The following is a 144,179-nucleotide window of genomic DNA, read 5'->3' on the forward strand; positions in this document are numbered from 1 at the left end:
AATTTTGTATTTGTACTAAATACGGGCAGTCGTGTAGATCAAATATTCTTCTGATACGATATTTCGTTTCTATACCTTGTGTGGGACGATAATGAATCTGATAAACATTTTTTCAAGCCCATCATGGCAACAGCTCCAGGTATGGCCGCGTTCTTGTCTATTCGTTCGTTTGTACATCTGCTTTTATGACTGTCAGCAACCTAGATTCTTGCTAAAGTTCAAGCTTTTTATTTTAATCTTGTTAAAGTTCTAGCCAAGTAAAACGCAAGATGAAGAAAAGATTAAGATTTCTGAAGATTTAATCGTCATCGTTTTATGATCGTCAAATGCGTTGAATTAAATGTAAAAAGTAATTTACGATAGCAATTGCCATATCCTTGCATTATTACTGATAATGTTATAGTAAAGCGCAATAATGCGAGGGATCATCATATTCTGCTAAATGCTCAGGCAATGTTATAGGAAATATCAGTTATATTCTTCTCATTCGTGTGAGGGATAATTGTATTATTCTATTTCGTGGGAGAGATAATTGTATCGTTCCATTTCGTGTGAGGGATAATTGTAGTGTTCTATTTCGTGTGAGGGACTAATGTTTTGTTCTATATTGTGTGAGGGACATATGTAATGTTTTGTTTTGTGTGAGGGACAATTGTGCTGTTCTATTTCGTGTGAGGGACAATTGTATTGTTCTGTTTTCCAATACTTTCAGACCAATTATGGGAACCTCGACATCGCAAGTCTGACTGACAAAAAGTGTGTAAGATTAAATAGCTGGACTTAAAAGATGTGATACATTACAGGCGTGTTAGTTACGATAAAAGCAAGAGACAAGTCGAAATTAATTTATTACCTTGCTAAACTGCTCTGAATCTGGAATGATGGGAATATCCGTTGAGAGGAAATTCAAATGAGGAAAGAAGGAAAACACGTAGTCTGTTGTGGCCCCGATTGTTCTATAATGAAGAATGTTTTTGAAATCGTTCGTAAAAATGGGTTCTCACGCATATTTTGGTTCAATGATATTATTAGTAGTCCTGTGTTTTCGGAAAAGTTTGCAGATGCAAAGGAAAGAAAAACTGGAAGAAATAAAGAAATTATGTCACAAAGTTAAAGGATACTGTTGATAAATATTTATGTCTTTGGACGTTTTGCAGACGGAACTAAATCAACAGAGTTCTTGTTTACTGGCCATTGTTGTTATTATAAATAAAGGAAATACTACTACTACTACTACTACTACTACTAATAATAATAATAACCTTTCTAAAGAATTAAATCTTATCATGAAGAATTATTTAAACTTATTAATGATTTTCTGGTTAATCTTCTTGCGGGTATTGGCCCTCATCTACAATGCAGCCATTTACACAATCAAGAATGAGAATTATACTATCATAGAAGAAATATTAATTTTAAAAACATATCCATGGAAATGCTCGCATCGTATCAAAAAGACAATTTGTGTTGAAAATATATCACCTAAACCACTTCATGTGTCTAAATCAGTGTTGATACGGCTCGTTAGCAATCTTGTTACATAAAAGTATTGACCAAATTTCGATTTCAATAGAACTGAAACTAGTAAGATTAATCAAAAAATACTTCATCAACATGTTTATCCCATGTATGTAGGCAATTACGACTGCAATTTTCTGTTGATTCAGTTCACTAAAGCGTGGCTGCTGGCACTGGGCAATGGTCATTATGTAGATGAAAATTTGATTGATCTGCCCAACGCTTTTACTGACTCATTCGTCAACTTATTAAAACCAAACTGATAACCTATGGTTAGATAACGGAGAAGTGGATTAAAGTACAAGACATCCGAGTAAAAAAGAAGAATTTGTCCAATCGGGTAGTTGTTTCTTAGTTAAATATTACTAAGGGCATATCACTCTGGCTTGCATGACAATCTTGGATCAAACCATGGACGTGAGGCTAATACGAACAATTCCATGGCTTAGTATTAGAACAGAAAACATTTAATCAAAAACCGAAGTTCACTTTTGCTATTGGAAGTACAATACTTGCATGCGAAAGTTCTGCAAAAGTGATACGATTATTGATTAAATACGTGCTGCATTGTGACAGACATTTTTTAAATTTTTGCAAAAAAAGCTTAAAAAAATGTAACTATGCTGTAACGTGTAACAGGATTGTAAATTTGATTAACCAAGCCTGCTTACATGACCTTGTAATAATGAAGGACTTTACGTTTTTACATGACCTTGTAATAATGAAGGACTTTACGTTTTTACATGACCTTGTAATAATGAAGGACTTTACGTTTTTACATGACCTTGTAATAATGAAGGACTTTACGTTTTTACATGACCTTGTAATAATGAAGGACTTTACGTTTCTATCAGGTAAATATGATCGAGATACTAAGACGAAATAATTATATCAACAGCTGGATGTTATGAGATTCGCTCCTAAATAATACAAAAATTGATTTTTTAAAAATCACATTAAATGCTAAAAAAAATGCTCAATGTGCAAATATTTCTTCTCCTAATTATGCTTGACAAGATTTCATATATGCTGTTACTTATTAATGCTGCAAATGCTCCTCTTCTGAATTTTTGCTTGTTTGTCGTAATTATGTTTCGTTCCATTGAACTATTCAGGGTGTCCATTTCCCTACACTTACACCTGATGTTTAGACTGTGATATACAGGTCTGAAATATAGTGCTGTTGAATGGTTCATATCAATTTTGTGTGTCTCTCACAATTCACAATATACAAAAGTGGCATATAGTGTTATCTATGTTAATCTATAACATTTGATGATGTTCTATCCCTCTGACAAAGAAATCTAATTTCTGCTCGGTAATCCTTGTATATTGAAGTTGACGCGACCAAATAGCCTTAACTGGGCAACAGAGAAAGCAAACACCAACAAGTTGTTGGAAAATTCAACAAATAGTTTATTTTTTCCTGTAATAATTAGTGAAATTTTAAAACGAACTTACAATAGTGTGAATTAAGTCCCAAAATGTCCAAACATATAGAGTATTCCAAATGAGTCTGAATGGCTTTCCGCATGAAGTCCAATCTTGAATGTACTGATGTGACAATAGCCTCGAATGTGATAATGTGTCAACAGCCCTGATGTATCTCAATGATGTAACCCGGAATGTCTTTAAATGAACTCACGGTAATCCCCAAATATTGATTTCCTAAAGCCAAGAAGCGCTTTGTAATTCCAATGAATCATTGAAATAAATAAATCTTCTAAAACAATAAATTGAACAAAGCTAAAAGACTGATTCAACTTAAGATGGTAAAGATAAGAATAATTAATTATGTTTATCAGTATCTTTATATATAAAAACCAAGATACTAACAGAACGAGGATAAGGGTCAAAAGTTCATTTCCAGAACATTCTAAATTGTAATCAAGGTCAAAAGGTCACGTAAACATGTTTACCCAAACTGTAGTGCAATTACTGATCATGGAGCTATGAGATACTGTTTGCAAAACGACCCGTACAATCTACAACCATGAACACAAAATTAAGTACACAACATACAATTACATAACAAAAAAATTATTTTAAATTAGGAAGATTTTGATTAGTTATATTTTAAGATTTTCTGACATAATTTGTTATAGATAGTTCTGACTCTTGAATAGGACCTTTCCAGTTTACCTGTGCTGCCTGTGCATATATCTAGTTGACGATAAAAGTTTTCTATAACTTAAAGTAAATTAGTCTGAAGAGAAGATTGATTTATTCTGTATTTGGGTTATTATATGATTGTATTTCCATTCTGTTTCTCTAACATATGTTGAATTCGATAAATTATGCTATTTGCACCCATGTATGTCTTGCACCCAAATGGTAACACCATATACACAACTTTTTCTAGCAGATTAGGGTCTACTCTTTTCGCCCTACGTAAAATTCCTAGTATAAATTAGTTTGATCAACTAATAAATATGGTATAATTCAAACTGAACTAATAAAAAATATGCCTGCATAAAACATTTCATTACAGGAGTGAGCAAACATGGTACTAGCAACCTGGAGGCCCAAGTTAGGGATGCATGCATATTTGTGAGTCATTATCTGGATACAGTGACTGCACCCTATGAGGAGGAACATTACCATATTTACAGGGAGAGACCCATCTTCACTTTGTGGAGCAATTCAACTATTCCATGGCTTTCTTCGATGGAGATGAAGACACGGTAAGAATAAGAATATGTCAATCGTGTAATAACATTGCTTTTCATGTTTATTTCAATGGGCTTTTTACATCGGTGGCAAAGCTGGATGAAAATAAAGTTGGTATCCGGCTTGGCTTATTTGGTGTTTTGGAACAGGAGCACTCGCATAAATAGAATCAGATGGTGTTATGTATATTCAATTTATTTTGTGTGTTCGACTTTATTCATGATCAAGCATAGAGTTATGGTGCAAACCTCCTTGTCTGTTTTTCTTTTAAGTTATAAATTGCTCACTGACATTTTGGACTGAATTATTATTTTGAGATTACTGTGAATTCATTTAATGACATTCTGTACTTTGGATTGTTGGCACTTCATCCCATTCAAGACTATTGGTATATCAACACATTTTATAATGCAATCCATTTCCATGCTTCGCATACTTCTGCGACTAAATTTATGTTGTTGTTGTTATAGGGTTTAAAGCCATTTTCAGCACAAGATAGGCTATACATGGCGGCCAGTATTAATGGTAGAGGAAGAACCCGGGAAAACCCCCGGAAAGAACCACCGACCCACGAGAAGCTACCGGCAGGCTTTCTCACATATCCACATTGGGAGAGGCCGAGACTCGAACCCACGCAGACAGTGGTGAGATGGCAGTGATCCGCGTCTTTAACTTCTAGAGATTATCTTTGACATTACGCAATGTTTTTCTTCTGATAAATAAAATATTATATAATTAATAATTTTCTAACTTTGTATGTCAAGTTGTTCATTAATTCTAAGAGGTAGTTGTCATATATCTTTGAAATCGTACAGTATCATATTTTGAAATTACTATTAGTAATATATATATATATATATATATATATATATATATATATATATATATATATATATATATATATACATTCTTTTTGATCAAAATAGTTTTATGTCACAATGCTGATATGTCTCTAAGCAAACCATATAGGTTCATTATTCAATGAATCGAATAGGGGCAAATTAGTCGAATCAATAGAATTTGACCCTCTCTTTATTGTACTCACATCTCATATACTGATCATAATGACCAAAGTTATATTTACAATACTGTTTATGAAATGTACATACAAACTACAAAACCAGTTAGTACAGCATTAATCACAAACATTGCGTCAAAATGGACTTCAGATTAGAAATCTTAATTTGATAGTCTATACAACTTTCCTGCTCAAAAGAATTGCAGTTAGAAATATGGTTCATACTAAATTTTACAAACTATTAACATTTTATATTATCTTCAAGTTTTATTGGAAAGCTCAAAATAATACCGATGTAAGCGTGACTTATTAAAGTCAATATGCTAGGTATTACATATGATCATTTAAAGCGTCACTTATTAAACCGCTCCGGTGGCCTAGTGGTTAGAGCATCCGCCTCGGATGCGAGAGGTCGTGGGTTTGATCCCCGGCCGAGTCATACCAAATACTTATAAAAATTGTACTAACAGCTGCCTCGCCTGGCGCTGAGCATTAAGAGGTTATTGTTAGGAATGGTCGGCCCGGTGTCAGGATAATGTGACTGGGTGGGACATCATGCCACATATCTGCGGCATGATGCCCCAGTGCTAGACATCACTATAAACTGCCACACTGCAGACATCGTAGCGATATAACTGAACAATTGTTAAAGCTACAATTAAAACTCCGAATCACACACACACACACACATTAAAGCCAATATACTAGGTATGATTATTTAAAGCAGTTTTACAAGTTGTTTTTTTTCTTCTAAATAAAACGCCAAGGTTCATTGCCTCATACATATCTGAAAAAGGCACCTTAAAACATATGCAACATACTGTTTGTTATTAACTTGATTGTAATATTTATGTTCATCCATCTATTGATAATGTTATTGTTGCTAGCCAGATGCCCTTTGTCTTCAATGGCAACGTCATTATGCAGTAAATCTATTCTTTCATACATTAGCAGCAATATTATTTGTTTTGTTTACTCTTAGTAATTAGTATTTGATCAGTTCCACCCAATCAGGCTGAAATGATGTACACTGCAGTGCAGTATAGTCCAAGGGTCTTCCAACTATGTATGTCCTATTTCCTAGTACTTCTTATGGTGCTCATGGAAAAGTATGCGTAAAACTGAATACATAATAGATCTGTGGTTCTATTACTAATTTCAAATGAATTGTGATATGCCCGATATGCAAAAGATTCTTATCCATTATAGATGAAGATCTAAGCTTTTTCACTTGGGCGCAAGGTATATGCTATATCCGATATTAAGCCCATGCCCGATGATAAGCCATTTCTTGATGATTGCACATGAGTGATGATAAACCCATGCATTATATTAAGGCTGATGAAAGAATTATACTTGATGATTAGCCCATGCTTGGTGTTAAGCCCATTCTTGATGATTAGCCAATCAGTGATGATAAGCCCATGCTTTATAATAAGCCTGATGCTAAGACTATACTTGGTGTTAAGCCCATGTTTGAAAATAAGCCTGGTGATAAAACTATACTTGATTATAAGCTCATGCTTTATAACTGGTGTATGATTGACGATAAGGCAATAGTTAATGGTATGTACATGCTTGATGCCAAGTCAATGTTTGATAGCAAGCCTTTTTTTAATGATAAGCCCATGATCGAAGGAAAGTCCATGCTTGATGATGCGCCCATGCTTGATGATAAGGCCATTCTTGGTGATTATCCCATTAGTGATGATAATCCCATGCTTTATAATAAACCTGATCATAAGAGTATACTTGATGTTAAGCCCATGATTTATAAAGGTCACCCAAAGGAAACATGCTGTTGCTCATTTCACATGGTGCTATCAATGTGCTGTCTTATGTGTTGTGTATATTTAATTTGTATTGTTTATTGTTTCTTTAATGATTATATCTTATGTACGTTGTACCTGCTCTTGCCCAAGATCAAGCTAATGGTGTACTTAACAAGTCACATTTAATTTGTAAACAGCACAGTACATATTTATCTGTCATTACAGATTAGATATTCAGATCATTATAAATGGAGGCAAACATTTCTTTTTAAATATCTGAGCTTAAGACATCAGTTTGCCACTTGGAAATTACTAAACTTGTTCACAAGTTTCAATGTTTAATAAAGGATACTGATCTACGTCAAGACTCTAATGATGTGTCTTATCATTTTATATAAAGTTGTTTGCTTAATAATTACTTACTCTTACCCTAACATATGAAGCAGAATCAACCTTATTGATGTGTTCATTTTCTCAATATGGATGGATTGATTTATTCAAATCATTATTCGCTGGATATACAAAGTGCTCAATAATATTCTTGATTGAAACTTTAATTTGGAATTATAGTGAATTTAGGCAGGAATATTGCGGGTTATATAAATGAGATGCACATCATCACACTCCTGGCACATTAACATGTTCGAGACTACAGGTTCATCAACACATACAGTACGGGAATTTATTCGGAATACCAAAAGAATTCAATAAACTACATGCATACATACATACATACATACATACATACATGTACTGAAACGAGGTATGTATCATCTACATATCTAAACAGAACGTCTTTGATTTATTGTGCCTCATGTCAATGTATTATCACATTTATATATCGAGATAAACCACTGAGACATATTTTCTTCTAAATAATAAATGAATCTGAGTGTGAGTGTTCTCTCTCTGTCTCTCTCTCTCTGTTTGGTGTGCGTATGCAGTTCCAGCGTTGAATGAAATGTTATCTCAGATGCTTGATAACAAATCTATCTAGTGTCTATTTGGGATTAATGGGATACATTAAAGTTTCATCCATGTAGTATCTCTGTGAGAGACAGAGACAGACAGACCAACAGAGACATACATAAAGGATGGAACGATGGGGCGTAGACAAGCTTAATACGACTTACCAAGGTATCAATTAACATAAATGCTAAGTTTGGTGAAATATTTATACTTTATATCATACTTGAATACGCCTGTCACACTCTATCATAAAAGCAAAGTTAGATTGTCCATTTTACAAAGGCAGAACCAAAAACTCAAGTGCATTTAAGAGATACTCTGCTGGAACTTGACATGGGTAAGAGATTAAACCCGGTCACAACTTTTGGAACTTCTTTTATATGTGTCAAAGGATTTTAGAAGGAAAAAAAAAAACTATTTTCTAGATTTATATGAAGATAATCTCACATATCTCCAAGAGACATGACTTTATTCAAACGTGGCAAAACTATAACAGTGAACCAAACCACATCCAGTTTTGTTTTTGTTTTTTCTTAATACAATGGTTGCACACATAAATGTCCGCATCGTGGTCTTGGGCAAGTTGTGACATTATTATGCCTTGAGGTTATTGCCCCTCTGTAACGGCCTTGACCCCGAGAGCATCAATATAAACACCAAACGGAAGTTGTCGAGCGTAATTTGCGTTTCGCTCCTCTCAAAATGTGTGACATTAAAGAAGGTTTACTCTCCTCTGCTGGAATTCCAGGTAAGTGAGTCTTTGGGTAAATATCCCATAAATATGAGCCTAGGTCTGATAGTCTATAAATAACACATGGCATAGATAAGAACAGAACCGAATATATTTTTTTTATAATTTGACGTATGCAAAAGTGCACATATTCACTGTAATAAATGGTTAATATCCAATACACTGTTGCCTAAATGAATGAATATATTGATACATAGTTTTTGGAGAGGGAGAGAGAGAGAGAGAGAAAAAAAGTACTAACCAGCGAGAGAAGATAATCTAAGATGGAATGCATTATGCATATATTTACTTCTGTATTTTACAGTCGTCATTTTGAGTAATTGATGCATGGTTTCTACCAATAATAGGGACCAATGTCTGATTTTGTAAATGAGAGGTACAAAGGACAGATTCAGATAAAATGATATTATCTCGTTATTTACACATTTGATTTCACCCCGTTAATTTCCTACATTTCTACCAGTCTCAATATTTAATGAATGTGATAACACCCTTAATTTACTTAAATCCTTTGGTATTAGTGCATTTTCTAAGATAAGAAGAGGTTTTGAACATATATTTGATATCTTTATACATGCATGAAGTTTTCGAAGCAACTGCTGAACTCCAATTAGAATGAAATATGCCATTAAGTTTTTTGATCAAGCAACGATCTAAAAGGAAGGTATCTGAACTGAACTAGGGTAGTACTAGACCGCGCCAAAAAAGAAATGTAAGAGACAAACCGGAGTGAGCTAAATGTACTCAGGGGATCGGTTGTTTTCTTTTGTTTTGTGACTTTTTGGGTCTTTTTGTCTGTAACATCAAATAAATTCTGGCGCAAAGAGCTGTCCCTACAAAGTCATGGATTAGAAACAATGCGTCTGAAAGTTAGCAGATATACAGCTGTAAATTTTTTTTTTTTAAACTTAGCATCGGAACGGTATATTCTAAATAGGTGACTAGGTGTAAAGTTCAAGATACCGCAGAGTTGTTTCCTGTAGAAAAGTGTTATTTACAAGTGCAGCATTATTAGCCTTGGTTTTTAATACGTAATATGAAGGAACCGTTATTGTCTTTTAACTTTTGCTTCCCTTTTGTCCTTACACGAATATGTGTTTCAGCATATAAGGATTCTTCCACTGAACATTAATCTCGCCCATTTGTATATCGTCAGCAGCAGTATAGTAGTATGGCCGGGGATTATGTTTGCAGTATCGAAAAAGAATGGTACCATGACGATGCTAAGCACTGGCATAATTGTTATTGTTATATTGTTGCTTTGGGTTTAACGCTGTTATTCAGCGCATGATAGGCTATACGTGGCGGCCAGTACAACTGGTGTAGGAGGAATCCGGGAAATCCCCTGCAAGAACCATGGACGCACGGGAAACTACTGGCAAGGTTTCTCACATAAACACATTGGCCAAGCCCGAGACTGAAATACACTCGGAAAGAGGTGTCATGCCGTTTATGGGTAATGGCGAGTGCTTTCAAGTTTAAACCACTCCGCCACCTGGGGCCTAAAACACTGGTGTCTCGTGTAGAAATATACATTATAACTTCTGTCCTGAAGTTACATGAAGTTAATGTATCTGTTTGTACAAGTATCCAGTATTTGTTATGAGAGATACTGTAAAAGCACATTGACCAGAGGTGAAGAGCTGGGCAGGTGCCCCCTCCAATTATGAGGTCAAAACAATGAGGTTCCTTTGAGCCCTCACACGAGTTTCCGTCACACGTTTACATCGCCTGCTTTACGTCCTGCTAACAAGCGATACTCTAAACGATATTTCTGGCCCAGTCTCTGTAACCAGAAACAGCTATCCCGAGAGCCTTGTGGTTTGATAATCCCGTACAAAGCAAAATCGACAACAAGAAAACAATAGGTCATACCGGTTGGAACAGACGAACAAGTTAGATATTAAATATGTCACACACTACTTAAAACTCAAACCGTCATGCGCTTGCCATATTTATGTATTTCTTTTCGTACTCAAGATATTTCTTTAGGTATTCCAAACTGTGAGTTGTTACCGGTGTATACAAAGCTGGTTATTACATGTGTATAACACTCTTTATTACAGGTGTCGCGGAATTGTGGATGCCTAATATTTCTGTATTGTCTGATTTAATGTGCTCTGATTTTGTTTTCGCGTACAGCGTTACCTGAGAGTGGTTTATTTGTCTTCATTATTTCCAAAAACTGAGTTCTATTCGTCCCGTGCTGCACGAGCAAGGTGCTTGCCACGAGTAATGTCACTGTTCATGGACTGCACCGTAGTCAGTTTACTTATTGACCTTATTCACGCATCACCCGCAAAACTTTCAAACTATGTTTAAGAACGCATGCATCGGTTGCACTGTTAAGTTATTTTTCAATCTAGATTTCGTCGAACAAAGGGGCGTGGTCATGGTATGTACATGATGATCGGATCTGTTACTTAGTCGTCGTAGTAAAAAAATATGGAAATGTTTTGGGGAAAGAAAGGATACGTTTATTTTTTAGAGACGGTCAGAACAATTAAAACTGATTCTTGCCAAGCGAAAGTTTTTACATCATTGAAACAGTAATTAGGATAACCAAATTTGGCACCAGTTGATGTAAAATGTGTTCAAATATAAAAGCAAAAAATAAGTGTAACACAATTAAAATAAAAAGTACAATGTGATTTAGAAATAAGAACTGTTCAAGTGTGAAGCCTTAACCACAGGTCGTTTGAAAGGACAAATAAGAATTGATAGTACATCGACATCAGAAAAGAACACGAAATCTAAAATTATGCAAAGGTAATAAACAATTGCATACCCATTCATGAGGATGCATACAAGTTTTTATATACTGATAATTAAGACAAGGAAACATTTATTTTTTCTTCATTTGCTTGCTACTGTAAGACTTTAATAGTTATCAAATAATCTCGGGGAGTTAACCAGCATAATTCTATTTTATAGTTTCTATTAATATATGTGTATTTCCTGTTTCCTGCCGACTAACTAGATTTCTTGGCGGGGAGGAGGGGAAAGAGACTCGAAAATCGCTTTTTGAGGTTCCGCGCTGGTGGGTCGTGGCTAATGAGCTTGACCGAAAAAGTGATGTAACATTGAGAAAAAGTTATCTACTTGTAAGAGACTGTAAAAATGACTGAATTCACATTTGAGTAAAACGAAAATGTTTTCATTGAAACATCTAATAACTTTAAAATATAAAATAATTTGTAGACATGGCATTGGCACACGTCATCACAACACGCATGTATGCATAAATAAATAATACCACATGCAGACTGAAGGACTCCACGGTATTAATTCAGTTCCCATGGTAAATCTATGCAAGCACCGTGATATTAAAAATTCATTAACTCAAAACTTTTTGAGCGCTCATGATCAAATCTATATTTATTGGTATAGATGAAACCTGTATGTCAGCTTCTGTGTTGAAAAAAGGATACGAGCCGAGGCATAGTCTTGACCTGCACATGTTGAAACATGTGCTTTCAATTCCGCACCAAAAGAGTCGGGAGCTAATTTTAGTAATGAGTGTTCCAAACTTAAGACTGTTAAAGGACTGAAATTCGATCAGTAAAATGTCTATTTTTTTCTTCTCACTTACAGCTTAGATAAGCCTTCAAAAATTACATTATTAACCAATCCTGGTCAGCCAAACCCATATATACTCTATTTTATGTTCATCCATTTCCAGGCTGGTTCCCATTATTCCATACCATTAGTACCGTGTGTCCTTAAGCACCCTTGATTTTCTTGACAGCCATAGGAATAGTAGTTCAGTACATAAGTAAGCAATTTGCATAGCTCTGCTTGTCAAAGATTACACTGGTGGATTTCAGGCAACATTTAAATATTTAAGTTTTATTTAAGAAAATCAGAAAAATGTTATAATAAAGCTGTGTAATACGAATCATATTTATTAATATCACCATTTATCGCTCTTCAATTTAATACTGAAATATATTACCAGCCTTGTCATATTATGTAATTAATGAGTAAAAGGCCAAGGTGACCATCTATATGTACATGTATTATTACAGAAAAAGAGTTAAATGACACAATTTAACTAAAATCCACCCCACCCCCCAGAAGACGCAATTTAACTATTGTAAGGTAGTGATAAGTCCATTAAAATGCAAAATATGAACTTTCAAAACATTCGTTGAAAGAAATTTGTGGGATGAAAAGTCATGAGGTCGTCACCATTAATCATGGTGTAAGAGACCTAAGTGATCATATACTGTATGAAGCATTGTTTTTCAAAACACAACTAGCAAATATATTGCTTACTGTAATTACTCTATAAATGGTAAATTCTATACATTTTATATACGTATTGCTTATAAACCAAACTGCAAAACACTCCACCTAACATAGTCAAATCTACACAGTTCCCCTCCCCCATCCTTCTCGGCAACAGTTGATATATCTGAATATGTATTTAATATCCAACTGAAAGTCACGCTGTGGTTTACAAAAGGTGTTAATAATGCTTGTTATCCACAAAAAGAGCCATATGTTTGCATTTATACTAAAGTAAACTGCACTTGCATATGTGGTGCCACTGTATTACTGTCTGTGTCTATACGACTCACGGTACTAATTCAGTCCCCATTTTAAACCTATACAAACACCGTGATATTAAAAATTAAATAACTTAAAACTTTTGATTGCTCATGTTCAAGCCTATATTTATCAGTATAGATGAAACCTGGATGTCAGCTTCTGTGCTGAGGACAGGATATGAGCCGGGGCATTTTGTGGACCTGGATGTGTTTGAAACCTGTGCTTTCAATTCCGCACGAAAGAGTCGGGTGCTAATTTAAGTAACGAGTGTTCCTAACCCAGGACTATTAAATGACTGAACTTCCATCAATGAAATAATGTCTTCATTTTTGTCACTTACAGCTGGGATAAGCTCTCAAAAGATTCATGTTACTAAAACATAACTTACTTTATTAACCAATCCTGGTCGACCGCTCCAGTGGCCTAGTGGTTAGAGCATCCGCCTCTGGTGCGGTAGGTCGTGGGTTCGACCCTTGGCCGAGTCATACCAAAGACTTACACAAATGGTACTAACAGATCCCTCGTTTGGCGCTCAGCATTAAGAGGTTAGTGTTAGGACTGGTCGACCTGGTGTCAGGATGATGTGACTGGGTGGAACATCATGCTACATGTCTGCGGCATGATGCCCCAGTGCTAGACATCAATATAGTCACACGGAAGACATCGTAGCGATATGAATGACAAATTGTTAAGATACCTTAAAAATACAGATCACACACACACACACACACACACACACCAATCCTGGTCATCCAAGCCAATATATACTCTATTTTATGTTCACTCATTTCAGGCTGGTTCACATTTTTCCATATCATTAGTACCATGTGTCCTTGATTTTAGTGACAGTCCTAAGAATAGTAGTTCATTACATAAGAAATGTGCATAGTTCTGCTTGTCAAAGATCACATTAGTGAATTATACATTATATTGTAAATGCATCTTCATCTAAAGACCAATGGTGCATTTCAGTCAACATTTAAATATTTGAGCTTTAAGAAATTCATCACCATTAAGCATGGGAGAAGAGACCTAAGTGATCATATCTGTAAGATTTTTTCAAAACACAACTAGGAAATATATTGCTTACTCTAATTACTCTATAAAGGGTACATGGTATAAATTGTATATATGTATTGTTTATATATAAACCAAACTGCAAAACACTCCACCAAATCTACACACTGTTCCCCCTCCCCTTCTTAGCAACAGTTGATATATCTGAATTTGTTTAATATCCCACTGACAGTTACTCTGTGGTTTACAGAAGATGTTAAGTTTGCTCGTTATGCAGAAATATCACCATATGATTGACTTTGTAGTAATGTTAACTGTATTTGCATATGTGGATTATTACTGTGGCAGTCTATAGGACTCACGGTACTAATTCAGTTCCGATAGTAAACCTATGCAAACACCATGATATTAAAAATTGAATAACTTAAACTTTTTGAGTGCTCATGATCAAACCATTATTTATCAGTATAGACTAAACCTGGATATCATACCAAAGACTTGTGAAAATGGTACTAGCAGCTGCCTCACTAGGTGCTCAACATTAAGAGGTTAGTGTTAGGACTGGCTGACTTGGTGTCAGAATAATGACTGGGCGGGGCATGATGCTACATTTGTGGCATGATACGCCAGTGCTAGACCACTAAAAAAAGCCACAGTGCAGACATCTTAGCGATATGACTGAAAAATTGTTAAAGCTACATTAAAAATTCAAATCACACACACACACACACAAACACCAGGCTGATCCTTGAAATTAAATATTTTCAGTAAGGGATTTGACGAGAGCGTAGCTGTGAATATTAAGCCTCGTTTCCCCTTTATTTCCTCATGCTCAAATATGTTGTTCACATGTTACCAAAATTACTTTTTCCTGCTATTAATTTACATTTTTCAAACCCACCGTGTTTTTGTTTTATTACTAAGTAATGAAATGCTTGGCGTGAAGTTTTGCGAGGTAGTAATATTTCTCCTGGGGTATTATGATTTGAGTAAGTATTCTCAAAGAAACATATCTCACTTATAAAAATTGATTCTTCCTTTTCCAGTCCCACTGAAAGAAATTGACGTGTCTGTGACAATTAATGGTTTTGTGGCAGATGTTCAGTCTACATCGTTGTATATTAATGCAGAAGACTCTCCAATAGAGGCCATTTTTACGTTTCCTTTGGACGACCAGAGTGCTGTGTACAAGTTTGAGGCTGACGTTGATGGTAGACATCTAATTGCTGAGTGCCATGATAAAGAAAAGGTAACCAAAAGAATTTAGTGTAAAAGGTATTCTAAGACCAATCTATCTTCTTTTCTTTGCTTTTATAAAATGTTAGGTTGTTTTATTCCTTTGTTTCTTATTTTATTTTTTATAAATTAATCATTTGGGATAACTACCGTTTCGATGTAAACTTTGACAATTAACAAATTTAATCTCTGATGTAATAAAAATCATATATTTTGTTTGGGAATTTTAAATTTATTTTATGGTTGAGTATTTTATTTTGCAGTTTCATTAATACACATTGTTGCTGTTGTTATTATTTATTATCTGTTGTACAATATTTGTAGGCTAAAGAAATTTATGATGACGCCGTGGCTTCTGGGCATACAGCCATGCTTCTTCAGGAGGATGAGAGTGCTGGAGATATTTTCAGATGTAAACTTGGAAATTTGCCTTCAAAGGCCGAGGCAAAGATTTGCACTGGTTTTGCAACAGAATTAGATCTGGAAGCCGATGGGAAAGTAAATTTCACTCTTCCAACAATTCTAAATCCACGCTACTCGCCAGGTAATGATAACAATATTCCGAACAAAAGGACATAATTGCTGGCATTGCATCTAGATCGAAATTTCTTATAAGTCTTAATAGATTGAAAGTTGCTAGAAATCAATAGACCTTTGGATTAATGCACTAAAGGCATTACATTTATAAGCGTTGCGACTAGATTTGCAAAGACAATGAGATAAAATCGACCAAATGCCATTATATTAATAATCGTTGTGACTGTAACTATGTTAGGAATATAAATAATTTACAAACTGTCATTAGATTTATATACGTTTTGACTCTAGATTTGCTGGGAGGATGAGAAAACAAATGTGTCAACTGCATTCAATTATAACCGTTTTGGCTCGAGATTTGCCTGGAGGCTGAGACAAAATGTAGAAACTGCCATTACACTTATGACCTTTCCGACTAGAATTTCGAGTAAGATAAGTCAAAATGTTAAAACTGCGACTACATTTACAAGTGCTGTGATTTTAAACTCGCTGAGAGCATAACGTTTTTAAACTTCCATTACATTTATAGCTTTGTAACTAAAATAAAATTGGAAGGAAGATCAGACACCAGACCTAATTCAGTGCGTAACCGACATGTAGAATTAAGTACGTCATTAATCTCTTCTTAGGAAGGTTTTCCCTGGAGAATGTCATTACTCTGTTCGTATGGGGAGGAGGTCTTAGAGCCAGATTTTTCATCCCGATTTTTCTCTGGAGGTTTTCCATGTATAATTAACTATGACACTAATACTTTTCTTGCTGCGAATTGTTTCGTGTAGAATTAGCTATGACACTACCCCTTTACTTGGAGGTTTTTCATGTAGAATTATCTATGACACTACTCCTTTACTTGGAGGTTTTTTCGTGTAGAATTATCTATGACACTACTCCTTTACTTGGAGGTTTTTCGTGTAGAATTGTCTATGACACTACTCCTTTACTTGGAGGTTTTTCGTGTAGAATTAGCTATGACACTACTCCTTTACTTGGAGGGTTTCGTGTAGAATTATCTATGACACTACTCCTTTACTTGGGAAGTATTTCGTGTAGAATTAACTATGACACTATTCTTTTGCTTGGGAGGTAACTCGTATAGATTTAAGTATGTCATTACTCTTTTCATATGGGGGATTCGTGTAGATTTAAGTTTTTCATGCCTATTTTCCTCGGGTTGATTTTTATGTAGAATTCGGGTGTTACTGCTTCTTTGCAAGGGATGATTTTCGTGTAGATTTAAGTAGTCATTACCATTTATGTAGGGAGGTCTAACAGTACATGTTCAAGTATCTACACCACCGTTAATAAATCAGAATAAGGAAAAGAATATTAACAACGATTATGCTTCTAAAGTCTTGTACAAAGTGTCGGTTAACTTTACGTGTTTCTTTACTCGTTTTCGCAGACAGTGTAAATGCATTGTACACAGTGTAAAGATTGTGTGTGTGTTTGTGTAAATTTGCGTCTCTTTACTATTTTTCACAAACCGAGTAAATGTATTGCACACTGTGTAAAGTGTGCGTGTGTGTAAATATACGTGTCTCTTGACTCTTCTCATACGAGGTGTCAAATCTTGTACAGTGTTAAGCGTGTACAAGTTTACACGTCTCTTTACTCTTTTCATAAAAGCAGTCAATGTTTTGTTCGATAAGAAAACTAAGACACGATTATATAGACACTTTACATGAGTACCTATGTAAACTTTTTTTTAAATTCGTTTTTCATGCAATAGCCCAATGTCTTTTACAAAGTATAAAGTGCTTACTGTGTAACTTGGTCTCATTCCTCATTTTCATAAAATGGGTCAATGGTTTGTATCAAGTTTATAGTATTTGTGTAACTTTACGTGTCTCTTTAATCTTTTTCATAACATAATTCATTTACGAACTGCACAGCATCTGTTATTATTGAAATATCTTCAATTTTAGATATAGGCTGCTTAACACTAGCAGAAAAAGCTAGATGTGCCACGGCTGATGCTATGCCTTACAAGCTAATCTTCCAGCTGACAGTAAGGGGTCCACAAAAGATCAAATGCATCTTGGGACCTAATGACAAACTAAACGTGGAATATTCAGAAGATCAAAGAGTTGCAAAGGTAAATGCTATCATACACGATTTGCGAGTAAAGGGAGAGAAACGTAACTACATGTCCGATGATTTATCATAAGTAATTACTTATATTTAAACCACGAAATAAATCGATTGATTAATTCTTGTGTTCAGATATTGGAATATGGTAGGATATAGCTTTATTTATGTCCTATTTGTTAATGTATTTTTACATATTGTCTGTAGTTCACCTCTAAAAAGCATATGTAATCAATAATACTACCCATTGTGTCGGCGTCGCTGTCTTCACACATCATGGCACATGTATTTCCTCAGTGGGTGTCAGACAATCTTTTTTCCTAGGTCCCAGGCAAACGTTGGAGAGATCGTCCACATCGGATGTGGAAGGTCGTGGATTCGAACTGAAACATTATTTCTACTTTAAGCATCCAAATCACACGTAACCAACACACCACAGGAGTGGCTACGTACAGGCGAGGTTTTTCTGCTAACACATTTAATGTCCTAAAGCCACATATTTCATTGCATTTACCCGTACAGGTCGTCCTTGAACCTCTCACAAATGCTATGGGGAATTAAATTCGTCTATTATGTTCCAGGTAACGCGGTAAAGTATAGCTCTTCAGTCTTTGTGATCAATAACAAGACACGGGAACAGAGTTAGAATATTGTTATACGTTTTGCTCTCCATTGCTGTCCAAGAGTTAAACATTCACCAAATTCTCATCGAATCCATTCAAAGCCACTGCATTGCAACAAGAAATAGACAATCTTCTTCGGTAAAGGTCTGTAGAACTTGTTCGAAACACTCTCTTGGGTTCTAATAAAGACTCTTCCCGATTCCAAAGGCAAGGACACTCTGCGCCCCGTCATCGGCCTCCGCGCCCACAATCGCTCCATTCATGCTCCTTGGTTCTCAATGGAAACACAACGGCGCATTCTAAGTACCATCGATGAGGGAAACTTTACGTAGACTTAAAAGAAGCTTACCTCCATGTCCCTATTCATTAGGCTTCCAGCAGTTCGCATACAATGACTAATTCAGGCTCTACCATTTTGTCTCAATATCAGCCCCTGGGTCGTTACCAGTCTCATGAATCAAGTCATGTCGTATGTCCGGATAATTTCTACGGCGGAAACGTCACGTTACCTGCAAGACGTGCAACAAAAACATCGGTGTGTTATATTTTACAACACAGCATGATAACCCTTGCGTTGCATCACTTACCAATCCCCAATGGACGACTTTTATACATCAATCTTTGGAAATGGTGGCGGTTGTAAAATTATTTCACTGGTGGCAGGAATGCCTCACTGGCAAGGGAGTCATGATTCTGTCGGACAACTCAACAGTAGTGACCAATATCAAAGTACTGGGAGAAACCAGGTCTCCAGACCTTTACGTCATGGTTTGGGACTTTTTAAACTCGTGTTATCAAAAACAAATCTACATGTTCGCCATATACCGGGACGCCTCACAGATCTAGCCTACTCGTTGTCAAGAAACAATCAACCGATTCATACGGAATGGTATCTTCATCCCTTGGTTTTCACCCAGGTCTGTAACTGATGGGACCGACCTTTGATGAACCTATTTGCGACAAGGTGTAATACCAAATTCCCAACTGTTGTCTCTCCCGTCCCGCATCCAGAATCTTGGGCAGTTGACGCCCCATCTTGGATTGGAACAACCTGAACACATACGCCTACTCTCTAACACTTGTTTCCGAGAGTGATACAGAAAACAAAGGAATAAGCCTATCGCCTCGTCCTCATCGCACCACTCCGATGCTAGAAGTCGTAGATCAACGACCTCATCATTCTTGCATCAGAAAATTTGCGGAATGTTCAGGTCTTCCACTCAAACAACCACGGCTGCAGTTGTTTCATCCCTGCCCGGTGCTCCTGAACCTGCACATCTGGATCATATAAAACAGTCCCTCAGACTTGTATAATTTTCGTAAGCAGTCTTGGAGAGAATCACTCAGGCGCGACAGCCCTCCACTCTAAATGTGTATGAAGGCAAATGGCACATTTTAGCCCAGTGCTGAGCAGCCGAACATAGTTTACCTCTCCAGGAGTCGATACCTGAAATAGCTATTTTCTTTCTCTGGCTTTAAGAATAAAGAAAATTAGCTCGAGTACGTTGAAAGGCTGCCACTCCACGATAGTTGACAACGTTCGTCATCATGGGCGCGAAGATATCGGACTAAACAAGGGTCTATCAAATCTACTCACAAACTTTGAGCATATACGGTCTGAAACGTTAACGCTCTTCCATTATTGGAACTTATCTTGGGTCCTAAGCTGGCTAAACAAGACCCCTTTTGAACCAATTGCACGGGCATCTCTGGTGTACCTTACCTACAAGACCGTTTCCTCATTGTCTTGTCGACGGCAGACAGACTTAATGAAATACGTGCCCTGTCCGCATACATCAATTTTCTGCAGTTTCGAAACGATTGGCCAGCCTGGCTCATGACGGCTTCCTCGTTCATCACCAAGAACCGTCTCCCTTCCACGGGTAACCAGACTTTTGTCCTGAAACCTCTGTCTGACCTGGACAAAACAATTGAAGGCCACTTTCAAGACCCAGTCAGATCTTTGAAGTGTACCTTAATCGTACAGAGCCGGTGTGTCAAGGGATATAGCGTCTATTTCTACCTCTCAAGTCAAGCCAATATGATATATCAGCTATGCTATCTCATCCTGGATCAAATGGGTTATTCGCTCAGCTTACAGGGAAATAACATCGGCTCAAATAAACTTATTACGCATCTCGGCTCGTGACGTTAGGGCCGTTGCCACGAGCCTAACATTCGAACGAAACTCTTTTCTAACAGACATCATTCTGGCTGTGGGATGGAGATTGGAGACCACATTATCTAGCTTATATCTCCCAGATCTCAAATTCCAAAGAGCTCAATTCGATCTGGTAGGACATATCTCCGCAGGTCAACATGTCACACTTCCGGATTGATCGACAGCTTCTTGAAATCACTGTTTCATGACTTCTGCTGAATTTGGGGAAGGGGAAATGTTTTTCCCTTTTGAAGCTGCGCCTCCATTGATGGAGTGCCATCCAGTCGGGTTACATAGAAGCTGCCTCTCTTACCTTAGGGGACCGGATGTTATTTCCGGGGTAAGGGGATGTACCTCCCTCCACCTCTTACCTATTTTCCTAAGGTACTATGATTGGGTAATATGTTCGAAGATGAAACTAATTTCTCTTAGTATAATATGTTTCTTGGAAAATACTTATCCATAATACACACACCCATCCAGGCTCCCCGCAGCTACATCCATAGGGAGATTGCCTAACGCTCCAGTAATAACTGAAATACCCTTACCCATTGCCTCTAAGCCTTATAGATAAGAGGGTATCACTCTGCTCGGCCTCACTTAGGTCGGTACAAACCTTTTGCTCCTATTTGCAAAACATCGTGTCTTGGAGATCTGGACTTGCGAGGTAGTGGTAGTTATTCTAAGATATTATAGTTGGGTAAGTATTTTCGAAAAAAAAAATGTTTTATTAGGAAAAATTGGTATCCTCTAGATGAAGGCCATTTTAGAAGCCATTCGATTGTGGCAGGTACATTATAACTGGAAAGGTAATTGTTCTCCTATCCGACAATTGTACGGTGGTGACACAATTCAAACAGCAAGGTCAAACCCAAGTATCCTGTCTTTTGCACACTGGTGTGGGACTTTCTAAAGTGTTGTCGTTAACCACAAACTCACATCCTAGCGCGTCATATTCCTGGAAGTCTAATGTAATAGCAAATTTTTTGCCCCGGGACAATCAGCTTATGCAGACGAAATGAATCATCCATCCCTCTGTTTTCACTCGGATATGCACCCAGTGGGACGGACCACTGTTGGACGTGTTTTCGACAAAGTGGACTACCATGCTCCTAACCTTCCTTGTACCAATCCCAAGTTCCAAAGCCTCGAGGGACACTGCTATCCGTAGATTGGAACGGTCTGGACGCGTACGCATAACCTCCAACACCTCTTATACCAAAGGCGATACAAAAGGAAGATAACCGGTGTTTCTCATCAATGCACAGTTCGATCGGAAGAAGTAGATCAACGACTTCATCAATCTTCCAACAGAAATTTCACAGAAAGAAAAGAATTTACCTCGTCTACTAAAACCAATATACGACGACCATTTTAACACCCAATCCAGATCTGCTGAACTGGCACGTTCTGGATCATATCAAACAGGCCCTCAGAAGTAAGTAATTCTCTCAACCAGTTGTCGAGGGAATCGCTGATTCAAGATGCCATCCACATGAAAGCGTACAAAGGCAAATTGAAAATGTTTACACAGTGGTGTACACAAGAATATATTATACCATTACATGCATCTATACCGCAACAGCTAACTTCATCTCTTGGTAGAGAGAAAGTTCATCATGAAAGAGAAGATATTGGACAAAACAAAGACTTGTCCGACCTCCTTTCCAAGGGTGACCATACAAGTCCAAAAATGATGCATCTGTTCCCAGAATGGAATCTGTCATGGGTACTTACATGGTTGAACAAAACAACCATTTGAACTGCGTTCAAGGGTTTGTTTAATTAACCTTTCTAACAAGATCTGCTTCATTATAAAATTAGCGACGCCAGGTGAAATCATCTAAATGCATGCCCTATAAGGTGACCCGAATTACATGCAGTTTCATTGCGACTGGTCAGGCGGCCTAGTGGTTCGAGTGTTCAGCTTGGATATGGGAGGTTTTTGGTTCAAATCTCGGCCGAGTCACAACAAAGAATTCCAAAAATGGTACAAACAGCTGCCTCGGTAGGCGCTCCGCATTAATATGTTAGCATTAGGACTGGTCGGCCTGGTGTCAGGATAATTTGACTGGGTGGGTCATGATGATATCTCTGGCATGATGCCCCAGTGCACCATTTTATTGTTTCTATGCCCTGTCACAGTGGATAGACTGATGGGTCGGTCGGTAGGTGATGACAGTTTGTCAGCATGATACATGATATATAATCCAGATACACGGTTCATAATTTAAATCTTAAACTGATCGAAATTTTAGCTGTAAGGGTACATGATTGTCAAAGTAATATTTTCCTAGAATAGGGCCAGGATAGCTTTAGTCTGAATTGATTTTCTGCATAATATTTGCTTTTGGCACTGCATAATGAATTGCTTTTACGAAAGCTTTAATGTTCTGCTTATCATGTCATGTGTCATTTCTTCCCTACAAGTTTATTCAGCTACAGATTTCTCTACAAAAAAGGAAATATCAATATTGTGAATAGTATTAGCATTACGTCTTTTTACCACCACCATTTGCAAAATGTGTTTCTCTGAGTGAATATTCTGTCCCGGATGTAATGATTAGATTATTATAGTGAACATTTTGTCCCGGATGTAAAGAAAGAACCGAATAGAAGGCATCATTGTAAACTGTCTTGAATAAACCGAACCCTTCGCAATCTTGTATATAACTAGGTCACCGTACAGTGCTGAAAACCTTATAGCTTGGACCTGAGCAGTATTACATTGTAAACGAGCCAAATTTGCAAGGAGAATCAATCACTATCTCAAGATGATCATTCCAATATTCTGTATTAAATTGCAAAAAGGGTTAAATGGGTGAGATTCAAGATCAAATCAATATTGTTGCAGAGAATCACCAGTGTCCAATTTATTTTATTTTAACATTAATAGCCTGTATACTTAATTACAAAATTACAGATTTTACATATTTTCGAATCCTGAGTTGCGTCCTGTTAGTTGAGTGCTTCAAACAAAACATTTTCCTACATTTTTCAAAACGAGTGACTCTTATAATATTACGCGGTTCAAGGTACAACTGATGCAAATGTTTGACTTTTCCTAGTCACTGCATGTTTTGTTGTTTCTATTTTAAGGTTACCCTGGTTGAGGAGTTTAAGTTTGACCATGACCTCAGTGTACTGGTTGAATATATAGATTGCAACGTACCACAGATTGTGTTGGAAAAAGGGGACCCACATTCAGGTACTAACGTTAAGAAAAGGGACATATTATTTATATCATCAAACCTAGTAGACGTAAATCAGGCATGGTAAGATGTATGATAATGACAAAGCAATTGTAGCCACGTATATCAGAAAACTATAATAATGCAACACATGTACGTATAGTACCTTACGACCATCAATATGTATGGTGATATAGAGAAGCCACTTTATAATAGGATACATTATTTAGGAAAATACAACCCAACCAATATTTAAAAAAACCATGATTATGTCCGTGGTTTAACTGGGCCTAGTTAAACTGAAGCGCAATGTAGTGAGAGTGGGAGAGCACTGTTGATAGGACCGCTCCGGTGGCCTAGTGGTTAGAGCGTCCGCCTTGGATGCGGGAGGTCGCGGGTTAGTACCCCGGTCGAGTCATTCAAAAGGGATATAAAAATGGTACGAACAGCTGTCTCGCTAGGCGCTCAGCATTAAGAGGTTACTGTTAGGGACTGAGTGGCCTGGTGCAGGATAATGCGACTGGGTGGAACATGATGCTACATGTCTGCGGCATGATCCCCCAGTGCTAGACATCACCATAAATTGTCACACTGCATACATCATAGCAATATGACTCACAAATTGTTAAAGCTACGTTAAAACACACACACACACACACACAGCGTTTTCGGATAGCAATTTTGCTTTGTGTCTAGCATTTAGAAAATTATATATTGTTTATATATTTCTTGACAAAGTAAATATTAAGTTTTCTATTGGAAAATGACTAAATGGGTTGTGATAAATGCACAGAATTCTTGGAAAGCTATACTTTTTAGCAGAGTGTCTATCCAGAAAAAATGGTATTACATTTACGAGACTTTTGCATCTTTGTTTCCCTTTACAGCATGTCGACAGTGTTCATAATTTGTAAGGTTGATTTGAAAATAGTGCACTCTATTTACGTACGAAGAACTACACAACTTATAAAATACATAATATTTAATATATTGAAATAAAATTCGTTTTGGTTAAGACCTATTTGTTTAAAACAAGCCATTTTTAAAACAAATCACTACCGACAAAAATATTTTCTTTCTGTAAATTGCTAAAACACATCAAACATTAGTCACCATCTTGGCAAGCACACTTTAACCAGTTTTAAATCACAGAGTTCCTGCAATTTGTTTTACCGAAGATTGCGTGCCAAATATTAATAGAGGTTTTACAGATAGGTTTTATTTTTTCCACAGGTATACTATATTTTATTTATCCGAATTAAATGACTCGTCTAAAATAAATCATCTCGTCATTATGAAACAAAATATCTTAAGATGCAAAACATAATTATTCATTGAGTCTCTTGGAGCAAATATAAAATATGGTCGAATGCATATAATGTTGTAGATGAACTTGCTTGTTTTAGGAGGTCTGTTGAAGGAAGATGTTTTGATGGTGAACCTCTTCCTGGAGCCACCAGCCCAGATTCCAAGAACAAATCCAGGCGAATTCATTTTCGTGATTGACAGATCAGGTTAGATAAAAATGGGCAAATCAATCTCATAAGTGGCATAGTCCACCATAGATTTTATATTTGTACATATATGCCTTACTCCTTCTGTGACTGTCATATGCCTTACTCTTTCTGTGGCTGTCATATGCCTTACTACTTCTGCGGCTGTCATATGCCTTACTCCTTCTGTGGCTGTCATATGCCTTACTCCTTCTGTGGCTGTCATATGCTTTACTCCTTCTGTGGCTGTCATATGCCTTACTCCTTCTGTGGCTGTTATATGCCTTACTCAGTATGTGGCTGTCATATGCCTTACTCAGTATGTGGCTGTCATATGCCTTACTCAGTATGTGTCTGTCATATGCCTTACTCTTTCTGTGGCTGTCTATTCTCCAGCGATTCCAATCACCTATCCTTTCATGAAACATACCTATATCCTTGAAAGAATATCAGGCTCTTAAATTCAAAAGCACGAGATCCTGGAATTAAGGCCTGTAAACTCTTCTTCTTAAAATCCATTGTTCAAGATGAGCAAAGAAAGAAACATTCATATTTACAACCATATGTAAATAAAAAACGTAATTATTGTACCTAGTTTAAGACCGAGACACTCGTTGCCGGTTGTATCTTAACAATCTGATTTGTTTACATTTATTTTGCTCTCGTGAAGTCGCTTTTAAAATTGTAGCATCATAGTTATGATCTCGTTGACAAAGCAGCATATTCAGCTAGGGCGTTCAAAACCATTGTTTAAAAGAAAATACACGATGATATCGAAATTTTACTTGATTCTTGTTGACAATATATGTCCGGTCGAACAAATGAAGCCTTTTGTTTTCAGATATATATATAATTTATTTCAATTCGTTACATTGCATAGAATATGTAATTACATGTAATAATTTTATAATTTAAATACGTCTCCTCGATTGATTCCATGTCTGATAGATGTAATTATTTTAAAACGGATAATTTGTTTTATGTAAATATTTGTATCTTATGTTTTGCACCTTTCTCAATGCTAAACATGCTAGTGAGAGAAAAAAAATGGTTGAAACATTTTATCATGTAAAAATATATATACCAATAACAGAAGGCGTTCAAGGTGCGTGCATTGACATAACTTTGTGATGAATGTGGAAATCATTTTCAAGGACTTGTTCAAGTCAAAACTGTTGAATGTAAATTTTAATAAATTTTCTTAAATGTTCCTCGTATTCATAGATAATTATTTGAACAAGTCTTCTGATGCAGCAAATATGTATATAAGTATGCTTCTGTCCACTGGGAGATTGTAATACATTTTACGAAATTATCACGTTTATTTTATTTAGCACAAACTGTACAGATAAATTTTTCTTTGTAGAAAATGAATATAAAGAAAATCTTAAAGGTTGTTAAAAGGAAACCTTTGCGACAGGTGTTCTTTGAACCTCCACATAGAATGATAAGCATGCAAGAAAATAGATTCATTTGCTTTACCGGAACAGGAAGGAAAATGTCACCTAAATTTGCCCCATGACATGTATTATATCATGAGAAATGCATTTTCTAATTTAGGAAGTATGCAGGGAGAAAAGATACAGAGTGCCAAGGAGACGCTTCTTTTGTTCCTAAAGAGTCTTCCCGTGAATTGTTATTTCAACGTAATAGGATTCGGATCTCACTTTGAAAGCCTGTTCCAGGAGTAAGTAAATGCCCGTATATATATATATATATATATATATATATATATATATATATATATATATATATATATATATATATATATCAACACTTGAAATACTACGATAATCTTTTATCAGATTCATCAATACTGTGCTTTTATTAAAGTGTGTCAAGTTGTATACATTTATTCCAAGATAAGAGAAGCTAGCTTATCGCTTTAATTAAACTATAATAGGTTTCATCTGATTAAAAATGTTCTTTCCGGACGACTTCGATATAAGGAGCATTTTTGTATATTATACGCAAAAGCATGTTGCATTCTTTCAAGTTTAACATATGTGCTTAAGAACCCAGAGTTAACAGAAATTATCAAAAGCTATATTTCATGCAATTTCCATTTGTATTTTAATGCCTAGTATATAGTTCAGAAATAATATTTTATTCACTTGACTTTTGTGTTGCACCATGAAAGAAAGGAAAGTAACTATTGTAGTCATCATTTGGATTTTTTCTTAACTGATACCTCCACTGATCTTTAAATATTACCTTTATTATTATGCAACTTTCCTTCTAATTTGTATTCTGATTACGTATAAATTATGGATCATTTTATTTCTCTACAACTGCATAAAGCAGAAATGGGATGGTTTTGTGCATGAAAAATAAAGTACGTTTGCTTTTCTATTTATTTCGGATAGAATTTTAAATCTAAATTAAACACCCGTATTTAGGTAGCCTATTTTGTTACGGTGCTTTCCGTTTATGTGGCCATTACAGTTAGTTTCCATGTCTAATAAATGTCACATACCGTTATCAGGTGTTATAATCTTGGCAGCTATGGCGACAGGGGTTGGCTTCTCTAGTTAACATTTCAACGGTTTTTGTTTTCGTCGTGAATTTTAACTTGACACATACCAAGACTTGACAGTGTGTAGCATATCATGTCGCATTTTTCATGGTCAGGTCAAGGTTACCGCAAGTAAAAATATAACTTGACCAACCGTCCCATATACTTCTAAAGGGAGCTAAAGGTTGTGTGCCGACTTGTTAGGCGGTCGGGCAGAGTGATCGCCCCTTACACATAAAATTTAGTTATTACTTACGCTTGTGCCATGAAGCACGCTCTCGTCACGAGAGACCTCGCAAAAGCGAGAAGCGAGAAGCTACTTGGAAGATATGACTACGAGTTTTTCTCTTCTAAGAAAGTAATACTGCATCTATATTTCCAACTTTTTCTTTTCTTATCATGACAAAATGTTGCCTTTACAAGCTGCTAGCACTTTGTCATCGTCACACATTAAGGTACTTGAACGTGGAGCCAAGCGACCTCACATTCAGTTTGAGCTATAATTATTTTCTACATGCAAGTTTCCAATGCTTATATAACTCCATTACATGTTTAATTCCATTAGGAACGGGTACATGTCGGTGATTTTTTTAATCCAAGGCATTCGTACTACCGTGGCGCCAAATTAATTTGTACGGACGCTCGCTGGACCTTTTACCTACAGGTTTTGCCTTAAAATATGTATATATTGTCCCAGCTACTGTTTACGTCTATATAACTGTGCATCGGTTTCCTTTAATGTGAAGATTTTTTGGTGTGTGTAATATAGACACACGTGTAAGTTTCCGTATTTCTTCCGGTTTGGTCAGACAAGTACAGGCCAGCGCTCTATGCACGTTTTATTGTCACATCCTGCTCATGCATATTTCTACTGGCGACATTTGAGTCACGTTTATCTGCATACAGTTTCTAAAATGTTTAACGAGCACTTAGTTGTTCGCACCTTTAATATGTGACTTCACAAGTTAGGTTCGGATTACATTATATGATTGCATGTCTTTAAGAAACTCTTTATATGTATAATTCCGTCTTTTCTGATACATACAGGTGAGTTTCTTTTACCATGGCACCCTTAGCCTTGGAACGACATGCATCAATGATTCTAACTGTACAGGCCATCCTTGACCTTCCCTACGGACACTATTGTATTTAGATATTCTGCTATCACTTCTTTCCAGGTTACCTTCATTTGCTATAGCTCTGCGCCCACGCTGTATTCGAACATCATGTAGAAGCCCACAAGGTTATGCCTTCTCCCCACTTCAGCAAGCAGTGTCATTGTATTTGACATGTATGCTTCACTGCTTTAGTAGACTGTTATCACTTCCTGGGTTAAACATTCCATGCTTTAGTTCTGCACGGACATTGTGTTCTAAAGACAAGTGCAGGGCTACAGTTTTATACGTTTTGCTCTATTTTGTCTTAAGATTAGAATTACGAGCTAAGCGCAAATAACAGCTCAGAACGAAGACTACGCCAGTCTGCATGCTGTTTGTTTCCTCAGCTTGAATCTTCATGGGAACAAGGAAGATAATTCAGCTTACTTTAGTCACGAAGCGCCGGACATTGACACGCTCGGAAACCGCTCCGGCCCCCAAGTCACCATCACAGGACTCTGTGTATTTAGTACTCCCTGTACCTTGCCGTTTTGGGGTCCGACTCGATTCCTCTTCCGGAACAGCGAGAGAGAGAGAGGGAGAGAGAGGGAGAGAACCAACACAACGCCAAGTTCCTCTCATTCAACAGACATACAGACAGGTTACATGGATCAAATATACCATAGCCTCTCCCGTCTCGGACGCAACAGCTTTGGTAGTCGATGCCCTATCGTTGGATTGGACCAACCTGAAGGATACACCTACCCTCCAACACCTATTATTAAATAATGCTAAAGAAAACAAAGCAAGCAGCCTCTTGTTTCGTCCTCATTACACCCCTCCGATGGGGTGAGTTATGGATCAAAGACCTCATCAACAATGCATCGTAAAACCCCTGGAAAATTGGGTTTTCCTTCATCTTCTCAAACAACCACGACGGCAATCGTTTCTTCCTGATCGGGAACTCCGGAACCTGCACGTCTGGGTTATGTCAAGCAGGCTCTCACACTTAACCAAATTTCGCAACCAGTCTTGGAGAAACTCGCTCAGGCGCTCCACTCTGAAAACATGGTCAAGTGCCACATTTTCACCCAGTTGTGCGCAAACGAGCGTAACTTGCCTCTGCAGGCATCGATACCACAGAAAGCTAATTTCCTCCTGTGACTCTTCGAAGAGAGCAGGTTAGCACGGAGTACGATCAAATGTTAACGCTTCCCAATTGCCAGACCTTTTGTCATCATGGGAGGAAGGATATTGGAAAAACCCAGGATTTATCCGCTTCTTGCCAATTGTTTGTAAAATTTCCAACCCTATTCGCAAAGCGGAACCTATCTTGGTTCTTAACCTGGCTTGAAAAGATGCCCTTCGAACCAATTTCAAGGGCAATTCTGGCGATTCTTTTCCTACAAGACCTGCTTCTTCATGGCGACGGCATGCAGCATTCGTGAAATACATTCCTTATCAGCAGACCCGAAGTACATGGCAATTCCGACAAGTCGAGTCAGTCTTACTCAGGATAGCATCCTCTTTCATTTCCAAGAATCTCCTCACTTCCATGGGGTACTAAACTCATCTGGACACTTCAACTGAAGGCAACCTACAATACACAGTCCGGATTTTCAAGTGGTACTTTAATACGAACATAGCCGTTGTGTCGATGGAGATCACGCCTCTTTCTACCTCTCATAAAAGGACAGGAGGTTCTGTCAAGACAAACACGTCTTGGAGTAAGGGGATTATTCATTCGGCATATAGAGAAATAACCCCTTCTGAGTGAACTAATGACGCACTGTGGCTCACGAGGTTTGAGCAGTTGTAATTCGATTTGGTAAGACCTATATACTCAGCTCAAAAGGTAACTATTCCAGATCGAACGGCAGCTACTTCATACGCAGCTTCACGGCATCCGGAGGATTTACGGGGTGAGGAAGGCATTTTTCCCTTTTGAAGCCTAGGTCCGACAGATGGAGTCCCCTCCATTCGAGTTACCTAGAAAATGCCTCAATACCTTAGGGGACTGGAGATGACATATCGGGCGTAAAGGGATGTACCTTCATCAGCCTTTTACCTATTCTCCTAACATATTATGATTGGACAACATATTTGAAGAATTAACAAATTTTTCCTAGTAAAATTTGTTTCTTCCTGTATACTTACCAATCATAATACACATACACATTCCCAGCCTCTCCTCAGTTACTTCGATAGAGAGCGTACCTTCCACTCCACTAGTAACTGAGAGATTCAAGGCTTTGCTGCCAATTCAAAAAACCTAAGAGGAGATCACTCTGTCTGACTTTCACGTAGGCCAACAGAGAAATTTTTATATCTCTTGCTGGATTTATCAACCTGAATTTGTGATGTAGTAGTAGTTCTCCTAAGATATGATTGAGTAGCTATTCTAGAAGAAGCATATTTTATTTGGAAAAAGTTCTTTCCCTGTCCAAGCCTTTTAACATTTTATAAAGCTCCAGAGGAGAAAAAGTTGTAACTTTTTCGATTATCCTGCAAAAAGTGTTGCTGCGCTAGATATGAATATCACAAATTCGATCCTAATAAAATCTATTTTACAGTTTTGACCGGGACAAGACAATTCCAGTAAGAGGGTTATATTATTTAAATAAGACTCGTTGGGAGACAAATAATGTAACCCTTAGCTGGGATTTCCTTGTCTTGTGAAACGCAAATATAGATTATTTTTCTCACCCAAATATTTCTCTATTTAATTAAAATAACCCTCCACGTTTGCGACCGCTCCGGTGGGCTGTTCGTTAGAGCGTCCGGGTCGGGTGCGGGAGGTCGTGGGTTCAACCCTTGTCCGAGTCATACCAAAGACTTACAAAAATGGTACTAACAGATGCCTCGTTTGGCGCTCAGCATTAAGAGGTTAGTGTTAGGACTGGTCGGCCTGGTGTCAGGATAATGTGACTGGGTGGGACATACGCTACATGTCTGCGGCATGATGCCCCAGTGCTAGACATCACTATAAACTGCCAAACTGCAGACATCGTAGCGATATGACTGAAATTTATTAAAGCTACGTTATAAACCCAAATCACAGACACGCACCTCCACATTTGCAATAGGGTTATCATGTTCAACATATCTAGCATTACTGAGCTACTATTATTGTATCTTACTTTATGTAAAGGTCATCAGATCTGATAATCTTTTATCAAAATATGAATGATGTTCTAAGTAGAATCTAGCTATATATGCCGCTCTTGGAAAGAAATCAAAATCCAGAAACTTGATAAGTATGTGCTTGAAATATTGCAGATCGATCAACTTGGAGCAACGTGCTATTGTTTACACCAATACCGCCCATTAATACGAATATGTTCTTAAAGGCATTGGGCTGATACGGATGAGAAAAAAGAAACCTAAACAACGTTTGATATTATAACTGTACTATTACATTGAATCGATTTATTTCACATGAAATTAACAATAAGTAATTAATATTTGACGCAGATAAATTTTAACTTTTCATCAGTTTTAATTTATGAAACGTTCTAGGGCAGGCTACGGTACCATACTGTGCAGTACAATAGGCCTATTGTGTGCATATCTCAAGAATTATGCAGTGACTGATTCTTGGAAATTTCTATTTTTTGTCTGGAAATATGAAGAAATATGTCAAGTGATGCTATCACTAGTGCAATGATATGCGACATGTAAATCTTCTTTTTGAATTGTATGTAGACTGATGAATGAACCACTCAGGTTGGTCAGTGTAGGAGTTTCCTTTGCAATTGCATTATGTTTGACTCAAATGGAGCGTATTGTGGGTGTTTGACATTACAAAGTTATAGAAGCCAGTTTAAGATAACACATTTGGTTTTTGCCGGCTTTGCACTATATATATATATATATATATATATATATATATATATATATATATATATATATATATATATGTGTGTGTGTGTGTGTGTGTCTATATATATATATATATATATATATATATATATATATATATGACAAGGGTTTATTCCTTTTAAAAGTAGTTTCCACCGTGTGGACACCATAACGGAGACGACAGGACTGAAATAAGCAGACTGAGATAGGAAAAGTTAGCAAAACAACTAAATTTCTCTGTCGTTAAATGATTTATGTAGCGTCAACAATAAGTAGTCACTGGCAATCTCTTTTATTCCGTGTACCATGTCAATATACTTAATACCACTCTTATTTAACACTGATACATTGCATTAATCACATTCAAATGTCCATAGGGACCTATCCGGTGGCCTAGTGGAGAGCACGTCGGCCTCGCCTGCAAAAGGTCGCGGGTTTGAACCTCGTCCGAGTCATACCAAAGACTTATAAAAATGGTATTAACAGGTGCTTTGCTAGGCGCTCAGCTTTAAGAGGTTAGTGTTAGAACTGGTCGGCCTGGTGTCAGGATAATGTGACTAGGTGGAACATCATAATGTATGTCTGCGGCATGATGCCCCTCAGCTAGACATCAATATAAATTGCCACGTTGCTGAAATCGTAGCGATATAGCTGAAAAGTAGTTAAAGCTACATAACAATCCAAATCACACACAACACATACAGAGAGAGAGAGAGTCAAATAGCCATCAAATTTAACTCCAACGTGTCAGTGTCATTGACTGATGTTTGCACGGTCTTGTTGACAATGGTGTGCTGGCATTTTTTTTAAATACCGGGCAAATGTTGATTTCCAATGTATTGTGTTGTTTTAAAACATATGGGTTATTGCTATATCATCGTCTGTCTCGACAGCTGTGATGTCTCTAAGATATCGAGAAAGGTGATATTACTGGTATTGGAAGATCTCAGAAAGGATCCAAGGTAAAATGTACAAAACGTTAAATTACAATATCACTTTTAAATGAGTTCTGACCATATTATACGGCCACAGAAGGAAGAGGTATCAGATGGATTTTGCATTTAGACACCACGTCCACTGTGTGATGCCGATGAATATAGAAGGGAAAATGAGGTGGAATATGCATTGAAAAAGGATAGGTATTTTAGACGATGTGGAAATGTATCTCGTCAGAAATGTATCTCGTCTTGTTAACTAGTTTGGGACAACACGATTTTGTAATGAATGCAAATTAATTGTCTTTTGTCGCTTGATGTATGCATGTAATAAATCTTCCTTCTACCCAACAACAGAGGAAGTCAGAAATACAATGAGGAGAACCTAAAGAAAGCAGAAGAGCTCCAGAGACAAATGGATGCTGACATGGGAGGCACAGAAATACTCCAACCATTAGAACATGTTTTCAAACAGAAACTTATAGACAATTACCCACGACAGGTCAGAATTATTTTGGCAATAATATATATGTTTTGATTGTTTACAATGTTATCTTTTATGCCAAGTGTTATGGATAATGTGAATTGTAACTTTTCATTTCGTACTTAAAACAGAACCAGCATACATCAAAATAATTGATACATGCTGTATTTTTTTGACTTTATGCACAAAGATGAAAATACCTGTAATAGAAGACCCTTTTGGTCATTTACCTAGCACTGTGTCTTGATAGACAAGCGTAGTGATGAAGATATGGATATTATGTTGGACTTTCACATCATGTACTCTCAGATGTGTAAGCCATACTAAATAAAATGACAGGATACAGAATCACTAATTACAGACTTATGCTATACTTTGTAGGTATAATGGTCGACCATAGTAGCTACAAACTTCTTACGTTTGGTAATATTTCAGCAGTTCAAGTTTTGGGTTAAACTTGTGGCGGCATCTTAGTTTGCGTTATGCTTGTGACGGTATCTTTAGTATAGTTTAACAAAAATAACAATAGCAACAGCAGGAATAGTTCAGTGAAAGTAGGAAGAAGAAAAGGAACAAGAATGGTACAAATACGCTTTACTACGTTGAAATTATTTACGTCAAAGACTTGCATTGAGCAGCAAGGTTCAATAAAATTTGCAATATGAATAATTACAATCAATTACCCGATAGAAGAACAGTCAGAGACATGGGTAATAAAATATGCAAACTTGAAACTTATAGCTGCATAACAAGAATCTCAGAAGAAATGAAGAATGGTACAATACTTATTTTCGATAGTATAATCAAAGACTTTTCTTGCTTAGTAAAATGTGTACAGGTCTAGCCAAATGTTTGGAATACACGTACTGTTACCTTATGTGGATTTAAAGTACTCGTACAAACAGCTGTTGATATAGTTCATATAAGTTAGGGTTTCACGTCACGTTCACTCAGATGTAAAAACGTTTACGAGAGCATGAATCGCCGATGATAGAAATTTTTAATGCATATCGTATTAGTGTCAAATCTGTATATGTATAGCAAGGTAGATACAAAACGCTCACTTAAGTTAGACATAGTTAGCTAAGCTAGATATATTTCGTCTAAGTTAGTGTCATATTCATGTTCTCTTGGAGGTAAAATCGATACAAAACAGGTGCACAAGATTACACAAATAACCCCTACAAACTTAGATGGTAAATAATAATGTCATACATGTACATTTCTAACATTCTGGTTACAAAAGTTTGGAGATTATTTCATTATTACGTTAAATGATTTGATTGACATCAGTGACGATAACTCTAGTTCATTTTAACTACAGTAACATCAACAGCACAAACAATACGGTAATAGTAAAAAGAAGACGAAACAAGCAATACTAATTATAGGATAAACCTAACCACGTTTAAGTATAAACAATTATTGACACTAAGCAATACAATAGACTAAGTGCAATTAAACTTTAAAACATTTGATTATAAATACTGTTCACACCCATACAGGTTTTACGAAAGGTTTTGAATAGTTATCCAATTGTCTTGGGTGGAAATCAATAATACTATATATATATCGGCCCCTTAGTGCAACAAGGTGCTATCTGCTGTTTTTAGATTTGTGAAAAAAGCTGTTTAAATATGCGCACTCTTTATGTTAATGCTATCAGCATTATTTATACATGTTTAATAGATGACAGTAGTTTTATAAAATTTGTGCAATGCTTAGATTGAGACACTAATATATATATATATATATATATATATATATATATATATATATATATATATATATATATATATATATATATAAATTTCCCACCTTTTTGTAAATCAACACAATCGATACATACACAGAACATTTGAACCCTTTTGAGCTTCAAACTGCTGTTTGGCATATGGCACCTTGATGCTTACAGACAACGTGGTATACAAAATTGTTATTGTCCAATAGATCATTTTGCAATAAAATAAATTATCGACTGTGAACATTGGATGTACAACATTTCTTTAAACTGCTGTTTGTTTTATAAATGAAAACTATAATGAAATGAAAATAATCAAAATATCATGACGCTGCATATTTTACAATACTTACCATGCAATTATCGAACAGTTATTTACTAGTATTTTTATTACTTCATTTGAAAGCTACTGAAGTTCTTCCATCAGTTTCTTATTCACCTTCTGATACGTCTTGGTAGTGGGAGGTAATTTTGTTATGCTTTGCTGGTATTCCTTCGCAATACGGATACAAGTCATCGGGAACGAAACCATTGTGACAAAGAGATAGTAGATCTGTTTTCTTACTGTACGATATTAGTATTTTCTCGGTGTAACTTGCTTCCAATTCACTTGGTGCATGTAAGCTTAGCAGTTGATTCCTTGGCATTGTACTTGACGAAACTGTATTTTCCGTGAAGGCATTTTCATCTCATTTTTCTACCTATATCCAGACAATTTTCAATCATTTCGGGTATTTCTGGTGCTGACTTTGGTGCATGGACAAAATGTTTTTGGAAACCTTACGTGGCTGTGACAATGATGTATGCATAGTTCTTGAACCTGAAGTCATTGTCGGCTTGTTTTCAGAATATTTTCCACAGCTCTAGTGTTACTTTTCAATTTCGACAATATTGGTTTAGACTAACAGATGTGTGGCGTTGCATCATATTTCCCACTACCCGGCTTTGCTTTAGGTGGTGTTTGCAAAAGTGTTTCTAGCATTTCGTATCACAGCATTTTTTCTCTTTCTGCACTGCTGTCCCCTCCGTCTTAATGCTCTCCACCTTAGCGTTAACTTTAGATACGCTATTTACATGTTTTGGTCAAAGTATATCAGGTCTGTATTTATGTTATACAGAGGATTCGAAATCTCACTTGAGAATATCTTCATTTTCAGTATATTTCCTGCAGGTAATACTACAGTTAGCAAATGATCCTGTTATATTGTCCCTTTCCCTTGACGAATTCAACTCGGTGAGAAACTGCACTCTTCTGCCCTCTGAAGATCAATTACACTGCAGACAATTGATATAATTTTGTTTTCTGACATGCGCTCAGCATCATGTCAAAAGGTTTCAAGAGATAAATCGTGCTGCATTTGAAACTTAATCGCTTCAAAGAAGCAATATCGATCAGCGGTAGCAGCAACACGTTATATCCAGTGCATACAAGCAGGTTTTCGAGTAACTTAATATGGAGGTTCTAAACACTTGTGACACTATGTTTGATTTTTGCGGTCCTCAGTTTAACGATGTTCGTAAGACTAGTTGGTCTTTTGCTCATTTCATGTTTGTATTGCCTTTATTGATAAGCCTTTTTAATTGTATATTTTTGGTCACGTGAAGTTAAATGTGCTTGGATTTGAAAAAATGTCTCTTAATTTGCTTTCTTGTCTTTTTCTTCCTTCCTTGCTTTTGTTCAGTCTTTATTTCAACGTATAAGAACCATGATATCTTTGAATGAGATGAATCAATATCATCTTTTGAAGGCTGGTAAACCTTGCCATTATTTGTATCATCCATATCTTCACACTGGCCTTTTTGAAGAATCCACCGCTCCGGTCGCCTAATGATTAGAACATCCGCCTCGGATGCGGGAGGTCGTGGGTTCGATTCCCGACCGAGTCAATACCAAAGACTTACAAAAATGGTACTAACAGCTGCCTCGCTTGGCATTAAGAGTTTAGTGTTAGGGCTGGTCGGCCTGTTTTCAGGATACTGTGACAGGGTAGGACATCATGATACATGTCTGTGTCATGATGCCCCAGTGACAGACATCACTATAAACTTCCACACTGCAGACATCGTAGTGATATGACTGAAAACTTGTTAAAGTTACGTTAAAAATCCAAGTCACACACATACAAGAATCCTTGTCTGAAACCAGACCAAGGGTTTTTCCTTGCTATCTCGCTCATCGATGTTATTCTTAGAGAGTCACTTTTAGGATGTTCTGTTTCATAGTATTTCCAACTCGAGTGTCATTTGTTATACTGTTTGACCAGTATGACCAGTCAGAAAACTATAGCTGCATTTAACGTAAAGTATTGTAACATTGCAAATAATATTTTGGGCACTACATTGTAAATACAAGTAGTTCACTAACGGTATCAGTAATGCGTTAGTCTCATAATTTACTATACTTTAATTTAATTTTTTTTTTGAAGAAGTCGGCTGAACACAATATAGGTAAAACTAACTGCATCATATTTGTACTGATATAATAAAAATGAGTTACAACTTTTTTAAAATGCAAATGAATAGTACGTTTTCTTACTTGCTTGAAGACTGCTACAATATACGAGCTACTATATTCTTTGAAATACAAATGAATATATTTCTTTAATACCTACTTTTAAAATACTAATATTATACAAGTCAAACCACTGTAAAATAGCAAACGTAGTTTATAACGACTTTGCTGACGAAGCAAAAGAAGTGTACAACCGGTTAGTGCACTGCAGATAAGCAGGGTAGCTCATCTCGCTATTGGTTTCTAGACTTTTTCCTCGGTTTAAAGATTTTGGTTCTTTTCCTGACATGACGAAATAATGGCGGCAGATATAGAGGTAAGAGCAACGAAACTTGTAACAGTTTAATAGGTAGTTAATTGCATTGCAAATGTAAAGGTTTGGTTTATCACTCACCTTTTCCTACCAGGCCGAAAAGAGGCTTTAAAACCTTGTGATATGATTTCGCGTGGTCTGTAGGTCTTCTTAGCTTTTTTAGAAGTTTAATTTCCGATGAGCAAGCTGATATGCTTAAGTGTAAACACATCTGCATCCAAGAAATTCCATACAAAAGTTGTAGTAATTTAAAAGTGATTATTTGTTTTGCAAACCTTTCTGGACATTGCATGATACAAAAATGAAACTCGTGAATGATTTTTGGGATGGTACATAGATGTGCCAAATTCCAGACTTCAGGATTAGTTTGTATGCATGGGTTTACACAAGTACATTTCTTGATAGTCTAGCTTTATTCATATGATAATCGGTGTATTCAGTCTTTTACCATCCATACTGGATGACGCTTTAGACGATACGGAAGAACATATAACTATAAAACGGTGAGATTCGTACCCTATATATAGACGGTTATTTGCCATGAAAAGACGAATTTAAAAGTTCAAGTGAAATTGGTCCGTAGTCTGTACACTAACGAATTAGGTTTAGGGACGTGACTTCCATTAATGACATCCGCATACTGTACACTTGTATTCACTGTCTAAACGATTTAAATATGTTTTATATGTAGATAACATCAGATGCTGAGATAGCATGGTTTCAAGAGCTTACTAAAGAAACTTAAATAGAAGGGGGCGGGGGGGGGGGGGTTACGACAAGTAAGCAGCGAGATTCTGTATATTGCTAGAACAGCTTTCCCGTACATTAATAGCAAAACTACAAATCAATGACACCATTCATCCTATCAGAGTTAATAATTGAAATCCAACATCTTTGTAAAAGTATTTACTAATTCCCATGATGCATTAGTGAAACTTATGATGGAGAGTTTGGCTGCAAATGTTGCATGAAACTTTAAACGAGGACACATATAGCCTGTATGTTACAATAACTGTATTGTATATACTAATAGTGTATCAAATATGTATCTCATTCATTGTTCGCTGTTTTATCATTCATTCTCTCGTTTGCTGTTTTTTAAAATGCACAGGCTTGTGTAATGTTTCCCGCAAGTTGTATTATATTGCAGCTGTTTGTACTAACGGATGGTGAGGTACAGAACACGAGAGACGTGGTAAAGCTCGCTGAAAGCCATTCCCAGTACACCAGGTATTTCATGTCTGTGAAAGTACAAGAAATTCTTGCTCCATTTTCGAATTAACACCATAAATGGAGAATGATTCACACAAATACAGATTGATCAACTAAACGAAAGAAAATTATTTTGTACATATGAATAGATGGCAAGCAGACATAAATGCATACATACATGCATGCATGCATGCATACATACATACATACATACATACATACCTACATACATACATATACATTCATACATACATACATACTAAATTATCATGAAATTTGTTGAGTCATTCTTTGAGATTTATTTTAAATTTACACTTCTCGAGTTTCTGAATATAACGACAATAGCTACATTATCTGTGCGAAGATCTTATGGGTCGCTATGAAAACCTTGGACACTGGCTATAGGTACGTTACATTCTGCGTGACCTGATAATAATATTCATAATATTTTGTAACATACAACAAACAAGTTCTCACCGATGTATATATCTAATCGCAACTTGAACATATGCCATTTAATGCATTAAAAGGCACATAGGAGTACTTATATTATATGTATATATATGTATTTGTGTTTATATATGTATGTATATATGTATATGTATATATGTGTATATGTATATATATGTGTAGCTTTGTATGTATGTAGCTGTATGTATGTGTATGTATGCATGTGTGTATGTATGTGTGTGTGTGCGTGTGTAGTTGTATGTGCGTGTGTAGTTGTATGTGTGTGTAGTTGTATGTGTGTGTAGTTGTATGTGTGTATTTGTGTGTAGTTGTATGTGTATATGTGTGTAGTTGCATGTGTGCATATGTGTGCATATGCGTGTAGTTGTATGTGTGTAGTTGTGTGTGTATATGTGTAGTTGTGTGTGTATATGTGTGTAGTTGTATGTGTGTGTATGTAGTTGCATGTGTATGTATATGTATGTATATGTAGTTGTATGTATGGGAGTGTATGTGTGTATGTATATGTATATGTTTATATGTATATATGATTATATGTATGTGCATATGTGTGTATGTATGTGTGTGTATGTATGCATGTTTGTGTATGTATGTATAGATAGATGATACATATGTAGATAGATAGATAGATATGTAGATAGATATGTATGTGTGTGTATGTGCGCGCGTGTGTGTGAATATAGTTATAATTGTGATAAAAAACAACACAAACGCCGAAAATTCTGTGCAACTAGATAATTTGTATCCTAATGGACTTAATGCCAATGCACTCTATACAATTGTATAATTTAAATTGATATATTGTATATCCATCATAACAATATAATTATATGTATGACTGTTTGTCTCTATTTCATTTTATTCTGTTTTATTTTATTTGTTATATATATATATATATATATATATATATATATATATATATATATATATATATATATATATATATATATATATATATATATATATATATATATATATATATATATATATATATATATATATATATATATATATATATATCTGTGTGTATGTGTTTGTACGAGATAGTGTGAGAAGGACAGAGGTTGTGAAGTGTCAAGTATCATTCAATACCTTTTCATTTGTACCGCAGTATCTGATAGATAATTCATGCTGATTTATTGTAGAGTATTCACGGTTGGTATTGGAGAAGGTGTCTCTACGGCGCTGGTTAGAGGCCTCGCTAAAGCTGGTAAAGGAAAGGAAGTCTTTGTTAAAGATTCAGAACGTCTCCAGTCCAAGGTAAATCAGTTGTTGCTTGCATTATGTTATGTCTACATTAATTGCACCATCTACTTGATTCCTTTTATGAATTCTTATTCTTCAGTGATATTTTATCTCCTTATTATCTTTCCATTTTTATGTCTCTTTCAACTGCACAGTGTCAGAAAGATTGAAATTTTTAAGTTTTGTAATTATGCACCTGAAATAAACATTTTATTAAGTGGCATGCACATTCTGCAGTATTAATTATTATCTTAGGACGGAACGTATATAGTATAATTCGCCTGTGGTACAGGTTATAATTAAATCATGGATCTTAGTACCCAGTTGGAGATATTTGTTTAACCCATCTATAATGTTAAAGTGCAGAGACCATATTCGTAAAGTTCATACCTTATAAATTGTGATAGAAAATTCAGGATTGTCGGTCCTGTCTATTGACTTCTAGTGAAAGGCGTATGATTTTTGTACTAAAATACTGACTTGCGTATTTTAGGTGCTGAAAAATCTTTATTGTAATGGTTTTTTGTTTGACTTCGTTTTGTTTCATAACTTGAACTGGAATGGGGGAAATATACTGCATGCATATTATGAAAACAAGATGTTTCACGAAAGGAAATTGTGTATGTATACACTATTAGACAATTCGCGTAAATATCAAAGAAGCACAAATTGTGTTTTATTCCATAATAGTCCATTCTTGATAAAGCCTTTACATACGTGTATGCATTCACAACAGGTATTGAAAGAGTTTCAGCAATTCACATGTTTACAAATGTCAAGTTCTTTCTTTCTTTAAGAGTGGACGGGTCCTATATTCCCATTATACCTAAGGTGATCAAGTAGTCCGAATAGTATATACTTTCTTTTGAATAGGAAAGTTATGGTACAACAAATATTGACTAGTGCATCCTAAGGCTTTGGATAAATGTAACTAGTAGAATTTATAACGATTCAATAATTATATAATACATTAACATTCTGCGATATTAGCTTATTGTATTGCTTCAGTTTTTTTCTTCTGATTTACAATGGCCTCGTATGTATTATTGATGATATATGCAAATGGATCAATTTATGCGCACTAAATTGTGAATGGCAAATATCGACAATTTTCATTTTTTAAGATTAAACAGAAATTATTTAATAAACTTGTAAATCTTGGCCTATACAGGTAATATCGCTCCTACAATGCGCCATGCAGCCTGTTGCAACCGACGTAGAACTCATTTGGGACTTATCCGCCTCTGTCACAGCGATCATGATGCCAGCTAAAATTCCTTATTTCTTCCTTGGAACGCGCCAGATTTTATACGTTATGCTTTCTGGAACAGATGGTGTAGTAAGTATACACAAAGAAAATTAGGGAGCTTATTTTTATTTAATCACATCTGATTGATTGTATTAAAATGTGAAAAGCAGGGGATTGTATTAAAACGTGAAAAGCAGGGGAATAAAACTTGAATTTCAGGTCAAACCCTCGTCTTCTGATGTTTTTGTGCATCCTTTTCAATAGATTTCAATGAGTGAGACAAAAACTAAGCTTGGAAAGGCTGCATAACTAAATGTCATTGAGTCAAACTTAGATTTCTTTTCATGGCACACACACACACACGCACACACACGCACACACACACACATATATATATATATATATATATATATATATATATATATATATATATATATACATATATCTGGGAGGAGTAGATAAAAACAAAAATTCGGACTGTTTGATGTTCTACTCTAGTGGTTGGAGCCTGATTCATTTATCTTTTCCAGTTCTCATGTTTACTGATATACTTTTTGAAATTGCATTTTATCACCGAAGTTGCATCCTCATACAGGGGAATCTGGTTCCATTACGAAATTCATCAGACAACATGGCTTTCCTCAGACACAGAACAGTGTAAACCTTTTAGAAAGCTCCTGTATAAACCGTCTTTTTAAGTTCATTTTATTTGTCAGCCAAAAGATATCTTTAACTCTTCAGAGATTCGCCCTTTTCACGTTAAAATTTCTAAAACAGTTCATCATCGGAGATATATAATTGCTTTACCACAATGATTATCTCAAAGGCATGTTCTGAAATTGGTCACTTTATGTACGAACTGAATGCATGTTTATGAAAGAATGTTTACTTTGTCTGTCAAAAATGCATGATTTTAATATAGTCGTTGTCTTCAAAGTTCCTTATGTTGATTTGGAACGAGAAGGTTAAATCGACAACCCCAGTCTTCCGGATAATTTATTGATACTGTAGAAAATATCTTTATTTCTCGTAAATCTCTTAGATGAATATAAGCTCTGGTAACGTGGTTTATATTGCATATGTGACTGGAAACTGTCCAATAAATTTCGAAACGTTCCTTTACTCTCGTTATATTATTTTTGTTAATTGGTTTTTGCTCAGAAGTAAATTTCCCATCAGTTGAATGCCCTTCACATTTTTTCGTTTGTTTCTGTTTTTGTTTTGCGTCATTTTATTTTTACGCTGCATGCCATGCATTATAGTTGTTCATACAGGTTCTGGCTTTGCCAGTTTTTGTATATTTTTTTACTTCGTTTTGCACAAAAGTGAATATTCTGGAGAATTTCACAAACATATCTAACATAACAAACATGCAATATTCTCATTTTGACCCAGTTGGTTACAGGCCTGCATATTAGATTATTTAATTACATTAATAACTATTACCTATAATTTGCTAGATAACAACTAGCAGATACCTCTGTAAGCGCTCACCTTTAAGAGGTTAGTGTTAGTACTGGTTGGCCTGAAGTCAAGATAATGTCACTGGGATGGACATCATGGTATGTCTGAAGCATGATGCCCCAATGCTAGACATCACTGTAAACCGTCACACTGCAGACATCGTAGCGATGTGACTGAAAAGTTGTTAACGCTACGTTAAAAATCCAGATCACACGCAGAGAGAAATGAAACATAGATGTGTACTATATATAATTTCTATCTCACAGGATCCATCCTATGTGTGCAGCATGACACTAAAGGGGAAATTAGTCTCCAAGCCATTTGAGTACAAAGAAACTTTCACTTTCCATGGTAGCACGGAAACCGGGACCTCTGCTCCCATTCATCGCCTAGTAGCCAAGGCCCAGGTGAAAGAGTTGCAATTAAATGAAGGTACGAAACGTTTAGAAAAATTGCCATGGTATTTAAGTCCAGATTATTGATGCATGTGTTTGCAATGTATGTCGTTGGCAACGGAGTGTAAAACGAGTATGTGCACTTGATGGCGTTATCTAAACTATACTTTATTTTACTGCCAGAAACATTTAAATGCTTAATTTAATATTGTACATAATATATAGTCAGTATCATAACGTGATTAACATCACAAAGAGAATTTTTACGTGATTTGTCTATATACGTCAAAATCTGAAAATATTAATTGCGTAACCGATAGTAAATAGTAGGATATCGAAATCGTTCTGCATATATTGTCATATTTTAAAACAGTTTTAAATAAGCTGTTATTTCATCAGACTTTACTGGTTCTGATACGTTTTTCAGCTTGTACATCTTGTCCATTGAAAAAGGAAAGTGGTCGATTTATTTCTGTCAAGACAAATATTATGAAAGCTAGAAACATATGAAATACGGAAGTATGTATTTAACAAGTAGGTTTGAGCATGCGCATGCTATGCTATCGGTCATCTGAATTATATGCGACCTTAATTGACCTATATTGACTAATAATTATATTGAAATGACATTCAGTGTTCCGCTGATGATTCCATCGGACTTAATATCTTGGGTAAGGAGTTATGGCCACTGAATGGACAGCGTACTGGACTCGGAATCAATGCTTTGTGGTTTCTAACCTATCCCATACTAGCATGCCATGGTGAATCTCAACCATAACAAAACTGTACTCCCAATGATTTATCTCTGTATAACCTTTATCTGCTATTGCACTCTAAACCATAATATAAGTCTAGAGTAGAGTACAGGGTTGATGTTTTGTGAGTGGGACACCGGTTACATTCCGACCTTTGCAACAGAAGACGAAGTAGTTGTATATTTCAAAGGATTAAGTACATGCATGCTGTGCTGTTGTTTTCATTCATTCGGCACATCTGTTTTAAATTAAACTTTATATTTGTAATTCATTTCCAAAGGCAATGAATTAACATAGCATTTTGCTTCGCCCTTACAAATATCAAAACTTAATTAAGGATTTTAGTTTCTTTTCCCAGAAAAATCTTTTCTCTCTGATTCATATCCAATATATTATATTTTCGGTTTGTATAATTATTTTGATTAAAATGCATAATGTGTGATCAGTCAACAGAAAGTGCATCCTGAGATTACTTCATATATCTAAAGATTCATCATCTGACTTGGAACAAGTGATATTCATTAAAACATTCTCCACGGGTAAAGAAATGAAAATTGTTATTGTTAATTGTGTTAACTAAAATAGTAAGTAACAAGATTTTATCCGAAGTAAAGCTTAGTATCTTTTGACAGAATTTACTTTTGAAAGTCTTCACATTTCCTTTCGATAATAGAATGTTTTATAATTTGTTTTTAAGATTTGTGAAAATGATTACCACTATAGAGGCAGAACTCCCATCGAAAAAGATGCAGTACTCCTATACTACTAAAAGACGGAATATTTGTATCTTTATATATCTGAAGATAGGTTACAAAGTTAACAGTCAGCTCATTAACCCAGCTTTATTGTTTTTATTGCAAGTAACTAGAAGTCGTCATTGCGAAAAGAATATACAGAAATTATATATCGTCTTATGGGCTTGTTTTCATTTCCTGATTGTACTTGTTGTTGTTGGGATTAATTAGAAAACCACTGTTGTTTAATGAACTGAGCAAAATACTATAAAATCCTTACTTAAATTGTGTTGAAGAAGGTGTTAGTTTAATCTTGAAGAAAGAGGGAGTTTTACTAAAATACCTGAAGCTAGATCAATCATGTATGCTATTCTGAATTTGCGTTCGTCATTTTTGATTACATCATTGATATTGTATTATTGCGTTTTATATTTCTATGATAATTTGTTTTTTGCGCTTGTCTAATTATCTTAAGTATTTCAGCACCGAAGGAGCTAATAGTAACTATTAGCAAGTCAGCGAACGTTATTTCCAAGCATACAGCTTTTGTTATGATGGATACTGAAGGAAAAGTTGTCGAAGGGATGTCAGTGGAACGAGTGGTGCCAGCACCTTCAATGGTCCCTACGCTGGGGATGTTTTGCTCATTAGTACTGTATTCGAGCCATTTTATATTTACTGTAACTTCCTCAATAGGTTCTATTATTTTAAGTATTCTCATTGTTATTAAACATCGTGATAATTGTAATATAGATAACATATCAAGTTATTTTAATGTTGATTTTTTTTTGTTTCCAAGACGAACTTAGTTTTATGCTCCTTAAATTTAGTTGACCATCTTTATGACGTCATCTTATAAGTTAAATAGTACTTGGTTTTCAATAATATGCAGAACAATTTATAATAATAATAATAATAATAATAATGTGGCCTAATTACACTGCATAATCGTTTGGGTTGTAAGTGCTTTACAATATTAGATAGCACATATAAAAACAATAAACACCATGAAATTACAAAAGAAAAACATTAATGCAATATTTAAGGAAGTAAACTTAAGGCCTTTATGTCTGGCAGTGGAAATAGAGAGTCTTAAGAGCACTCCTGAATGCAATTACAGTTCTTGTGTCTAAAATCTATGGACATTTAGCTGGACCGTTGTTGGCAAACTTTGTCCGTATGACTTCATTTTAATAGTGGGTAAAAGGCGAAGGCGAGTGTGGAGAAACGTGCGTAAATTTCTAGATGGGATTTACACTTAGGTGAGGTCAGCTAGGTATTTTGGACTGGACCTATCAACGCATTTATTATAATGAACATATTCTGCATTCGATTCTGACTCGAATGTGTAGCCGGTGAAGGCTACAAAGCAAGAGATGCGTGTCTATGCAGTACACCGTACTCTACGGATGGTCTCTATGGATGGTCCGAGCACTTTATATTGTTTCTGTTGTAGACATTGAGATGAACCAGATAAGTGAATTACTTTAGTCCAGTCTTAAAAGTAATAAGGAACACACAAGTGTTGTTGTGCCACTATTGCCACGTGGTTTTGTGTGTCCTCTTGCCAAAAGCAACTATATGGCTCGAATCTATTTCCTCCTTACTTTTAGAATATCCCATCTGGTGCTTTTATTTTGAAACATTGCAAATATTGCATTAATTAAAAGAATTGAAGGGATCTCTAGTGGCCAAATGGTCTTAAAGCGCTCATCGTTACGCAGACATGCCAACTCTTACGATTTAGCCGTACGTCTTACAACAATTACCCTTAAAATACGAACTTACGGCATAAAACCAAAAACTCCGGAAAATGTGTTCATCCGTGTTTGATTTTGATCCGGGTTTCATATTATAAATAGTGATATTCGTCAGGGAACCAGACTAACTTTACAACAGCACATCAGACGCTTTAAATTGCACACATTTGTTCATCCGAAGTGACTGCATAATCAAACTGTTGATCATAATTTTTTTTTTTTAAATGGCATCCAGCAAGCGATCCATGCATAATACGAATGGGAAAATACCCCTCTTGAAGTGTGTTAATAATCAACACAGGCAAAATAAAAAGGAATATTCAGATTCTTGTGAATAAAAGCTGGAAGGGAAACAGTCAGATGTATTGGACATCACGTGTCAATTTAACTACTCATAGCGGGAAATATGATTGCCGTCGTCATGTGAAGTGGCGAATTTTTTTCAGGAATTACGTCAAGTTGAGAGATAGCAACATGCTATTGAGCTGCATATGGTTTGGAACTAAAAATGTTTGCTCTGTACTAGTGGTACATAAGGTCTGCGCGTACTTTACAATCTTTTCAGTTGAACATAATGTTTATCGTTGCTGCACGTTCCAAATACCGAATTTTTAATTACGTTTTCCAGCATTATAATAGCAGTTTATGATATGTTATTACACCTTGCTGAAAACTGGTCAAGCTTACATAAAACAAATCAACTGCCTTACTGAGACATACTCGTCAGGGTTGGCTGGTCTGCGTTACGGAGCATTGCCGTCTCACCTCTGTCTGAGTGGGTTCCAGTCTCAGGCTCGGCCAAAGTGGGTATGTGAGAAAGCTTGCCAGTAGCTTCCTGTGGGTCGGTGGTTCTTTCCGGGGTTTTCAAGGGTTCTTCCTCCGCCATTTATATTGGCCGCCATGCATAGTTTATTTTGTGCTGAAAAACAACAACAACATAACTGAAAGATACAAAAACTTGCATAGAGACCCGATTTTTCATGGACATGTTCTTGACAGGAAACAATCAATTTCTGCAAGAACTGGAATATATACGCTGAAAGATTTGAAATATTGAGCATAATTTCATGTGGGTTCGCACATTAGTTATGTTTATTTGCTTTTATGCTTTCTCGAAGAGTTTAATTACCTCCATTAGTTCAAGTATTTCATGAGTATTGCATTTCCTGTACATCATGAATGGTACTGTTTTCTCGACATCATGAATGGTGACATGTGGCATTGTCTATACATCTTTATTGGTAGAGTTTTCTCTACATCATGAATGGTGACATGTGGCATTTTCTATACATCTTCAACGGTAGCGTTTTCTCGACATCATGAATAGTGGCATTCTCTCTACATCGCAAATGATAGCTCGTTCTCAACATTATAAATGGTGGCATTTTCTCTACATAAGAGATGGCATTTCCCAACATGAATTTTCTCTACATCATGAATGGTGGCATTTCTTCAGCATCATAAATGGTTGCGTTTTCTCGACATCATGAATGGTAGTGTTTTTATCTTTGATGGTGGCTTTTTCTCTACATCATGAAAAGTAGCAATTCTGTGAAATACTATATTAAATCAAACATTTAAATGCTCTCAAAACGTTATGTGCCTAACATGTTTGGATTCTTCATATATTTTGACGCATCTAATAAAATATCCATTTATACACAATAATATGCAAGTGAGGACACCTCGCAGCTTTCTATCGGGACCTATTTGAGAATCGACAACATATATATCATGCTACACATCACATACCGTATTAAGTGCAGCACCGAGACGTTGCAGATGTATTGAGCGTCTTATTCTGCATCATATTTGACTTGCTATCCTGCTCCTGAAGAATGCCTGCCTGTTTTAACAAAGTTACCACTTCCAATACTTGGAACAAATACTGCCTTATCATTGCGTCATTGCGACTCCTGGTAGCTTAAGTGGTTCGAGCGGCTGCCTCGGATATGGGAGGTCGCGGGTTTAAACTCCGGCTACCAAAGGCTTATACAAGTTTACTAGCAGATGCCTCACTTGGCGGATAGCATTAGCAGGTTAAGACACATGTTTTCTATAGCAACTTATTTATGTGCAGACAAGTATTTCCATCTAATCTTCTAGTACGGTAATAACATTTGTTTATAGTGAAGTCAAGTACTAGTGCACCATACTGCAGACATATACCACCATGTTCCATCCCGTATCATTATCCTGAAACCAGGCCGACCAATCGAAACATTCCCTTGTTTTCTTACATGTAATGCATACGTGAATTGTAGATTAATTCTGAACAGTGATAGTCAATTAGTAGAAACACAATCATCGTGTGGAGGTAATACAATTTTAAATGAACTGTTTCACAAAATAGATGATATAGTTTGCTTCAATAATGTTAACAAAGAAAATAAAACATCTGAGTCAAGCGCGACTTGACAATATGGCATACCTTATATATGTTACTTTTTAAAACTTAACTCGCAAGTCGCAAATCATTACAAGTAATGAAATTTGTATTTATAGCCTGGCCCACGAACATTACCAGCAGTTGCATTCTGCGCAAAAGCCTCGTCGCCTCCTTCAAAAGCAATGTGTAAGTTATATTTCATGTAAATGTTAGTGTAGATTGTCGTCAATGATATTACGTTCCTGATTATATATTTTACAATGAATATGCTGAGACCTATGATGTTTACAATAACAATAATGACGTTGACAACGATAGTTTATAATATCAACTAATGATGACAATCTCAATGACAGCAACGATGTTATGGAATTTTGATCCCACATGTACATTCACTTATATGTTCCTTCTGCTATATAGGTTATAATTAATCGTTCTCTACGCACATCTGTCAGGTCTTCAGTATTAGTGGTGAGTAATTTCAAGTAAAATTTAAGAACAAAACTACTTGACATCCTCAAAATTTCTACCAGATAAAAACGGAGTTTAGCCCCAAAGCCGCTGTTACGTGGAAAAAGTTGTAAATGCCAAATTATCTGAATGATTGTGATTTTGAAACGTACTGGTCCTAAACATTGCTGGTTTCCATTAAAACCAAATAATACCGATGTTTCATCACATTATGAGCCATGTAATTTTTCCCTCGAGCTTAGAAACGAGACCCATGTTTTACATGTGTACAAAATAATCAATGTGGATTGGTGTCATCCATGGGTCAACCGATTTCAGGCAAAAGCTGGACCACAAAATTTGATAACGTGACCGTTGTAAAATATAAGAAGCCAACATCACGCTATGTCGGATATGGTAGGCGATCCTTATGTGATACACTATTCTCATTCTGCGTTTGATACATTGCAGTACTAGGCACATCATTTACAAGTATTTTGTCTTTATAGGCATCAATGACGTACATGAATTGTTACATGTCCGTGTTTCATCCTTACCAATTAATATAGAAATCCGTAAAAGCTGGTTTTGTCTTGAGCAAGTTTGTCCTTCAAAGTATTCGAGCACCTCAGCTGATGACCCACATTCATCCGAGCCTTCTGTTTATCTAATGTAGGCTTTATTAACTCAGATCCGCTTAAAAACTAAGGCCTATCTCTTCTCATTTCCTCTCGAATCAATGGTTCCGCCAGGTGTGAATGGTGTTATTAGATTAACCCCTTAGGGAATTTGTCAAATATATAACGTAACTACTTTTAGAGCACTCCCGAATACGAACAGAGATACATGCGACTTCGGTGACTGAATTAAGGGTGGCACATCTTGATTCTAAACTTAAAATGTTTATTTTCGTTTCTACCTAGCACCTTATTGCAAAGAACTGTTTTTGTCCGAAACGTTTTTAACAATTTACCTTCCTTCCAAACTTAAGTCGAATTGGAAGAATGGTGAAATCTATATAAAAAAGGCAGCATTGGGGCTTAAATAAGAGAATATATGCTTTCATGCATGCATGCATGCATTCATACGTACATACACGTGTATAGTATCAACTATAGAACTAAAACGAAACATTATATTCGTGCTTTCTTCGACCATATATGGAGCATAATCACAATGCAAATACTTTCCTAAATTTTCAGCAAGAGGTGCATCATGTAGCTTAAATTTAACCAGAAGCGTGGAATCTTTGGAATCGGATGCGAGGAGGGATTTTGAAGTATCAGAAGAAAAGTCTGCTTCTCAAAGAATGATGGAGGTTATTCGGTTACAAACGTTCCAGGGATCATGGCGTCTTGACAGCGAACTTTTAAACCTGCTTGGCACTGATGCAGTTAATTTAAAACTGGTCATTCCCTTACAGGTAACACTCCAACATCAGTGAAAAAAATGTCAACCTTTGGTTTCATATGGCAGTGTTAACTGTCAAATGGAGATGGATGAAAGTTTTGATTACTCTAGCCCATATTGAGAGAGGTTTTGTCTTTCATCATTTTATGTCTTGACAATCGAAGCTACCCCAAACACAGAACGGAAGGTTATTAAATGCTTTTCAATTAGGAAACGGTACTAGTTTGAAATATATTGTAATGCCAGTGTTTTTACTCCTTCACATAATTGTTTCTGTTTGTGTGTCTCTCATTTTCCTTAAATGGATTCTTTTGCATTGAAGCATGCTATATGGATGTATCGTGCACAAATGCATGTTTTCGAAGGCAAAATTGGCTCCGGAACGCTTTTCACGTGACCAATAGCTATGGTAAGATAAAGTTGCTGTTTAATGTTTTAGTGATTTCAGATCCAAAAATGTATGCTCTGTTTCTCCTTATGAAAATTGTTATACTTCAGATGAGCTGTACGTCATTCAGATGCATAGATTCCATCAATACATTAAGACATCGGTTTTAATATTACTGTGAATTATGTCATGAATGTATTCGTATGGCTATTTGTCCATTGTTTACAGATTTTATTTTCCCACAATTATTTTAGTTGTCCATCCACAGATATCTGAGAATGACTTACACGAAGGGAAAGGTTAAAAATAAACTATCAATTTTCGACTCAAATGTCATGGTAAATATAACCTAAAGAAAGGAAATTAATTCTGTACATCGTCGACCACCTACAATTGCAGAGCAGTGTGGACTGTTGAATCGATGACAATGAAAATGCCTATCAATTATGGGGTCCAACACCCAGATCACTCTGACACGATAACTTCAGTTTTACGTCCTGTACAGTTACGAAACTCTGTAAATGGATTGCATTTAGTGTGAGGCACAATTATTGAACTTAACACATAAGGAAAACTGTGAAAGAATAAAATCGATTTCTGCACCACAACATTGGTTCTACGGGATGTATCTTAACAGAACTTTGGGCAAAGCTTGAGCTTGTTGAATGGAAACAAACATGACCAAATAGTCATACGTTAAAAGCTCCCTGACTGAAAGACGAAAAATGTTTTCTTCATTATACCATTAGTTAATGCAAAACAAGCCAGGTCCAAACTTTCTGGATGGTTTGTGGTACGGTAGACTTCTAATTCAGGAGCAGGTCACATGTCAAGGTCACTGAAATCGAAAGGAGAAAAATGGGTTCTGATCAATAATTTCAGTTGTTTACATAGACCAATTAACAGTCTGAGGGAATATAATGTTAGGGTTACTATTGTTAAATATTAACAATGCTTTGTTGTAAATGTTCTTGATAGTTAGAAAAAGACTTTGCTTTATATAGATAAAACACGCCTAAATTTCATCTTAGTGTCCTTTATTGGCCTTAAAAAAGACATAATACATACCTGGCATGACTTTTAGCTGCTTGAATGTCACGATATTATATTTGATTAACTAAGATGATTCCACATTTGCAGGAAAGCTTTAATTTTCTGTAGAATCAATACGTATTAGAGTTCAAAGACGTTATGAAAAATTGTATAAAGTGTTTAAATTACCCCGTTGTCCTTAGTAATAAATATAGTTCTGTCAAAATTCGCTTTACAGTGTATGATTTGTTCTTGTATGGATAAATTTCTTTATACTACCACAGCAATTTCATTGGACATTTTTAATAAAAGGACTTGAATATCTCCTAGTTGGAAATGTACATTGCTTTAATTGCATCAAAACGTCCATACACAGCTTACATTTTCATCCTGACTGGTGGGGTCCTGAGTGGCCGAGTGCCCTAAAGCGCTCCCCGGTCCGGATCACTGCCATAACACCTGTCTGCGTGGGTTTGAGTCTCAGATTCGGCTAACGTGGGTACGTGAGAAAGCTTAGCCAGTAGCTTCTCGTTGGTGGGTGGTTCTTCTCGGGTTCGTCTTCCACCATTTATACTGACCGCCGTGTATAGCCTATCTTGTGCTGACAAAGGTAGTTAAACCCCACTACAACAACAACATCCTGACTGTTTTCATACAAAGTTCGTATGTACATCCAAGTTTCCGAAATCATACACAATTACAGTTAGTATTGGTCTTACTCAGTGGTCATGAAAACAAGTTTTGGCTTACATTATATTCTAAACACGTACCATATTCATGAGCTTCTTTTAATTTTCCATCGATTCCTTGATGTTTTAAGGTTAGGATATAATTTATAAATAATTCGATTGTGACACTGGAACATGTACATTCGACTCGAGTGGACGAGTTGTGTGAAGTTGCATTTTCCATCCTGAACTTTGCACCAATTCTTTAGACGGTCATGACGGAAAACGTAATAAAAATCGTTCTAGCTCTTTTTTATGTAGCATCTTGACGAATATATTGAATCAACTGATTCAAACTTGTAACTTAACACGGATATATATATATATATATATATATATATATATATACCAAATGTTTGGTTTTGTTTAGTTTGTATTTGGAGGTACAGTCATGTTATGCTTTGCCACAAATTCTGTTTTGGGGAGGGAATGGAGCTTTGAAATATTTAATCGTAGGTTCAAGATACTACTAAGCTTTTGGCATAAATTAAGCGTGTTTAAAAAAAATCATATTAAACTTGGCACTTTTATACATATTTAGAAATATTCTCTCACATATCTGCAGCTATTTACAATATTCTTAGGAATTTTTAATTTCTCATAGAGGCATTTATTTTTTCAGAATAAGATTGAGTTTAGCCACATTCAATTTGTATAATGTGTTAAATTGTTTTTAAAAATTATTTCGCTAAAATAGTTTGCTAAATTCTTATATTCCTTTCTCTCTGCCGACTATAGAATGACGATGTAGTTGCAACAGTGGCTGTCATTGCCTGGCTGAGGAAGCATCACTCAGAAAGACGGGATGAATGGCAGATGCTGGAAACAAAGGCTTTAGACTGGTTAGAGGGACAGAACCTACATGGACAATCTGTGGAGGATCTAATTTCTAAACTTAACATCTGAACAAGTCTATGATAGAACCAGCAATAAAATATATTTTCTGCGAGTACGACCAGTAGATAATAAAATATGTTCACTTTCAGGGAAAATACTGGAGAAATTGTATCCCTGTTCAGGTTTTTCATATAATAAACGATAAAAGTTGTATGGTTGATTCCCAGAGTTAAGAATACATTAGTTTGTAACTTGGCTTTTCATTGGTTTATAGCTTGACACATTCTCGATGTATAATGCTGTAATAAATCCAATGTTTATCATCCAATTGTTTTCTTCATAATGGTGGTGAATTGTAGCCTGTATACAAGTAAATTCACAATTGTTATATGCTGTTGGATTCTGAATTAAGCATAAACATTTATCAATTTCGCACCTCAGCTAGACTGGTTTTGTGATTTCCCTTATTGTGAAATTTTGGCACATTTCTGAAACGTTCTTTCAAAAATTAGCAGGTCCAAACTTCTCGTTTATTTTTCTTGTATTTGTAGCTCCGAGATAAGTGGCTGCAATGTTTTCTTTCTGATCACTGGATTAATGGGTCATTTTAGGCAGTTCTTTAGAACATTTAGTAAATTTGACAATCCAACACTCTTGATATCTAGTTGTATGCGACTAATATCTCTGAAACTACATCTTAGGATTTCTACTTTTTGGCTGAATCTTCCATAATCTTTAATTAAAGATAAAGTCCTTGTACAGTTATAATTCTTCATCATTTCTATTTAATCTGCTGACAGAATTGTCTGGAATAATACCGATGATCAGATTTATTGTACGTGCTTATACAAAAGCAAGAGCAAACTAACACTTAAAAGTGTTTAAAATACCAGTGCTGTTCCTATGTGAGCATGCACGCTGTTTTTAAATACATTTAAACAGATATTGATCGTTGTATTTCAGGTTAGTGAAACCGGGAGGTAAACAAAATTTATAGAATTGAAGCATTTACTCGGTAAATGTCTTATTCCACGTGTTTATATTTTAATTCTAACTGTTGCATTTTATCATAAAAAAGCTAGTACACAAGCTGTATAATTCCAGCCCTTTGCACATTTCCCGAAATATTAATCCAGCAATTAGGTTAAAGCAGCATTTTTTTGCGGTCCCTAAACAAACACTTTGTTTCTGATTTTTCATCAGGTTTGATGAATGGAGTGAATGCCAGATCCATTAAATGGAGAGCAGTACAATATAAATAGAAAGTAAATTTTCTCCAAATTTAGCCTTTCGGCAATCGCAAAGTGTTATAATGCAAATAGCGATGATTCAGCTGAGGCTAGAAAGATCGCTTACACTAAACGTTTACGCCAATTTATTCAAAAGCAATTCTTTTCAGCATCAGCATCTTAAACTATGTTGATTAGTTTGTGTTACGCTCAGGGAAGTGTCTAGCATACGATGGTCTTGATGCATATGAACCTCTAACTAATCCACCTAATATCGTCATAAATATCGAATGAATGAAATATAAAAAGAATCTGGTGTAGTAACGTTCAGAAAATTGAAAGCTAGAAGACCCATCACGAATCTATATAAAGAACATGGTTTTCTAAGGCGTTTATGATAATGTTGAGAACTTTAATACGGACCATTAAAACCTGCTATATTTTAGTTTAGTTGTACACGAGTTGTACACTGCACATGTATTTATGGAGAGATGTGCCTTTTCTAAAATATTGTTTTGAGGCATCTTATTTCCAAACAGCTTTAGATGTATGTGCCATTTTCATACCAAAAAAAAAAGAAACGTTATACCTGCTAAAGTTGTCGATCCCTACCTACAGTGATAGATAATGAAGTGTCCCTTGATAGGTATGTGTGTGTATATAATTGTGCCCTCGGCTGAACGTTTTAGAATTGTACAGAAGCTTAGACCAAGGACTTGAGATATATCGTTCAAGACCAACTAAAGAGATCAAGCATACTAATATCACGTGAAATGAAATCAAATATAATAGCGAAATAAAAAAAATGCAAGTATTTGTGTTTCAGATAGATGTATAAATGAAAAGAACTGGAAAACTCGAATAAAATATAGTGCGCATAATAGACGGACATAAATGGCCCTTACTATATTTGGTTATTATATTTGGTCTTTTCCAGCGAATAATATGAGCTAATCTGAGCAACAAACACGGTCTACATGAATATTATCTGTTTACGAAGCAACAACATTAAATGTTAGACGTAGCTTGTAAATTGCCTTAAAATGTTATTTTAATTGGTTTTATGTTCATCATTTAAACTATTACAATTTGGATGCATGTTAGATCCAGTAGGCAAGAACATTTAACAAGACCAGCTAATTTCGAATACCAATATGCGTTCGACTAAGGATACAATGTGCTAGGTAAATGTCATTCCAATTCTAATTATATACACAGGAAATATAGTTTGCTAACAAATACAGATACAAATGATATATTTATTTTTATGAGGTTGTAATTTATTTGTAGGTAATTGTTACTGAAAACGTGACTTCATTGGTCACTCTTGAACATTCTGAAGCATAGTGGGATAAGTGCTTTTGAATAGTCAGTTGCCAATAGTATGGAAGTAGGGAATGTCTGTTCTCGCATGTATTGTGCAATTTTAAGGAATATGATATTCACTGCCATTAGTCGCAAACAATTTTGTATGTTTAGCCTTCGATGTAAATATAATAACACAATATATACGTTCTTCCGAAATTCCCTAGTATGACCAGTATGATGGTATAAGTTGATTTCTAGAACATTCTGATTTTTCAACGTAAAGTTTAGTAAAGACCGTGGCAAGACCAGGTATTTCCAAGGGAAACCAATATGTTAAACTCCATTACACATGTTCACCTACAAGTAATAATCTTAAAATAGAGCCCATTTATAGACCAAATTAACGATGTAATCCATTGTCAAACAATAATGACGCTTACAATGTATGCTCGTTAACAGAAATCAAAACACAATACAAATATAATATACAGTATACCTCCCCTAATAAAGATGAAAGATTAATACAAGATAACCTTATGTTACATATATCTCACAAATATATGTGCTATAATAATTTCATATATATCAAATTGGTTATGAAGATGTTTGTCGAATGCACAAAACATAAGCAAAATCAAAACTGTTGTACTTCTATAAACGTGAAAGTGAATTTGTGATCAGATTACCTTTTCCCTTGATGTTCATAATATAAATATTGTATTCTTGCAACATCAAACTCTTCTTTAAAGATCTGTTATTTTACAATTTGTTGAAGAAAGCAACGGGATTGTGATCACTGAATACAATAACCTGACTAAAGATCGACTAATTACTCTTCAAAAGTATTGCAAAGCCAGTAAAAATACTAAACATTCATTCGCAACATTGTCGTCGTCTTTAATCAATATATCACCAGGCTTACATCACCTGCATCAACCTATTTGACATGACATGACATGACCTGGAGCTGAAAGAACTTGTGCACTCTTAAGTATCGCTCTAAATTTATGAAATCCCTTCTGACATTGTGGATTCCTGTCTATTCCTGACATCTGATCTGTGAATTTCTGTCTATTCCTGACATTTGATATGTGGATTCCTGTATATTCCTGACATTTGATATGTGGATTCCTGTCTGTTTCAATCAGACATAACGTGTCCTTTTTTCTTACAATAGGTACATTTAGAGACAAGGATCTTGAATCGGGCTTATAAGAACCTTGATTTTCAGACGTTGTGCCAGTTTGTTGTAGAAGGACTAGTATTAGGCTGAAATACTTTTTCTGCCAGAAGACTGTTGAGTAGATGACTTACTTGATGAGCTAAAGTATAATTGTCAGCAGCACGAGCAGCATTTTCCAAGGTTTCAATCTTATGCTTGTCAATATAAACCCTAATGTCACTATGGACACAGTTCTTAACCTCTTAACCAATATGAGTGGTCAGAGTCTTTCGTAATCTTCATTAACCTTTCTAAAAGAGCACCACCTATCAAATTGTCATGCTTTTTCCCATGCAAATTCGACATGGGTCTGGTCAGCTTTTTAGTCTCTGAATTGTTGCTGGTAAGCATCGGGGACAAATTCCTAACCAAAAAGATAGTCCTTTACATCATAGCCATACTGTTCCGGTGATCTAGTGGTTAGAGCGTCCGTCTTGGACGTGGGAGGTTGTGGGTTCGATCCCCGGCCGCCGGTCGAGTCATACCAAACACTTACAAAAATGGTACTAACAGTTGCCTCGCTTGGTGCTCAGCTTTAAGAGGTTAGTGTTACGACTGGTAGGCCTGGTGTCAGGATAATGTGACTGGGTGGAATATCATGCTATATGTCTGCGGCATGATGCCTTAGCGCTGGACATCCCTATAAACTGCCACGCTGCAGACATCGTAACAATATGACTGACAAATTGTTAAAGCTACGTTAAAATTACTAATCGCACACATACACATCAAAGTAAGTGTTCTGCTCTAGTGACAGTGAAATGTTGTTGTTGTTGTAGGGTTTAACGCCATTTTTCAGCGCATGATAGGCTATACATGGCGGCCAGTATTAATGGAGGAAGAACCAGGGAAACCCCGTTAAGAACCACCGACCCACGAGAAGCTACAGAGAGCGCTTTAGACCACTTGGCCACTCGGGGCCCCGACAGTGAAATGTAAATATCAAGAGCTCTACAGTGAGTTTACACTGCAATAACAAGAGTCCATTACTCTCTTGGCCAATTCATTCTCAACAATTTTGTCAAACCAAGAAAAGTATGTCCACTTCTTCTTCCGGAAAAGGCGGCACTAGCCTAATGTATTTTGTAAGATCTGAACTTAAATTTGTATTTGAAGTATGATATTTCCTCTCTTACAGCTGTTTCTCCAACTATAAATGCTTTTTCTCTTTCTGTAACTGTATCTCTTCTTTTTCTAACTGCATTTGTATTTCTTTCTCTCTTCTGTCTAACTGCATTTGCATCTGTTTTTCTTCCTCTCGTTCCTGTCTCTCGCTCCTCATTCTCAGACTTTGACTATTTGATCTTTTTTGTAATAACATGTTCTTTTTCTGTCTCCAATTTCGTTTGTTCTTTCTCTTTCTCCTATTGCAACTGCAACTGCATTTGTTTTTCTTTATCTTTCTGACGTTCCAGCTTTCTCAACTCCAATTCCATCTTTTATTTTAATTCTAATTCCTTTACTTTTGTGTCAGTCTGATACAGACTTACTGATCGAAACCAAAGCACTTGTATTATCCCAAACATTCTTTTCTAGCAAATACTGAACCAAAATATTTCTTCTTGTTTCGTTAAAGAAGCCTTTACCTCAGAAAGATTGTATTTTCTGGCAAGGTGAATCAATTCGTTTTTGTTTTTTTTGTGTGTGTGTGAAAAGATTAAATTGTTCCTGGGTAGGATTTGAAAGAAATATTTCCACTTTTGATAACATTTTAGAAAAAACTTGCAGATTTCACTAAAGATTTCGAAAACTAGGAGAATTCAAATTTCAAAAAACAAAGTTTAATTGAAAATTTTATCCAAATTTTAATATCCGGGACGAGCAAATCGATTCTTATGTAAGGTGTTTAAGCTCAAATAAGCAGTAACACAAGACAGAGTGAAAGCAACAAGCTCTGAAAAATGTAACATAATTTATTTCCCTGGAAAAATACTGTAAAAATGAAACAAATAAGAAATTAAGGTTTTAAGAATCAAATCCACGAATTAAATTTTGGAAGTCCTAATAATGAAATGTTTTAATGAATTCAAGTTCGAGTACCGAAGAAGAATCCAAGAAGAAGGGGATGACGTATGTTGTATCAGGTACAGTGCTGTCGTCTACAGTTCCTTGTAAAACACAAGTAACACTCTGGTGCTATCAATCCGAATACAATTTTTAAGAAATATCTTTGTTAAGAATTCTGTACGAGCACACAAATATTTCCAGAAAAAAAAAGAATTAATCTGTTTGAATCCAAATATTTCGATTAAACATTAAAATAACTCTAAAATGACGCAAAAAAGACGACATTGACATAAAGCATTTGAAACCCAAACTGAAATTATTTCACATAACAAAAGAATCTGATGAAATTATTTGATAATCCGAAAAGAATATAGGCAATATATCAGTCAAAACTGTGAAGTTAACCATTTACCTGAAATACTATTAATAACTATAAAATCATTCTAAAACCTGAAATATAAAATCGTTAGTAAATTTGATCAATGATCTGATTTAATTTGGGTAACATACCCATCAATTAGATGAAATTGTTTGACAATCTGAAAAATTATGTATACTATATACATAAATCAGAAAAAATAAGCCTTTGTTTTTTATTTGTATTCTCAATTAGATTATAATATCTATTTTTATCCTGATAATATTTGTTCAGAATCAGATTATAATATTATTTTAAGTTTTTCACATTTAAGTCAAGAATGAACATAAATCAGAATCTGAGCTCTATCGTACACATTCGTAATACTTTTCTCGTTGCAGCTTATTTAACTCTTCCTAGGTTAAAAACATTCATCTTCGCCGTATATATCAATAATTGACACTAAATTTTTCTGCCTTTACTTTCTCAAAGAAGGACAGTGTCGATAATGTTCTGACGGCACTTTCAAGTATTGCATTGCTGTATATCAAAACTGTCACGTGTTGATACGTATATAATACCGCATAAACAATTACTGGACAGAGTTTGGTTCCACAAAATGCTGATCTCGGTGTTTCTGACGTTCTGCAAATGCAAATACGGATTTATATTTAAAATCAAGCATGTATCCAAGTTGGTCAGTAAACTTGAAATGTATTCGTGATAATAACGGATTATGACATCGCAGATAAGCTGGGTTAACGGGTTCTAATGCAATCAAAAATCCAGGGGGTGCTTGAGTCGTAAATATGCTGGGCCTGACTGGATTTTTCAAGATCTACTTGATAGATGCCATCAATTGCATCACATACAAGATTGATTTCAATTGTTGATAATATATTAACAACACTTGGTGATATATGACGACCTCCGCCGTATGGATCGTTGTTGTATTTGAGAGTAAACGTATGAGGGTTAATTTTTTCCACGATTCAAGTATTTTCGGGAAAATATTAATCGATAATATCATTGAATGATTCAGTGTTAAATCCCTACAAGTTTTGGTAATTGTTCTCCTGTTATTTTATAATGTCTTGTAAATACCTGTTTAGTCACGACGAAAAATTCGACATTACAACTTCACAACGACGTAATAAATTACTATTTCGACAATAATTTTATTGACAAATTAGAGATCTGATGCAACCTGGTTTAGATGTATTGTTTCAATGATCTGCTGTTTTATATCATTTTTGTAATGCTTTAATTGAGAATAAAGCAGATTTCGTAGATAACTGAGTATGCGAATGTGTTCAGAATTAACTAGGTCGGATGATGATTTTCTGATTTAACTTTGTTTCGTTCGTATATTTGTTTCTGTAACTTTGTAGCATCAGACGCAGTAAAATAATTTACCTCACCACGTGATATCCGTGTATAATCTTTTCCGTATGCTGAAAGTTTCAGAAATATTATCTTGTCCGTGGCAAAGTCAACTCGTTTTGGTTCTGGTGGTCCTTGATAAACAGGAGGCATTTCTAGCCATCATAAGACACTTCGGTACGACGACTGATATTTATCGACGGCAGAATCTAACGAGTTTATTTCTATCGCGGCTGATAATGTTACTTGGTGAACAGTGATAGAGATTTTGGATTATTTTCTTGTACTAAATTTGGTTCGGCGCTTGAATTCGTCTCTGATTTGTTAGATCTGATCACCGCCTGCCTGTATACTCACAAAATTCCAATCGGGAGTTCCATAGGGTTTATATTTGTACGCAAATACCAGTGAATTATTTGCTTGCAACACACCGAATGATATTGATCTAATATTTGGCTAACTATGATATGCTCTTAATTGTGCGTATGCTATTTCTTTTGCTGGAATCGCAGAGGGAAAGCTAACGCTGAACTCGGGATTGGTTGTGCCTGCTGATAACATCGTGGGTTTGACGGAGTTGTATTTGCGACGATCTGTTGCAGTAATTGTTGTGATAACATCATTATTGTTATTTGTTAAACCCTGATTCTAAATTAAGATCGTTTTTCATAGATTCTGACACAGTCATTGCCTCATGATAAGTCTTAATTATTTCTGTGAACTCTTGATATTTTTCAGCTGGGTATGCCACAAGCACACTTGCTTGTATCGGAAAGCTTGAACGTCGAATGGGGTTACCGGCGCTTGGTTCATTATGTAATTTACTAGTCATTTAAGTAGGAGGTAGTTATAGCGATTAATGCAAGTAACCAATAGTACAACAAACCTAAGTCTTTTTCTTCGGGTTCCACCACAAAGGTTTCCTCGTCGTTTTGCTCCACCATCACTAACATACATCCGGAGGATCCAATTAGTGGATAACACCGTGCAATTGTGGTTGATATCGTAAATGTTGTAAAGCCGAGTACTGAGAACCTGTATAAACCGGTAACCTCAGCTTGATGTTTGATGGATTTATTGAGTGGTGTCCATAAAGTTGATCCAAACGCTGCTGCAATTACTACACCATTAGTAATGTTTTTGATTTCGCACAGTTTAATGCAGATAACCGTTAGCTTTCCAAAGAAATCATCAACGATTCCGTTTATTTATTTTTTGGCGAAAGTTTTAAATATTCAGATCTAAATGTGGCCATTCCATCATTGATTGTCATTATCAATGTCATCATCGGGATGTTGCTCTTGTCGACTTATTTCTTCGTTGCATAGTCATCGTTTGATTCTGCTTCTCTAAGACCAGTAATTGTATTATTAGCCATATTGAGAGAGTTAGTCATTGTATCACACGCGGTTAGTAAACGATCATTGATCTCAGTTCTGATCGTGTTGTTGTTACTGTCGACGTATCGTTTTGTTGCCATATCATCGTCTGAGTCTGGATCTCTCAAAATAATGATTTTATTTTTACTCGTGTTGAGATCGCCATACATAATATCTCCAATTCTTCTAATACGTCAGACATCCTCACACGAATGTTACAATTGATTCCTCAGATATATTACCATTTTTAGTAAACACCCCTAAGTTATCTTCGGTCGCATCTGGAACTAGCATAATACTATCTGTTAAAGGGATATTGCTCATCTTTAATCGTCATTGCTGATCCTGATAAACTTCATTTTGGTCCACATTTGCAAGACTCAATAGATTAGCGAATTCATCCTTGACCTCGTCAAGGGTTGCCTAATTTGATAAGTCACCTTGGGGCTTGCCCTGAGTCTTATTCAGAGTAGATCTTCCATACATATATACCATTATATATTACACCAAGACATATTTAAACGTTGGACGAAGATGTATAATCGTAAAGAACTTTATGAGGTGGTGTCCGCGACCTTGACAAAGCGTCGAGTACAGCATTTACTTTACGGCCACATACTGGCGGATCAGTTATTGTCTGTATTGGTAATATTGAATACTAGACGGGAGTGTTTTGAAGTCCTCTGAAGCTTTTGATGTTTAATTTTTAGCAGCATCAAGTAAATCAAAATTGGACATAGGAAAAATCAACGAAGTGTCCTGGCAAGTCTTAGACCTCGGCCGTACCACGAATGGGGAGTTCCTGTCAGTCTTAGAACTTTCCTTTTTTGGAAGTCTTTTTTCCGTGACCTGTTGCTTTCTTTAATGCCATTCCAGCAGCAGTTCCAATAGCACCAAGTGGGACTGCAGCGGCTATTAATGCCGGTATAGCTGCAAGAAGTGGTAATATACCACCCGTCTTCGCTGCATCTTTAATAGCACTCGCTTAAATATTAAATCCAACGCTGGTCTTTGATCGTTTGGCTTCATTGAATTGTCTGGATTGACGTTCTGTCAATGACAGTTAATTTGGACCACCTGCGATCTGTTCTGATTTCCGTAATATTTTATTCCACAATTCCTTTTTGATACTGGTTGTAGATTGTTAAGCTGACCAGTAGTAAGACTGACACTAACACTATTGTATGACATTATAATTCCATGTTGAATGTTTTCCACTGGAGCATCAATGACTCTCATTCGTCCATAAACGCCTTCAGGCAACATTGTCTTGTCTGAGATTATAACAACGATTGCTCTGGAATTAGTTGTTGTTGTTGTTGTTGTAGGGTTTAACGCCATTTTTCAGCACACGATAGGCTATACATGGCGGCCAGTATTAATGTTGGAGGAAGAACCCGGGAAATGGAAAGAACCACCGACCCACGAGAAGCTACTGGCAAGCTTTCTCACATACCCACATTGGCCGAATCCTAGACTCGAACCCACGCAGACAGCGGTGAGATGGCAGTGATCAGTCACGGACAGCGCTTTAGACCACTCGGCCACTCGGGGCCCCCTGGAATTAGTAAAGCTCCTCTTGTTACACAACCTTGAAAATGTATATCAACGACTGATTGTCTGAACACATCCAAGTGTTCCAACCAAAGGTAATAAATCGGATACAGCGTTGTAAAATCTAGTTGTGATATTTGCAAACCAGAATCCACATTTTGATCACGTCCCACGAATGTTATCAAACAATGATATGTTCTCAAAATTCAAAAATAAACCTTCGGATGGTTCTTGATGTCCACTCATTCTCTGTGTAAAACCAGGTTTGTCAAATATGATTGTACTGTGTGTTTGTGAATTTAATCGAGCAGTATCTTGGAAAGCAACAAATATATATCACGAAGCAGAAACACCTTGCTGTGATGTTATCTGCCGTGTGATTAAACCATTAGTATTACTTTTAACACTACATGTGGTCATCGTCAGGCATGATAATGTTGATTTACCACAAAAGAGAGCAACGGTTGTTCTTCTGCGAGTGATGATATCACTGTTGGCATCCACAATGAAATTTTTGTTAGCATTACAATATCTGCATGACTAATAGGGCGTCAGGTTGTATAATCATCGGTAGCCTTCCTTAAAAGTACAACTGTGTGATTGGCTCCAAAAATAACCTTTCTGACATTTCTGCAAATTCCAAAGATATATGACAGTGGAATTGCACATGAAAATCTTCTACGATCATCTTTCAGCATTGATCGACGCGCTGACAATCCTAAGTTGAATTCTGGATTAACACCATGAACCAATGGCCACACATCAGCGTCAGCGTTGTCAGCATTGTTTCTTGGTCGTCTTATATTGTACTGTATGTTGTTAGGGTGGTCAGTAGTATCCTTAACAAACATCATTGATGGGCCAGCGGGTCTTAAATAATCATCTAAATATCTTGCTAGACTAAATATCGTCGTAGCAACGTCGGCATTTTCCAGGCATGATTTAATATGGGTTTTTTCCGTCGATACTATACGTGGTACTGTTGAACAACGTTGTGATACCATTATTAACAAAACCAACTCTAACATCAGCTACATATTTAGTATCATCTGGTTTTAGAATTTCACCTTATAGTTCAACAAATGCTTCAACGGGTCAAAAATATCTACTTGTATCCTAAACGTGCGGCTCATTTCTTCCACGTTGATTTGGCTCTCTTGCGTCGTAAGAATAATATTGATAATAGCGCACAGATTCATCTTTGAGGACTAGCGCATCCAAGTCAAATGCGGGGTCAGATACACATTTAAATATTATTTATATTCGTTATCGTCTAACACGAAAACCATTTCTTGCTATTAAACTTATAGTTAAATTTTTTCTTTTTCTGACAGAGGTACGCCAGCCAACTCTGATAGTTTTTTATTTGCAGTTTGATTTATTATAGAACTGAAATTTGCAGGCATAACTTCATTGCTGGGCAATTTTACTGGCTTCATTTCTAAGAATGCTTTACCGGCAACAGCACAAACAGCACCAATACCTTTATCACGAACAACGTCAATAACCTTCATTTCCAATTGCTTTGAAATCGGTATTGCTTTTGGGGCTATCCTTCTGAATAGAACCTGAACAACATCACTGAATATATCCCCGTAGATGGCTGAATATGTTGGTAATCGTGAATGTATCATTCTGACCATTACAGGTCCACGTTGCGAATTATATATGATCATCTTATATTATTGTCACTATCTAATTGCATACCCTGAATCAATGCGGTAAGCATCAACGATTTCGGAAATGAGTGACCGATAAACATTAATATCCATGATACCCACTGTAAATAATCGTTGACAAATATAAGTTGCTTCATTAATGATTTCTGGGGAATTATTACCGGCTCGTTTTCAGCCAGTCATTATTTCTAGTCTTTTAACATCGGCTATAGTTCTTTCTGCTATTTTCCCAGTTGCTGTATCCTCTGCAAATTCCACTCGAGCTTCATGGCGCTGTTGTAGTTGTTGTTTGACAGAATCACGGACGGGGAGATATTTCTTAATTTCCTCCAGTCGCTGTCAAGCTAGTTTAGCTGTGTGAGATTCCATTATTGATATAATGATGATTTAACTAAGCCACACACATAGCAGCAGGGACGGTGATTAAAATAAACTGAGTGGGCCGGTAGGAAAACAAACACTCATAAAAAAAGAAAACGAAAAGGTAAAAATTAAAGTACCGAAATGAGCTAACCCAATTAGAGAAGTCTCGGTCGGTTAGAAGCATCGGTCCGGGTTATTGACCTTATATTTTCATTTTCGTAGGAAGCTTTATTTTCGCAAATGGACCCTCCGAGAAAGTTGTAGGGTTCACAGTCCCTGCTCCTGCAGCAGGATCAAGACGAACGAGGCAACCGCCTAGGGCCCGGCGCTTTCAAGGGCACCGCGCTGCTGGCTATACATTTTTTACAGTGGTTATTTTCTTTTATGCTTTGGGTCCCGCTCATCGCTTGCTGCCTTGGAGGCCGCACATCCTAGTGCCAAGCTGAGATTTATGATTTCTTGAAGTTTTACTGGCTATTTTAAATATAAGCTATTTGGTATTGTTTGCCGTTTTCAATTAGAACACAAGCTAAGGCATGTTGACGATCATTGATTAGTAAATTGAAGCACATCACGAAAAAAGACATATGTATGTATGTATGTATGTATGTATGTATGTATGTATGTATGCATGCATGCATGCATGTATGCATGCATGCATGCATGCATGTATGTATGCATGCATGCATGTATGCATGGATGCATGTATGCATGCGTGTGTGTGTGTATGTATGCATGTATGTATGAAAAAGAAACAAGTTACAAAAATTATCAACACATTTGTTTCTTGACATGCATACATACATACATACATACATCCATAACATACATACATACATACATACACCAACGTACCAATTGTTTCCCGAAGGATTCAAATGCTTCAACTGTGGTGAAATAAATAGTATACTTTGGATCATATATCAGGATGCCTGTTAAGCTGACATAAAAGCAATGTTAATTTATCAGTTTAACAAGGACAAAACCAGTTAAGGGCAAACGGTACTAATTATACGAAAGAACTGTGAACCAGTCTAGACATGGGTGAACAAATAATAGATTATTTACAGGTTTGGTGGTCCTTAATTGGTTAATAATAAGAATTAAAATTTTAGTAAAAATATCTTTTGAGAGTTTATCCTATCTGTAATTTTAAAAGAATATAGACAAAATTGTATTGATGCAATTTTAGTATTTTTACAGGCTTGACTCGGGATTACTCAGTAATGAAAGTAGCACCTGATTCATTTCGTGCAGAATCAATAACATGTGTTTCATGCACATGTAGATAAACAAAATGCGCGGAGTTGAATTAGTACCGTTAGTCCATATGCAAGTCAATTTTAAAAGAGAGATAACTCTGTAGGAACTTGACATGGATAAGAGTTACCCAGCCACACCAAGTACAATTTCAATGATTTCAATGACACATTTGAAGAAGAAAAATATACAAAATATGATCTAGATTTAAATTAGCATAATCTTACAGGTTTCATACAGACTAAACATTTATAAATGTGACAAAAGCTATATATAACATGCATATAATGCACTAATCCACGGTCAGTTAAGTGTATTACTGAATACAATGTTTACACATTTAAGCTCCGCCCCAAGGTCTCGTACATCATTACACCGTGAAGATCCTGCCTTTTATCTAACGGCCTTGAACTCAAGGAATATCAACATAAACACCAAGCGGAAGTATACATTTTATCCTACGCATCACGCCACTAAATATTAAACCGATGTACAACAGGAGGGCTTATGTATGTGAGTTTAGTCCATACTACTGCCATTGATCTAGTGAAATTTGCGTTTCCTTTCTCTCAACATGTGTGACATAAAAGAAGGTTTACTCTCGTCTGCTGGGACTCCAGGTAAGTGTGGCTTTCAGTAAATATTTCAGAGAACCTAGTTCTGTCTGTCTGTCTGGGAGAGAGAGAGAGAGAGAGAGAATATCTACGTCGGAAGGCTGGATTAGTCACTGTAAAGAGAGTTATCACGAGATCCTTGTCCTATGCAGGGCCCGATTTAGACAAGGTGAAGCCCTAAATAACGAGAAGCTGTATCGGCCGTATTTGGTAAGTGTTAACAGTGAATAAGGCTTTGTAACAACTGAACTTGGCAATATTTTGCGAATTATTTCTATCTAAGTTATGTAATTTATATAAAATACATTTCTTATATAGTAATTGTGTACATATTATGCAAAATATAACGGGTAAATTATTACTTAAACATACATTATAATAAAACTGTATTTAATTTTTTTTAAGGTCTTAAAAGTTTTAGAGACCCTTTAAGACTTTGAGGCCCTAAGATGTAGCTTGTTTATCTTACGCCTAAATCCGGCTCGGTCATATGACCTTCTCTAGAAGCGTAAAATAATTCGAATACACAAGAATGTTGCATACCAGATGGGGCAGACAAACAAATTAGTCATTTAATATGTTACGCTCTATTTCAGAGCAAATTTATATGGCCTTGTCCTGTTTATTCATTTATATTTGTACTTGTATTTTGTTCAAGATATTTCTTTAGGAGCAGCAGAGGGGGCGAATCCCACAACTTTTAGAAGCCTCCAAACGCCGAAATAAGCCCTTTAAAAAAAACGCGTCGACGCTTTGTTGTAAGCGCAGTTGTCGCCGTTTTGTTGTCGTCGTCCTCCAGAGGGGCTGAATCCTACAACTTTTTAGAAGCCTCCAAACGCCGAAATAAAACCGCGTTGTCGCTTCATTGTAAACGCAATTGTCGCCGTTTTGTTGTCGTCAGCCCCCTCTGCTGCTCTCTATCCAAAAATCGTATCTAACCCGACTCGATACCGTGTTCGAGTATCATGTAAATTTATTGTTATAAATCCGTGCGGGGTTGATTGGGCACGACTAAATAAATTTTTAAACTTAATTATGTCCATATCACCGCTACACCAAGTCTGGTGTATATTTCGTAACGTGTGTGTATCAACTCCGTTAAACACAGCAAGAATATTGCAGTTATCCCTCATCACTTTAGGAATTTGAGTATATCGTTGGGTTACATAAATCACATCAGTGTTTTTGTGCCTACCTCTGGAAAATATCCTGGCAGGATTTGATTGTTTATCCAACATTACGTCATCGTACACAACTAAATTATTAATGAATCCATCAATATCATCTATGGATGGTGCTTCATTAATGTCAGTTATAAATTCAACAACATCATCACCGTTTTCATTTAACGATTTTGCACTTTCATTAAAATCTTTTAACACTTCGTAGCATCGCTGATCGTCCACAGATGGAGCTACCAAATACAACTTGTCCCACTTCATCCACTTCATTATTAAATTAAGTAACAACTGCGTCTTACCACTCCCAGATGGGCCAATTATAATCATACGAACAGAGTTTGGTAGCGCTGCGTGATGCTTAACTGGTTCTCGTTTCCTTGTAGCAGAAAAGTCAGTGATCTCCATTAGAATAATATAATATAAATATGGATTTATATTATGTGAAATGTAGAGCACGTACTCCAGTTGCAGACATAACAACCACTACAACAAAAAATAATCGACAAGCGCTTACAGGCAAGTGTGAACGATGTGGTACAAAGAAATTTAAATTTATTTCAAGTGGAGCGCCGGAAAAAAAAGCGAGGAGGTGATTTTGCAACCAAGTTAGGAAAATTACCAGGGGCTCCGTGGGCTAAATACCCAGAAGAAAAACATCTCCCAGGATATAATTATTGTGGTCCTGGAACCCGACTTGATATCAGGCTTGGTGCCTTAAATCAGCCCAATCCAGGTGAGTATCCGATAAATGCTATCGATAAAGCATGACATGTCCATGATGTAGCTTACTGAAGTAAGGATCTACAAGATAGGCATCTCGCGGATGTGAAATTAATTCACGCGTTAAATGCCATCACTGATAAATCTTTCAAAGAAAAGTTAGCTAACTGGTTAATAAAATCTGCAATGAAATCTAAGCTTGTATTAGGCGCTGGTAATTAATTATAATGGAGTCGATTTATTATTCCCCAAGAGGATACTGGAGAGGTAGCGCAGCAATTAGTAAACTTGCCTGTGCAGCAAAAGTCACACGTGATACTGCAGCAAATTGGTTATCCAAACAAACAATATGGCAAATTTACCAACCACCGCCTAAACAAATTCACTTTGCACATTTTAATGTTAGTGTGCCAAATGAAGTTCATCGGGCTGATATATTATTTCTGCCACATGATACCGTTCGTCGCAGCATGTACAAGTACGCGTTAACTGTAGTTGATGTTGCAAGTAGATATAAAGATGCGGAACCATTAGCGACTAAAACATCATCTGAGGTTGCTTCTGCGTTTGCACGAATTTATCAACGAGGACCTCTACGATGGCCACAGCTGCTACAAGTTGATCCTGGTAAAGAATTTCAGGGTGCAGTATCATCAACGATGAAGCAACAATACGTCACCATCAGGCGATTACATACTGAAATTCACCGTCATCAGGCAATTGTTGAGCGATTTAATCGAACACTTGCTGAGCGGTTATTTGGATATCAATACGCGAAGGAATTCATTCAGGACAAGAGATCGCGCGAATGGGTTGCAAGATTACCAAGCGTGATAGCTGCGTTAAATAACGAAATTACTCGAACAACCAACATGAAACCTGCCATCGCGGTCACTAAAAAACATACACCTGTACAACGACGTGGCTTTTTAGCACAACCAATACTGGGTAATGTCACTGTGAGATATTTATATGAACCGGGTGAACTTGAAGGTGGTAAAAAAAGAGCGACTGATCCCATCTGGAGCATCACTACACACACGATATCTAACATAACTAGATCTACTGGTAGACTAGCAATCTACAGGCTGGATTCGACTGCTTCTCAACGTGGATTCACACGTGAGCAATTACAAGTAATTCCCGAGGACACGCAATTACCGCCCAAATCACTTAACTAGCACCCCAACGTCGATTACACTCAAGACAGGTCAGCATCACATTATCGCGGGTATGACCGCGACTATTATCTTTTCTATCTATGGTAAATTGTCTTGAATTTTTATCCGAATACTGCCATAACATTATACAATTACAGCTCGCACAGTGATTATTCTGCTGTTGTTTCAACGCCATGATAAATTCAACATCAAGGTCGAAATCGCGATTATTTTTTTTGTCACTCTGTTTGTAACCGGCTAATTTTTTTCTTATTATATCATTGTTGTTTTCATTATTAATTTTATCAGCCATTGACTCTTCCAAGACAATTCTTCGCAGTTAAGATATTCTTCTAACTCTGGACACAGCCAAGTAAACCAAGTTTGACCACTCGATTCGATCATCAACGATCCAAACAGTTGTATCACTGATAGTTAGTCCTTGAGATGAATGTATCGTCATTGCGTATCCTAGCGTCCACGGGGATCTGTTCATTTTTAGTGCATCTTCAACAGCGTTGACATCAACTGTGACAATATCATTCAATACTAAATTCTGTTTCATTGACTGTCAAGTTCCCAGGAATATCAACATCTATATTCTGTAACCGCGTATCAGCTGGTCTATAACACAATGGCACTGGCAACATTGGAAACTTTTCTTGTTGTAATTGAAATAACTGCTGTTGAAGTGTGTCTCTGACTATCTTTCTACTTGCAACTATCAAATCGCTTGGTCTCCACGTTTTCCAAAAGTCGCTCATTGAAGTATCTGAAATTATTTTACGCATAATTTCACATTGAATTTTATTCGCTTGTAATCTGATTAATGTTTTAAATTCCTTCAACGTTGCATCAAGTGCTCTATGATCATCAGACACTTCTTCATAATAATCAACAAAATCTTTTAACCACAAATGCGGAGATGGACCAACAAAAGGTGGTGGCTGACCGTGATCGCCGCACATTATCACAGCTGTATTTTTTGTTATCATCCAATCCAGGAGCAATTTTAATATATCTAACAACACTGTGTCTATTTCGTCCCAGATTACTTTCTCAGGAATATATTTTATTCTCATTCGATCTGGAGTCCATACACCACCGCTGTATTTGAAAAAGCCGTGATAAGTACAAGAATTAACTCCTCGTTGTTTCATCTCCCTGGCAAGTCTGTGTGTAGATGTTAGCACAATCATATCTGAATTCCGAAATAACTCGATTGCTCGAGTTGTCTTACCAGACCCACCCGGTCCGTTCAAATAAACAGTTTTGTATCTGGTGATTGGATCATACACATATGGTGCAGAAGACATTTCTGATAATTCTGATTTGCAATAATCATCCTTAATTTCAACATCAGCTGATTCACAATATCCATGTAACGTTTCCTTTTTTATTCTCCACGAACTCCATGATTCATCGTTGCTTGTAAAACGAGCCAGTGATTCTGAATATCTTTTATTGATATAAAATGAATCCGTTGCAACTCTAACCGCAGTGTCGGGAAATCGATTTATCATCGATAGCAAATTTATAGAAACATAAGCCAGCATAGAAGATCTTAAATGTGTGTATTGAGGTGATTCTCCATTAATATAACTTACAATTGTGCCTAACTTTTTCCCGTCGGAGAAGAAAGCGTCCTCCCGATTACAAAATATATTTCTCGCAGCGGCATCAGCAATTATAAAATTTAATTCAGCTTCATCCATAATCAATCGCGAGTGATGTAGTTTATGATCATATGCATCACCTTGAGTAAATTTACCGATTATTCTTCTCCCGAGATCCTTTGCTGTTTTTTCACTATTGCTGAGTTAAATCTTAAGAACTTTAGAAGCCTCACCGACAATGACATCCATGGGAGTATTTGGACTCTCTCGTGCATTTTCGTCAATTACTTCATCGAGACTAATACGCTCCGGTGTTGGTAACCAAACCAAAGTCTGCGGTCGATATGATATAATTGCTGCACTGACCGTCAACGAAACCAGTATTCGACTGTCAAGCATATATCGCAAAAACACTATTGGTGCCCAACGCTTTTCGCTAAAGTGTCTGCCAAACCAAACATAACAGCAAGGATGAAGCTCTTTAGCAAATTCAAACGATGTCACACGAGTAAATCCTGTCAGGGAAAAATCGGGTAAAGGGCCGTTTATAGCAACTCGCGTCATCGAGTTCGTGGGATGTCCAAATCTTTTAAAGTATTCATTACACTCGCCCATCCCGAGAAAGATTCCCGGATAACACGCAATCATATCCACGGAAATCATCCCGCTGTGGTCATACCTAATATTCCACAAACCGCCGTGTCCATACTCGACACAACTCAATTGTATGTCTGCGAGAAACTCACTTCGTGTTGGTCTCCACGAATTTTTTTCTCTGGCGGCGTGAGCGGCAACACTCGGAACTGTAAAAAAATTAGTTAATAACTGCTCAGTGTTTTCTGAATATTTTTCTGCGAGTTTTTTCATTTGTTGTTGCAGAGATTCCGTCCGGTATAATTCACCGCTGGGTCTTACAAATTGATCATACTCGCCATCTTCGGAGCTTGTAAACAACCACATCGACACAGGGTCGTTTTTGCTTATTTGTTTAATAAAATCAAATATATTTCTCGAAGAATATTTCACAACACGATCCCGCGGAAATATCGTAACTGCGTTAGTCCAAGCATGAGCGTTATGATCAGTGATATTTATTGGAGCTCCGTATCGATTATATTTCGATTTGTATAATACTTCTTATGTTATCGTTGTTACGTTTATGGGAAATCTTAATGCTTTTTCTAACTCGGTAACATCGTTTATTGACGCTCCTGTATCCTTGACTTGCTCAGCCCACGCTGCTATCTTGGAACGTCTTAGATCAGTTAGACCGTTTCCGCGCATCGCATTTTTAAAATGTTCCTTTACTCGCTCGGCTACACAATTCAGCCTTGACTTTGTCAAGGATGACAATCTCATTGGGGTGAGTTTATTGATTTTTGTTTTTTTTATCGGATAGATTCCGTAAATGACTGTGGTCACAGGATACGCTCGAGCGTAATATGGTTTATCATTCCCAGTCAGCATTCCTGGTTTGGAATCTTTACTGAACAGAATGGTTTTTCCATTAGCAAGGACAGGGTCATTTTTATCACGGATAATCCACGTATCGGAATCTGCTTGCACAATAAATTTTATTCTGAAAAAATATTTCTGATTATCAAACAGATAATCAATAATTGTTTTCGCTCATGCATCATTCATTGTAGCGTCCTTGACACCTTCGGTGTCGCGTATAATTTTAAATGTGGACCATACGTGAGATGCACCGTCGTTACGAAATTCTTTTTTGGCATTTCTGATAATATCAAACAGATCAGTCAGGGCCCGTCTCCGCGAGTCAGGGGTTAGTCTGTCAAGATCGAATCTGGAAGCTTTCCCGCTGCCGATGGCAGATAATCTTTCAAACTCCTCCATAATATATTTAAGACAAACATTTAACTAAGAAATATTATATATAATGAATAAATGCAAGTGGCTTCAAGTTGGATTCCTGGTAATCAATCCTGCAGAAAAGAATTCTGCGGGGGACATTCCCAAAACGTCCGAAGGGGGAGTTTAGGGTCAATACCCTGCCTGCGATGTGGTGTTGGGGTCAGGAGTAAAACAGAGATATGTGCAAGTTGCGGTGGAAAGAGATACCGTGAACTTAAGCGATATTATAGCAAAAAAAAAAAAAAAATAACGAAGTTGCGCTAAAATGTGAGCGCGATTATATAACTAAGTTTTCAGACAAATTATAAATTAGACAAATATATTATATATATAAAAGAGCCAAGAATTTGTCCCACATCCTATCATTACGAATTACGAAGCGAATCATGAGGGAATGGTTAGGCACAGTAGATTGAAAAAACCAGTTGGTGTTGTTAGTAATACTGGTTATCTTAGATTTACTGTTGGGAAAAAGACGTATCATAATCACAGGGTCGTGTTGGAGTGTTTCTTTGGAGAGATCAAAGACGATCTTGTAGTTGATCATATTAACAACAACAAACTTGATAATTCTCTTCAAAATTTACAGGCTATCACACAACGCCGAAATGTTGCACGTGGGACTGCTGGAGGAAAGAGAGAGTCTAGGGCGGTTGAATCTTTCAACATAAGTACCAGTGAAGAAAAAATATTTCACTCAATGAACTCAGCTGCCAAGTATTTTGATATTTGTGTGGCCTCAGTACGAAAAGTCGCAGGAAAAATATACAAGTCTGCCATCTCAAAAACATGTGGACAAAAGATTGTTTTTCATTATTGTTAGGAATCCTGAAGTTTTTTAATGTAAATGGGAGATAACTCCGTTAAGCATATTTCGTGCAATTAGTTCCATCTCTCTGCGCAACACTCCAGAGATTGTGCAATACCCAGAGCGGTATACAATTATTTTTTTTTTACAATTGCGCACAGTCTATAACACTTCCGCATTTACGAGTACAGGTATTTTTCATCAGCAATATAAATTCAGAATTTAAAATCCAGTTCAGAATTTAAATTCAGTTCAGAACTTGTTAACGATATATACTACAAACTGGTAAACAGTTCTCCGTGTTACGATCACAACAGGGTCTTCAATTACTTCCCCTTTGACTTCGTCAGGGTGACTTCGTCAAGGTGATTTTATCAAAAACTGTCAACACGGGCGGGTATATAATAAATAATATTTTTTTCAAGGATAAAATCATTGTTTTATTACATTCGTTTGGTTTTATGGTTCATCTGTATTTTTTCTGCGATTATATTTAAGAAAACAAGTAGAAAAAAACGAGTGAGCTATTTTTGAACTTCCAAGTATCAGTCAGTCTATATACTATAGCGTCCGAATTATTTACGGGATTTCGAAACCCAACAAAGTTGCACAACTTTCCGCGTTATCACCCTGACGGGGTGACATTTTGCACCCCGCGGTATTGATTTTGGGGGAGGGTGTGCAACTTTGTTGAGCGTAGAATATAACCCCCGTATCTGTCTGTGCCGTCCTTAGTTAAAAAATACTATGTCCTACTGTAAACTTGCTAAGATGCGGTGGCACTTTAGAAGCTTACAAATGTAAATACTATATGTTGTACTGTAAACTTGCTAAGATGCGGTGGCACTTTAGAAGCTTACAAATGTAAATGCTGTCCCTATATGAACCTGCTAGCATATCATTTGGGTAAGCTAGGGGTTCAACGCGGGGAATGTTTCGTCTTTCACAAACACACCCGTTCTAAGCTTTCTAGACTGCTATTTGACAGGTTAGGGGCTCACATGGGGGTTGTGTTTCCGCTCCTGAGTTTTGGTAGCCTATCATTTGGTAAGCTAGAGACTCAAGGAGATGTGGTGTGCAATTTTGTTTTTCTTTTAAATATATAATATTATATATATGAATTACGAAAATATCAATGATGTGATTGCTGCTATTAAAAAATTAGAAGAGTGCAGATTTAATATATCACTAAATCCTGAAACAATTATGTCTGATTTTGAATCACTACATGAAGCTAAATGCGCGGGGCGTTATATTCTTCCTGCTCAATACCGATTTATAAAGATGATACAAACAAATTTATATAAATCGCTGGCACAGTAGAAGAAGCACAAATAAATGAATTTGTTTCATTGTCTCGTGCAATTGAAAGGTTAGGTTGGAATTAGCTCAAGAATATGAAACAAGGAAGATAATAAATACTCGTGTAAGGAAGTTGAAAAATTGTATGTCCGCTGACAAAGTCAAGGATGACGAAGTCAAGGAAGTAAATATCTCACTTTGATTTGATCATCAAGGCGATTTCATCAAGGAAGTAAATATCTCACCTTGATGAAGTCAAGTACTTGGAAATGAAATTGAAAGTAAAAAAAATGATATTTTTTTTTACTTGCATCAGTCTGAGTTAGATAATATTTGCCTTAGTCAGTGGGGTTTGATGCAGGAGTGCGCATAATTGAGAATTTGATCTCTGTCGCACACAATTGAAATAACATGCTCGCGTCTGAGACTATCTAACTGTTGTTGTGTTAGTAAGAAGTCTTCGTCTCCGTATTCGTCAATAATGAAGTTAACGTTAATTTCTTCTTGTGCAAATGCAGCCCTAACTGCTTGCTCGAGCGCTTGTTTGTCATACATGAAGACATTTATATGGTGGTACATATTTAAGATTTATGAATCTAAGATTAAATAGGCGTATATATTATAAAATTTGATGTATACCGCAATGCGTATCAGTCAGTATAAAATCGTCATTGCCGTATTCATCAGCAATTATTTTTTCCGGGGTAACTTTTCCAACGCTGACAGCTTCATCAAGAAGTTCTTTGTTATGTATGAAACATTTTACGCGGTGGTACATATAAATTTATGAATCTAAGATCTAAATACGCGTATATATTTTAAAATTTGAGATATACTGCAGCACGCGCTCACGATATGGTGTTTTTGTAGTTGCTGTAGTTGGTTATCATTAAGTATAAAATCGTCATCGCCGTGTTCACCGACGACTATTATTTCCGGGGTAACTTTTCCGGTACTGACAGCTTCATCAAGAAGTTCTTTGTTACGTATGAAACATGTCACGCGGTGATACATTATATAATACTTGCTTGATTAATTGTGAAATCGTAAACGATTTTTCAGTGAAAAAATATATTTTTTTTTGCTTTTTACTGTTCTGCGAAGACCGAAAATCGCAAGATTTGGGAGTCGAAGACTTCTACGATTGAAAATCCTTAGGATTTCACTAGCAGACTAATATGTAGTGTTTCACCTAGAAAATCAAGAAGATGACCGCGTTGGTCTGTCAGCGCGAAATTTATTCTGGTCAGCCACGGATTGTGACATCGTAGATAGACTGGATTGATCGGCTCTTGCACAATCAGATATCCGGGTGGGTCTTTCGGGGTGAATGAATAAAGAACAAATCCTTGCTGGGCTTGATTTGATACTGTCGTGTCCGTGCTGTAACTACCATCAATGACATCACACACAAGATTGACCACGACCACTTCGGTTATATTTACGATGCCCGGGGATACATGCCAACCTTCTCCGGTTGGGCTATTGTTGTGTCTGAGGATAGTTGGCTCCGGTAGTGTTTTTCTGTGCTGTGCAAGAATCTGAGGAAAGAACTCATTGATTAGATCGTTGACAGATTTCTTCAGCTAGGGCACGTTATACCCGGGAAATTTAAAATTGGACAGAGTGGCTTCCGTTAGCGAGTGATCGGTTAGAAATTTTTGTTTAAAGTGACTTCGCCCTAAATCGCCAGTATAATCAATTGTTGTTGCCTGAATTACTCGCTGGTTAATATATTCCATGTCGGCTGCAAGTTGATTTAATATTTCAATCCGCGTGATGATTTCAGTGCGTGAACTTGTTATATCAAAAAGGTGTTCTTGGAAGAGCTGCCGTAGTTGCTCTAGTTGTGGTTTATGTAACTCATTAATTTCTCTAAAAAATCTAATAATATCTGATAGTTCAAGAGTAACACTACCACTTTCTCCGGGACCTAGTTCATAAATAAATTCCCACCGAGTCTCCGTATGGAAGAGTTCAAGACCAATCCTACTACCCAACGTTGCACTTTGTATGTCATCCAGACGCAGTGCATATGCTGAGATAATTCCGTGATATGATTGTTTGTCAGTGACATAATCAGACTTTTTAGGTTCTGGTGGTATCGGTAGCGTCGGTGGAGCACTTCAGGCCATCCTAACACTGTTCTGATCGAACTATTGTATATATATCCACGGCGTAGTCTGGGGTGCTTATTTCGATGGCAGAAGACAGCGTTGGCTCATAAACAGTTATTGTTATCTTGGATTCTTTTGTTGTGATATTTTTTATTCGACGTTGTAATTCCTCATTGATTTCTTCGATTTGATAAGACCCGGTTGGCAACCCAATGACATTCCAGTCTGGTGTGCCATCGGGTTTATTTTTATGTGCAAACACAAACGAATTATTTGCTGGCAAGCCACCAAACGATTTTGATCTGATATTGGGCCAACTGTGATATACTCGTAATTGTGCTAACGCGATCTCGCTTACTGGAATCGCAGTTGGAAAATTAATACTGAATTCTGGTCTAGTTGAGGTTACTGTTATCGAAGAAGTTCGCGCTGGGCTTGTATTTGCGACTATCTGTTGAAGTAATTCCGTCATTATTTATCTTTTGTCGCTTCAAATGACCAGTGTAGTCTTCATACATCTTTGCCATTTGCGCGGATTCGGAATCTGATATTGTTGTATCGTCAAGACTTGATGATATCAGCGACGACAATTTCGAGTAGGTGCTCGTGGTCGCATTGTTTAACTTTTCATATTCGTGTAATTTTGTTAGCGCGCACGAAGATATTTTTTTGCGATAATATTAGCAACTCCTGCAATTGTCTTTGATGTTGAAACTGTAATTGTGACCGCGATTGCAGTTGTCACTGGTGTTAACGCTGATAATAATACTCCCGTAGATGCAACTAACGCGGATACCGAATACACTATTGTGTCTAGGATGATTACACGCCGCTTGTATTTCTTTACCTTTGCTGTGCATTCGTTAATGGTATTTTTAACTCTGACTGCCATTCGCGTACTTGATCATATCTGTATTGTTACGCATCCAGTGTTTTCATTGATGCTGACTTATTTTTTAACGCCATTTTATTATTTTACGCAGTAACCAATTGAGGCGTTTCAGCTACAAATTCCAAACACCACCAGTAAGATGTTGCGGTTAATTTCTTGTCGGCAGATTCCAGTATAAATGTTTCTTCCGTTCCCTTGTTTAATATGATAGCCACAACCCCGGAAAACTTGTCGGTGGAATATCTCCAGGGGTATGTTGTGAAAATTTCAAATTTTGCAACACTGAACACAGACAGTCTATACACTCCAGTGACTGTTGCTGTATATTTGATGGTGTTGTTTTGTTTAGACCATGTTGCAAATCCAGATGATACTGTGTATACTATGTTGGCAATATGCCCGGCAGTTACTCCAGATGCGATTTTAACCAAACCGGTTTTGTTAACGATCTCAGGAATCCCACTTACGATATCTTGCTGTGTTTGTTTGATCGTGTCAATGTTGGTCATGATATCAGAAAGCTTCATATCAACGGTGTGCGGAGTACCAAAGAATTCTGCGGTTTCATTAATTTTTCTAAAGTTTCTACGGAGATTTCCAAACGCGTTTATGTGAACGTCAAACTCGGCCCGCAACGTGGATAATTTACCGTCAATGGAGCTAGCGCTTGTGTTAACATAATTTTTTGTCGCGGCATCTTCCGGGGATGTTGGATCTCTTGACACAGTTATTTTGATACCGTTCATGCTGAGTTCACCTGTCATTGTATCACCGGTCTTTTTTACTGCAACTTTCTGCATATCATCTCGCAGCGCCGCATTTGATAACAGCGAATCTCTGATTTTTCCGCTGTCAGTGAACACAGGGATGTTACCCGGAGTAGCTCCAATAACCCTACGAATTATTTCATGCCATTTGATATCACTGGTTTTTAGTTTTCCGTGTCGGTCCTGAAAAATAACAACCTCATCTGGGTCTATCCCGGTCAGACTTAAAAGATTATCGATTTCATCTTTGGTCGAATATTTTGATAAATCTATATCGGTGCGCTTCACTTTTCTGTTGAGAAGAGATCTTCCGTAAATATCAACCATTATTTGATAGGAAATTGTTTAAATCGACCCGTGGTATACTTGTGCACGACTTTGTGAGGTGGTTTGGTTGACGCTGATATCGTATCAAAAACATTCAATACTTGTCGGCCACATATCGGAGGATCGGTCAGTGTTTGTGTTGGCAGCGTTGAGTACCAAACTTTTGACCCTGACTTTGTCGCGGGGACGTTTTTTGTATATTTTAGAAATTCAACTGGCGGTGCTAACCCATACGAATCAAAATAGATGATTCTACGTGGATCGATCGCGTAAGCAACCCAGTGAGTTCCTGGACCATCGCTGTTATCGAGATTAATAACTCCAGTTTCTGGATTATTCGGTTGTCATGGTAGCTGATCTCGCATAAAGACGCCTCTGAAACTTTTTATATTTAATTGTTTAACAGCATCGAGCAAATCAAAATTGGACATCGGTGTGAGACGCTTTGCGTCTGTCAAAACCGTTTTGGGTACTACGATAGTGGAGTTCCTGGAAGTCTTAGCCCGCGTCCCTTTTTTGTATCCTTTTCCAGTGGCTTTCTTTAGTGCCATTTCAGCAGCTGTTCCAACCGCTTCTAATGCGGCTGCTTTTGCGACTACAGGAGCAGCAGCGGCAATTAGAGCTGGTATTGCTTCGAGAAGAGGAAAGATACCGCCGGTTTTAATCGTGTCCTTGACAGCTTTTGGAGCGAAATCAAGTCGAACTCCAGTCGCTGCTTGTTTTGCTTTATTGAAATGATTAAGCTGTGTTTTAGTCAGCGATTGCTCTATCAGAAAGTATAACAGCGATTGCTCTGTAATTAGCTACTTCAGCCACATTTCTATTCACGGTAGCCCGAAAGCGCACATCAACGACAGACTGTCTAGTTACATCAAGATGCTCTAGTGAGAAGTAATAGATTGGATAATGAGATATAAAATCCAATTGTGATATTTGCAAACCAGTATCGATATTTAGATCACGCGCTAGATATTTCGTGAATCCTTGATATACACGTGCAACATTATTATTGCCAAAATTTAACAGTATGTTCTCAGACGGTTCTTGATGTCCGTTTATTCTCAGAGAAACGTCAGTGATACCAAGTTGATCAAATATCATATGCGAACGTGTTTGATCACCTACTCGTGCAGCATTCTGAAGAGCAATAAAAATATGTCGCGGCGCGGAAACTCCCTGCTGTGATGCTATATGCCATGTGAATAAACCATTATTATTACTCTGAGTACTATCTGTGGTTGTTGTAAGCCATGATAACAACAATTTACCACCTTGATCCATAAAAGAAAGCAGTCGCTGTTCTTTAGTAATTGCAGGAGTCATTACCGGCATCCACAGTGATAGTTTTGTTATTTCTACCTTACCAGCGTCACCTAGAGGTCGCCATAAGCATCATTATCGTTATTTTTTCTAACAAGCACGACCGTATGTTTTGCTCCAAAAATTACCTTTCTGACATCTCTGCAAAATCCAAAGATATGCGACAGCGGAATGGCACATGAAAAATTTCTACGATTCCCGCTTAACATTAATCTACGCGCAGCGAAACCTAAATTAAATTCTGTATTAGCGCTAATATTCATGTCTTCCACGTCGATATCAGCAGGATTAGGAGCAGCGCGGTTTTTTGGTCGTCTAACAATAAACTGATCACTGTTAGGAAAATTAGAAGCGTCCTTGGCAAACATCATTGATGGACCAGCTGATCTTGTATAATCATCAGAATATCTTGCTAGACCAATTATTGTTTAAGCAGCATCTACATCCTTCTGAATCGATTCAATATTTTTTCCATCAATCATGTAGATAGCACTATCAAACAAGGCCATAATTCCGTTATTGACAAAACCGATTTTAACCTCAGGTCCGTATTCTGTATCATCTGTTTTTATAATTTCACCTTCTACTTCAATAAATGCTTCAGCGGGCAAGAAATATCTACTTGTATCCTGAACCCGTAATTCAATTCGTCCTCGTTTATTTGGTTCTCGTGCGTCATAAGAATAATACTGATAATCACGCACTGATTCATTTTTAAGAGCCGGTTCGTCTATGTCGAATGCTGTGTCGGATTCCCGTTTAAACATTTTATTATAGAAGTCATCGTCTAAAACGAAGACCACTTCCCGCCACCAAACTTGTGTTTATTTGTTCAGGATTTATCAGCGCTGCCAGTTTTTGATTTGCGGCTTCATTTATTACTTTACTAATATTTGCAGGCATGTCTGCGGTGGCTGGTAATTTTACCGGTGGTGAACCCCTTTGAGGTGGACCCCCTTGGGGTCTACGTATTAATCGTGCTAGTCTGTCCTTGACTGCCAAGAATGCTTTACCGGCAGCGCTACCAACAGCGCCAGTAGCTTTATCTTTAATAACGTCAATAGCTTTCACTGATAATTGTTTTGCGATTGGTATTGCTTTAGGTGCCATCCTCGCGAATAAACCCCGAACAACATCACCAAGTCCATTTCCATAAGTCATCCTGTATACGGGTACTCGTGAGTTTACAACCCTGACCATAACTGGTCTACGATGAGAATTGTGTACGATCATTTTATTTAATTAGTTATTTATCTAACTAGTCGCTGTCCGTGAGTTCATCAATAAGTTCTCGGTATATACTAGCATCCATGATACCACCTTGAAATAATCGCTGACAGATATCAGCTGCTTCATTAATTATTTCTGGCGAGTTATTTCCAGCCCGCGCTCCTCCTATGAAAACTTCTAACCGCGATACGTCATTGATGATATTGTTAGGGCAGGGAATAAAATCACCCCCCAAACCTTTGCCGATGTTTTTTTTTATGCTAGTCGGTTGTGTTATTATCGGAGGTGGTTTTAATGGTGTTGACAGATCTGCAGTGACAACAGGGCTTGCAACTCTCCTTGCTTTAACATCTTTTTTAAATTGTTCAAACTCATCTTCGTATTTTAACGTAACCCGACTAATACCTTTATGTGTAGTAAACACCAACCGTTCCCACTGGTCATACTTTAACAGTGGCGAACCCGGCTCCAGGTAGTTTTCATGATCATTAAATTCACCTACAAGATCAACCGCGTTATCGTAATTTTTCATCTTAATATTTTTTACCACACTCTCCTTGATTGTTGCCTTACCAGGTTTGTATCCCGGCGGAGCTTCGGCTCCAGGTAGAGTTTCTGGTGCATCCATAAAAACTTCTTCGGGTGGTCCTGTTGCAACTACGCCAGCCGGAAGATCTCGTAAAAGTTTTTTTGTTTGCTTGGCTCGCTTAGCAATTTTTTCAGTCTGCACAGCAGTTCGTCTTAACACTGGAAGAATACTTGGTTTTGTTTTGTCCTCTCGATCCCCCAGTAAAGCTTTTTTAGTAACCGCCGCAGCTTTCTCGGTAGCTGTTGTAACGGGTTTAAATAATTGTTCTGCGCCTGTTGCAAATTCAACTTGTGCTTGCTGACGTTCTTGAAGTTTTTGTCTTACAGAATCTCTCACAGGAAGAAATTTTTTATTGCTTCTAGTCGCTCTCAAGCTAGTCTAGCGGAATGTGCTTCTCCAATGTTGGCCATTATTGTTAACTTAAATTTTTAATTCATAGCAGCAGAGGGGGCAACGACAACAAAACGGTGACAATTACGTTTACAACGGGGTAGGGTTAGAGCCCTCCATTTCGGCGTTTGGAGGCTTCAAAAAAGTTGTAGGATTCAGCCCCTCTGGGGGACGACGACAACAAAACGGCGACAATTGCGTTTACAACGAAGCGTCGACGCGTTTTTTTAAAGGGCTTATTTCGGCGTTTGGAGGCTTCTAAAAGTTGTGGGATTCGACCCCTCTGCTGCTTTAGGTATTCTAAACTGTAAGAGTTATTAGCGGTGTATTGAATGCTAGTTATTATATGTGTGTCGAACGATGACCCTGACTAACTAATTACAAATGAACAATTATCCTTTATGCCGGCACTTTAAACAATGGACAGAGCATTCTTTTGAAATCATTCGTGAATTGTCACTGTGTCACGTACGCCTGAATCAAATCCCCCTCGTGGTTATCAGAGGCTCTGAAAGGACTACATGGATTTTGTAATTATTCAGAATTTTGATAATTTATTTATTTATTTTAAAGATAACTAAATGCAGAGGGACAGACTCATTCAATTTCTTCTTAGGGAGATAACAGTCACAGTTCTTTTTAAATAGTTTTCATTAATATAGGTTTTTATGTATAGCTATGGTTATTCTAGTAGTCTCCCCGGGGTAGGGCGATTTCCAAAGGTGGGTGGCGTTTATTAGAGTTAAACGGACTACGACAGTCCGGGATATTGATTATGTGAAGTGGACATCTTTGAAGGGGAACTGTTATATATTTGTTTCGCACGTTTATTATTATTAGTGTTGATTTTTTTAAAATAATAATAATAATAATAATAATAATAATAATCCTTTATTTAGGAGGGTGACATATTTAGTACAAAAAATATCTCCCTTGTGGCCTTCGGTTATCTCTCTCTCTCTCTCTCTCTCTCTGTCTCTGTCTCTCTCTCTCTCTCTCTCTCTCTCTATATATATATATATATATATATATATATATATAGATAGATAGATAGATAGATAGATAGATAGATACAGTTGGGAAACAAACATCGTACAAAAGGTGTAATGGGTTGTTATATTCTAAAGCAGTTAAGTATGGATTCAGAACACAGAGCATTGTATACGCCAAAATGCATGATTAAAACGTTCACTCGCTTGCGCGCACATACACACATATGAACACAAAGATACATATTATACAATATACACAAATACAAATGTATCACAAAGTTGGTCATAACTGGTTATAGACACTGTCTGGACTGCATCCATTTTAAACATCTAAGATCACAGGAAGGCGCTGATGTTGCTTTGGAATACCGTACGGTTACACTGTACACGTTCGTAAATTGAGTTGTTTTGATTTTTTTAACAGTCATTGAATTTAACTTATGTGCTGTTTTAATTATGTGTACATGCTATAATAGATTTATACGGATCCTCGAGAAGGTAGGAATTTCTATTTATTTGTGGTAAGAACTGGTGGGGGGTGGGACAGCGCTTATTAGAAAGGGGCTTCTATTAGAATAAATACCTTATATTTTATATTAAGTTAGCGGCCGACTTCCCATAGTGTTATGTGTATGTGCGTGTGTGAGGGGGTTCGTCGTACTCGAAATCAGCCATTTTGTTTTTCCGGAAAGCGGGGGGTGGGATGGCGAATATGAGTTCACGTCACCCAAAAGGTGATGTCGTAGAATTGAGAATAAGTTATCTACTCATATGAGACTTTAGAAAACGACTGGACATTCATATTTGAGTAAAAGGAATAATATTTGTTTTCTATAAAGGATTTAATGATTTCAGAATAGAAAATAGTTGTATGACATAACACTGGCACACATTACCACACGACGCATATATGGGCAAAGAAATAATACAACATTCAGACTGCACGAGGACAGGCTAAACTTCATATCTTTATTGTATTAAACATTGTACCGATTTTAGCCGAGATTGTTTTGAAATGTTTAGTATAGGAATATATAGGTTTTTATCATATGACGATGTCAGGATATCACCGATTAGTTTACACTAGAAAACGACTTAAAAGTCCCCCACCCACCTTTTTTCAGCAAGGCACATTTCGGACCTAAGCCTTATACGAGACTGATCCGTGAAAATGTAATCAATATTTTCACTTAATTGTTTAAAGCTAGCATGATTGCGAATATTGCGCTTTTTTGTTGTTGTTTATTTGCTCATGCATAGGTCGTAAGGAATTTACTCGCTACTAAAATCATATTTGACTGTTATTAATTCACTTTTTCAAACCCACTGTTTTGTTTTCTTGCTTCTGTCTTTTTTGTTGATTTATGTTTGTTGTTTTTGCTGTTATTTATTTTTAACACAAGATAATGAAATGCGTGACGCGAATATAAGACTAACGATGTGCATCATGTACGAAATGCATATATTTAGGAGACACGATACTAATCTGGTAGCTAATTTAATAGGAAAAATACAAAATATGGTAATTTATATCACTTGATTATGACATTTACCCTGCAACTTACAGTAAATAAATGAAAATCAATATTGACGAAAGCTTGGATTCATATGCGGATGTGTATATAGCATGCGGATGCGTGACGTGGATGCGAATATGGCATGCGGATGCGCATAATGCATGCATATGCGTGGCATTCAGATGCATATACGGCATGCGGATGCGTACATGGCAAAAGCATGTGCTTGAAAGTATTTATTTGGACACATGAGATGCGGAAAAATATGGTCAAGTTTTGTTTTGATGATAAATGCAGTGTGTGCCTGAAATCAATTGTAATTGCATTAGTTAGTAAATGTAATGAAAATTTCCATTGGTTAAACGCTTGGTCAGGTCAAGCTTCGTTTATTTCTGTATAAATTCTACGGACGACTACTTTAGAACAACTTCTGTAGAAAGAGTCACGTGCAAAGTAACTAATGTAAGCATTGATAAACAGGGCATACACACTGCACGCCGTTAAAATGAAATAAAAAAATGTTGTTGGGTTTATATCGTATTCTAAAAATTGAATAATTTGATTTTGATTGAATGAAATAACGTGTTTTTGTCCGAAAATAACTCATTCTTTTTTTAAATCTGAAGAAAATAATGTTGCTTATACGCTAGATCCTGGTTATTCACTGTGGCTGGTTACAAATATAATTACAAATATACATAAATGGATATTTGGATTGGGAGGGGAAGGGGGCCAGTGGCTAACATTATAACAATTGGACCCATTGTCCTATAATATAAGACGCCTAATTTGACAGTTACGATGTGGGGATGGGGTGGGTCAGATATAGACCCCGCCCATCCCCTATCGTAAATGTCACTATTTGATGACTTTTGACTCTTGGACTCCCATTACTATAACCATTTAATAGATGCTCTTACTTTTATTTGCAAAATAACCCTGTAAATAACCTACCAGATTACAAGTCAATGTTGCAATAATAAAATATAAAGAATTGAAATTAAAACAATCTTATGTTGTTTTTTATTAGTGTCTATAAACTGTCAGATGCCGACCCACACATCTTACGTAACACCCTTTGGATATGTTATCGTTTCAAATACTGTTACTGAATTTGAATTGTATCAGTTTCAATGCTTGATCAAATAACGCCAAGCAATGAGACAGAGAGAGGAATGATGCAGTAGACGAGATAAGACGAAGTGGCCGGTACAAGGTACAGGCGCACAAACTTTCCCTGTTTTACAAGTAAATGATGACGATGGCTATCAGCCCCAATTGAAAATTATTATTTCCTATTCCAGTCCCACTGAAAGAAATTGACGTGTATGTGACAATCAATGGCTTTGTGGCAAATATTCAGTCTACATCGCTGTATGTTAATAATGAAGGATCCCCAATAGAGGCCATTTTTACGTTTCCTTTGGACGACCAGAGTGCTGTGTACAAGTTTGAGGCTGACATTGATGGTAGACACGTGACTGCTGAGTGCCATGAAAAAGGAAAGGTAACAAATGAAGTTAGGATTAAAAAAATCTAAGATCAATCTAAGCTCATTTTCTTCTCCATTGTACTCGTCTAATGTTGGGTAGTTTATCTTAATATTTTGGTTCTTGTCAATTTAATCATATAAGTCGTAATTTGAGAGAACCAACTTTTGGTTGCACACGTTGAGAATTAACAATTTAATGCGATCTCTGAATTGATGAAAATCATATGTATTTTCATTGGGTCTTTTACATTTATTTTATTGTTGTGCTTTTCTCTTCTTTTTGGTTAATAACTTGTTTCTCTGGTTACAATTTTCCATGACCTGCCCGATATATTAGGCCAAAGAAATTTATGACGACGCCATGGCTTTTGGGCATACGGCCATGCTGCTTGAAGAGGATGAGAGCGCTGGTGATATCTTCAGCTGCAAACTTGGAAATTTGCCTTCAAAATCAGAGGCGAAGATTTTCATTGGTTTTGCAACAGAATTAGATTTGGAACCCGATGGAAAAGTAAAGTTCACTCTTCCTGCAGTTCTAAATCCCCGCTACTCACCAGGTGAGGATAATAATAATCCGAATCGATAGAGTTACTTGCTTGCCTTACATCAATAGTTGAAATTTCCTAACCTTCGTTGGAGATTTAAGGTTCCTTGAAATCAAGAGAGCTCAGGAAAATGTTTAAAAATTGCCGTTAAATTCATAAGCGTAGTGACTCTAGATATGTAAGAAGGAGTAGAAAAACACCACAAACTGATATTAAATTTATAAGCTTTTTGACTCTAAATTAATTTAGAGGATGAGAACAAAACTGCACATATCACCATTACATTTGTATGGTTTGTGATACTTTGTTTCGAAGGAGTGCTATGATACGGTTTGCATCATAACCTTCTTCTCATCTCTAGCTATGAGAAGGGATTACTCATAAGTTAAGAAATATCTGTTCCCATGGTTAGAGAGAGAAAGAGAGAGAGAGAAGAAGGAGTTCGGGCTCTCTAACAAGGATGTCACCAATAACCGTGCAGATAATGCTACATCTTGGAGAATGAGGTACGGAATCGCTGTAAGGAAAATACAGCGCTGTTCTGACTCGAGGAATGAACTTTTTATTGATATATATAATGCTACATTCTAAAGATATGTTTATAAAGGCTTTATATTTAAAATACAAGAAATACGTATAAAATTACACTTTCCCATTGAGCTTACCAACTTCATTGTATAATTTCTGCCTTTTAGAATGTAATACAGATAGTTTAAATCTCGATTACTTCATGAGTATAAAAATAAATGGTTGCTATTAATTAAACAATCATTTTGATGAAATGTATTTTACAAAATTTAAAATAGAATACTAATTTGGAATAGGTTACTAAACATTACTCACTATTACCTAAAGAATCTTTCCAATTAAATCTAAGCATGAAGCTGGTATCGAATTCCCCTTTTCCAATAATACATACCACAAATACAATTAAACATTCCATTATGTTATAATATAAAATATAAAGAACTCACAAAAAATGTTGGAAATTATGAATGTTACCGTTAAAGTCTCAAATATTAAAAAGTGCCCATTCTTTGAAGAAGATTGCGAACACAGACGATTCTTACCTGTAAGGAAAAGACAGAGCTGTTCTGACCCGAGGAACGAACTAAACCATCGTAATCCCGCTTCTCTGTTTATACAGTGTTTGGTTTCGTTCAGTCCAGTCAGAACAAGACCTTGACCTTTCCCAGGAAAATCGTTTGAACCGTCTACCTCACTCATCCATTATTGATATAATGATTTGTCTGTTCAGCATCTTCCCCCCAGATCTAAATTGCTGACATTTAGATACGAGCGAAATGTATTTTATGTTAACAATTGTTTACCTTTAGATACGAGCGCAGTGTATTTTATGCTAACAATTGTTGACATTTAGGTACGAGCGAAATGTATTTTATGGATTTCTGCACCTGTTCGTAAAGCGCGATCTTTTATAAAATAGCATATAGTTATATTAAACAAATATATGAAATTTATGTCAATATATTTTAGTGGGAAATTTCAATATAATTTAATGAAAAAATAATTTTAATACAATTTGAATCTTAATACTTTTACTTAAACGCTCTGTCCTAACAGGATTATCAGACATCAGATATTATTCAACATGTGACCGACATGTAGAATTATATATATATATATATATATATATATATATATATATATATATATATATATATATATATATATATATATATATCTTTGCGTTAGGTCTTCATAAATTTTAACGTATATGAAGCAAAAAAAATTGAAAAGAATAGTAAGTAACAATTGACGTTCGTAATAGCTCATTCAAAGTGTAACGTGCTTGTAAATTTACATATATCGCTACTCCTATTTATATGGATTGACACTGTTTTGTACAAAGTACAAAGAACATCTGTGTAAGTTTACGTATATGATTACTCTTTTTTCACAAGGGCCTACAATCTTTCGTACAAAGCATATGTGTAACTTTAGTGTCTTGTTACTCTTTTTCATAAGAGGGCTCAAAGTCTTGTACAAAGTAAAAAGCATCTGTGTAAATGTACATGTCTTATCTCTCTTTTTTATGAAATGGGGCAATTCTTCTAGAAAACACAACGCAGCTGTGTAACTTGACGTGTCTGGTTACTCATTTTCATAAAATGAGTCAATGTGTTATACAAAGTAAAAAGTATCTGTGCTGTGTAAATTTACTTTTATAGTTGCTCTTTTTCATAAGAGGGGTAAATGTCTGGTATAAAGTGCCTGTGTATATTTCACAAAAGGTCCGTATGTCTTGTACAACCAGAAAAGCATATATATATATATATATATATATATATATATATATATATATATATATATATATATATATATATATATATATATATATATATACATTTAATGTCTCGTTAAACGTTCTCAGTTAATGTCTTGTACAAAGTATAAAGTGTCTCCTTCTCATAAATGGGTTCATTGTATCATACAAAGTTCAAGCATTGATGTAACTGTACGTGTCTCGTGACTTAGTTTCATCCGAAGGATCAGTGTGTGTGTGTGTGTGTGTGTGTGTGTGTGTGTGTGATTTGGATTTTTAACGTAGCTTTAACAATGTTTCAGTCATATTGCTAGGATGTCTGCACTGTGGCAGTTTATAGTGATGTCTAGCACTGGGGCATCATTCCGCAGACATGTAGCATGATGTCCCACCTAGTCACATTATCCTGACACCAGGCCGACCAGCCCTAACCTCTTAATGCAGTGCGCCAAGCGAGGTAGCTGTTAGTACCATTTTTGTAAGTCTTTGATATGACTATACCGGGAATAGAACCCACGACCTCTCGCATCCGAGGTGGATGCTCTAACCACTAGACCACCGGAGAGGTCGAAGGATCAATGTATCCTACAAATTGCAAAGCAATTGTGTAACTTTACCTGCCTAATGCATGTCTTGTACAAACTGTACATCAGTTCTATATTGAAATATGTTCATTGTAGCTGCAGGTGGCTTAACACCAGCAGGCAAAGCTAGATATGCCACCGGTGATGCTATACCCTACAAGCTAAACTTCCAGCTGACAGTAAGGGGTCCACAAAAGATCAAGGGTATACTGGGGCCGAAAGACAAACTAAACGTGGATTATTCAGAGGTCCAAAAAGTTGCTAAGGTAAATGCTTACATAACAAATCTGCATGTGAAGGAAGAGAGAGGTAACTGCATGTCCGATCATAAATTTATAATAAAGTATTTTTAATATTTAAACGAAAAATAAGCCAGTTGCTCTTTATTCTTGGAGTTAATTATAGATGTTTATAGGTTGCAGCTTCATCCTGGCCTTATATTTCAGATGGAGCGTTTGATATGGTCTATATTTTAGCTCGCCTCAAAAATGTACATGTCAGCCATAGTTCTATCGCTGGTATCGGTATTAACATCCTCACTGATTAAGGCATATGTGAACCTGCTATGAATGTCACCCATTCTTTCTTCGTATGTCCCATGCATAAGTTTGTTTAGTCGTTATAATACTACAAATCCAGGCGTCATGAAGACTGGGGGTGGGTGGGTAACCTTTACATGTACATTGATTGCACATAGTTTGTTATGCGTTTAGCTCAGATTGTTTGCATGCTATACATATTGTTACACATGGAATGATGAAACTTGGTGAAAGAATGTGTCATAATTTGTACTAATTCTTTATCCCAAACGTTAGTTACTGTAACCTTTAATCCATGATTCACTAAATGTTTTGCATTTATTTCTCAAGCATTTGTCACAACAGAATCTTGAAATTAGATGCTTGAATGCACCTCTCTTAATTCCAGCTCCTTACCATAGAAGAACGTTAGTGTGACCTACATTAAATTTTCATTTATGTCATGAGTTTTGCATCCTGTTTATTCTTATCTTGCTCCGACACACACACACACAGTCTCTCTCTCTCTCTCTCTCTCTCTCGAATTAAACTGGGATTGGGGATATATCTTGATGAATATTGTTATCTCACCACAGAAGCAGGTTACTGTGCCAGTATGTAACGCTTCAACAAATTCAGTTTAACTATGTGTCTTAAGATTATTCCTCAAGCTTTGTTCACGAAACTAGATAATTCAATTCATATCTGCAGATATTTCATTCTTATTACGTAAGACTTTTACCGTAGCCTACATTTATCCTTTAACTGACATAGATACAGATTTTGCTTTAGCTGATGACCAAGTAGTATTTTGGCACCATATATCTCTGTCAAATAGTATTCCCAAGTTGGTAAAGGGATTTGTCTTCTTGAAAACTACACCCTTAGCACAGACGTCGGTCACTGTGGCACATATGTGATTCTTCTGTCTTGATTTCATTCACAATCATTGTTTATGCCAGAATTGTCAATCGTTATACCAAATCAAGGGTTTGACAACCTTTTCGGCCAAGGGCCAGATTGCATTTTCCAAAACCACTCGAGGGCCGCAAACACTAATTTCTTTAATATAATTACTGTTCACGGGCCATATTTCTGTGTTGCTTTAATTTTCCATGAGGGCCGGACAAAACACGTTCTCGGGTCAGATGCGGCCAGCGGGCCAGGGTTGTGCACCTCTGATCCAGATAATTATGTACCTCTATATGAGCACTATATATACCCTTGCTTAAAATGTCCTTAAGAGCACTTCCACGTTTCAGTAGGAGGTCAGTACCGAACATATTTTATGCATCCCCGCCTTTGATTAAGCCTCGAGTTTGATGTTCGTTTCTCAGGCTCTGTTCGTGAATGAACCATAAACGTGAAGAAATTTATGTATCTTTGCTGCTGCCACCCTTTCACAACAAAAGAATTTCATCAAGACCTCTTTTTCATATACTGAATTAGCTTCAAATTTTAAGTTTCACTCATGATCAGATGATTCATTGTCTTATTACATGCGCACAGTCCTTCATAGAACCACGAAACATCACGCGTGGATGCATCTTAATAAGTCGAAATATATTTGTGCCAACAAACGTTGCGTTGCCTTTCAAGCTCATTTTATTTCTTCACAGTTTGAATTAAACGTCCATTTATTTGGTGTTCTTTATGTTCCCATCATGAAACTTGATAATTGGTTTCATCTCTATTAATTCTAGACCACTAAATCCAAGGATGTCCACTGATAAGTCACAACTGCATGTTACATTGATTCTGGCCAGTGCAGATTGCAGTAGGAATAAATATAATTTTTCAGTGGTCAGTTGAATATTTTAGTTACTATATTTTATATATTTTGATATTTTAAGCAGAGCGGGTTAACTCTGTATTGTGAATGAATCTAGGTGTTAGGTGAGTGGACTGCATGCTCGTATTCTTTTCATGCAAGGCCTCAGGTGCTGTGATTAATCAAGGCAAATATTGATGAATCAGCTTTGTACTGCTGGCTGTCATAGTACTCAGTAAGAAACACTATTCAAGGAGTGAAGAAAGATAATAGCATTTTATGGAGATTGTGTGAACAGACCTAAAGACAATTACTACAAAACCAACATTTATCTGTTGTTGTTTTGTTTTTTTTTTATCAACCTCTTCCATTTATATTGTTATTAAAGAATACAAACATTCACTATATTATAGATGCCCTGTAATAGTAGATAGATGGGTGGATCAGTGGATAGGCTGGAGGGTGATTACACAATTTCTTAGCATATTACTGGATATTTAATCGCAATAAAGTGTTTAAATTTTCAATTTTAAATTGATTGATTGTTCAGCTGTAACCTTATATGTTTGCTGAAGTAACATTTGTTTAAAATGCGGTCCAAAATAGTTTTTGTCTCAATTGAATTTTTGCTATCACTACTCGATATTGCATATGTGAACACGTGGTGAATTTGGTTTAAACAAAGTTTTAGTCAAGAAGTGTTGTGGTCAATACACCATGCATCAGTATCTTTACTATCAATTTATTCTGCTTCTTACCTCTCCAGTATGAAAGTACTATCATTACTGTTAGTAGTAGTAATAGTAGGTCCTTTTACAGCAAACTCATGGAAACATGTATACATTTTTATCCTGTTTCTCAGTACAAATTGTGTCCCGGATGTAAAGATGAGAAGCGATATAAAATGCGTCATTGCAGATGGTGTCTTATTTAACCCCCAACACTTCATAGCGTTGTACGTAACTAGGTCACATTTCAGTATTATCAACCTTTTAGCTTGGACCTGAACAATTATCAAATTGTAAATCTGCCGACTCTCAAGAAGAATCATTCAATATTTCGATATAATCTTTCCGAGGATCAGTGATATTCAAGATCATATCGATATTGATGCGGAGAATCACCAGGGTCAAATATAATCCGTTTTAAGATTAATGACCAATACATTGAGTTACAAAATTAAAGAGTTTAGTTGGTTATCATGATTCGTGTCCTGTTTGTTTATTTAAAAATGATACCGAGTCAAGTGTTGCTCTAAATTCAAACACAACATTTTTTTTTACCTTTATCAAAATAATTGACTATTACATGGTTACGCAGTTGAAGGTACAACTGATGCAAATGATTGAGTTTTCCGAGTCGCAGCATGCTTCTTGTTTATATTTTAAGGTTACCCTGGCTGAAACGTTTAAGTTTGACCATGACCTCAGTGTACTGGTTGAATATGAATCTTGCAACGTACCGCAGATTGTATTGGAAAAAGGGGACCCACATTCAGGTACCAGCTAAATTCCCTCATGTTATTTATATCATCAAAGCTAGTAAACAGACTTCATGTATGGTATGGTCTGCTTTAATTATATATATATATATATATATATATATATATATATATATATATATATATATATATATATATATATATATATATATATATATATATATATATATAAGAGCAAGATTAATACAGTGATACCTTAATATAATGATGTGTTTGAATACCTTCAATGTTTAATGTGCTAAAGAGAAGGCCGCTTTATTCTGGGACATTATACTATTTAATGTTACAAAGATGCTTTTCATTCTAATAATAGTACATCATTAAAATAAGTGCAGTGCTGTTCTGAGACTTTGTTGCAATTGTATAAATATGAACCTTGTATGAACTAAAAGTAAAGTTTAATTTTGACCTTAACATTCTTCAGGCAGCACGTGGATTATGGGTCAAATATTATTGAATGTTAGTATGTTAGTATATTCATGCACGTCTGTTTTCCGGCAATTGTTAAGGTCCTCGTATGGTTTTTATTTTCATTGCTTGATGAGGCTACTAGAATAAGGCTCCGTAAAGCATCTAATCAGAAAATGTATTACGTTTACAAGGTTTCTTTCACCTGTGTTTCACTATACAGCGTTCAATGAAAAGTTGCCACAATGTCATTGCAAGAATGATTTGAAAATAATGCCTTCTATTTACATACCAAGAACTGCACAACATATACAATAAATAGTATTTCACAATCTGAAATAACAATTTAATATTTGTTTTGCTACGGCCCCGTTCCAATAAAACTTGCCATCTTGAGTATGTACGGACCCATGTCACTTCTTAAATTATTAAAAACAATCAAATATAATCTCACAAATATGACATGTTTATATTAATCCTCATGTTTCAAGTGTCATTTTTCGTGAAATGTCTTTGTGTTTGACTGATAGATTTCATTCCAAACATGGGGTGAAATGCTAAAGATTGTCCACAGCTTAATGTAACCTATACATTTGAATTAGATGACTGGTCTCAAATATATTATCTCTTTCTCAATCAAAATAACGTATGATACAAAACATTATCCTTTTGTCGTATAGCAGCCGGATACAATTCGCTTAGCAAATACATTAAAAGCTGTAAACTATTACCGACGTGCACCCACTCGATTATTTTAGGAGGTCTGTTGAAGGAAGATGTTTTAATGGTGAACTTTTTCCTGGAGCCACCAGCCCAAATTCCAAAGACAAATCCAGGAGAATTCATCTTCATCATTGACAGATCAGGTTAGATAAGAACTTTCACGCTCATCTCATGACTGATGTTACAGTGTATCATATATTATCTTTCTCTACATATATGCATTATTCTTTGTTTGTGGGTATGTCTGTTCTTCTAACATTTCGTCCAACCATCTTTTCATTACAGATTGCCAGTTACTTGTTATAATATCAAATGACATGTTCATCTTTATAATTTTCTAAATCCATTGCAGGAGATCATGAAATAAAGGCTTGTAAACACTCTCTTGTAATCTACTATTCAAGATGGGCACAGAAATGAAAACGTATATACCACATATGTAAGAAAAGGCTTAACTCTCACCCCAATATAAAGTCGACAATGACATATTTTGCAAGTTGTAAAATGGCAACTTGATTTTCGTATCTGTTTTGCTGTCCTGACGTTGCTTTACAAATTAAATCATACTAAATGTGTTCACATTGACAAAGAAATCTATTCAGCTAGTGCGTTAAAAGCCTTTGTTCAATGGTAAACAAGTTATACCGAAATTTTACATTGTGTTTTTTGTTTAAATTGTATGACATGTCGAAGACACAAAACTGTTTATTTTTTATAGTAAATATAATTGCATATAATTTGTTACATCTCAAAAACTATGTAATTGCATACAATTCATTTTGAAATTCAGTGATGTTCCCTATATGGACACCATGCTTGATTGATGTCTGTCTTTGAAAATCGATCATGTATTTAATACTTATATTTGAATCACATATTTTGTACTTTTTGCAAAGTAAAATATGCTTGTGAGATAACAAAAATATGTTTTTGATTAAACGTTTTATCATGAGAAAAATATATGTACCATTGAAAGTTATCTTACAAGGGGCCTGCAATATCATATCTTTGTGGTGAATATGAAAATCACATTCAAGATCTTGTTTTTAGTCAAAACTATCGAATATGACTTTAAATACATTTTCAGAAATGTTCCTGATCTTCACTGGTACTTGCTTTAGCAACTCCTTTGTTGGAATGAATGTGCATATAGATTTGTTTCTGTCCGCTGGTTGTTCGTAGCAAACGTTACAAAACTGATTATCATGCCTATTTTATTTGGCACATATTGTACAGAGGAATCTTTCTTGTTCGTATATGATTATAATGAGTAGAATATAATAAAGATTATCAAAAGGACACTTTTGCCTCTACATATACTGATAGGCATGCAAGAAAATAATTATTAATTATTAATTAATTATGCCCTTTGCTGATACAGGAACGGGAAAGAAAATTGGCCTAAATTTATTGTGTGTCAGATATATGATGTCCCTGAGGGTTGGAATTTCTGTTTTAGGAAGCATGGGAGGAGACAAGATGCAGAGTGCCAAGGAGACGCTTCTTTTATTCTTAAAGAGTCTTCCTGTGAATTGTTATTTCAACGTAATTTCATTTGGTTCTCATTTTGAAAGCCTGTTTCAGGAGTAAGTAAATGAAGCTGGATATAACTATAATAATTGGAACACCGTAAGATACTTTTATTATCAGATCCGCTAGTCATGTGCTATAATTGAAATATATCAGGATGAATAAATGTTATTCTAAGATAAAAGATGGAAATATGTATCTCTAATTTAACCTTAGCAAGAAAGTATTTTTGCTTTTCTATTTACTTTGTATAGAATTTGTAATCAACATTCAACACGCTTCTTATGTTCGTTGTCTTTTTGAGCGTTTTTGTGTTGTCTTTAAGTGATCTAAATAAAAAAATTACTTGGACAATAAAAATGCCGTGTCACATACCATTATCAGGTCTAACTATTTTTGTAGCTCTTTGTTGACATCTTTGCATATCCAGGTTTTAAGATGTTGACGTGTGTGCTTTTACTCATGAAAATTAATTTGATATATTCCATGACCAGACAGTGCATATTATATCATCCGACATTCCTCAGTGGCAAGTCAAGGTTGCAGCTAGGGAAAACGTTACTTGTCCTGCTTCACTATTCAAGTTTTATAAAATTTGGAGTTACAGAGAATAACGTCTTGTAAATCTACCTGATTTTTCTGCAAATATTGTTTATATGTTCCATACCACCACAACTTCGACAAAAGTTCTCTCTCTTCGCCCTTCATTTAACTGTCAACTCTTGCAAATATCTAATTGTGTTTAAACCGCTGGAGATATCGTGTACACTTTGTTACGAATCACAGCTATGATCCTCACTTCTCCAATTCCAAGATTAGATTCAGAGAAAAATAAAATTATAGTTTTGAAAACTTTTCTTTGTATGGACTGTAAATTGTTAACTACTGGAGATATTGTCAGTGGAGCTTAACCCAGGAAGCTATAATTAAAACTGTTGAAATTAAAGGACATTGCAATAGAAGATATAATTTGGTTACATAATTCACAAGGACCTGTGCCTATCTTGGGTCTTTAACGTTTTGACGATAAGCAAATATTTTGATAAATTTCAACAATACGTAAAGTCATTCGTGGTGTCTTATTTATTTTGAAAATTGGGTACGAAGACTTAGTAAAACTCTTTTCTGCTGATGAGATATTTTATTATTCAGAGTCAAATGAACATGGAAATTAATTCCATCGTGACAGTAGAATTGACTTGAATTTTAAATTTCTCCTAGTCAACAGTGTGTGCTGATGTTTGCTCATGATTGGACAAACATTAATTCCCAAGTTATTAAGGTGTTATAAAAAAGCTGTGGTATTGCCATTTATCTGTACAGTCTTGATTTCTCAATGATCGTCAAATCGGAAAAGATGTCTTTACTGGCCACTGCATCTCAGATTCATTGAAAAGTGTTAGTAGTAACATGTACAAAATTTTCAATTACTCTGTAACTTTATAACTATATTTTCTGACCACGTTTTGTGTATGCAGCCGTATCAGGAAGAGTCGTAATATGTGAAGTGATTCCGCATTCTGTCGCCAGGTCCACGCTGAGTTGGGGATGAATGGAGAAGGGAAAATGGGATGGAATATGCATTGAAAAGGATGGGAGTATTTGATATTGTGAAAATATATTTCCTTGAGGTAATCGGTTTAGGATAAAATGATTTTAATATAAACGCCAATTAAGTGCGTCGTTTGATATATATATATATATATATATATATATATATATATATATATATATATATATATATATATATATATATATATAATGAATTGTTCTTCTACCAAACAACAGAGGAAGTCAAAAATACAATGAGGAAAACCTTAAGAAAGCAGAAGAGCTCCAGAGAAAAATGAATTCTGATATGGGAGGCACGGAAATACTCCAACCACTAGAGCACGTTTTCAAACAGAAACTTATAGAGAATTACCCGAGACAGGTCAGAATCATTTTAGCAAAAGTTATTGATATTGTGAATTGAAACATTTATAGTTCTTTATTTAAGACAAAACAAGAGTACACCAAACGGATTTATTGATTTATGTTATTTTCGCTCACGCTATATGCATAAAGGTGAACATACTTCTAAATGAAGATTCGGTTGGTTCGGCTTGATAGACAAGCTTAATGATGAAGACATGGATAATAGTTTAGAATTTCACATCATGTAAGTTTAAATGTGTAAGCCGTACTAAAGAAAAAATATCCAGAATCGCTCATTACAGAGTTCTTAGACATTGTGTAGTCATAATATATCAGTGTCATACCTTTACGGTTTGGTCATAGTTGTTATACAATTCTCACTTTGGAGAATATTTCATCGAAAGTTCCACGATTGAGTTACACCTGTGGCGATATATCAAGTTCATTTTAAAAAGTGTAACTAAAGCAACAAGCATGAATACTGATAATAATTTTAAAAACAAGAAGCTGAAGAAGAAGAAGAAAATAATACTTTTGAATATACTGTTGCATCGAAGACTCTTCTTAGTTTCAAGGTAGCGTATGAATAACATTTACAATTAATAACAATGTGCCATATGAATAATATTTACAATCAATAACATTGTGACATGTTAATAATATGTACAGTCAATAACAATGTGCCATGCAAATGACACTTAATAACAGTGTGCTGTATGAATAACATTTACAATCAATAACATTGTGCCATATGAATAACATTTATAGTCAATAACAATGTTCCATGCAAATGGCACTTAATAACAATGTGCCGTATGAATGATACTTACAATCAGTAACATTGTTCCATGTTAATAACATTTACAATCAATAACAGTGTGCCATGCAAATGACACTTAATAACAGTGTGCCATGTTAATAACATTTACAGTCAATAACAATGTGCCATGCAAATGACACTTAAAAACAGTGTGTCGTATGAATAACATTTTCAATCAATAACAGTGTGCCATATGAATAACATTTATATCACTAACACTGTGTCATATGAATAATATTTACAGTCAATAATAATGATATAAATAATAATAATGGGGACTTTGTCAAGCGCATAATCTTTACAAGCTCTAAGCGCTTTACATTAAACACCTATAAGATAAAAAACATATAATGATATGATTACAAAAGCAAACACCATGAAATTAGAAAACATAAAAAAACCATGCTGAGAATATTTAAGGTAGGACACATTATTAGGTCTTTAAGTTTGTTCTTGCAGTCGAAATAAGTGAGTTTTGAGAGCACACATGAATGGGATCACCTAGTCGTTGTGTCTAAGTTCATTGGGCAATACATTCCACGTTGCTGGGCCCTGGTATGCAAAAGAACGCTGTCCATATGACTTTGTTTTCATAGTGGGAATAATGAGTATACGATTGTCAGAAGAGGAGCGTAAGTATCTTGCTGGTGTGTACACATGAGTGAGGTCGGATAGGTATGTTGGACTAGAGTCCGTCAGTGAAACGTAGCACAGAGAACAAATTTTGTGTTTGATTTTGGATCGAATGGATAGCCAGTGTAGGGTACATAGCAGCGGGGAGATGTGCTCTGATCGTGGTGATGAACCAGACAGAATTGAGTTACAATAGTCCAGTCTTGAATGTACTAATGAACACACAAGTGTTTTAGCGGCATCAACTGAAAGATATTAGCGAATTGAGCTGATGCGTCTCAGCTCAAGATATGCAGCCATGCATATGTTCATGACATGTTGGTGCAATGTGAGAGTACTCTCCAGAGTAACACGTAGGTTTCGTACTGATTGTGTGAATTTAATGTTGGTGTTACTGATATTTATTATTTGAGGTAAAAGATGTGAATGAGAAAGTCTTTGTGTTGTGATCAGGATGGCCTCAGTTTTATCATCATTCATCTGCAGCTTGTTACATGTCATCCATGATTTCACATTAGAAATGCACCTCTCTACATCTTGGATGGTAGCATCAACTTCAGTTGGGTGGATAGATTTGTATATTTGGGTGTCATCAGCGTACAATTGGTGAGACATTGGATGATGATCTATGACACTTTAGAGCGACTGAGTGTATAGAATTAAGAGAACAAGTCCACGAACAGACCACTGTGGAACACCACAACATAGATCAGCTGGGCTGAAGTGCATTCCATTTGCAGATACAATTTGTGTCATGTTGACCTATTAGAACTTGAACCACAGTAAGGCTGTATCATGAATGCCAAATACATGCTGGAGACGGTGAAGTAATATATAATGGTCTATTGTGTCAAATGCTGCAGACAAATCAAGGAGGGTGAGGACTGTAATCTTTCCGCTATCAACCGCAGAGAGAATGTCATTAACTACTTTTAGAAAAGTAGTTTCAGTACTATGGCAAGGGCGATATGCAGATTGTACATTGCTAAAAAGAATGTTTGAATTCAGATGGGATACAAGCTGAGATAGAACTACCTTTTCTAAAAAATTTTTATATGAATGGGAGATTAGAAACCCGGCGGTAGTTCTTTAAATCGTTATGGTCTGGTGTTGGTTTTTTCATCAGAGGCTTTACAATGGCAGTTTGAAAATGATGAAAATTCCCCGGATGAGAGAGATGTATTAATACCATCAGTTAATGACGGCAATACTGGATCTAAGAACTCAAGCAACAGTGATGTTGGAATTGGATCAAGTTCACATGACTTTGGTGCACTCTTCGTCAGGATTCTACGTATAAAATCCGTAGAGACAGGTTAAAATGCTGCTAATGGTTGCCGCTCAAATTCTGTATCCCAGCTGTATGGTGACAACGAGTCAATTGCAATTTTGGTGTCAAGCTTATCTCTAATGGTTTGTACTTTGTCACGGAAGAAATTTGCAAACATGTCAGGAAGGTCGATTGAAGAGAAGGTAGTTGGAACCGGTGTAGATTTGTTCCTTGACATTAGCTTGTTAGTAATCTCGAAGAGCTCTTTGCAACTTTCCATGATCTTAGTAGTGTAGTGGGCTGATTTTACTGCATGGACTATATTTGTGACATTCTTCTTAGTGGCTTCATATATTTGCTTATGAATAGTGAGTCTGGTGGAAAGCCAAAGCTTCTCAGCTTTACGGCGGTTTCTTTTAGCAGTTTGAAGCTGGTCACTAAGAGTGCTATACCATCCAGAACACTTTTGAATTGATACTCTTTACTTGGTAACTGGGGCATGTTTGTCAAGCAATGAACGCAGGCAGTTATCGAGTTGTTCTGCTGTAGGAGGTAAGCAAGTTGTTAGGATTGCTTGGATATCGTGCATTAGTTTGGTACTATTTATCATACGGAGGTTTCTCTTAGTAGTAGATAAAGTTAGAGGGTTAGGGACTGATACGTCAAGATGGCATATAATGCAGAGGTGATCTGATGCAAGGTCATGGGATACCAGGGAGGACCGTAGAATGTTATCATCAGGTCTATGAAGAATCCGGTCTAAAATGTGACCATGTTTATGGGTGATTTGGTTAACTGTTTGAGGTTGAAAACATCAATGGAATCTATGAGTTTTGATGTGTCATATGAATAATATTTTCAGTCAATAACAATGTACCATATGAATAACATTTATAGTCACTAACAATGTGTCATATGAATAACATGTATAGTCAATAGCAATGTGCCATACAAATGACACTTTATATCAGATAAGAAGAAGAAATAAAGAAAGACAGAGACAGACATAAAGAAGAAGAATGATGTAATCAACTTAACCATATCACTTAGGAACAATCAGAGAGACTATACAATACACAGGTTAAGTGCAAGTAAGCTTTAAAATAAAGTTGCATAGAATGAATTCATTCACATCTGTGCACGGCAACCCAAACGTTTAGAATATCTATCGAATTAACTTCGGTCTATTTATAGTAACATACCGGTAACACCATTTTTAGATATAAGTTATCAAATATTGTATGCAGACGAGAAATAAATTACCTACAGTTGAATGAGAATCACACAAATGTCTTAGAATGTCGGTATGGTGTAAATGGTGTCGCATATAATGTCCGAAATCTTAATGTAAATGAAATTATTCTTGACATTTATTCTTGCTCGTTTCGACGAAAAAGTGGAAAATGTTAAATACTGCCTTCCTGGACCAGTATACGTGAGTGTAGACATAATACCAAAGGCTTTTCGAGGTAAAAAGTTCCAAAATTCATGTCTGACAGTGATCTCTGCATTTGCTCCAAGGTTTAAGAATGTTGATGTTTTCAGTGGCCTGACGAGATAGTGGAGGCGGAGATTGAGGAAGAAGTTACCGAACTTTTGCATTATTTGATTAGAGTATCAATCGCATTGCAAGGAGCTTTTCAACATTGCATTATGGTTGCGCGTGGTCTCTAGATGTTGCAAATTGTTTTCAAATTTTGATTTCTTGCGATATAGTTGTATATGTGGTCAGATGTCACCAATTGATAACAATTTCAGTTTCTCGCGAAATTGTCGCATGTGGTCTCAAGATGTCATCTGTTATTTTAGCATTTCGATTTCTCGTCTGCGAGCGGATATTTAAGCGCAAGTAATCGGATAATTTCGTTTGTAGCGCAAATCTTCATATGCATTTCAAGGCGTAAAAAGAAACCTTTGAAATTATATTTTAGGTGGAATATAGATGTACAGTTTCTGACTGCTGGACTATGTGCGGGCATAGGTTTTAGACTATAGAGACTGTTCCCTATGTCTAGTTGTATACTATGAGGATTCATATGTGCAATCATTGCCTCAGGTGTCCATACTCATCAGATGACGTTTGAACCATGCCACAGGAGCATACCTATGTGGAGCTGACTCATACCACCTCAGATTTCACCCGTTTAGTATACATAAATCAATATTTTCCATGGAAAGAAGGCATTCTAAGTTCAAATCTTATTGATCTGGAATTTATCTTGATATTAATGTATTAGCCCTAGGGTCATATCTTCACTGACTAATGATATCCCCGCACTATACACTTGTATTCACTGACTGGAAATTTCGAGATTATTGTTTTTATGAAAATGACATCAGTTGCATGGTTTGCCCATACTTTGAAGAGCTTACGAAACGAAGTCAAACCAGCGGGAATGGGGTTTAACACAAGTAAACAAAGAGATTTTATATATTGCTAGATCTTTCTAGCATTGAAATAATATAAATGTAGATAAGTTCTAGAATTCAGCTAATGACTTTGTAGCTAATATCGATCTTTTTAGTAAAAGTATTCTCTGCTTTGTATTATGCATTGGTGAAATATGTTGTGCTTCAGAGAGTCTGGCCACAAACTGTGCATGCAGGTTTAGATGAGTAAGTCTGCAGCCACTGTGTTGCGATGTTTATATTAAATATTGAAATAATATAAATGTAGATAAATTCTAAATAGCATGTCAGATTAAATAGGGATATGTATTACGTTTAATTATTTGATAAGTCTGTATTATCAACAAACCTCTCCTCTGCTCTCTGAAAACTGCAAAACATGGTGGATATTTCCTTCAGATTTTATTGTATTGCAGTTGTTTGTGCTAACAGATGGTGAGGTGTACAATACGAAAGACATATTAAAGCTCGCTGGAAGCAATTCACAGCACACCAGGTATATTACATAAGCTGGAAAGTACAAGAATGATTTACTCTGTTTCAGAATTGTCGTTATAAACTGAGCTTGATTCATACGTGTTTAGACATTTAGATCATCAAGCAGAAATGAAACAATACATACATCCTTTCATACGTATGGATAGATGAACAAGTATACATGCATACATAGACATACATACATGTATACATTACACACATACATACACCTAAATATACGTACATACACACACGCATACATACATACATACATACATACATACATACATACATACATACATACATATATGTGCGACATATGGTACTGAAAAGAAAGATATGAGAGAAAAAGGTTGAATATTCTAAAAGTAAAATATTTAATGCAGAAAGATGAAATTGGTTGAAACAGATTCATGCCTTAAAACATGGTTTGGATTTACGTCCCACAAGATTCTAATCATAGAGAATGCGTTTCATTAATCTGTAAGAAGGTCTTTTGGGACACTATTGTATTCTTGGATACATACGGTTTACCGTTACATTTCTGCACAAGTTCTCACTTCCTTGTGTATTACTACGCAACCTGAACTAGCACGACATTGTAATAAATTTAAATGAACATACCGTATAATTTCCTTGTGATAATCAGATAGTGATTAGCCTTTTCCGTATGATAATCAGATAGTGATTATCCTTTTCCGTATGATAATCAGATAGTAATTAGCCTTTTCCTTATGATAATCAGATAGTGATTAGCTATTGACGCGATTAATGCAGAAAGAACATTTATAGCAGTGGTTGAAATCTGCATCATTAATCACCACCAGATGAAAGACAAAAATTGCATTATCTACTTAATTCAATATTTTGATGACTCAAATGAACTTTATCAGCAGGCTCTTTCTCGTTATCTCTATCTGTCTCTCTAGTAGTATATATATATATATATATATATATATATATATATATATATATATATATATATATATATATATATATATATATATATATATATATATATAAATAAAGATAGATCGATACAGGCAAACTTACAAACAGAGGAGGGATGAAAAATGCGCAATGTTTTGAAGTGCTAAGTTTGAGACAGTAAATGTTCACTATTATTGAAGCATCTAATTCATATGGATTTGCTGCAGAGTTTTCACGGTTGGTATTGGACAAGGTGCATCTACGGCGTTGGTTAGAGGCCTCGCTAAAGCTGGAAAAGGAAAGGAGGTCTTTGTTACAGATTCGGAACGTCTTCAACCCAAGGTAATTAATTTTTGTTTGTATTAATGTCTGCTGTCAACATTAATTGCTACATCTACTTCCACACTTTTATGAATGACACGTATTGAGCAATTGTTTTTCTTCCGTTTAAACTAAATGGTGACGCTAGGATTATAAGTTCACAGAGGGTTGTAATTCCGCACCTTAAAGACACATTTTATTTGGTGGCAAATATTTCTTGCGGTGCTCGATATTATCACCAGAAGACACGAAGATATTGTAATTTGCCTACAGTGTAGTTTATAGATCATGGACCTTGCAACGTTACACAGATATAGACGTGTTGCATCGGAATATCACAATGAAAGTTATTTGAAATTGGAAGGAATTCAGTGCCTTAATTGCAATATTTATTTAACTCTAACATGTATTGTTAAAAGTGCAAGGACTCTATAAATTAACTTATCATAAATTTAACTAACATATTTTATATGCACTATATTGTTAATCTATCCATTACAATTCTGAGATTGAGCTGGGTGTACTTACTTAGTTTTAATTCCTGATTTCCTTTCAACTGTTCGAGAGTTGTCTTGTATGTATTATGACTGTCTTTTGCAAACATTCATAACGGATTAAAATATACATACTGTACAAGTAGATGGTAAGCCTACTCAGATGTGTTAATCGTGGCTCTTACAGGTGATATCGCTCCTACAATGCGCCATGCAGCCTGTTGCATCTGACGTAGAAATCATATGGGACTTACCCTCCCCTGTCACGTGGATAATGATGCCAGCCAAAATTCCATATTTCTTTCTTGGTGTGCGGCAAATTTTGTACGTTATGCTCTCCGGAACGGACGGTGTGGTAAGTGTACACATAGTAAATTGTGGAGCTTTACATGTTTGATATCAAATCTAGTTAAGTGCTTGTACAGAGGTATGAATAGCAGAGGAATATAATTTGAAATTGAGATCAGACTCTCATTCATCTGCATCTTCAATGTGCATCCTTCTTCACATATTTCAGTATTCATGTTCTGGAAGGTTGCATGACAAAACAGCTTTGATTTCAATTTGAGATTCCGTTCCAGGGGAAACACAAACACACACACACACACAAAATTTATTTCTTTATTTTATAAAAGGAATATTTGTTCTGAATTCACGGTATTATGAATTAAATCCCAAATATCCCTTAAATGTACATCATAACCCCAAATAATATTGTGTTCTGAACGAAACCCATGTCTTGAATGTGCAGATGTACCAAACATTTGAATACGCAGATGTGCCAGTAGTCATGCTGTATCATAATGATGTAATTCAGAATATCTTTGAATTAATTCACAATAATCCCAAAGTAGTGATTTAGTTCAAACAATCACTGGTCACTTTATTATTCCATTTAAGAATTTCATAACAAATCATAAATTATTCCTCACAAATTAAAACTAAACACAAAAGTAAATGAAATAATGAAGAATGAAAAAAAATAGGAAACGTAAATAGGATAGGAATGCATAATTGTTCACTACTTTGGTTTTGTATAAATCCCCACGTCTCTATGTTGCAATACATACCTACTGGATTTATATTGCATCACCTATCCTGAGCTTTGTCGCGATACAATCCTACCTAACCCACGTTGCAAAATCTTAATTATACAAACGAAAATTACCCTAACTTGTAAGCAGGTTCAATATGTAGAACCTTATAAGTTCATAATCAGAGCCGGGTTTAGAACCCAAACTCAAGTAAACGACCTGTTTATATCTTACAAATGATCATTATCTTAAAATATAATCTATAATCGTGTCCAAAATTAGCTTCATCCTGTTGTTTACTAAAGATCGTAATTGTTTAGGTGGTCTAAATGGTTAGAGCGTCCACCTCTTATGCAGAACGTCGCGGGTTCGAATACCGACCGAGTCATACAAAAGACATACACAAACATCACCGTTATTTGCCTTGTTATTGAACCATATTTATGTTTAAGTAATTGCGCATTAGTTATCTAATATTACTACTTAAAAGTTGGTCAGTTTCAACTATATTGATATATTTATTTATTAATGTGTTGGAATTACAGTGCTCGCAATACTTCAGCTTAATTGGAATAATAGCCATCATGGAAATATAGTGAATTCACTTAAAGACATTTATATATTTAATAGCAGTTACAGAATTACTCTGAATTCATCTAAAGACATTTGGGGATTGTATCATAGTGATTCTTCTGTACTGTTGACTCATCAGTACAATACAGACGATCATTCCGAATACCTTTTGAACCCATTGTGATTACTCGATACCTTTGGAATTTATAGAACGTCTAGTACTTTACGATTTCATTCACAATATTGCAAGTGATTTTCTTTCAGTTAGCATTTTAAGTAAATACATAAGATATTTAATTTTACAAAGCTTTCTGCTTTTTGCTCTTTTCTGTTCCTTATTTTAAGACCTTATAGTCGTGACTATATATATATATATATATATATATATATATATATATATATATATATATATATATATATATATATATATATAGTTTTTCTATTGTTACACTCCATGACATGCATTATTATAATTGTTGCTTTTTATGCCATGCGTTATTATAATTGGTACACTACATCCAATGCCTTATTATAATCGTTACACTACATGTCATGCATTATTATAATTGTCACACTACATGTCATACATTATTGTAATCATTACACTACATGACCTGCATTATCATTGTTTCACTACATGCCATGCACTATTTTAATTGTTACACTACATGCCATGCCTTATTATAATTGTTACACTACATGCCATACATTATTATTATTGTTACACTACATGTCATGCATTATTATAATTGTTACACTACATGCCATGCCTTATTATAATTGTTACACTACATGCCATACATTATTATTATTGTTACACTACATGCCATGCATTATTATTATTGTTACATTGCATTACATGCATTATTGTTATTGTTACATTATGTGCTATGCATTATTATTATTGTTACACTACATACCATGCATTATTATAATTGTTACACTACATGACATGCATTATCATAATTGTTACACTACACCCAATGCATTATTATAATCATTACACTACATGTCATGCATTATTATAATTGTTACACTATATGTCATGCATTATTGTAATCGTTACACTACATGACATGCATTATTATTATTGTTACACTACATGCCATGCATTATTATTATTGTTACACTACATGCCATGCATTATTATTATGGTTCAGAGGACTAAACATATTCTTAGAGACTCTTGACTAACTGGTTTTTTTTTAATTATTTTTAAATTTGTTTTGTACAACCGTCATTATATGACTTTAACAAACATTTAACTATTGGTTCTATTTTCCTGACAGTACTAAACAGAGTATACGATCGTTAAAAATCTCTTGTTGTTTAATTTTTTCAAACCAAATAAACGTCTGTTAAACTTTTAGTATAGCAAGGTACTTTTCATGCTCAAATTTTGACCAAATGATTACTACTTTGTATACTAAGATATTTGATCACAGAAATAATTTTATCAAATGGAAACATGGATATAGTATGTGTTTCATTCACAGGATCCATCGTATACGTGCAGCATGACAATAAAGGGGAAATTAGTCTCGAAGCCATTTGAGTACAAAGAAACGTTCACTTTCCACGGCAACATGGAAACTGGAAATTCTGCTCCCATTCATCGCCTAGCAGCCAAGGCCCAGGTCAAAGAGTTGCAGTTAAATGATGGTACAAATATTTTATCAAACTCACTGTGGTATTTACGAATTTAAGACCTGATTATATATGTATGCATCTGGAGTGTCTTGATTTTTCAACTGTGTTTGAAACAATTATGTCCTGTAGATGGCCTTATCTAAATACGAAAAAAGTAATTGTAGACATTTAATTTGATATTGTATACGATAGCTGTAATCAGTATCTTATTGTAGATGTCTAACATCACAAGAGTCTTTTTAATGTGTTAAAAATGTCGTATCCAGACAATATGTATTGCATCACCGATAGTAACATACCGGATGACAAAGTTGTTCAGCGTCCATTATTATTTTGTGAAACATTTTATATATAAGTTACTCTATTGGTTTTGAATCTTTTTACATCTTGTACTCCTTGACCAAGATAATTTTAAATAATGGAACCAGTCGGTTTACGTATTTAGAGAGATATCACGAAAATGTCATACGGTTTGAATGTATTAAGTATTATGTTAGCAAAAACTGGACAAATGCATAGCGTGCAATGTTTATGAGAGATACGTGGAATTTAGTACTTTATATAAAGTGATACCTACTGGCAGTAAAATATCCTTAGTTGCACAACAAGAACTATAAGCCAGCTAAGTCGATGCCGGATAAAGCATACTTGATCTGAGCCTAAATTTCCATTGCTGTAGTCTTCTATTTAAAACAAATCTCCATAAGTTTGTATCTAACAAGTTGGCCTGAAAATGTGGATGTTTGTGGTCTGCGATTGTGTTGGTTATCAGAATTATATATGACCACCATCAGTGCATTGCTGGTTCGAATATATTCCATTCTATTGTTATGATACATCTCAGGCGAAGGCCTTTAATTCCCTTTTTATTCGTCTTCTGCAATATCAGCATCTGCTAAACCAAAAATCAGTCAATATTGAATAGGGTGTATGGTTATTGTTTTGGAATGGCATTGAGAGGCCTATGATTCAGACGTTTGCAACAGAACATGAAGTATAAATTACAGTTCAGAAGACAAACACAATGATAATCCAAACTGAATCTAACATATTTCCGAAGTCACTACAGTTAATATTTCTAGCGTTTTTGCGTCGCTTTTAAAAATATCAAACTTAGTTAAAGGATTTTAGTATCCGTTCCCAGAACTATATATTTATCTTCTTAGTATATCCTATGTAATATAGTTTTGATATGTGGAGTTGTTCTGATGACTCAGACACAAAATGGGTGAGTTGAAACAATGTGCACGCCGTGGTGACCTCAAATATATGATGTTTCACCTTCTAACTTTTAACACCTTGTAGTGCTTAAAATTTATCCACATGTCGTTCTTGTTATGACGCTTATCACAGTATTATTATATCAGAAACAAAGCTTACTATTTTTTTGTAGTATTTAGTTTTACACGTTTTCATCTTTATAAGTGTTCGCATTTCCTTTGACAGTCGCATGTTTCCATACTTGTCTTCTGAAGATTATTTGTGGAAACGAATACCACTAATGATGCAGAACTTCTGTACGAGTAAAAAAAAATATAATAATATTAGAAATTGTTTGATTTCATTTTTTAATCAGCGATTAAATAAATGCATCTGAATGCATCGGATGATATATACAAAGTTTCATATTTAGCAAACTCTAAGCTTTACCCTCGCCATTGCAAATGACTCGAATTCATCACCGCGAAAATCATAAACCGAAATTATGTATTAGCTTATGGGTTTGCTTTCATTTCAAGATTATATTTTTATTTGAGTGCTATTGGGATTGTATGATGAACTAACCAAAATGTACGAAATGCTTTTTTAAATTGTATTGGTGAATATACTGGTTTAAACCTGGTTTAAACCTGCGGAAATGGATCTCACTAAAATACCTTATTCATGGCAGATCGATTATGTAGTGCTCTTTGGACATTGCACTCCTCTTGTGTAATTACAGTATCGATCTTGTATTGCTGCGTTTTGTCTAATTCTTTTATTTCTTTCAGCACCAAAGGAGCAGATAGTAACTATTAGCAAGTCAGCGAACGTTATTTCCAAGCATACAGCCTTTGTTATGGTGGACACTAAAGGAACAATTGTTGAAGGAATGTCGGTGGAACGAGTGGTGCCAACAGCTACAATGTACCCCATGCAGCCGATGCTTTACTCCAGTGTACTGTACACGAGCCTTTTTAATTTTCTGTTAACATTCTCAATACGTGCTATTATTTTAAGCATTCTCAATTGTGTACAACATTACGATTATTCCAATATAGATGACAAAATCATAAATCCGAAGTTAATTTGTTGTCAGTTGTTTTTCCCAGACAAAAAACATGTTTGTACCACTTAAATGTGGATGAACCTAATTTTGTCATCAATTTATAAGTTAAAAATTATGTTTTAATTAGCATGCTGAACCATTTATGTTGCCATGTGGTTTTTTTAGTCTTGTTGCCACAGATCATTACATCGACTGGAATGATAATTTCCTAGAAAGACGATTCCGAATTTCTCATCAGGCGATCTTCATTTTGAAACATTACAAATATTGCATGAATTAACACAACTGTCAGATTCAAAAGCTCTCTAATGAGCTGATGTTTCATGGACATATTCTCGGGAACAAACAATCAATTTTCGCAATACACCCTCTTTTTGGTACATGCATTGGTTACATTTATCGACTGTAGATTTGTGTATGACGTAAGACAATCACTATCTTAAAGCCAAAAGCAGGAGTGTGGTAATGCTGAAAGATGTATGAATTTCAATACTATAGCCAGCAGCAAGGTTTTCTTCTCGAAATTTACAATTATACTCATCAGTATGTCTTATATATCCATCAAATCTGAAAAGAAACAATATGGTTTACCTAAACCAGTAACGAATGGGTAATAAAAATCTGACGTGTGTATCAATATCAGTTATAGGAATGAAAATAGCCCCATATTACTATGAAATTCCATGCGTATCTGTGATATTACTTGTAAAGATAGCTGTTTTTAATTGTCTCTTAAATAAATGATACATGATTTCATAAGTATTACATGTTCCCTAATCATGAATGGTTAGGTTTTCTCTACGTAGCGGTGTGTTTTCTGTATCATGAATTGTGGCGTTTCTATGAAATGCTAAAGTATTTAAATCTGGCCAAAATTTACAATCTCTACTAGCATTATATGTCTAACTTGTTTCGATTTTTCATAGATTTTGACGCATCTAATAAAACATTTTATCGATTTATGCGTAATAATAATATTACAACGGAGAACATCCCACTACCTCCTTTTTAGACCTATTTGAGAATCGACACCGATAGCTTAAGATGCACAACATGCAGCACCAAGATTTTGCACAGATTCGTATACCTGCATCAAGTTAGACTTACTATCCCGCCCCTAAGGAATATCAGCTTGTTTCCAAAGTTACGACTGTGCATGACCTTGATTGCATTCGCTTGAGATGCAAAAATGCACTGAGTAGATCACAAGCTGAGATTAACAGGAGGCTTAGTGCGTTATTTCGGTCGACAAACGAGAGATATGACATTTTCAGACGTTGCGCTTTCATATCGACTGTGCATAATTATGACCATGTCCGGCGGTAATGTTGGAAAATGGTCCGTTATTCCATTACGGTAGCATAGGTAGTCAAATTGAATGCCGCTATAAAAGGTCGAACGCCTGAGCGAAACGTTATTACACTACTTAAAGTGTAACTTGAAATATCAGTATCGATTCTTAATTAGTTCGCGAGAGAATTACCTTCTTATTTACCATAAGTGTTTTCCCTTGTGTTATGTATAATTAGTTCTGGATTTATAGATTAATTATAACAGTGATAGTTGCTTGATACATACACAGTGTATTATGTGGAGATGTGCTATGATAATGTTATTGACAAGGAAACTAAAAACTCCACGTGAAGCAGGATATTGGCAACATGGCATACCATATATATTATTTTGAAAACGTAAGTAGCAAAGAGAAAACATATGAAATATATGTCTTTATAGGCTGCGTCAGGAATGCCACGATTGATGGCATGCTGTGCAAGTGGCCCTCCGCCTCCGCCTCCGCCTTCTTCAAGAATGCCACAAGCTAAGGCATACTGTGCAAGTGGCCCTCCGCCTCCGCCTCCGCCTTCTTCAAGAATGCCACAAGTTATGGCATACTGTGCAAGTAGCTCTACGCCTCCGCCTCCGCCTCCGCCTTCTTCCATTTCATTATGTAATTTACTGATCATGTAATTCTTAACGTTGACGATAATAATGATATGTGTGATGATGAAGATTATAGCTTTTATAGCGACTACGACGGCAACCTCAGTGATGTTTGCAATAACGATAACAATGTTGACAACTATAATTTATAAAAAAAACTAAATAAAGCGACTTCAATGACAAAGGAATTTGGACTCTTAAGATGTACATTCACTTATGCTATATCGGTTACAATTAATCTTTCTGCTATATCGGTTACAATTAATCTTTCTGCTATATCGGTTACAATTAATCTTTCTGCTATATCGATTACAGTTAATCATTATGCTATATCGATTACAATTAATCATTCTTTAGGCATAATTCTTGTCATGTTGTAAGCATTTCCAGCAATGTTTAGGAACTATTGACACGCTATCCTCAAAATTACTATCAGACCAGAACTGGTTCTTCTTTCTTTTTATCGCTACTTTGAGTTAATTTAAAAGATCATATATATATATATATATATATATATATATATATATATATATATATATATATATATATTACTCTTGCTGAACTTAACATAAATGATACATATATACCGGGCAGTGCAAGAGAATACACGATGAAATTGAAACCCGTTTCTGTAATTTATTCACCACTTTCTATGTAACTTTACTTTTGTATGCAAAGGTTTTTATGCATTATGTTTAGAAAACTGGATGAAAAATGATCGTTTTTGCTTTTATGTAGTTGCAAATATTATTTTGTAATTGAATGAGAAAAGTGGTTGACCTTTTCGACAGCATATGTGTAGTACAACATAGCTAATGAAACATTAGATTCGAGCTCTGTTTGACTACTGTCACAATATAAGTCCTCTCCTTCAGCACGAGGTGCACCATTTGGTTTCGGTGGAGGCACAAAACTGCAAATGATGATGGATTGTGGAGATTCAGAAGAAAGATCCAAGAAAACAAAATCAGACGCTGAAATAATGATGGATATTATAAGGCTGCAGACATTCCAGGGGTCATGGAGTCTTGGCAATAAACTTTTAGACCTACTCAAGACTAAAGAAGATATATTAAGAAGGACCATTCCTTCGCAGGTATTAACCTAACATCCGGGTAATGAATGGTATCATTTAGTTTGAAACAGCAGTAATAACATTTATTTGGGAGCGGATGAATTGTAGATGATCATTCTAGTTTAGATTATGAGATATGTTGTCCGTTATTACTTTCTGTCTTGACGTTCGAAGCTACCCTAAAACTTGAATGAACGTTAAAGCATACTCCATATATTTTAGTGTTGGGTTGGTGTTTTATCAATACTATTTCGCGATTATGGTTCATTATTTTGTGTGGAAGAACTTGTTTAACTGTGTGCGTGTAATTTGGATTTTTAATGTAGCTTTAGCAGTTCTTCAGTAATATCGCTTCGATGTCTGCAATATGGCAGTTTAAAGTGATGTGTTGCGCTGGGGCATCATGCCGCAGACATGTAACATGATGTCCTACCCAGTCACATCTTTTTCTTAAAGCTGCAACTCCCAGAAGAAAGGTTTAAGTACTAAGACAAGAGTGTATTCTGTAGTTTGAATATATGTACATTGTTTTACTTACATTACAAAATCCATAAAGCTCATTTGCTCAGCCTGACTAGATTGGTTTCGTAAATCTCACATGATACAAATGGTGTTGATCACACTCGGTGGTCTTGAAAAAGTTTCGCTCATATTAGATTGTAAACATGCACATTATTCAGATGCTTGATTTTGAATTTAGACTGCATTCCATGCAGTGTTTTATAGGTAGGATACAATTATGTCGGACACAAATCGTCTGGTTTCAACACTGAATCAATCAGATGTCCTGCATTTGGTTTTCGCAACCTTCTGACGTTTTATAGAGTTATATGATATTACATTTTGAATTCTGAACTTTGCATCAATTCTTTACGTGAACAATACTGGAAATATTATAGAAATCATCATCTTGTCTTCACAACGGATATATGTATTCCTGGATTAAAGCTTTTAACTTAACTGGTATTTACTTGTACTGAACTTTATTTTTGCCATGTTTCTTTAGGAGGCAAACTGAGTCATGTCATGCATGTGCCTCAATGATCACTTTTGGAGAGCAGCTTTAATATTTGCAATACTAGGTTTAAGTTAAAAATGTGCTTTTAACCTGTTTATACATATTCGTTCATATATATATATATGCATAAATTTGCAACATAATATTTTCATTAGCTTTTACTTTCGTATGAGACAAACATGATCATAACCATACTCAGTTGGCACAATATTTTATATTCTAAAGTCATTAGATTTGAATAACAATGTATTCGCTTAAAAAGTTGCTAAACGCTCCTTATATCCCCTTTTCTGTATTTATATTATAGAATGACACTGTGGTTGCAACAGTTGCCGTCATCGCATGGTTGAGGAAATATCACGTAGAAAGACGGGATGAATGGCAGATGCTGGAAACAAAGGCCTTGGACTGGCTAGAGGGACAGGACCTACATGGACAATCTGTGGAGGAGCTGATTTCTAGTGTTACAATCTGAATACCAGATTTTACTTGGGATAAAGTATCTATGTTCCACGAACTCAATCAGTAGAGCCATACAATATGTTCTCTTTCAGCGACATATACGGTTAGTTTAGATTCATGTTAATGTTCCTTCGAGAATAAACAAACTAAAGTGTCTTGTTAATTAAGAGAATAAGAATATTTTCAAAACTCTCTTTCATCAGGCAAGAGTTTGAAACAACATGCAACAGCCAAACTATATTTTGAATCATGGTATATAATGCTGCAATATAACAGCTGTGTATAATGCAATTTTTGTGTTCGTAATAGCGGTGAATCTTATAGCTTACAACTTGTATACATCAATTAAATATGCAATCGTAGTATTGTTTTGAGTCTGAAATTAAGCATAACCTCTAAATATCAAGGAAATTTGCAAGTGCTATGTTGTGTTGGATCCTGAAATTAAACTCCACCTTTATACATCAATTAAATTTGCAATTGCTATTTTCTCCTGGATTCTGAAATTGGAATACGGTATACACGGTGCTGAATGTGTTATATATGGTACTCGAGGCAGAACCTAACATACGATATCCATGAAGCATCTGGACTTACCACTAATGTACCTAATGTTGTCACAAATATTGTATGAAGGAAATATATAAAGAAACCAAAGTATTAACGCCCTGAAAAGCTCGAAGACCCATAACGAATATATATGTTTGATAATTCGGTATACTAGATATATTGATAGCTAATTATTCAATGTATCTATAATATAAGTATATAACTCGGTGTATATGCGAAGAATGCAATACTGACACTATAGCTTTTTTAAACTTAGACATGGATTCCAAATGTACCTAGTACACACATAAGTTGAGACATAGTAGCATGTAATTGAAAGCATATATGAGACTCGTTTGGATAAAAATAAATAGTAACACAATGTGCTTAATTTACCTTCACAGTGATTGGACATTGTGATTAGGACACCTGCTACTAGTACTGTCCTTCCAGTTATATCGGACAATTACGTTTGTTTTTTTTTGTTTTGTTTTTCATTGAGGCAACTAGTTGGAATAATTATGAGCAATCTAGTAGAAGTTTGATTCTGAAGACATTAAACTCTACACTTCACCATCGCCAGCAGTTTAACCATATCCCCACAAATAGAACAGCTGGAATTAGTATGCTTATATGTTTATGGCATTCCTTATTGTTCTCAAGTGGTATGGTAATGTTGAGCAATTAATGCCTAACATCTGGTTTTCCTATTTCTCACTATGGACCATGGATCTTCAAACCTGTTATATGTCAGCTTAAATGAACACAAGTGATACCCTTCATATGTATTTATTGAGAGATTGAACAACTTGAGATAAAGTGCCGTTTTCCGACTAAGTAAATTTGGTCTATCTGCTAAAGTGTTGGATCTCTATGTACCATTCGAACTGTTGACGTAACGTATTTGACATTTATCGTGGCAGTATTGATATGTGTATATGTATATATAAATAAGATCTGGCTGAACGTTTCAGAATTGTCCATACACTTAAGGTTTGCATAATTTGTCGTTCCTGACCAAATAAAATACATCAAGCACACTAAAGTGAAATAAATTCAAAGCGAAATAGAAAGAAAGAATGCAATGATTTGTGCCTCAGATCTATGTGTAAAGGTTCCGAATTATAGTGATACAAAGAAACTTGATCAGCTCATATATAATTCGATTCAGATAATAACCAACCCATTAATTTTCGTGACGAAAACTCTAATACCAGCGTTGTCTACTCTGTGAGTACCAAACACAGCACATGTGAATATCGGCCATTAAATAATATGAAATAAGACATTATTAGTGGAAGTTATAGGGTTTAACACCTTTTCTCAGCAAACGGAATGGAAGTTACCTTAGGACGTTATTGGACCTGATAGACATAGTAGGAGTGGAAGATACTTTAAGACGTTACTGGACTTAGACATAATATTAGAGAATTGTACCTTAAGCTGTTATTAGAATTAGCTGTATTTTCTTCATTAGGCTAATTTATAATCGTAATATACTTTAAACTAAGGAAAACTGAAAATGTATCATATTTGTTTTATATTGTATTTACATGCAACAAAATGAGTTTTCAATAAATTACAATAAAGTCGAATTATTTCTTGTTATAAACATTTCCAAGTTAATGAGTTACTTTTAGATTATTGTTGCACAGAATTTTAATAACTTTGTCATTCTGAAATATTATGAAGCAAATTTGATGTTTTTTTCAAGTACATTCTGTCAGTTGCTAATATTTTGGTAGCAGGCGTTGCTAGCATAATTTTAAGGCTTATCATATATGTAATTACTGACAAATTATTTTGTACTTTAGCCTTTGATATAAAGAAAATAACGCAATATACGTCTTCACGCTCGTCCAAGTTTATTTGCTATGACCTTAAACAAAACTTGGCAGATATGTGGTAGTCATTCAAACTTATCATACAGTGGCAATATACTTGCAAACCCACTGGTCATGTGTCCAATGCCTTATGTACTAAGTAAAGACAGCTTAGTTGGGTGAAAATCTCAATGGCTGTTGTGTTTTGACTCTAAATACATGGTCTCATAGACTGAAGGAGATTAAACCCCTTGTAATACTCAGTAAGTGTATGTAGTTTAAGGATTGGGATATGCACAGTTTCTAAATTATGAATAAACCTGAAATAATCAGGAGCTGTTTATAGCAGCTGCCAGATGCTCAGGTATTTGCGTACCGTAAGTAATAGTCTTGGTCACCTGAAACTATAATACGCGGATGTCAATCAAATATATTAACAAAATGGCATTACACAACAGTCTTTTGATTTTGGTGAATCTGCCCAATCTAATTATTGTTTTTAAAGCGTTAATAAATTTAGATTGATTTATATTTTATGTATGTGAAGAGTTAATTGATTGGATTTACTAAAACGAGTAGGGCACATTAACATTGTGTGAAACATAAATTTGGAGAAAACAATATATATCCAAAATAATGATTGTGTTGTACAGTACACATAAGACATTTTTAATAATCTATATATCCACTTAATTCGATAGTGCTGTTGTGCCTGTAAATCAGTCAAACATAACTTTGCCGTTGTTTAGGTGTACCTAGAGCAAGTAAATTCAGAATGTTTGGCTCGAAGGACACTCATTGATCTGGTATTTTATTGAAATGGCTATTTTATTCTGATTAGAAACCCTTTCCCATAGTAAAATGATGGCATAGTTCAGGCTGAATGGCATTTTCCACAAGACACACACACACTCACACAGGCACACAGAGACAGACACACACACACACACGCACACACACACACACACACACAGAGGCGATATTGTACATTTAAGATAAAATTGTTCCAGACGAGACTTGTATCGAGGTGATATCAACGTTAAAACTATTGGCAAAAGAGAAAGAAACATTAGCAACTAAATGAGCAGAGAGAAGAGAAAGAAAAACAGGAAGCTAAATAGAACATACAACAGTTAATGTATATTTTCTCTCAAACAAGCTTCGCGTCACATGAATAAATTATTATGAACGGCACAGCAAAACCATGCCGTACATTGTGTAAGGTCAAAGAAATATAGATATGATGATGATGTCCGAAGATCATCGTCATCTTCAAATAGTATTCGTCATCATCATCATTATCATCTTATTATTATTATTATTATTATTATTATTATTATTATTATTAATCTTGTACTATAAATAACATTCATAACAAAATATTTTTCATCATGTCATAAACATTAAAATATATAAAAAGTAAAAGCTTTGAATGAAATAAGCGTTAGCGGTACAACATTCATTGATGTACTATTTGGAAAGCTGTACCACATTCATTGATGTACTATTTGGAAAGTTGTACCACATTCATTGATGTACTATTTGGAAAAAGTATAACACGGATAAGCCTATCCAGCTTACGAGCATAAGTTAGGCATTTGAGAGATATTCCATAATCTCAAAGGCAGCCTGAGAACACTAGAGATAAAACTTAAGGCAGATCAATGGAAAGACATGACACTCCTCAGCAAAGTACAAAGCGACATCCTCGAGATTACCAACCACATGAAGGACTCCTGACCTCATGATAAGACGCTCTGTATTGGACCTTTTTCATATAAACAAAAAACATTTAGGATATTGCTATATATATTTGTCTATCTGTCTGTGTGCATAATTATATATCTAAACTGTTAGAGGAACTTCGCAGGTGTAAGCAACTGTGTTGCCTCAGTGACGGCCATATTGAAAAAGGTGTCATTATTGGCTCCTGCATCCAGGAAAATGGTTAAGTGAAATTTAGAGAATTTTCAATTATAATGTCACTTTCGGTTTTTCTCCAAGTTTTGTGTAAAAAGCCATAGCTGGAAAACTGTTACTACTATGTTGTCGTAAACAATGTAACACAAAGAAACAAAACAAATTCAGTAATATATTTCTCTACAATATAGAGTGAAAATTTAAAAGGAACTGGCACTATTGCAAATAAACTAAAATAATCATAAAATGTTCTTCAGTCCAAAAGTATAGAATATTCTGAATGAATTCCAATACTCTTTCATGTATTGATGTACTGATAGTCTTGAAAAGTTTGATGTACCATTAACCTTGATGTATCGCAATGATATAGATAGTCCTGAATATCTTTGTATGAAATGGTAATATTCCAAAATAGTGTTTGAGTCCAAAACGTCAATGATGACTTTGTAATTTCAATGAAGAATTTAGATAAATGATTCTTCTAAAATTATATTTGAACACAACTAAAAGTGATTACTAAGACTGATATTGAAAAAAAATTAAGGTCAAATTATTTGATATTGAACGTGCTGAAAACCATGAAATGTAGCATGTTGTCTATGTATTGAATCTATCTTTCTTCTAACACACAACACAGGAAGTCAGAAATATAATGAGGAAAACATTAAGAAAATAGAAGAGCTCCAGAAGCAAATGGTTGATAATTGAGGGGGTGGGGTGGCACAGAGCTACTCAGGCCGTCAGAGCATATTTTCAAACAGAGACTTAAAGAGAATTACATGAGACGGGTCAGAATAATTTGAGCAATAATAGATTTTTCTTTTGATTTTGCAATGCTTCATTGCATGCCCAACTATATGAATACTGTGAAATGAAACTTTAAAATTCCTGTGTGTAAGAAAAGACTAGAGTACATCAGGGAAATTATTGATGTATGATGGTCTCTCTAACTATATGCAATATGTAGTAGCCTATGAATGAAAATTTAACGGGTCATTTCCATGCTTAATTGTTTCATTAGTTTGGTACAGTGAAGAATAGCATATTAGCGTTTCACTTCATGTAGTCTAAAATGAAGAAGCCACCCAAAATGAATTAATGAAGTACATGAATCACTCATTCATTACAGAGATATGTTCTGTTGACGTTGTTGTGATTTTAATGGCATTTTTCGGCGCATGATAGGCTGTAGATGGCGGCCAGTTTACTTGGTGGAAATCAACCTTCGAAAACCCTGGAAAGAACCACGGACCCATTAGAGCCGCTCCTGTGGCCTAGTGGTTAGAGCGTCCGCCACGGATGCGGGAGGTCATGGGTTCTATCCCCAGCCAAGTCGTACCAAACACTTATAAATATGGTACTAACAGCTGTCTCGCTTGGCGCTCAGCATTAAGAAGTTAGTGTTACGACTGGTTGGCCTGGTGTCATGATCATGTGACTGGGTGGGGCATCTTGCTACATGTCTGCGGCATGATGTCCCAGTGCTACACATCACTATAAACTGCCACAATGCAGACATCATAGCGATATGGATGAACAATTGTTAAAGCTACGTTACAAAATCCAAATCACACACACACGGACCCATTAGAAGCTACTGGCTACACACTGGATTAACCTGAGATTTGAGCCCACGTAGACAGTTGTGATATGGTAGTGTTCGATAAACAATTTTGAAATTTGTGTTTGTTGTCAATTTTCCTGTGTAGTTCAAGATGTTAAATGAAAACTGGATTTTGATTGGCGTATATTGCTATATTTCAGTGCATAGTTTCTTACTGCTGGGCTATGAGATTGTAGATGGCGGCCAGTTTACTTGGTGAAAATCAACCTTCGAAAACCCTGGAAAGAACCACGGACCCATTAGAGCCGCTCCTGTGGCCTAGTGGTTAGAGCGTCCGCCACGGATGCGGGAGGTCATGGGTTCTATCCCCAGCCAAGTCGTACCAAACACTTATAAATATGGTACTAACAGCTGTCTCGCTTGGCGCTCAGCATTAAGAAGTTAGTGTTACGACTGGTTGGCCTGGTGTCATGATCATGTGACTGGGTGGGGCATCTTGCTACATGTCTGCGGCATGATGTCCCAGTGCTACACATCACTATAAACTGCCACAATGCAGACATCATAGCGATATGGATGAACAATTGTTAAAGCTACGTTACAAAATCCAAATCACACACACACGGACCCATTAGAAGCTACTGGCTACACACTGGATTAACCTGAGATTTGAGCCCACGTAGACAGTTGTGATATGGTAGTGTTCGATAAACAATTTTGAAATTTGTGTTTGTTGTCAATTTTCCTGTGTAGTTCAAGATGTTAAATGAAAACTGGATTTTGATTGGCGTATATTGCTATATTTCAGTGCATAGTTTCTTACTGCTGGGCTATGAGATTTCTGCGTTATATAGTTTTGCAGAGCTCGTGACGCCTGTGCTAGTGGCTGGGGATGGTAAATATATGTGAAGAGTTCCTGACAGCTGCACTAGTGGAGTATATGCTGACAGAGTTCCTGATGGTGGGCAGGGAATAGGGTTCTCATATAGACGTGCAAAGTTCATGACCGATTGATTTAGTAGGTGATGGTGGCACATAAGTGTGCACTTCTGCTGACCCTTGGACTATGGTGTTGGTGTGATACATATAGTTGCAGAGTTCGTAACTGCTGATTTAGTGGAATGTATGTGATACATAGATGCACAGACTTCCTGACCACCTGGCTAGAAATGGTGTTCTTATATAGGTGTGCAGAGTTCCTGATGGCAGGACTAGTGGGTAGGGGTTGTGCATAATGTGTAGTTTCTGATTGCAGTAACAGTGATTTGGGATGGTCTATACATGCTCAGAGTTTCTGACCAGTGATGCAGGGAGAATAAGTATTACATAGATGTGCAAAGTTCTTGATGGTTGGACCAGTGTGTAAGAATGATTTTACAAAGAACAAAATAGTTCAGATTTTCTAGTCCTTTATTTATAAGAATCGGTATGTATGCCCATTGATACAAGTGTCCAAACACATCATATGATATGTTGAATAACAATTCTTTGTCATGTCTGTGTAAAATATGTATGAGGCGATTGAATCAAAACTGCAGCTACGGTTTGCCCTATATTCCCTAGCTGGAAATGTAAACAAGCATACTTATATGCAGATAACAGCGGCTTCTGGGTTCGACCACACGTCGACCACATGGGCGGGTCCTTACCCAAAAAGTTTATATAAAGGGTTTTGGGTTAAAAGAGGTAGGCAAGGATATATTTTATTTAACTTTCATACTTCTAGAATCGAATTAATTTAACTGTATATATACAGTATAATGCAAACAATGAACCTGCAGGTAAATGATATACGGTAGTGTCATCAATTTTCGTGGGGGACCAATTTTCGTGGTTTTCATTGTTGCCCCGAACCATGAATTTAAACCCCAAACGAAAAATGATCCCCGTAAGATTATGACAAGCCCCCCCCCCCCCCCCCGTTTTTTACAATGTTTCATTCCTAGAGATTAACACAGCTACCAGTATTTGATAAATCAAGGTCGATACTGTATTCTGGTAATTAAATATTAGCGTGTACAGGTGTTTGTTTTTATTTTAACCTTTCGAAACAAGAATTATAAATTGTTTTATATTGTTTCAATGCGCACGTTCGATAAGATATCTGATAGCTATAATTGTACACTCACTGCCTTAAATCAATATAAGCATAGAGAGAAAATAGAGAAACATCATAAGGTATTTAATCAATAGTAATACTGAAAATGAAAGAATAAATAATACAAAATAACAGTATCTGAAAATTAAATTTAAATCGATCTTTCATTCGGGGACAGCTTTTATTGAAACATTTAAATCCTTCTGAAAGCACATTTCATTTTATCAATGCATTTTAAATCCAAAAAGAACAACAATTCTGTAAAATACTATATTTATTTCTTGAAACACTATAATCAATGAAACACTGTATATATACATTAATTACAACAGAGTTCACAGATTCTTGGACAAAGCAACTGTATCAACATCGTGTCAATCAAGTCTCGCGGTACTCCGAAATGCTTCTCAGGTAAATAATCACCAAATTGCTGAATTAAACAAGTCCAGCTTTCTCAAAACACCTGATAATTAGATCAGATGTTTCACTCATTTTCGCATGAACTGCAGCAGCAGGGGGGGCGAATCCTACAAGCTACTTTTCCGAGACACCCCATCCACTGAAACTATTCCCGATAGAAGCGTTATTTCCATGAAATAACACTTTTATTCAGAAAACGAGACAAAAAAAAAATGTCCTTGAAAATGCTTTGTATTTCCGCTGATATAACGCGAGTTACTTCAATAAATCCGACTCGTATCCGACATAATTTCCACGGTGAGGTATCATCGAAAAATCAGGTGTAGTTTGCACCCTCCCTGCTGCTGTGGGAAGACGAAGATTTCCAAGGAAACATTTTCATGTTAACCATACAGTGTATCAAGTCCGATACGGTATCTTGTTCTGGGATCATGTAAATTTATTGTCACAAATCCGTGCGGGGTTCTTTGAGCGCGACTAAAGAAATTCTTAAACTTATTAATATCCATATCGCCGCTACACCAGGTTTGATGAATATTTCTCAGCGTGTGAACATCAACTCCATTAAACACCGCAAGAAGATTACAGTTATCCCTGATTACTTTTGGTATTTGTGTATAACGCTGAGTAACATAAATCACATCAGTGTTTTTATGACGACCTCGTGAAAATATTCTTGCAGGATTTTTTTGCTTGTCCAGCATCACATCATCATACACTACTAGGTTATTTATTTCCCCGTTAAGGTCTTCCACGGACGGAGCTTCTTCAATATCAGTTATAAATTCAACAACATCCTCGCCGTCTTCACTCAGCGCTTTTGCACTCTCATTAAAATCTTTTATAACATCATAACAACGTTGATCATCCACAGACGGAGCTATCAAGTATAGTTTGTCCCATTTCATCCACTTCATTATCATGTTCAGTAGCAGTTGCGTTTTACCTGATCCTGACGGTCCTATGATGATCATTCTGATAGAATTTGGTAGCACGGAATTATGCTTGACTGGTTCTTTCCTTCGCGTCGCAGAAAAATCAGTGATCTCCATTTGTATATAAAGAATAATAATTATGGATTTATATTGTGTAAAGTGTAAGGCACGAACCCCTACAAACGACATAACAACCATTACAACAAAAAATAACAGACAAGCACTCTCTGGTCCGTGTGTGCGATGTGGCACAAAAAAATTTAGATTTCAAAAAAAAAGCCTGACAAAGTCAGCGGAGGTGACATTGCAGCAACCCTCGGACGACTTCCAGGTACCCCTTGGGCTAAATATCCCGGAGAAAAACATCTTCCGGGATACAATTACTGCGGTCCAGGGACCCGACTAGATATCAGACTTGATGAACAGTCTAAACCAAAACCGGGAGAGTATCCGATAAACGCTATCGACGCAGCGTGTCACATACATGATGTTGCTTATCGAAGTAAAGATCTACAAGACAGGCATATCGCGGATGTGAAATTAATTCATGCACTAAGCTCCATAAAAAATAAATCATTTAAGGAGTCACTCGCTAATTGGTTAGTAAGATCAGCGATGAAATCTAAATTAGTATTAGGCGCTGGATAATTAAATAAAAATGGAAGCGATTTATTATTCCCCGGCCGGATACTGGAGAGGTAACTCAGCAATTAATAAACTCGCCAGCGCAGCAAAAGTAACACGCAAGGTTGCCAAAAATTGGCTATCAAAACAAGCAATATGGCAAATCTACCTACCACCACCTCGACAAATCAATTTTGCACATTTTGATGTTAGTACCCCCAATGAAGTTCATCAGGCTGACATACTATTTCTGCCTCATGATACTGTCCGTAGAAAAACATACAAATATGCGCTAACAGTAGTTGATGTTGCTAGTAGATACAAAGAAGCAGAACCGTTAGCGACTAAAACAGCGTCCGAAGTCGCCTCTGCGTTTAAACGAATTTATCAGCGAGGACCTCTAAGCTGGCCCCGATTATTACAAGTTGATCCTGGTAAAGAATTTCAGGGCGCGGTATCATCACTGACAAAGCAGCATAACGTTGTTATACGACGAGGGCATACTGAAATTCATCGGGATCAGGCAATTGTTGAGCGATTTAATAGAACACTCGCTGAGAGATTATTCGGATACCAGTACGCGAGGGAATTCATTTACGATACGAGATCTCGTGAATGGGTTGCAAGACTGCCAAACGTGATAGCCGCGCTGAATAATGAAATTACCAGAACAACAAACATGAGACCTGTAAATGCAATCACAAAAAAATATATACCCGGCGTCGAACGTGGACATATTTCAACGCAGCCAGGGACGCTAGCGTTCCCACTGCTGGGTAATGTCACCGTTAGGTATTTATACGAACCAGGCGAACTAGAAGGAGGAAAAAAAAGAGCAACCGATCCCACATGGAGTGTTACTACACATAAGATATCCAGCATAACAAGATCAACTGGGAGAAACGCAATCTACAGATTAGATTCGACTGCTCCTCAGCGTGGATTTAAACGCGAGCAACTTCAGGTGATTCCCGAGGATACACAATTACCACCTCGATCACTTAAATAACTGCAGCAGCACCTCTGCGTCGATTACACTCAAGACAGGTCAGCATTACATTTTCACGCGTATGACCGCGACTGCTATCTATTCTATCTACGGTGAATTGCCTTGGGTCGTTTTTCGAATACTGCCACAGCAATAAACAATTACAACTCGCACAGTGATTATTCTGCTGTTGTTGTAATTGTATAATAAATGTTTCGTCGAGATCAAACTCTCTGCCATTTTTTTTGTCGCTCTGTTTGTAACCGGCTAATTTCTTTCTTATTGTATCATCAGCGATTGATCTGTTGATGCTGTCGTTGATAACATCATCTAATACAATTCTTTGTAACTGAGCTATCCTTCTTACTCTTGACACGGCTAAATAAACTAAATTTGACCACTCGATGCGATCATCAACAATCCAAACTGTTGTATCTGAAATAGTTAGTCCCTGCGAACTGTGGATGGTCATAGCGTATCCTAGCGTCCACGGGGATTTGCTCATTTTCAGTGCCTGTTCAACAGCATCAACATCAACGATAACAATATCATTTAATACTAAATTTTGTTTTTCCGATTTTCCTGGAATATCAACATCAATATTCTGCAATCGCGTATCAGCTGGTCTATAACACAACGGCACTGGCAACATGGGAAATTTCTTCTGATGTAACTGAAATAACTGCTGCTGAAGCGTGTCCCTGACTATCTTTCTACTTGCAACAATTAAATCATCTGGTTTCCACGTTTCCCAAAAGTCGCTCAGCTCCGTCTCTGGAATTATTTCACGCATTATCTCACACTGGACTTTATTGGTTTGTAGCCTGATCAACGCCTTAAACTCTTTCAGCGTTTCATCGAGTGCTCTGTGATCGTTAGTTATTTCCTCATAATAATCTACAAAAGTTTTCAGCCACGTGTGTGGAGATTCACCTGTAAATGGCGGTGGTTGACCATGATCGCCGCACATCACCACTGCGGTATTTTTTTTTAGCAGCCAATCCAGAAACTGTTTTAATGTATCCAACGGTACAGTGTCTATCTCATCCCAGATTATTTTCTCGGGAATATATTTCGTCCCCATTCGTTCAGGTGTCCACGTGCCGCCGCTGTATTTGAAAAAACTGTGATACGTGCACGCGTTAACATCCCGTTGTCTCATCTCCCTGGCAAGTCTGTGTGTGGGAGTCAGCACGACCAAGTCAGAGTTTCTAAATAATTCAATCGCCCGAGTTGTTTTACCAGAACCACCAGGGCCGTTCAGATAAACTGTTTTGTGTCTTGTAACAGGATCGTGCACCGGCGGCAGCAACGAAGTTGCCCCCGACGAAACCGTCGAAGATATTTCTGCGCTGCGATACTCATCCTCGATTACAACGTCAGCCGATTCACAATATCCGTGTAACATTTCATTCTTTATTCTCCACGAGCCCCACGATGGATCATCCGATATAACATTATCCAACAGCGCTGAGTGTTTTTTATCAATATAAAATGAATCCGTTGCAACTCTCACTGCGACAACAGGGAATCTATTAATCATCGACAACAAATTTATGGATACATAAGCTAGCATCGAAGATCTCAAATGTGTGTACTGAGATGATTCTCCGTCGATATAACTAAAAACAGTCCCTAGCTTTTCCCCGTTTGACAGAAACACATCTTCGCGGTTACAGAGTATGTTGTTCGTGGCTGCATCAGCGACAACAAGATCCAATTCAGCCTTGTCCATGATTAATCGACTGTGATGTTGTTTATGATCATACGCTCCACCTTGAGTGAATTTCCCTATTATTCTTCGTCCTAGATCTTTTGCTGTGCTTGCATCATTTTTGATAATATCGTCGATAGAAGTTTCTGGATATTCTCGTGACCAATCTTCGATGACTTCTTGTGACGTAACCGGAGTTGGCAACCAAACTTCGGTTTGACGACAATAACATATAATCGCTTCGCTGACCGTCAGCGACAACAGTATTCGACTGTCAAGCATGTATCGCAATAACACTATCGGTGCCCATCGCTTCTCAACGAAATGTCTGCCAAACCAAACATAACACACAGGATGTAAATCCTTAGCGAATTTAAACGACGACACACAAGCAAATCCCGTCAGGTCAAAATCAGGCAATGGTCCGTTTACAGCAACTCTTGTCATCGAGTTTGTAACGTGGCCAAACCGTTTAAAATATTCGCTGCATTCTCCACGCCCAAGGAAACTTCCTGGATAACACGCCGTCATGTCCACGGATATCATACCGCGGTGATCATATCGAGTATTCCACAAACCGCCGTGTCCGTATTCAACACAGCTCTGTTGGATATCCGCAAGAAAACTTTTCGGAGTTGGTCTCCATGAATTTCGTTCCCGGGCTACATGCGCGGCAACACCCGGGACAGTAAAACAGTGTCGCAGTAACGTATCAGTGTCCGTCGCATGATATTTTTCTGCGAGTTTTTTCATTTCGTGCTGTAACGCCGCCGTTCTGTATATTTCCCCGTCGGGTCTCACAAACTGATTATATTCTCCATCTTCGCTCGAGAATAACCACACCGACACTGGATCGGTTTTACTTATCCGATGAATACAATCAAACATATTTCCCGAGTAATACTTCACAACACGGTCTCGCGGAAATATCCTAACCTGGTCAGTCCAAGCGTGACTGTTATGATCGATAATATTTATTGAAGCTCCATTGCGATTATATTTTGACTCGTACAATACCGTACCGGTTAACGATGAAACCGTTATAGGAAATCTCAGCGAGCGTTCCAACGCGGCAACATCATTTATTGACGCTCCTGTATCCGCTACTCGTTTAGCCCATTCTGTTATTTTATTTTTTCTGATCTCGGTTAGACCATTTCCACGTGGTGCATTTTTAAAATGTTCCATTACTCGCTCAGCTACACAATTCATCCTTGACTCTGTCAACGGCGACACCCTCATCGGGGCGAGTTTATCGACACTTGGTTTCTTTATCGGATAAATTCCATAAACGACCGCGGTCACAGGATACGCTCTGGCATAATACGGTTTATCAATCCCAACAAGTACTCCCGGGTTTGAGTCTTTGCTCAACAAAATGGTTTTTCCGCGCGGATCAAGAACAGGGTCTAGTTTGTCTCTGATAATCCACTTTCGGGTTCCCTCGTCGTCGACTCCAACAATAAATTTTATCTGCACGAAATATCTTCTATCGTCGAGATACTCAATTATATTACGCGCGATTGTATCGTTGATGGTACCATCAATGATGAAACTCAAGGAGTTTTCACGGGAAACTCTTCGAGGAGAAATGCTTTGCATTTCCGGGATAATTTTATACGAAGACCACGTGTGTGCGGCACCATCACGACGAAACTCTTCTTTGGCATCCTTGATAACACCAATTACCGTTGCTAACTCTCTTCGTCGACGATCAGTGGTTAACCGGTCAAGATCGAATCGAGAACCTGCGGGTTTTATTCTGGATAGTCTTTCAAAACTCATTATTATAATTAAGACAAGTATTTAAATAGACAAATATATTATATATAATGAACGGAAACTCAAAGAGTTTCTCATGCAAGTGGATCAAACTAAATTCATCAGCGCCGTGTAACAGACGTTGCAGAGGTGAATACTGTGGACAACATGCTCAACAGGTCCGCGGTGGGAGTCTAGGACCGATACCGTGTATCAGATGCGGCATTGGAGTACGAGGAAAAACGCAATTATGTTCAGCGTGTGGTGGAAAACGCTATCGAGAACTAAAACGGTATTATGATAAAAAATATCCAGCCTCGAACACTCTCTGTGAGCGTGATTACATAAATAAGTTTTCAGACAAATTATGAATTAGACAAATGATTTGCTTATAGTATAATGAATCAAGAATTCCCCCCCGAACAAAAATTTGTTCCACATCCAACTATTCCAAATTATGAAGCGTCACACGATGGTACAGTCAGACACTGCCGGCGACGGAAACCAATCGGTGTTGTATCCAATACCGGTTATCTAAAATTCCATGCTGGAGGAAAAGATTATCTCTGTCATCGTTTCGTCTATGAATGTTTCCATGGATTGATCCCTAAGGGTCTTGTCGTTGACCACGTTGACGGGAATCCGACCAATAATGCCATAAACAATCTTCGGATGGTCACGCAACGCAAGAACTGCTTACTGGGTAACACAGGTCATTGTAAAACAGTTGGAAAACGGGCTGTTAAGTCTCGAAATACAGAGACGGGCCAAGAAATGATATTTCAATCAATGGCCGCAGCTGGCAAATATTTCGGTATTTGTCAACCTTCGGTACAACGAGTCGCAAATGGGATCTACAAAACAGCATTTTCAAAAAAGCTCAAACAATATATTTCATTTTCCTACATACAGCTTATCCTCGACGATAACTCGTAAACACTCTCATGCAATTTAAAAATATAAAAAATATAATAATATGAATCACGAAAACATAAATGTCATAATTGTTGAACTCGAAAAATTGCAACAGCGTGGTTTTAATATTTTACTAAACGCTGAAACAATTATGTCAGATTTTGAATCGTTGAATGAGCGCGCCGGCAAGAACAATCTCGCCGCGTGTTATAGGTTCATTAAAAATATACAGAATTACGTTTACGGGTCACTTGCGTCGATAACTGACGATCAGGTATCTGAATTCGTTCCACTGTGCGGCGCAGTTGAGAAGATCAGGCTTGAATTGTCACAACAATATGAGACTCGAAAATTAATCAACACCAGGGTACGACGGCTACAAGGTCACATAAAGAATCTTGGAAACGCTAACACTTCCGAAAACTCTTCGAGTTCTGACACGGAAATGCCTACGGGTACTAGTGTTTGTGACTCCGTCGACGAAGTATAAGTGCGTGGAAACGCTATGCGTGAGCGATGCTAGCATCGCCAAAAACTCTTTGAGTTTCACACACTGAAAGTGTCTCACGCTTTGTACATTTTCACGGTAAAAAAAAATAATACATTTTTTTTTGCCCAAGCGTGGAAACTCGAAGAGTTTCTCATGCTAGCATCGCCAGAGAAATGTTTTACATTTTCAGGATTAACTCGAGCGCGGGTGCATCAATACAACAATGAGAATAGTTCATGATCTGTTCTCGTTGACACCAAGCTGTGATCATATGATTTTGCTGTAACTGCGTCAATTGTGACGGAGTTAACAAGAAGTCTTCGTTGCCATACACGTCACCGATTATTTTAACGGGGAAATACTGTTCCGGAGGTTGTCCCGAGAAACTCTTTGAGTTTTCAAATGCGGTTTTTATTGCCTCGTAAAGAATTTGCTTATCATGAATATGAACTCGTGCGTGAATGTATTCACATTGATACATTATATACAACCGTTTTTTTTTAAATGCGTGAGAAACGCTAGCGTTTCCAACGATGCTAGCACGAGAAACTCTTCGAGGAGAAACTCTTCCAGAAATGCTTTGCATTTCCAATTTGGAAACTCTTCGAGTTTCAGGATTTCACCAGTAAGTTCACGGAGACAGTCTCGCCACGCAGGTCCAACAAATTCCCCCGTTGGTCGGTGAGTTTGAAATTTATCGTTGACAACCACGGATTATTACACCGTAGATAGACGGGATTGATTGGTTCTTGCACAATCAGAAAACCAGGGGGGTCTTTTGGTGTGAACGTATACAGGATAAACCCCTGTTGGGCCGTCGTTGTGTCAGCGCTAGCGCTGCCAGCGCTGTAGCTACCGTCGATGACGTCACATACAAGATTGACCGCGATAACATCTGTGATATTTACGATCCCGACGGAGATGTGTCTGCCGTCCCCGGTAGTGCTGTTGTCGTGCTTGAGAATAACCGGCTGCGGTTTTGTTCGCGCGTACGCGTCAGTAATATCTTTGTAGGATTCCTCGATGAGATCCTGGACTGATTTTCGCAGCACGGATGCGTTATATTCAGGAAATTTAAAATCAGGAATATCCTTCACGGAGATACCATACAAGGTTGCAAATTTTATTCCTTTGTCGGGATCATCCAGAAATTTTTGAATTACTATTTGATTTGTTTTTTCCATCGCGGATGCGAGTTTGTTTAGTTTTTCTATGGTCGTGATAATTTTATCGCGAGAACTGCTTGTAGAAACGCTAGCGTTTCCAGTTCCTGGTCTTGTTATATCAGAAATATAATCTTGAAAATATCCCCGCAACAGTTTCAGTTGTTGGTTATGCATTTGTTTGATCGGAATAAATATCTTAGATCCTATCTCGGTTACATGTAAAAGACGAAGATAAGTATTCCCGGATCTGTTAAATCCTAAACCCAAACCGTCTTCGTGAATTGAAGTGAATTGAACTTCTTCTATTAGTGGTTGAGTTCGAATTAAAGCAAAATTGTCGCTGCCGACGCTGGTGACAAGGTCGTGTACTTCTTCTTTCGTGGTCGTGAAATCCGACTTCGGTGGCAGTTCCGGACCCGGCACGAACCCGGGTTGTTCTTGTGGCCATCCTAATACGGTCCTGATTGAGCTGTTATAAATATCCACGGCGTATCCTGGCGTTGAGATTTCAATGACCGCAGACAGCGTTGGTTCATGAGCTGTTATAGATATTTTGGCTTCCTTGCCGGTGATTCGTTTTATTTGGCGTTGTATCTCATTATTGATTTCTTCGATCTGATAACTCCCAGTGGGGAGTGTAATTGTATCCCATTCAAGTTCACGTTGTTGTGGGTCCGCGCTGGGTTTCCCGAACACGAACGAATTATTCGGCTGCTGACCGCCAAATGATTCCGACCTGATATTGGGCCAGCTGTGATACACACTGAGCTTCGACAACGCGATTTCGTTCACCCGAATTGGAGTTCGAAAATTAATACTAAATTCTGGTGTCGTCGAGGACACTGAGATCATTGTGGTCCTTACCGGTGTTGTGTTTGTGACTATTTGTTGAAGCAGTTCTTGTGACATTATTTATTTGTTTAGTTTTCAAATAGTCATTGTACACATCTGACATTAGTTTGAATTCAGAATCTGATATCAACGCAGCATCGCTACTTTGCACGTCTAACGATGATGATATCAGCGATGATAATTTCTGATATGCGGTCGTGGCTGTATTTAATTTTGTCGTGTAATCGTGTAATTTTGTGTTAGCACACGAGGATATTTTTTTTGCTATGATGCCGAAAACTCCTGCCGTGGTTGTGGTCGCACAAACAGAGATCGTGGCAGCGACTACTGCTGTTACCGGAGTGACCGCTGATAGTATTACTCCCGCGGATGCAACAACGGCGGATACTGAATAAACCATAACGTCTAACACTGTTATGCGTCTGCGGTATTTTTTTACTTTTTGGGACGTCGCGTCGATGACAGTTTTTAACTCAGATTGCCACTCACGGACTTGATTGTATCTATACGCGGATGCTTCCATTATTACTTTACCCGGTGACCAATTAAGGTGTTTCGGCGACAAATTCCAGACAATACCAGTAATTGACTGTGGCTAATCCTTCCGGATTTTCGGCTTCCAGCGTAAAAGTTTCTTCGGTTCTTTTGTTTATCACCACAGACGCAACTCGGGAAAACTTGCTAGTTAAATCATGTCTGGTAGATATCTTAAATTCTACAGCAGAGAGTACTGTCAGTCTGTATATTCCAGTAACATCTGCAGTATGTGTAATAGTCTTGTTTTGTTGTGACCATGTTTCCCTTCCTGATTTTATCGTACACACAAGGTTTTTTGGGGTTACTCCGGCAGGAATTTTAATTAAATTAAATTTTTCCATTATCTGCGGAATTCCATTTACTACGTTATCTAATGTTTCCTTAATTTCGGTGAGTTTCATACTGACGGCATTAGGTTTCCCGAAGAACTCATCTACGGTGTTAAGAACGTTTCTGCGAAGTCTTCCAAACTGGGTCACATGAACATCATACTCAGCTCGTAACGTGGATAATTTGGTATCTATGACGCTGTCGGCTGTGTCCACATACTGTTTGTTTGCTGCATCGTCGTTCGAGGATGGATCTCTGAGTACGGTTATTTTGTTTCCATTCATGCTGAGTTCTCCTGTCATCGTGTCACCGTCTTTTTTCACGCACTTGTCAACACCTTTATCAATACTGTCTTTGATGCTTGCGATTGATATATTCGAGTCCTTGATCCGGCCGCCATCACTAAATGCAACGAAGTTATCCTTGGTAGCTCCAAGAACTCTGCGAATTATATCATTCCACTTAATGTTGCTCGTTCTTAGCTTTCCTTGCTTGTCTTGGAAAATAGCAACTTCATCTGGGTCAACTCCAGCTATATTCAAAAGATTATCGACTTCATCTCGGGTCGCATATTTTGAGAGATCAGCATCTGTGCTTGGTTTGACTTTTCTTGTGAAAGGTCTTCCGTAAATATCTACCATTATTTGTTATTGCTGTTTTTTAAATGCGAGCATGAAAATGCTAAGCATTTCTCGATGCGGTATATTCATGCACTACTCGATGCGGAGACGTTGCTGGATTTCTTGAGATTGCATCGAGAACATTTAAAACCTCGTTCCCACAAATGGGCGGATCAACTAATGTTTGTGTTGGTAGCGTCGACTGCCACACTGGAACATTATAAAATCTGCTGACATACCTGAGAAACTCAACTGGCGGTGCTAAACCGTACGAATCAAAATAGATAATTCCACGTGGATCGATCGCGTAAGCAACCCAGTGAGTTCCAGGACCGTCTTTGTTGTCGAGATTGATAATGCCAGTTTCTGGATTATTTGGTCGTTGCGGTAATTGATCTCGCATGAATACACCTCTGAAATGTTTTATACGCAATTTTTTAACAGCATCTAATAAATCAAAATTGCTCATTGGAGACTGCGTCTCACGAAGCGTTTTTAAACCCGTTTTGGGTACCATGATGCCGGAGTTCCTGGTAGTCTTAGCCCTGATCCGCGAGCGGATCTCCCCTTTTTTTTCTTATACCCGTGTCCGGTTGCTTTCTTTAGTGCCATTCCGGCCGCTGTTCCAACTGCACCGAGTGCTGCGGCTTTTGCTACGGCTGGTGCTGCCGCGGCAATCAACGCCGGTATTGCTGCGAGAAGAGGAAATATTCCACCGGTTTTGGTCATGTCCTTGATAGCTGCAGCAGAGAAATTAAGTCGGACACCGGTTTTTGCTGTTAGTGCCTTATTAAAATGTTTAATCTGAGTATTAGTCAACGACAGCTTGTCTGGACCACCAACAAGTTGATCTCGTTTTAGTGTTATTGATGTCCCGCACGTGCTTGCGTTCTTTGATTGCAATTTCTTCGTTTGACCGGAAGTCAAGGTGACATTAACATGACTGTATGACATTATATTTCAGAAACTAATCTAATTGTTACATATTTTCTACTGGAGCGTCAATAACTCTCATTCGTCCGCCAACACCTTCAAGCAGTATTGCTTTATCGGAGAGTATGACAGCAATCGCTCTGTAACCACCAGCAGGAGCACCTACACGAGCTCGGAAATGTAGGTCGACAACAGATTGTTTAACCAGATCAAGATGTTCCAGCGAAAAGTAATAAATCGGATATAAACTCATAAAGTCTCGCTGTGATATTTGCAGGCCAGTGTCTACATTAAGGTCGCGCCCCATAAATGACATCAGACGATGATACGCGCGTGCGACACGATGATGTTCGAAATCTATTAATATATCCTCAGATGGCTCCTGATGCCCATTTATTCTCAACGAAACTTCAGAAACTCCAAGTGTATCAAATACCATTGGATTTCTTTCCTGGCTACCTATTCTAGCACGGAGTTGAAATGCAATGAAAATATGTCGTGGTGCTGATACTCCTTGTTGCGATGATATATGCCATGTAAACAACCCGCCGTGATCACCTTGAATAACGTCTGTGGTTGTTGTTTTCCAGGATAGCAGTGATTTACCGCCCGTGTCCATAAAAGACAACAGTCGTTGTTCTTCGGTGATTGACGGAGACAACACTGGCATCCACAACCACAGTTTAGTTAGTATTATTTGACCAGCGGCAACAGCAGCATCTCGCCAGATAGCGTCATTATCATCAGGTTTTCGCACAAGTACAACTGTGTGTTTGGCACCGAATATGACCTTGTGGACATCTCTGCAGAATCCAAAGATGTGAGACAATGGAATCACACCTGAGAACTCTTCATCTCCACTTAACATCGATCTACGTGTTGCAAAACCCAAATTAAAATTTTCGTTCATCGATGCAACTTCGTTACCGGCAGCATTCATTGTTACATTCCTGTTCTCGGGGCTGTCGGTTATATCCTTTGCAAACATCATTGATGGTCCGGCTGATCTGGCGTAATCATCCGAGTATCTCGCCAACCCGAGAATTGTTGTGGCAACGTCGACGTTATCATGAATTGTTTCAATTTCTTTTCCATCTATCATATAAATAGCGGATTTAAATAACGCCATGATCCCGTTGTTAACAAATCCAACTCGGTCGCCGATTCCGTAGTTAGTGTTATCATTCTTTAAAAGCCTACCTTCAACTTCGATGAAGGCCTCAGCGGGCAAGAAGTATCTACTTGTATCCTGGACCTGTAGTTCAATTCTTCCCCGTTGGTTAGGATTACGTGCTTCATAAGAATAATATTGAAAATCACGTACAGAATCATCTTTAAGTACTGGTTTGGACATATCAAACGCGTCATTGGATTTTCGTGCAAACATTATTATTATTTGTGATGGTCTAATTAAAATGTTATCGTCACCGGAAACCACTACCAGCTATCAAATTAGCAGTTACACTATCTTGCAACGCTTTGGAGGTAATTCCCGCTGTTGCGATCTCAGCTAATTTCTGATTTACGGCCTTATTTACTACGCTACTAACATTTGCCGGCATAGCTTCAGTGGATGGTAGTTTTACTGGCGCCAACCTCTTGACTGGGGGTTTTTTTTGTATCAGCTGTGCTAGTCGATCCTTGATTGATTGAAATGCTTTTCCGGCAAGACTACCAACAGTGCCAATGGCTTTATCCTTGACAACATCAGCGGCTTTCATCGCGAATTGTTTTGCTAACGGTCCAGCTTTCGGAGCGATTCTTGTGACTAAATCCCTAACAACATCACCGACTCCATCTCCGTAAACAACCTCGTATACTGGTAATCGTGAGTTTACTACTCTGACACTTCTTGGTCTGCGAAAAGAATCGTGTAGTATCATTTTATTTAATTATTGTTTCTCTAACTAAATTTACTAGTCGCTGTGGTAACCATCCGTGAGTTCATCAATGAGCCCCCGGTAGATGCTGATATCCATGATGCCACGCTGAAATAGTCGTTGACAGATATCTGCGGCTTCGTTTATTATTTCCGGAGAGTTGTTTCCGGCACGTCTTCCTCCGATGAGAACTTCCAACCGTGATACGTCATTGACGATGCTATCAGGACAGATGTGGTCGTATCCGCTGCCTGTTTTCTCTTTTTCTTGTTGTTCTAATTCAGCAATTTTTTTGTTTATTGCGTTAATTTCTTTTTTATTTCTATAATATGCAGCAATTGCGGCTTTGTGCTTAGCCTTATTTTCCGGATTGCTTTGGTCCAGTTCCTTTGTTTTTTGTTTATTTATTGAAAGATCGAACTGTTCCCTTATCAGTTTATCTTTTTTCATGATTAATTCTCCTATCATTGGTTCGGGAGACAACGGCCGAGTTTGCGGCGGCGACGAAACAGGAGTGGGAAAATCATCATCGTCATCGGGAGCGCTAGCGCCCATTTGTTTACGCGATAAAAATTCAGACACTGGATCGGGCAGTGTCATTTGCGGGGTCTGTTTTAGAGCTTGTGTTTTCTTCGCCGGTATTTTTGCCTGCTTTTTCATTTCCCTTTCCTGTATTTTTGCCTGCTTTTTCATTTCCCTTTCCTGTATTTTTGCCTGCTTTTCCATTTCCTTTGCCTTCATTCGTTGGTCTCTTAGTTCCTTATTAACCCCAATTACGCCAGTTTTTATAAAATTATAGGTATCATCAATGTTAGCTATTCGAGAAATGCCTCGGTTTACTTTATAAACATAATCCCGCCACTCTCCCTGAGTCATACCCGAGGCAGCTCCTGGTTTTAGAAATTCTTGCCGGTTAGGATAATTTAAGACAATCCAAGCAGAAAACTCCCTAAGCTCATCTATGTTAGTAAGCGGAATATTTTTTATTTCAGTAATACCATCTTCGGTAAATTTATTAATAAATGTTTCCTTAGCAACTGTCACTACTCCGGCGGCACCTGGATCAGCTGCGGCACCTGCATCTGCCTGTTGCTGTTTAAGTTCTTCTATTGCTTGAAGTAACCCTTGTTTTGTTTTGGTAGGGTCGGCAGGATCAGGTTTTCCTACAATTGCAGTTTTAATTTCACCAGTAGCTGCTGTAATAGGCTTAAATAATTCCTCCGCAGATGTTGCAAACTCAACTCGCGCTTCTTGTCTTGCTTTTAATTTTTCTTTGACGGAATCACGAACCGGAAGAAATTTTTTAATCGCGGCTAGTCGTTGTCGTGCCAATCTAGTTGTGAGTGCTTCTCCGATATTTGCCATTATTTATTTATCAATGATTTAATTCCGTTAACATGAAAATGTTTCCTTGGAAATCTTCGTCTTCCCACAGCAGCAGGGAGGGTGCAAACTACACCTGATTTTTCGATGATACCTCACCGTGGAAATTATGTCGGATACGAGTCGGATTTATTGAAGTAACTCGCGTTATATCAGCGGAAATACAAAGCATTTTCAAGGACATTTTTTTTTTGTCTCGTTTTCTGAATAAAAGTGTTATTTCATGGAAATAACGCTTCTATCGGGAATAGTTTCAGTGGATGGGGTGTCTCGGAAAAGTAGCTTGTAGGATTCGCCCTCCCTGCTGCTACTGCAATAATCCATTCAGCGTGAATTGGCTTAATTAATGAGGCCGCTTGGTTTACTAATACTGTGCACTGATCGTTACCAGTAACATTTTTTTCCGTAATGACATCCATAACCTGTTCAACATACCACTCGTGGAAGTGTGACTTTAATTCTTCTTTAATAACCGATTGTCCTAGTGCTGTTGAATTCGTCGGTTTCTTTTGATGTTGAGCACTCAAACGAAAAAATGGCGAAAGTAATTAATAATAATAATAATAATATTGAGGACTTTGTATAGCGCCTAATCTTTAGAAGCTCTAAGCGCTTTACAACATTAGACAACACCTATGAGATAAAAAAAAACATATAATAATATTATTACAAAAACAAACACCATGAAATTAGAAAAACATTATATATAAAAAATAAAAAAATAAAAAAAAACATGCTGAGAATATTTCAGGTACTTTAATCTTGACAGGGTTCATTTTGTGCTCATAGAGATGGGAGTATTGTTTTGGTGTTGTTGGCTGCGTCGGCTTCGACTGATGTTATTCATTTGCTCGAAAATACGGTGTAAGTATTGAACTTGAATTTCCTTTAATTTGTGCTCATACATGACAAACAATTGGAAAGCCGTCGAGGAGAATAGACGTACTTTGGGTGCGCTCTAGGGTTATACAGTGAAAATGAAGAAGGAATGCATGGCGACTTGCTGTCGTAGATTGATAAAGACAAGTAAATTAATGAAGAAGTTTATTAACACGGACCTTCATATATTTTATACAAGCCAGCTCGTAAGCTAAACTCGGAGTTTTACTGAAGCCAGCTCGTAAGGAAAACGAGAAAAAATGGCGGAGGCTAACAACGCAATAAGGAAACTAGAAATCATTTTTAAAACAAGAAGAATTGAGACTGCAGAAGGGCCATATATTGAATGCAAGTATCAGGAAGGTACCCAGGAATTAGATATGAGACACATACCGAGAGAGAGAGAGAGAGA

At 36.5% G+C, this 144,179-nt stretch overlaps 2 protein-coding genes across 3 annotated transcripts; both read left to right on the forward strand.

Moving 5' to 3' along the window:
• Window positions 1-4,049: 4,049 nt before the first annotated feature.
• Window positions 4,050-55,898, forward strand: LOC149787029 (von Willebrand factor A domain-containing protein 5A-like). Of its 2 annotated transcripts, none has more exons than XM_089977576.1 (16): window positions 4,050-4,202; window positions 15,316-15,518; window positions 15,830-16,049; window positions 17,968-18,137; window positions 24,014-24,122; window positions 25,512-25,619; window positions 27,159-27,285; window positions 34,364-34,508; window positions 40,207-40,286; window positions 41,885-41,999; window positions 43,156-43,323; window positions 44,964-45,129; window positions 47,065-47,231; window positions 50,847-50,916; window positions 52,383-52,603; window positions 55,477-55,898. In XM_089977576.1, the coding sequence occupies exons 3-16, from the start codon at window positions 15,875-15,877 to the stop codon at window positions 55,642-55,644; spliced, it is 1,989 nt and encodes a 662-aa protein (XP_089833702.1). In that variant the 5' UTR covers window positions 4,050-4,202; window positions 15,316-15,518; window positions 15,830-15,874; the 3' UTR covers window positions 55,645-55,898. The 2 variants fall into 2 exon arrangements, with proteins under 2 accessions (XP_089833702.1, XP_089833701.1); XM_089977575.1 differs by lacking the exon at window positions 4,050-4,202 and adding an exon at window positions 8,588-8,695.
• A 13,853-nt stretch (window positions 55,899-69,751) lies between these two features.
• LOC149787030 (von Willebrand factor A domain-containing protein 5A-like) lies at window positions 69,752-121,530 on the forward strand. The gene is made up of 16 exons (XM_089977577.1): window positions 69,752-69,937; window positions 90,039-90,241; window positions 90,564-90,783; window positions 93,739-93,908; window positions 97,321-97,429; window positions 98,599-98,706; window positions 100,023-100,149; window positions 101,882-102,026; window positions 107,559-107,638; window positions 108,777-108,891; window positions 109,552-109,719; window positions 112,468-112,633; window positions 114,613-114,779; window positions 116,625-116,838; window positions 117,707-117,927; window positions 119,232-121,530. Exons 1-16 carry the CDS (start codon window positions 69,892-69,894, stop codon window positions 119,397-119,399), a joined length of 2,427 nt encoding a protein of 808 aa, XP_089833703.1. The 5' UTR covers window positions 69,752-69,891; the 3' UTR covers window positions 119,400-121,530.
• The last annotated feature ends 22,649 nt before the right edge of the window (window positions 121,531-144,179 follow it).

This window comes from Sinohyriopsis cumingii, chromosome 12, assembly GCF_028554795.1.
Source record: "Sinohyriopsis cumingii isolate HCF-2022 chromosome 12, ASM2855479v2, whole genome shotgun sequence".
Lineage (NCBI taxonomy): Eukaryota > Metazoa > Mollusca > Bivalvia > Unionida > Unionidae > Sinohyriopsis > Sinohyriopsis cumingii.

Coding starts and splice junctions, on each gene's coding strand:
- LOC149787029 (XM_089977575.1), top strand. CDS start 8,650: ATGTGTGACATTAAAGAAGGTTTACTCTCCTCTGCTGGAATTCCAG. Junction 34,509..40,206: donor TAGACAATTACCCACGACAG/GTCAGAATTATT, acceptor ATTATATTGCAG/CTGTTTGTACTAACGGATGG. Junction 52,604..55,476: donor AACTGGTCATTCCCTTACAG/GTAACACTCCAA, acceptor TGCCGACTATAG/AATGACGATGTAGTTGCAAC.
- LOC149787030 (XM_089977577.1), top strand. CDS start 69,892: ATGTGTGACATAAAAGAAGGTTTACTCTCGTCTGCTGGGACTCCAG. Junction 69,938..90,038: donor CTCGTCTGCTGGGACTCCAG/GTAAGTGTGGCT, acceptor TTCCTATTCCAG/TCCCACTGAAAGAAATTGAC. Junction 109,720..112,467: donor TCTCCGGAACGGACGGTGTG/GTAAGTGTACAC, acceptor TTTCATTCACAG/GATCCATCGTATACGTGCAG.